At 36.8% G+C, this 144,179-nt stretch overlaps 1 pseudogene; it reads right to left on the reverse strand.

The window, feature by feature from the left end:
- Positions 1 to 18,668: 18,668 nt before the first annotated feature.
- Positions 18,669 to 47,722, reverse strand: LOC123783997 (large ribosomal subunit protein eL6 pseudogene; annotated as a pseudogene).
- Between the last annotated feature and the right edge of the window lie 96,457 nt (positions 47,723 to 144,179).

A 144,179-nucleotide genomic window follows, 5' to 3' on the forward strand; every position in this document is an offset into this window, starting at 1 on the left:
AGTGTGACCGGTATAATTTAAAAAGAAAGACATGTTTTAGTTCACTGTATGGAATGGCTCTGCAATAAAGCTGTCCCAAAATGAATCGGTAGCTTTAGAAAATTGTGTCATTGTCATCACCGTCATTATTTTTCATAGTAGAGTAGTACTCTAAGTAGCTACTTATTGAAAACCTAATATGTCCAGATAGTGTACTCTTAGGGCTTTAACAGCATTATTTTAAATCTTCAAACCATCCAATGAAGTCTCATTATTCCTATTTCACAGATAAGGAACCTGAGACTTAGAGACTTTGTGAGTTCTCCATTTTGGACCTAGGTTACATGACAGATGGTGTTGTAGAGAGATCGAAGCAGCACATGGGAGGAGGTGGACCATTATTCATCTTTATATTGTGCAATGTGAGTTTTAAATGGAAATATAAGAGCATTTAACTTGTATGCAGAACCACAGAAATTACATGGTTTGTATTTTGTAGCTCCCACATGCATATGTATTTTGACCTTACCACAACAGTGGAAATGCTATGCAGTCCATCTCAACAGTTTTTACTTCACTCTTTTATAATACACACATTCTACGAACATTCTGTACTTTCGGTTTGCTAATCAATAAGGAAGAATCAAAAGGAAAAAGACCTGTGGGTTGTTCTGTCTTTCCCTTAACTTTTCATGTCATCATTTACATTGTAGGTAGTTGGTTTATACGAGGAAGGAACATGAGTAAGAGAATATGATAGGCTTCCTTGGTGGTTCTAATTTCTTAGAATGCCACTGTCTTTTTTCTGCATTCAAAGCAAGTTCTAGTTTGAATGAAAAGTGTGACTTTTCCAGGCTGTTAGTGCCTCTGCTTACTCAAGCGTAGGTGTAAAACATACTTATCCTAGACTCAATTTGAGTCTCCCTGAACTTACCCATATTGTAGATCTGTCAAAAGTCTGTGCTGATAGAGCATGATGAAGGCTATATGTGAAAGGGGTGGTGGGGTGGGGTGGGAATATGCATTTTGCGCCTGTTGCCTCTATTCATGCATGTATGCTGCATTGTCCCATGGACTTGACTTACAAAATACAAGGTCAAAGATACAATCATTAAGAATTTAAGAGGGTGACATTTAAACTAAGCACAGAGCTCTTATGAGCACAGGACTTGGAGTATCAGGTAAGTATGCTATAGAGACTGTGTAGTGAGCATCACAAAAGCTATATGCTAATGGAACAGCAAGGAACTGTGGCAGACATGCATATTGTGTGCATCTCCTCTGCTCACACTCATGTTCCATTGGACTTATAAAACACAAGTTCAAAGATACAATTATTAAGAATTTTAAGGTATCAACAACAGAGATTAAACCAGGGCTAAGGCCCTTCTGAGTGTGGGCCCCTGTGTGACTGTATAGGTTGTATGCCTATGAGGTTGGTCCTGGCTTCTTCCCTCACGTTTTTGATGCCTGGGATAGGATGACTTAAAAGTTGAACTCAATTGGGCCTGTTGAGTAGAGCATCTACATTTGGCTTCTTTATATGCATTGGATTTCTGCCAGTGTGGTGGTTGGATACCAAGCTGTGGAGTCCTTAGAGGGGCCTTCCAGAGAACAAATATTCCAAAAGAACCAGGTGGAAATGGTTTGGCCTTTAATGACCTAATCTTGGAGATGCCATTCTCTATTGGTAGCAGTCAAAAGACTACTCTGATTTAAGGGGAGGGGACATAGAGCCCACTTATTGATGGAAAGAGTGTCAAAAAATTTGAGACCATGTTTTAAAACCACTTTATTTTATTTTTATTTATTTTTTATTTAAATTCAATTTGGTTGACGTATAGTATGTTAGTTTCAGTGGAAGATTTAGTGATTCATCAGTTGCATATAACACCCAGTACTCATTACATCAAATGCCCTCCTTAATGCCCATCACCCAGTTACCCCATCCCCTCACCAGCTCCCCTCCAGCAAAACAAACTTCTTTAGTGATAAAGGTGCTCAGGTGTTCTCATACTCTTCTTTTTCTCTCCTCTGTATTTTCCCATCTAGTACCTTCTCTCTCATCACCCTTTCTCCTCTTCCTCTCCTCCTCCTCTTCCTTCTCCTTTTAAAACTCTCATTGCACCACACTTTTTCTCATTGTTGAGTAGGAGAAAAATTTAGAGAGTTGGAGAAACATGAGAGTGGGTGAGAAACTAAGAGAAAGGAAGAGAGAAAATGAGATTAGCATCTGCCTTTCTATTTAACTATGTGAATTTATGGCAATATTTAAAAATTCCAGACACCTAGATTTTCTCTATTCACTCCATCTCAGTTGCACCTTCATTTCGAGAAAGATCTGTGATTATACACATTCACATTTCTTTCTATTTATTTCCCATCCATTTGCCTTTGAATATGAGTACTTCTACTGGCCCTGGTCTCATGTTCTCTGTACTTCATTTCCCTATCAATTCTGGTACATTTCTTGACTCTTCTAGAATTCAAGCAACATGGCTTCAAATATTCCATAATCAGCATTATATAAAAGAGATAGAAACTTATTCCAAATAAACTGAAGCAAGATGTGGCTGCAAGAAGAATTTTGGCCTATAAATGTGAAAAAAAATCTCATTGTATATTCTAAGAGAATGCATTTGGCAAGAGCATAGACTTCAGTGGAAACTGATAGAGCTGGTTTGTATAAAGCATCTTTAACCCATCTGCCACTTGAATGATGGGTTCTGACTCAGTCTCCTTATTTCAAAGGATACCAGTTTAGTATTGCCTTAAATCTCAAACAGCACTCATAAAACAGCACTTTGATTTGCTAAGTGGAACTAAATCAGAAACATGTAGACTTGGCATCACTCAGATTTACAAAATGATTGAGCAGTGTCAGGATAATGCCAAGTAAAACAATGTGATGAACTCTAAACAATATTTTCTCATATATCTAAGAGTACTTGGTTCCAGGCTCTCCATAGTCAATGTCAAAGATACCCTGACCCTGACAGAATCTGTGGCTTTAAGAAGGAAATGTGTCATGGTATTTGTCCTCAAAGCCATTATTTCCCAAATGCCATAGACCTGGTTCATATTGTTTACTAGAAAAGTAAGAAGCAACAAAAGCATTTTATAAGTATTTTTTAAGTTTTTTTTTTTTTTGGCCAAGATAGTACAAACTAGTGTATTTTAAAGCAGTATCCCACAGGAACAATAGGCTAACAAAACGCAAATGAAATCATTTTATGGTAAATTATCTTTCTTTTCCTTTATTTAGATCATTACAATGTTGTGTCCATGTCATTTTGTATTCCACTTTTCCCATGGATTATAACAATGTGAAGAACATGGGCTTTGGAGCAAGACAGATTTGGGTTTGAATCTAGTCTCTATCATGTACAGTCTCTATGGGCTTGGTCAGGTGGTTTATCCACTTTGGTGTTCAGTTTGTCTATTCATGAAATGAGAATGACAAATGACACTCAAATGTAACTTGGGTTCCACATGACTAGTCTCTGTGTAGTATCTTATTCAAAGCAATAGCATTTAGCAGAAAAATGTAACTGAATGTAATTAAGATATGCTTTTAAATAGGAGAAATTTATAAAACAAAACATCTAATGGTTTTGTTTAATTGACGTACAATAAACTGCACATATTTAAAGCATAAAATGCATTTTCAGTCAGCATAATTATTTTGAGATTCATCCATGTTGTTGCACGTATCAATAATTGATTCCTTTTTATTGCTGAAAAATTGTATCAATATACCACAGTTTGGTTATCCATTTACCTGTTGATGGACATATTTTGTTTTTTCTTTCAGTTTTTAACTATCATAAATGCAACCACTATTTATATTCTTATGCAAGTGTTTCTATGGGTATATGCATTCATTTCTCTGGAAAGTATGTGTTTAACTTTTTAAGAAACTACCAGACCATTTTTTCTAGTGGCTGTAACCATTTTACTTTCACTAGTATTGTATGGAAGTTTTAGTAGCTTCACATCCTTGGTATGATCAGTCTTGATAATTTTAGCCATTCTAATTGAAAGAGCATGGTATCTAATTATGGCTTTAGTTTTCATTTCCCTAATGAAAAATGATGTTAGCATCATGTCCTGTGCTTATTTGTCATCAGTATATCATCTTTGGAGAAGTGTATTTTCAAAAAATTTGCCCATTAAAAAAATTGTGTTGTTCATTTGTAATTGAGCTCTTGAGACGTCTTCATATATTCTAGATATAAGTCCTTTATTAAATATGTGATTTATAGATATTTTCTCCTGGTCTGTAGCTTGTCTTTTTATTCTCCATGTTTGTACTATATAGATATAACTGTGGTGTGCATATAACTAGGTACATAACAAGGAAGAAGAGAGGGAAGAAAAAGGTTTTGTTTTGTTTTGTTTTGTTTTTGCAACTTATACATAAGGTTGTTGTTGTTGTTTTAACTGGAAAATCACTTGTTTTCCATAGATGTCATAACTTCAGATATGAGATAGCACCTAAACCAATGAGGTTGTCTAAAAACTATCAAGTGATTTGAGAACTGGGAGGCCTGGCCCTCATAACTTGATCCTAGTATATCCTGCAAGCCAAAATATATCAGTTACTAATTTCTTTGGGCTGAAATGGGGGGAAGGTGGGGAACGTTCTTTTATAGCTTCTTAAGGTAGCTATTCTCAGTTTCTTCATGAGATAGTCTTACATTTTTAAAGGACTTTTGAGATCCAGGTTGGTTCTAGAACTTTCTTAATGTGTACTTGGATAACATTTCCAGTGTCCTAGCTCGCCTTAAGAATCCATCTGGAACCCAAAGATATCAGAATTAACTGAGTTCTGTGATCCTGGGTTTTGTTCAGACCAGGTTTAGAAAGCACTCTCAGGAGAGTACTGACTTCGTATCATGAGTTGGGAAGTATTCATTCCTCCTTCATTTTCTGGAGGACTCTATGAAGGATTGGTATTATTTCTTCCTAAGTGCTTAACAGAATTCACCAGTAAAGCCATCTGGATCTGGTCTTTTCTTTGAGCAAAGATTTTAAATTACTAATTTAGTGTCTTTACTCATTATAGGTTTATTCAAATTTTCTGTTTCTTCCTGAGTCAGTTTTGGTTATTTGCATCTTTCTAGGAGTTTGTTCATTTCATCTAAGTTGTCTGATTTATTGACATAAAACTGTTCATAATACTCCCTTAAAATTTTTTAATTCTTGCAGATTCAGTGGTTATGTGTCCTTATACATTCCTGGTTTTGGTTATCAGTCTTCTCTCTCTCTCTCTCTCTCTCTCTCTCTCTTTTTTTTTTTGTAGTGGGTCTTGCTAAAATTTGAAAAAATTTTTTGTTTTTGTTTTTCCTTTTCTGAGAAGCATTTTTTGGTTTCATTTATTTTTTACTTTTGCCTTTTTAACTTCTACTTAATTGATTTACAACCTACTATTTATTATTTCCTTTCTTTGCTGTGGGTTGAATTTACTCTTTGTTTTCTAGATTCTTAAGGTGGAAGCTTGGGTTATTGATTTGAGATTTTTTTTCTAGCAGAGGCATTTAAAGTTGTAAATTCTGCTCTAAATATTGCTTAGCTGAACATGGATAAATTTATTGCTGCTATTTTTTATTTCAGAAGTTTTTAATCTTGATTTGGCAGAGACTATCCAGATATTTGCTCTGTTTGGACATTGGGGTTGAATATTTACTGCCCTGCCAAAGTCACAATCTTTAGGAGCATATACACTGTTGCTGGGAATTTTGTTTTGTCCTAAACATTTGTCCTTCAGAGTAAGTCTTACAAAACCATTTCCCTAGCTGTCTGCCTATATCTATTCACTTTCTGCTCTGCATTTGTGATTTTCTGTGAGCTATTTTACTAGTTTGGCTGTTTTCCATGGCCACTTGAAGCTGGGGAGAGGTGAGGATGCCAGGGATCTAGTGTTCTAAATGATAAAAAGAACTGTAAGTTAGGTTTGAATTTTGTTCCCACTTCACTACTCATCAGAGTCAGACATATTATTTTGGATGAGTGGGGTGATGTGATTCCAGAGGTGTCAGGAAGGCATTCTTCATGTCTTCATTCTTCTTCCCACACACCTTTGTCTAGTTGATGCTCACTCTTTACTCCTTGGCTTAGATATTTCTTCTAGAATTCTCTGATACTTTGTACTTGGTTAGACCTCCCCTCTTATAACACTGTGTCTTAACTCTATCATAGCAAACCGCACTGTAGTATAACTACTTATTTATCTGTTCTCCATGTTTTCTGAGGATAGGGCCCATCAGTTTGGTTCACATTGTATATGGTACCTGGAAATATTCAGTACTCATGTGGAATTTTAAAAATCAATTTCTGAGATTTAACAGTTATAGCTTTATTCCTTTTTATGTATTTTACTCATCAATTTGCTTTTCAGATTCTTTCCTAAAAGCAGGCTTTTTTAGGAGGGTGCTTGGGATAACTTGGGAAGCAGTACTGAAGGAGAACTGAGCAGAGAAGAGGGCAAAGGGGACATTAAGGCCTCATTTGCCTCTGAGCTTAACATAGTTTACTGGAATTCTTGTTTTCTGATGAACTTGTAATATTTTTATGTTACCTTGCATGATGAAATGGAAAGCATGTATGTTTAATTTGCTTATATCTCACAAAATTAAGCTGGTCATCTTGTTGTACCTGAGAGAAATATGTTTAGACGTAAAATGATCTAATAAACTGAGAAAAGGGGAAGATATAAAAAGAAGGAAATTTTAGTTTGGGGTAATTACTTTAGAGGACAACTAGGTCAGATATGGTGTCATGTTCTAAGAATAGTATTAATGTCTATAATATGCTTTAAGCATGAGAATAGTAAAGAAGGGTAAGACTTGCTAAAGTTTACAAGGAACTTTTCTCTAATCATACTCTATTTTTTAAGGATTTTATTTATTGAAAGAGAGAGAGAGGGCGAGAGAGTGCACAAGCAGGGGGAGGGGCAGAGGGAGAGGGAGAAACAGACTCCCCACTGAGCAGGGATCCTGACATGGGCTCCATTCCAGGGCTAGATCCCAGGACTTGTTCCTAGGACTTGACCCTGGAATCATGACCTGAGTCGAAGGCAGATACTTAACCAACTGAGCCCCCCCAGGTGCCCTACTAATCATACTCTTTCTAAAGAGATCTATAATTCTATACTTTAACCCTAGAATTACTGCATTTTTATGTATATGGAAGGCTTATGTATTCATAGTATATATATATGGAAGCCTTGACACAACTGTTTTTTTCTTGGCTTGAAAATAATTTTAAGTAAGAAATTCTAGTAATAAATAACATTTCATATTTGTATGTCACCTTAAATTTCTTTTGGTTGTTAAGATATAATTTAAGAAAATAACACCTGTACTTTGCTTTATGATCCGCAGAACATTTTCTTTAAAAATTATGGAAAGTTCATTCGATTCAAGAAAATTATAGGATATACTGTGTATATATTTAATATATCATAAATATATATAAAATATAAGGTCCCTTCTCCCCATGTTCTCCAATCCCACTTCCCTGGAGTTGATACCATTAAGAGTTGTACAAACTTCCAGACTTTTTCTGTTCACATATAAACATATATATATGTGTATATATATATAACATTTATAGCAATGGTATGTTAAAAAACAAAATTCTGCCAAGTAAATGTGAAGATCTAATTGGTTTTATTAAATGATTCAAGAATTGGGCAGCATGGCATCTAGCAGGTAAGAGGGGAGCTCTGAGGATATGCACCAAATGAAAGATTTTTATAGGAAGGAGGGTGGGGCAAGGAAGTTATTAGCAAATGAAAAGGGTTTTTCCAGGCAAGGTCACTTTCCCTTAGCAGGGGAAGCAGGGGGTCAGATAATCTCATTGGCTCTGATCAGAAAATTTCTGACTGACTGGTTAAGACTTAAATTCTGGAGGATGTCGAAACTGCAGTTAGATTAGGTATTAAGCCCTGGTTTGGTGACTTGGCCTAAGTGATGTCATTTTGAGCCTGTAGTTTTCTTTTTAACAGATATAGATATAACATATCTATATATAGGCACACACTTATATACAATATAGTTATTTTTAATGCATAACCTGTGCATTTATTTTTATAAATTTATGATAGTATTTCTGATTGATAGTTTACTAGTGGTAGAATAACTGGAGTAAAGGTTAGTCATGTGTTAAATGTTACAGGCAAATTGTCTACCTTAAAGTTTTCTGTTTCCTCCAGCTGTATGTGTGAGTATCCTATTTCCCAAATCCTTGCCACCATGGGTATTATCAATCTCTTTAATTCTTGTCAAGCTGAAAAGTGGTACCTCCCTGTTTAGTGTGCAGTTTCCTGATCCCCAGTGTGGTTGAGCATCTTGTATTTTTTTCTGTGAATTGCCTATTTATGCCTTGACATTTTCTTCTCTCTGTGTTCTTTGTAGTTTTATACTGATTTGGAGAAGTTTTTGAATTGTTAGGGATATTGACATTTTAAATATTTGTTTTAAGTATTTTCCCTCAGTTTAACATTTATCTTTTAATTTTGTTTATGGTGTATCTTACAAAAAAAATTGTATTTTGTCGAATCTTCAAGATTTTCACATGTATTCTCATACAATATTTAAACCAAATCGATGAAGGTAAGAATTATTATTATCATTGTACAGATGAGCTAGCTGAGGTTCATAGAGCTTAAATTACTGGCCCAAGAAGGAAGGGATTCATATCTAAGCCTACATTGCTAGAAATAGCATACCAAGATAAGGAAAACTAGAAAATACTAGAATTAGCTAAGGAACCACAGAACAAAGAATGTTGCCTTACAAACTGGCTGCTCCTTATGGCTCAGCCATTGGTCAGTAGTCTTTAAGGAGACTGTACCTAAAGCAGCAGTAACAGTTTGCAATGGCCTCTAGGTGGTTCTGGTAATATGAGGTGTTTGTAATTCCTTTGGCTTAACTTTGACACCCATTTCCCTTCCCTGCCTCTCCTTGCCAACTTTGTTTTATGCCTCTTGGCTTAGGTCTTGGTTATTAATTTTACTTACTTCATGACTTCTGGCTCTGACCATTGGCTATGCCTATGGACAGATCATTGGCTGCAATCTCAGTGGATCCCACAGTTCCAGATTTAGGATTTTGGCCCTGGTTGAAGCCATGGTGATGATACTGGGCTCCTGGGCCTTTATATCTGTGGACGACAGAGAGATGGAGAGTTGGGGAAAATGCAACAGAAAAAACTTTATTTAAAAATGCCCTCAAAATGTTTGATGAGAAAATTCAGCTACTAGGTACCAAATATCTGTGAGGAAGTAGGGGAAGGTTGAAAGAGTGGTACATTTCATTCTTTTTTCTGACTGGAAAGAACTAGTTATAGGCAGTTTAGTTACGCACAGAAGACTTACTGGTAGGGATTTTGGTGGCAAATTGATAGAAGTCTTGGAGAAGTTTCTGCCTATTTCCCCCTCCCCCTCCCACTACCACCAGGAGCTTACTATAAGCATATACAATCACTATCTCATACCCAACCATGGGGAAAAGCCAAATTTCTCTCTCATATTTTTCAGCAGATGGAAATTTCTATAGTTAAATCTTTTTATTAACAAATGCTTCTATTTTTTAAAAAGATTTTATTTATTTGAGAGAGAGAGCATGAGTGGGGTGGGGAGGGCAGATGGAGAGGGAGAAACAAACTCCCTGCTGAGCAGGGAGCCTGATGCGGATCTCTATCCCAGGGCCCTGAGACCATGACCTGAGCCAAAGGCAGTCACTAAACCTACTGAGCCACCCAGGCGCCCCACAAATGCTTCTATTTTATAGTATTGCTATTTTTTAAAGATATTGTATACATATAATATCTCATTTTATCCTTACAATGACCCAATTTATGGATAGGAATGTGAGACACAGGGAGTTTAAGTAATTTGCCAATGCCCACACAGCTAGGAAGTGGTAACAGAGACATCCAGAGTTTATGCTCTTTACTGTCCTGACCACTATGCTGTGCTGCTGCTCAGGGGTAGAAATATGGGAGAGGGTGACCGTCTTCTTTAACAATAGCTAACACTTATTGTCTATTATATTCCAGGACATGTACTACATACTTTATGTAAAATGTTACTTAATCTTTACCATAGTCCTTTGTGGGAGGCGCTATTATTATCTTTATTTTATAGATATAAAACCTGAAGTTTAGAGGGGTAAAGTAACTTTCTCAAGGCCACATAATCGGTAATGGCAATGCTATAATGATAAAAAACAAGCAACAGTAAAACCCAGCTACATTTATTCTCTTAAGTTTTGAATTTAAAGACCTACAATCTTAAGTTCAGATACTGAAAGGCAACTTTCAGGAATTCCTGAGAAAGTAACAGGAATGGACACCTCGCTTGAAGACTTGGTGTGGAGGCAGAGTGGTGCAATGGACAGCGTACTGGACCATACTGGACCACTGGAGATAGGGTACTAGGATTGGAGTCCTAGACCGACCACCAACTCATGATGTGACCTTGTATAAGGTAGTTCACCTCTCTGGGTTGAAGACTTATCTATAAAATTAATGCATAGGATTAGATAATCTCAAAATAACTTTCTGATTCAAATTCTTATTGATTATTGTCACAGGTGGATTGTATAGAAGAGATGTTAGACCGTCTTGGAGTTTGGTTTTGCCTGGCTGTCTGGTCTGACATTATTTTGTCTGGGTGTTTTTTTTTTAATTAATTAATTAATTAATTTTAAATGATTTTTTATTATATTATGTTAATCACCATACAGTACATCCCCGGTTTCCGATATAAAGTTCGATGATTCATTAGTTGCGTATAACACTGTCTGGGTGTTTTTTGCATAATTTTCCAATGGATTGATTCCTTTTGCCATGGGCAGGCAACTTTCCTTCCTGCCCAAGTTTGCTCCCATCGTTACCCCTTCCTCTACATCTGCATTTCTTTCCTATAGTGTTCTCTGTGTAACTGTGTTCTGTAAATCACTCCCCAGTCCTCAGCCTTCTCTGAGTTCCTGGATTATTTGTCATCTGTACCTATCACCAGATGTTTAGTTACCTGTAGTTCTTTCTTGTTGCCTATGTTTGGATTTTTTTTTCCACTTTCAGATATGTCTTTATTGTTTGTTTCTTTAGACACTTCTCTACATGTATTTCAATATGATTTGCATATCCTTTTATTTTATTATTTTTTTCATGATAAGTGTACTCTTTAATCCCCATCACCTGTTTCACCTATTACCCCTCCCACCCACCTCCCCTCTGGTAACCATCAGTTTGTTCTCTATAGTTAAGAGTCTGTTTCTTGGTTTGTCTCTCTCTCTCTCCTTTATTCCCCTTTGCTCATTTGGTTTTTTTTCTTATATTCCACATATGAGCGAAATTGTGTGGTATTTGTCTTTCTCTGACTGACTTATTTCACTTAGCATAATAGTCTGTAGCTCCATCCACATCATTGCAAATGGCAAGATTTCATTCTTTTTGAGGGCTGAGTAATATCCCATTGTGTGCGTGTGTGTGTGTGTGTGTGTGTGTGTGTGAGTGTGTGTGTGTATATATATATATATATATATATATATATATATATATATATATACACATACCCCATCTTCTTTATCCATTCATTTATTGATGAACACTTGGGCTGCTTCCGTAATTTGGCTATTATAAATAATGTTGCTCTAAACACAGCTGTGCATGTTTCCCTTTGGATTAGTGTTTTTGTATTTTTTGGGTAAATACCCAGTAGTGCAATTACCGGATCATATGGTAGTTCTATTTTTAACTTTTTGAGGAACCTCCATACCGTTTTCCACAGTGGCTGCACCAGTTTGCATTCCCCACATGTTTGCATTTTCTGTAGAATTTTCAACACTCCTAGCTCAAACTTTTAAATTCACTGTTGACTTTAAACCTAAAAAATATAACTCCCAATATATGCCACAAGAATATTTTATATCCGTATTATCATTTTATTATATCTTTTGTGCTTTATTTCTAGTATTTTACTATATTTGTAATTGTCTTCTTTTTCTCTTGGCATGATCCCTTTTATCCATAGGTTTTCTGGGGGGGGGATAGGTAGGGGATTCATACTTTATTATTGCCTTTTTGGGTATTTTTCTAATTTTGTTTTTGTAAGGCAAGAATTATTTTTTCAATATATTTTTGAGTTGGAATTTTTCTCATGCAATTTCTCTAAGCTTTCATTTTTAGAATATCTGTGGGATTCTATCTTGCTGTACATTTTAATATATATTGAAATCTGTGAAGTGTTTGTGGTTTATTATATTACTCTTCTTTGTGCCTCCTATGTATGTCCCCACAACTAGACTGTAAGTTTTTTGAGGCCAGGACCATATCTGTAGCACCAGCTCCTGGCTTGGTACATTCAGCTAGGAATGGTCCCTTTAGTGAAAAGTGTTGTGGAGAGTGCTGTACCCAAACTTACAAGTTATAAACTGCTCTTCTTGCTTATCTTTTCGTACCCAGCTTTTTTCCCCCTTTCAAAATGACACAGGAGTTTGTTGTTCCCAGCAAATAGTCTGCCGACATAGAGCTGCTAATTTGTTTGAGTGGACATGTTGGTGTTTTCATTTTAAAAAAAGTGGGGGGGTGGAGAAAGAGAAAAGAAATGTACCACTCTATATTAATCTTTATCATCACCGCAATAAAGCATTGGTAGATGCTTGAAAATGTTTACGATCATCAAGACATTACTCTTTCTTGATGCCAACAAGAATGAAGATCCATTAAAAAAAATAGGGAAAGGAGAAAATTTTAAGTTTAAAAGTGGGGAAGGAATTTATTTTGGATACACATTTATTTACACCTTTAGGCGTCTGTGATCCTAAGAATGAAAAGTTTACCACAGTTCCTCATGGTATGATGGAATGCTTCAATTTTGAAAAACTACTCTGTGTAGGGAATCATGTGAGACTCTTGCTGCAGCCATTGTGTAGTCCTGGAATCGAACCTTGAATAATGGCATTTATTGGTATTAAACAGGGATTGGCAACCTGTGGCCCATGGGCCACATCCAGCCTGCTGATTTTTTTTTTTTTTGCATGATTTGAGAGCGAAGAAGGGTTTTTACATTTTTAAGTGATTTTAAAATCACAATATTATTATTTCATGACATGTGAGAAGTATTTGAAATCTAAATTTCATTATCCATAAGTTGGAACAAAGCCATGTTCATTCATTACATATTGTCTATGGTTGTTTTTATGCTACCATGGCAGAGTTGAGTACTTATGACATAACCCTCATGGCCCACAAAGCCTAAAATAGTTGCTAAGTTGCTATCTGGCCCTTTATAGAAAAAGTTTGCTTTATACTTCTGGTATAAAACAAGGTAGGAGACCAAAAAAAAAAAAAAATCAATTAGGGTAAGAAATGAGGATAGAGAATAGAGGCAGAATTCCTTTCCTACTACTTTTTATTCCTTCCCTCACCCTCCTATTCCACAGTAAGCTCTATCTCCCCTTTTCTTGCATACACCCCCTACTGCACCCCATCTCCATATTCATAGGCACATATATATTGTGAAAAGAAAACCAAAGTCTTTCATTTTTATGAGAGTTTGGTTTACAGTTGCTCTTAATTTTTAAAATTATATTTTCCCTTATTTTAAATCTGAAGTTTGGACCATCTGGGAATGAAAACTGGGGACCTCAGTATGTAGGCTATCCATTTGGCAACAGCTAAAAGTAGTGCTAAGACCAGTCAAGAGGCATGAGACTGAAAATGAAGCTTTGTTGGCCTGTCTTGGGAAATTTGGACCAGAGCCGACAGTTGGAGCACCATTTTTGACCATTGTGCTGGGAATCATGTTTTGTTCCACTGTATAGAAAACCTTTAGGGGTTAAGCTCCTACCATTCAATTTTTTTTTTTTTTTTGGTGGGAGAACAACAACACAAAACTAGGGGCTCAGTTTGGAGGAGAAGCTGAAACTGATTCAAACAAGATTTCATTAACTAATTTGGGGAGCATTTGGAGCCGTTCTGAGCTATACAGTTACTTCTTTTCTCATCTCCACTGGCACTCTGAGAATCGGATCACCTGGGGAAAGCAGATTTAAAAAATTCCAGATGGTGTTTGCGATGCTCCAGCTGTGGAGAATCTCTCCCAGTCAGGCAATCTGCCTTTCTGCCGGAACCCTCTAAAACTGTGCTGCCCATTTGTCATGCTTCTCCAATTGCAGCCTTCTGGATAGCTTCTCTTTGCCTTGTCTGACTCTTCCTTTCCAGTTTTTATCATCCCCCTCCATGAGCTAATGTAGTAACATCTCTTCATTGGCTATAAATCCATAGAAGAACCTGATATAAAATATGGTTTTGTGAAGGATAATTGGAAAACATCTGTTTTTTTACCCATAAGATTCAGTGTTCACTTGTCTCATATGACGACGTGACTGTTTGTGCATGTGTGAAAAAGAAAAGAAACAGGAAGAGAGGAGGGAAAGGCTAACATGAGGGTGAGCAAGAAAGAATTCATGCATGTGTTTTTGTAGCCAGCTGGACAAAATAAGTTCATCTCCATGTCGGCTTGATTAGAATCCTGGGTTAATGTTGGGAAAGGTCAGTCTCACTGACTTGAATGACCTTGATGGGGCTACCAAAGAAGTGATTGCTTTTGGGTTGGTCCTGGCTATTGTTTTGATGATAAGTTTTGTCTGGAGTTATTCCTAGCTTATGGTGACAAGGCTTGAAAGCTTATGGACAACTTTTGGTCTTCAGAGTGTTCAGGTGGTCTTTCCTTAGAGGTTGAACACTGTGGGGAGGTGAAGAGGAGAAGCAGATAACAGATGACCCTCCATGCTTGTTCTTGTGTCTTTTCATAGTGGATATGCCTTTCCTAATCTGTAGAATATTAAGTGAGTAAACTTTGGAACTTTCATTTTAGCTGTTATAGTCTATAATTGGATTCATATAAGATATATGGTTCATTGAGTTTTATTTTATTTGGCACTTGGTACCTTTTGAAATCTAGATGGAAAATTACATAAATCAGCAGGAACTAAAATTTTTTATATTATCACTTGAAAAATTGAATAAAATTTATATATCATAAAATACAAAGATCTGAAGTATACAATTTGATTGCTTTTGATAAAAGTATGCACCTATGTAACTGTCACCTTAAACAGGATCTAGAACATTTCTGTCATCCAGAAAGTCTCTTACTGTCCCTTTCCAGTCCATCCACATCTTATAAGGCAACTACTGTTCTGATTTCATAATTATTTTGCCTGTTCTTGAACTTTATATATACTGTTTTGTGTATAGATTTTTAAGCTTAGTGTAATATTTCCAATACTCATCTTGTTTTTTTTTTTTCCCCAAGATTTTATTTATTTATTTCGAGAGAGTGTGAGCATGGAGAGGGTAGAAGGGCAGAGAATCTCCAGCAAACTCTGCACTGAGTGTGGATCCCAACACGGGGCTCAATCCCATGATCCTGAGATCACGACCAGAGCCAAAACCTGACTGAGCCACCCAGGTGCCCCCCGCATAGTCATTTTTGTTGTGTGTATCACTAGTTCATTTAAAATATTTCTTGACTTTTCCCCATCTTGTGAGATGGCAGATGAAAGAGCTGAGAAGCCAGATAGTAAGGAGAAGAAACCTGAAACCAAGAAGGCTGATACTGTGGGCAAGGTTAAGAAGGGTAATCTCAAGGCTGAAATGCCAAAGAAGGAGAAGCCCCACTGCAGCTGAAACTCTGACCTGGTCAGAGGAATTGGCAGTTATTCCCAATCAGTTATGTGTCACAAAAAGGCCATGTACAAGAGGAAGTATTCAGCAGCTAAACCCAGGGTTGAAAGGAAAAAGAAGAAGGTTCTTGCTACTGTCACAAAACCAGTTGGTGGTGACAGGAATGGTGGTACTGAGTGGTTAAGCTTCACAAATTGCCTAGGTATTATCCTACTGAAAATGTGACTCGAAAGCTCTTGAGCCACATACAAGGGAAAAAAAGGGGACTGGAGGGGCACGTGGATGGCTCAGTCAATTAAGCATCTGACTCTTGATTTTGGCTCAGGTCATGATTTCAGGCTTGTAGGATGGAGCCTCATGTCAGGCTCCATGCTGGGTGTGGACTCTGCTTAAGGTTCTCTCTCTCCCTTTCCCTCTGCCCCCAACACTCCCTCCCTCTCTAAAAAAATGGGTGGGGGACTGGATATGGTAAATATGTGGATAATCTTAACAGGTGATATTTTGCATCTTCTATTCATTTCTTGAAAAAACAACTGACTGTATATACTTAACACTACTGAACTACACACTTAAAAATAATTAAGATGATATATTTTATATGTTTTTTACCACAATAAAAAACAACTTATTATTTAATTATTTTAAAAATAATTATATTTTTATAATTGTGTTGTGGGGATTATAATATACATAGATATAAAATATATAAAACAATATCACAAAGGATGGGGGATGTAAGTGGAATTACAGTGTTATACAAGTTTTATTGCAATTAGTACTACCTTAATTTTTTTTAAAGGTTTTATTTATTTATTTGTCAAACAGAGAGGGAGAGAATAAGCAGGAGCACAAATGGGGGAGCAGCAGGCAGAGGGAGAAGGAGGCTCCCTGCTGAGCAAGGAGCCCAATGTGGAACTTGACCCCAGGACCTTGGAATCATGACCTGAGCAAAAGGCAGACGCTCAAATGACTGAGCCACCCAGGCTTCCCAGTAATACATTATTCTAAGTAGAACATGTTAAGTTAAAGATCAATACTGTAATCTTTAGTACAACTACTTAAAAATAATACAGAAATTATAGCTAGAAAGTCATTAAAATAATTAAACCATTAAAAATTTGATTAACCCAAAAGAAAAAACAGAAAGCTTGAGACTGAGCTGGTCAAGGTGATCTCACTGATCTGACGAGGCAGAAATCAGAGTTTGGGTTGGTTGAAGTAGCTGTAATCTACGACGCAAGGTAACAGAGAAACAGTGGCTGTGCGGAGAAGGTGGCCCCAGGAGTCCCTGTGGGAGGTCTTGTATAAATCCCTGAGGACAAGGCTCTACAAGTTCAGAGTGAGACCATGAGAGTTTACCAGATAGCAGTTAAGATAAGAGTTGACAGGGAAATAAGAGAGAACAAGCACTGCTAGAGAAAAGGAGCATAGTCCCTGGCCCCTTCAGAGTGAAGAGATCCTGTTAATACTTTGATAACATTGTTGGCATTCAGTTGAGATAGCAGAGGGCCACACCATAGGAGTAATGGCCAAGCTTTAGTGTAAGACCTACTCTAGATCCACCCTAACAAAGTATAAGACCATGTTTTAGTAAGATCCAGAGAGAAATGGAGTTTGAAAGTTAAGTCCTGACAAGCTAGATGAGCTTGAGAAACATCCTGAGCTTTCCACAGTTCTGTGGAAATTAAATTAAATTACAAATCAAAAATAATGAGATATCTAGAAAATCTCCTAGTATCTGGAAATTAAATCTTTCCTAAATAGACCATGGTCAAGGAAAAATCACAAGAGAAATTAGAAAATACTTCAAACTAAAAAATAGTAACTTACCAAAATTCGTGCAACACAGACCAAACAATGCTTAAAGGAGGAATTTAGTTTTAAATTCACACATTAGAGAAAATAGCAAGATTTACTATCAATTATCTAAGTTTCCACCTTAACAAGCTAGAGAAAGGAGAGCAAATTAAATCCAAAGTAAGTCATAAGAAAGGAATAATAAAGATCAGAGTAGAAATCAGCAAATAGAGAAAATTAACAAAGTCAACATTTTTTCTTTTAAATGATTAATAAAATTAATAAACACCTAACAATAAAAATTAAGAAAAAAACAGGAAAATCACAAACTAACAGTATCAGGAATAAAACAGAAGCATCACTACAGATCCCACAGACATTAAAAGGATAATAATGTAATATTATGAACAATTCTATGGCAATAAATTCAACAACTTAAATAAAATAGGCAACCCTTTTTTAAAAAAGATAAAAATTTATGAAGAAATACAAAATCTGAATAACCCCTGTATGTATCAAAGAAAGCATAATAAAATTTTTGCATGAATCAAACTCCATGCCCATCTGAGTTCACTGGAAAGTTCTATCAACCTTTAAGGAGACTTAATATCAATGTTACATAAACACTTTCAGAAAAATAAACGAGAAAAGGATGTTTCCACTTTATTTTATAAGCCAGCTTAATCCTGATACCAAAATCTGACAAGGACATTACAAAAAAAGAAACTTACAGACAAATAGCCCAAATCCTCAACTATATTAATTAACAGGAAAAGACAGTGTTTTCAACAAATGCTGCTAGGATAAATGGATAAACATATGGAAAAAACGAATATTACTCTCCCCCTGACACATTAATTAATGTGAAATGGATCACAGACCTCAGTGTAAAAGCAAAACTATAAAATGTCTAGAAGAAAAGATGAAAGAAAATTTTTGTGGCCTTGAGAGTTGACAAGGATTTCTTAGATATAACACCAAGAACATAAAACATAAAAGAAAATTTTGATAAATTGGACTTACCATAACTAAAACTTTCTGCTTCACAGAGCAGAGTTTTATAAAACTGAGTAAAAGTTAGCAGTTCACTCACAGAAGAAAGCATAAACAGATTGTGGGTTAGTCATACAATGGAAAACAACTTGGAATTTTTTAAATTTATTTTTTATTTTTTGAAATGGATCAGTTATCTAATTAGGTCCTTTGTAAGAAATTTGAAACAACAATCTATGATGATAAACTCCATTTGTAAGAGAAAACACGGAGCTGAGGTAGCTCTGAAGCTGAGGAACAGCTTTGATTTTTGGCAGAATTTGTGAGTCCATAGCTTTCTGATCAACCTTGCACTGTTCTGTAATCTCATGTTTCTCCTTCTCTGTGTCAAAAATCTCACCTTCCTAATGTCTGGATTTATGCAGCTGCTTCTTCTTAAAGTAAGCTTCAGTGAGATGTTTTGGGATTTTTTCACTACTGATATCAATTTTGATGGATTGGCAATAACAACTTTCTGGTGTGTTCTATGCATAGGAACTCAACTGAGGGCCAGAGATTCTCACAAGTAGCAAGCCGCTGCTCAGAAAACCATCCTCTTGCTTCTGTGGTGCCCAGTGAGGAAAATCAAAATGGTCCCAGGAGTGATGCTAGCTCGCAATTTTCTCACATGCTGACTGAAAAGTTTTTGCTGTGGCTCAAGAGCTTTCGAGTCACATTTTCAGTAGGATTATACCTAGGCAATTTGTGAAGCTTAACCACTCAGTACCACCATTCCTGTCACCACCAACTGGTTTTGTGACAGTAGCAAGAACCTTCTTCTTTTTCCTTTCAAGCAGACAGTTCAGTTATTGGTTGGTCACCTTGGACTAATGTAGGCTTCATTTTACACTTCGATAGAGTCGATCTGTTTTAGTTTTTCTTTTAGTCTTAGGGTGAGACATAGTCTTTACTCCTTGGCATTACTCCTTTCTGCAGTTTTACTGGAGAGTCCAGATGTTTAAGCCTCTTTAACTTGGCATAATTCAAACTCAAAACACTCTCTCCCTGCATTGGGCAGCAGCTGAAATCTTTGCTCAGTCTTTTCAGCTTTCAGCTGTTGCCTTCCAACAGACTTTTTGGAGGGTCACAGTTCTGTAGTCAGTTTATACGTAGATTTTGTACCTAGATTATAATTTTCATCTTAGAATTTATTCAGGTTTTTGAGAGCTCCCCTTCTATGGCTTTTTCCTCTCTTGGATTTCCTATTTGAATTTCCAGACTCTTTGCCAGCCCTAACCTTGTGCCCGGAGAGTTTCTGCACTATTCTGCACAGACTAGGGAATGTTCTAAATAGATTATTAGGTAAATTATTGTATGTAGCTCTTTAATTTTCTGTCTATGGATTGAATCAGTGTTGCATGAATAATAAAAATGCTTCATCAAAAGAAAAAAGTTGTGCCAATAGATACTTTGTCATGTTGGCAAGCCTACATGGATCTTCTGTGACTTGCCTGGGAAATGTTTGGCAAGGCTAGAATGGCACACTGTATTTCACTAGTGCCAAGTTAGGATCTTTTACTACAGATCACTGAGCAACCTGTATCACCATGTTGTTGTTGTTGTTGTTGTTGTTTTAACAGGATTCCCACGAAGAGTATGTACATTTACCTTTCTGTTTGGTTGTAGTAAAGGGGGAACGGTAATTTCCCTGATGAGCTGTCCAGATATGTGGCTTTGTGAAACCTTACATACTTGTGAAATAGAATTTATATGACTTCTTTCTGACTTGTACTATCCATGGGAAAGGGTTTCTGGTATGTTAGCCCAGCATATTCTGTTTTCTTCTTTCTGATTATAGCATTTCTTTTACCATGCCACTTCTTTGGAGAACCCTAATGTCATTTATGTGGGACATGCAATCTTCATATTTGTGCTCTTTGCCTATCTTTCTGATCCACACCCCATCTCTCTCACCTCAAGGGTAGAAATGTTGTACCAAATTACCACAGCGATTAGTTTAAATGTAGGCCAGGGTATGAATAAGACCAAATAAAATTTTCCTCAGGATATTTCTCTTCAGTTTAAACCATGAGCTTCTAAGGCAAGATCCAGGTTTTGCTCACCGTTGCGCCCTCTGTACCTAGCACAGACCTGGAAAAATGTGAATGAATGTTGAATAGAATGAGTGGCCCTTGGTAAGATCATGCAATAATTGTGATTGGCTTTCCAAGACTGGATTCTTCTTTCTTAACTTGATATTATCTCCCTAGGAAATGTGAGTCAGAAGTTGGCAAAGCTTCATGAAGTAGACCTCACCAATATATCGTTGGGGCATGACTGGGAGAGAAGAGAATTCCAGAGAAAGTATGTTTGAGACTAGACCCTCATTTCCCCAGAGCAGTGTAATTTTTATCTTTCAAACAGGTGCATGCCCATGTTTCCTTCAAGCCTCCCCCCGCCCCCTGCTCCCAGGACATCAAAGGACTCAGGAAGTTCTTTCACTAGAAATACCTATTTCAAGTATATCAGTGCTCTATCTTGAACTTTGGAGAAGTACCATTAGCATCATTGAAAACAGCATTTGTGAATTAGGAGACCTGGAAGATGTCACAGTCTGGTTAGGGGGAGAATGATTTCAGAAGTGGGAACAGTGGCACCTGGTTAAGATATATTTGTTACTTTTACAACCATCTCCATTTTCTTGTTCTTCTTTCTGCTATTCTCAGGTACGCAGTGATCCATAGTTATAGCTCTCTTGGTAGGGATTTTTGGAGAAATACTGTTACTGTACTACAGGTTAGATAAGAATTGGTTTTTTAGAAAATTTGGAAATGTAATTACCATCCATATCATTGTTTCATCATGGAATTGTTATTAAGTTTTAAACATTTAGCCTACATATGGATATTTATAAAACAACTGCTTGTAAGTTGGAGTGGTTCATTGTCAACAAATTAGACTCAACAAATAGGTAAGTGCCTAAAGTAGCCACTCTTTTAGGGGCTTTTCAGATATGTTATCTGGCATAATCATAAAATCCTGTGTGCATGTGGGGGGTTATTATTCATCCTTATTTTATAGAGAGGAAGTTCATCAACAATTAGGATTAAAAATAAACATTGTGACTTCTGACTTATGGTTTGGCAGGTAAGGAGCTTGGACATCTCCACTCCTTTGTAACAAGAAATAAAAAGCTGAAGAAATAGAAAAATCAGCTCTTCTTAGATTCATCAGAAAAGTGATGTCACAAGGCAAACCATTACCCTTATGCTATGCTCCTTATGGACCAACTCATTTGGAATACCCTCAAGTCTAACTTAAAAAAATCTGACATCCAAAAAATGAGTAGCAATGTGAAAGCTGCTCTGTTGGAAGACACCTAAAGCAAACCTTTTAACAAGTACCAGAACACTAAATAACTTAATTAGCTTATTCACCATCAAAATTTCAATGATTCTAGGAAAATATAGCTCAAAATCCATTAATGTTCTTGTCCCTAAGTAAGACTTAGAGCCCTCTCTCTTAGAAATGGCTTGCCAGCCTCCCAGTGGAATAAAAAGCTCTCATCACCTTCTGTTTCCCATCCTACTTTAAATCCTACTTCACAGATTTTGTTAAGGGCCAATTTGACATCATTTCTCAAATCAGACTTTGCTAGTGCTCTTTATGAATTTTCAAAGCACAATTCTGGAAGAAAGGCTACTAATTTAAATTTGAAAAATATACTCCGTGGGTGATCTCAGAAGTGTTTGGCAACAATTGCATTATTAGACAAAACTGAAATAATCATGAAGCTGAGAAAGAGCCTATTTTATGTGTGGTTGGTTAGATAGTGAAATAGTTCTACATATTCTAACATTGGTTGGTGTCCTGACCTTTCTAAATATTCAACCTGTAAAGACATTCGAGAAGCCTATGACTTGCTCTCTCCCTCTCTTCAAAAATGATAGATTTTACTTGAATTTTTACAAATGGAGTCACAACTACCTATAGCTCGAATGGAACAGTTGTCTTACCAGGTATAGAACATGAGAAAATAGCTTCTAAAGAGCTCTGGAAACTTTGAAGGTCTTAAAATTTGTGGAGAAAATGAAATTTTATTTATTTGTTTTTAAATGAAGAATCTACATCATGATAGTGTAGATCTATTTGGAAGCAGCTCTTCCCAATTTTTACTTAGCATGCTGCTGCACGTTTTTGCTTAATTCCTCACAGAAAAGTGTCATCAAATAAGAAATTATAAAATTACCATTTAAAAATAAATAGGCAGTTGGCATTTTCAGGAGAATCATTTCCATGAAATTCCAAATTTTATGAACTAATGCTAAGCATTTTTCAAGCCAGTTGTTTCAAGGATTTGAAGAAAATTTATAACTATTGAATCTTGGGCAGATGACCAGTAATAGAAGGTTAAATAGTTTCGAAATTTTTGTTTTAGATCATCAGAGATTAAATATAATGGAATATGTTCTGGAAAATGAGAAGTAGAGCTAGGACAAAGAGTTCTCAAAGAGTTTGGTGTTCTGGAAGACTCTCATCAGAAATGGTAAGGAGAATATAGAATGCCACCAGCAAGGATGTGGGGCACATAACCTCCAAATGCCAACTGTAGGATTCTGCCTCATTTCTGACTACATTAATTACCAAGTTATCACTGGTCAACTAGCCTTCTGAGAATGAGTGAAGATGTTTAAAGGAAGAGCCAAATATGCGAGGAACTAGAGTTCTCAGCCTCTTCCTTATAGTTGCTTTATAATCTGATGGTTGAGTAGAGGTCCTGGCCTGTGGACTCCTGGAATTATATGGAGATAGAGTTACACCTTTTACATTCCAATGTATGGAATTAGAGCAGCATTTTAAAATAGAAGTTTCTATGAAGGCATCAATATACAATAGGTGTTACATACTAAAGCAGAGTACCAGTCTAAAGTATAGAAGGATATACCTAGAAACTGGCCACATAATCTTAAAGACTCCTCATCTATAAGGAGGGTATTAAATTCTGTATTGTTAGATATTTGAGGAGGATTTTTAAAAAGATTTTTATTTATTTGAGAGAGAGGGGGTGTGCGGAGGGAGAGAGAATCTCAAGCAGACTGCCTGCTGAGTGCAGAGCCTGACACAGGGCTCAGTCTCATGACCCACGAGATTATGACCTGAGCTGAAATCACGAATTGGATGCTTAACTGACTGAGCTACCCAGGTGCCCCTTGAGGAAGATTTTTAAAGGAATAGTGGGTCAGAAGTGGGATCATACCTACAAGGGCAGTATGGGGGATGTCTTAGATCCAGTTCAATAGAAGTTCGCAGACACGCAAACAGGCCTCAGCAAGGTGGACCCTACTGTTTCCTTGGAGCCCAAAGAAGAAATAAATGACTGCCAGAATAGAGTGCAGTCCTCCAAGTTGAGGGACATGAATGTGACAGACTGCCAGCATTAGGTGTGTGTGTGTGGTGCTTTGAAGTATCTGTGAAGGCACTCTTACCTTCAGAGAGCATGAAGCCAAATTAAAACAATACCAATTAAATAAAAGAGTTTTATTGCTTTCCTTACTTTTTCCTTACCCTTCTACGAACCTTTGAGTAGGAGGTAGATAGAAATTTGAATGAAGTATAAAGGTTTGATAACCTGAGATTAGATATTTTGTGAACTTTGAGACTTATGGTTGAGTCTTAAAGTGACTATAGAATATTTGGTACCTGAGAGCGAGAATTAAAAACCGTGGAACTGCCCAAGTTTCCATTCAGGGACATAGGAAATCCTTCCGCACAAAACATATTTTAAAAGGATGTTGGAGACAAAAGTAATTCTGCTATCTGATAATTTCCTATGAGTCTGCTTGTTCAGTGTGTTTTATAAAGTTTTTTTCAAAGTTTGCAAATTATGGCACACAATCAATTTAGAGGAGAAAAGCATATGATGGTTAAGAACATGAGTCTAGAATCAGACTAGTCTCAAATCTTGGCTCTGCCATTTTTTAGTTATGTGACTTTGGATAACTTACTTAACTTCTTTAGAACCAGTTTCCTTATCTGTAAAATAAGGATAATAGTAGTAACTACCACAAAAGGTTGTTAAGATTAAATGAGATAATGCAAGTAGAATGCACACTTTGGTGCCTACCTCAAAATGTTAGCTATATAACAAGTTTAGACTTTGAAGATGTTAAATGGTAGGAATTTCTACTAGATATGTCTCCTGAGGCAAGGGAAACAAAAGCAAAAATTTATTTATTGTGACTATAATTTATTGTGACTATTATTTATTTATTGTGACTACATCAAAATAAAAAGCTCTGCACAGTGAAAGAAACAAATCGACAAAACTAAAAGGCAGCCTACAGAATGGGAGAAGATATTTGCAGATGACATATCAATGAAACTCAACACCCCAAAACCAAATAATCCAATTAAAAATGGGCAGAAGACATGAATAGACAGTTCCCCAAAGAAGAAATACAGATGGCTAACAAACACATGAAAGGATACTCAACATCCTTCATCATCAGGGAAGTGCAAATCAAAGCTACAATGATATATCATCTCATACCAGTCAGAATGGCTAAAATTAATAACACAGGAAATAGCAGGTGTTAGTGAGCATGTGGAGAAAGGGGAACCCTTTTACACTGTTGGTGGGAATGCAAACTGGTTCAGGCACTCTAGAAAACAGTATGGAGGTTCCTCAAAAAGTTAAAAATAGAACTACCCTATGATCTAGGATCTACTAGGTGTTTACCCAAAGAATACAAAAATACTAATTCGAAGGGATACATGCACACTGATATTTATAGCAACATTATCAATGGTATCCAAATAATGGAAAGAACCCAAATGTCCATTAACTGATGAATGGCTAAAGATAAACACACACGCGCACACGCGCGCACACGCGCACACACACACACACACACACACACACACACACACACTGGAATATTACTCAGCCATCAAAAGAATGAAATCTTGCCATTTGCAATGATGTGGATGGAGCTAGAGAGTATTATGCTAAATGAAATAAAGTCAGTCAGAGAAAGAGAAATACCATTTAATTTCATTCATATATGGAATTTAAGAAACAAAACAAATGATCATAGGGGGAGAAAAAGAGAGAGGCAAACCAAGAAACAGACTCTTTTTTTTTTTTAAAGATTTTATTTATTTATTCGACAGGATAGAGACAGCCAGCGAGAGAGGGAACACAAGCAGGGGGAGTGGGAGAGGAAGAAGCAGGCTCATAGCAGAGGAGCCTGATGTGGGGCTCGATCCCATAACGCTGGGATCACACCCTGAGCTGAAGGCAGACGCTTAACCGCTGTGCCACCCAGGCGCCCCAAGAAACAGACTCTTAACTATAGAGTATAGAGAATAAACTGATGGTTACCAGAGGGGAGGTTGGTGGGGGGATGGGTTAAATAGGTGATGAGGATTAAGGAGTGAGTGCATTTGTTGTGATGAGCACTGAGTGTTGTATGTAATTGGTGAATCACTAAATTGTACACCTGAAAATATTACACTGTATGTTAACTAACTGGAATTCAAGTAAAACCTTAAAAAAAGATAGAATAGCAAAATAATTTATTTTGCGGTAAGGGAGTTTATTCATGTAGATTTTAAAGCCAGTTGTGAGCTAGATTGGTTTTTAATGTTTTTGGTGCTGAGAATATTATCAAAATACTTTTAATATAAGTTATCAATAATTATTATTTGCATTATTTAAAAATTTGCCACTACAAACCATGCTAGAATAAAGATGCATGTATAACCTCATTTACTGAGAATAGATTTATTTCTGTGGAGTAGATTTCTCAAAGTGGGATGTCTAGGTCAAAGGTATATGTATTTTAAAATTTCATAAAGTCAAGTGTATTAAGATATAATTTACATGTAGGTAAAAAATGATTTTAACAAATGATTATAAAATACTGTCATGGAGCCACCACCACCATCATGATAGAGATTTCTATCATCCTGAAAAGTTCTCTTATGCCCCTTTTCAGTCAGTCTCCCTACCCCAGTCTTTAGTTGCCTCTCATCTGATATCTGTTCCTAAAGTTTTCCCTTTCCAGAATGTCATATGAATGGAAATGGCTTCTTTCACTTAGCATAATGCTTTTTGAGATTCATCCATTTGTTGAATGTATCAGCATTTCATTCCTTTTTATTGCTGAATAGTATTCTGTTACATGAATGTTCCACAATTTGTTTATCCATTCATCTATTGATGCACATTTGGTTTGTGTCTAGTTTTTTGCAGTTAGGAGTAAAGTCACTATAAATATTTGTCCTCAGATCTTTGTGTGGACATATGCTTTCATTTCTGTTGTGTGCATACCTAGGAGTAGTAGAATTGCTTGAGCATTTAAGTGTATGTTTGACTTTTTAAGAAATTACCAAATTTTTCCAAAGTGACTACCATTTCACATTTTCACCAGCAATGTATGAGAGTTCCAGTTTCTCCACATCATTGTCAACTCTTGGTATTGTCAGTCTCTAATTATTGACATTCCAGTGAGTGTAAAGTGGTATCTCATTTGGTAATTTACATTTCCCTAATGACTAATGATGCTGCACATATTTTCATGTGCTTTTTAGGCATTCGTATATGGTGAAATGTCTATGCACGTCCTCTACCTGTTTTTAAATTGGATTTTTAGGGGCGCCTGGGTGGCGCAGTCATTGAGCGTCTGCCTTCGGCTCAGGGCGTGATCCCGGCATTCTGGGATCGAGCCCCACATCAGGCTTCTCCGCTGGGAGCCTGCTTCTTCCTCTCCCACTCCCCCTGCTTGTGTTCCCTCTCTCACTGGCTGTCTCTCTGTCAAATAAATAAATAAAATCTTTAAAAAAAATAAATTGGATTTTTAGCTTATTACTGTATTGTAAGAGTTGTTTTTTTAAATATATCCTGGGTATAAGTCCTTATCAAATAAGTGATTTGCAAAAAATAGCTTCTCCTACTCTGTAGCTAGTTCAAAAAAAATTTTTTTAAAGATGTCTTTTAAAAAGTGTAAGTTTTTTGTTTGCTGAAACCCTTTTAATCAATTTTTTCTTTTGTGCTGGTTTATCTGGTCTTATCTTTATTTCACCTCCACATTTATAGTATAGTTTTGCTGGATATAGAACCTTTGGTTGATAGTTTCTCCCTCCAGCATTTTGAATATATTCTTTTGCCTTCTGTCCTGTTTCTGTTTAGAAGTCCCCTTTTAATGGTATTGTTATTCTTCTGTATGTGATGGATGGTTTTTCCCTTGATATTTTCAAAAATTTCTCTTTGCTTTTGTCTTCCAGAGTTGGATTATGGTATATCTAAGTTTGGATTTCTTTGTGTTTATCCTACTTAAGGGTTTTTGACCTTTTTTGATATTTGTATTAATGTATTTCGTCATCCTGGGGATATTTTCAGCTCTTATTTCTTCAAATACTTTTTCTGTCTTACAGGTCTCTGAAGTTTTGCTCACTTTTCTTCAGTCCCCCCCCTCCCCCTGCCCTTTCTCCTTCATATTGGATCATTTCTAGTGATCAGTCTTCTAGTTCACTGATTCTTCTGCCATCTTCAGTTTGCTGTTGAGCCCACTTAATGAATTTTTTCATTCTAGTTACACTTTTCAACTTTTGTATTTCCACTTAGTTATTAAAATTTTGTTTCTTTTTTGAGATTTCCTGTTTGTTGAGTCATTATCCTCATATTTCCTTTGAAATTTCTGAATAAACTTTTTAAAAGTTTTTGAACATATTTTTAACAGTTGCTTTGAAGTCTTTGCTAAGTCTAATGTCTAGACTCACCCAGAGTTAGTTTCTTATATCTCCTTTCTTTTCCCTCAGTGTTTCTTTGCATGCTTTATAATTTATTGTTGTTGTTGTTGAAATCTGGGTATTTATTTTTTGGTTTGAAAGTGATAATTTTTTTTAACTGAAGTATAATTAACATACAGTGTTATATTAGTTTGAGGTGTACAACATAGTGATTCAACAATTCTATATATTACTCAGTGCTCATCCAGATAAGTATACTCTTAATCCCCTTTATGCATTTTACCCATCCCATCACCGACATCTCCTCTGACAACCACCAGTATGTTCTCTGTATTTAAGAATCTTTTTTTTGTTTTTCTCTTTTTCCTTTGTTCATTTATTTTGTTTCTTAAGGACTACATGTGAGTGAAATATGGTATTTGTCTTTCTCTGACTAATTTGTTTCACATAGCATTATACGATTTAGGTCCATCCATGTTGTTGCAAATGCAAGATTTCATTCTTTTTTATGGCTGAGTTATATATATCTACCACATCTTCTTTATTTATCTTGTAATGGACACTTGGGTTTCTCTATATCTAGGCTATTGTAAAGAATGCTACAATAAATATAGGGCTGCATATGTCTTTTTGAATTAGTGTTTTGTTTTATTGGGGTAAATACCCAGTAATAAAATTACTGGATCATATGGTATTTCTATTTTTAATTTTTTGAGGAACTTCCATACTGTTTTTCATAGTGGCCGCACCAATTTGCATTCCTACCAGCAGTTTATGATTTTTTCCACATCCTTGCCAACAGTTGTTGTTTCCTGTGTTTTTGATTTTAGCCATTCTGACAGGTATAAGGTCTCACTGTGGTTTCGATTAGCATTTCTCTGATGATTAGAGATGTTGAACATATTTTCATGAGTCAGTAGGTCATCTGTATGTCTTCTTTGGACACATGTCTATTCAGGTCCTCTGCCCATTTTTAATTGGATTGTTTGGGTTTTTTTTATGTTTTGAGTTGTATAAGTTCTTTATGTATTTTGGATATTAACCCCTTATTGGATGTATCATTTGCAAATATCTTCTCTCATTTGGTAGGTTGCCTTTTTGTTTTGTTGATGGCTTCCTTTGCTGTGCAAAAGCTTTTCATTTTGGTGAGTTCCAATGATTTAATTTTGCTTTTGTTTCTCTTACCTAAGGAGACATGTCTAGAAAAATGTTGGGAAGGCCGATGTCAAAGAAATTACCTCCTAGGAGTTTTATGGTTTAAGGTCTCACATATAGGTCTTTAATCCATTTTGAGTTTGTTTTTGTGTATGAATGCATAAGAAAGTGGTTTTGTTTCATTTTTTGCTTGTGGGTATCCAGTTTTCCCAACCATTTGTTGAAGAGACTGTTTTCTCCCCATTGTATATTCTTGCCTCTTGCCTCCTTTGTCACAGATTAATTGATCATATAACTGTGCATTTATTTTTGGGCTCTCTGTTCTGTTCTGTTGATCTATGTATCTGTTTTTGTGTTAATACCATACTGTTTTGATTACTGTAAAAGCTGGGCATTTTAGATAATATATTGTAGCAACTCTGGCCTGAATTTTCTTCCCATTAACAGCTTGTGTTTTTATTTTTTGCTTTTCTAATTGTTTGTTTTTAGTAATTTACTTGTACTTACACAGAGGAATGTGTCTTCTCTGTAGTGTTCAGCTATTAAAATCTCTGCTTAGTTTTTGTTCTTATTTTTATTTTTAAAATTTTAGTTTCTAAGACGTTGCCTTGCACCTGTATAAGCTGGTGGTCACTAGTAGGTTCAGAAGATATTATGCCCAAGTTCCCTCAAGCCCCTAAGGTTTTCACCTTCAATTGATGAATTTGTATGTGGAAGAGTATATTCAAAGTTCAGACAGTTCACAAGTCGGCCTCCACTTTCTGCCTGGCTCTTTCTGGTATCCTCTGTGCATTGCCTGTTGCCAGGGATTTGTGATGAGCTTATACAGTTCTATGCTTTGTTCATTATCAGGCTTACTCACTTCAGTTTCTGCATAGCCTGTTACTTGCATCTGCTGAAACTGCTTTTTGGGGAGAATATTTGCTGATATCTTTACCAACTATTGCTGGAAGCCTCACTTGTCTTCATATTTTAAGATTCTTGATCCATATCATGAATTTGTTTCATTCTTCTGTCAGTCTTTAGGTATATGTCTGCAAGGTATTTCTGAAGGTGCATAATTGAGTGAATTATTGTATGAGCCCATGAATATCTGAGAATATGTTTTGTTTTCTTTACATATAAATGATAACTTGGCTTATAAAAAGTTGTGGCCACAATCATTTCTCCTTAATTAATTCTGTAATACATGGTTGTTTTGCATTTGGTGTAGAATAGAAATATGACTTTTGTTCCTTCACATAAAACTTTTTTCTTGCTTGAATGATTTTAAACATTTTCTTTATTGTTTCAATTTCAAACTTGAATATATCTAGGTATAAGCATTTAAAAATTAATTTGGTCTAAAACTGAAATAAATTTAATTAAAAAAAAATAAAATCATAATTTGAAAACCGGTACAGTTTTACTGAAGTTCTTAAAACTTGATCTGAATAAATAGAGAAGCATGCCATATTCCTGGAGAGAACTAAGTGTTATTTCTTCCCAAATGCTGTGTTATCTTTCATAATATCAGGTGATACATGATATATGTTTATCACACCATTAGTAATACAATTATAATCTGAATCTAAAAGGGTTTTGTGGGAATGAAATTTGACAAGTTGAGATTTTAAAATTCATTTATAATAGTAAGTATGTGGGAGTACTCAAGAAATTTTGGGAAATGAATATATTATACTGCTAATGTTTTTAAAACATTGGGATAGGTGAAAAGATCAATGGCATAGAAGAATGAGTCTAGAAAAAGTAAATATATATGGAAATTTAATATATAAAAAAGGTTGTGACATTTCAGATCAATGAGGAAAAATAGATTTAATAAATTGTGCTGAGTCGTTGACTATACAACTTTAAGAAAATACATTTAGATTTTCTTCTACTTCATGCCACATACAAAAATTAATTCTAGATGAATTAAAAGTCTAAATATAACTCCTTTTCCAACTATAGAAGTGTTAAGGAAATGTGAAAGAATATTTTTATAATTTTGGGTATAAACACACTATTTAAAACTTAGTAATAAAAGAAATTAATGGTAGATTTGAGTGCATCAGAATACTCGTGTGTTTTACAGAATACTATATAAAGTTAAAAGATTAAAAACAGACTGAAAAAATGGATGTGAAATATAGAAGACAAAATGTTGGTGAAATGTGTGAAAGTGGACATTGCTGGTGGGAATATAAATTGGCATAAAAATTAAGAGGCCCATTCCTAACAATTGTAAATCTTAGACCATATCTTATAGAAATAATTCCATGAATATGTTAATATATATTTTCTTTGTAGCATAGTTAAAAAAGCAAAATGCTAGAAATAAGTACATATGCATTAATAGGGGAATGATTAAATAATTTTGGTACATGTATCCGGTTGAAATACATACAGTATTAAATGGAATGCAGTAGCACTATGTGTGCTGATATAGAAATATGCCTATAATATATTTTTAAATGAAAACATAAATTTGAAGAACATCTATATAGCATGATCCAATTTTTACAAAAAATATGCATGTGAAGGTGTATGTTTACATATATGCCTGTATATAATCTGTAATCTTCCTGTATAATCAGAAAACATTGTGGAAAGCTACATATTTTACAGTTAACAGCAGTTAGATCTAGTATATGGGTTTTAACAGATGGAGGTGTACATTTACACTTAAAAATCATTTTTGAAGAATAATTAAGGATATATAAATATACTCAAGATATAATTAAAGCATAACAAGTACAGTGCTAACTCTCATTATTTTAGTTTGGCTAGGTCAGAAATAAGGCTCTTGGACCAAAGAGTCAACTTCCTTCCTTTCCTTTTCTTCCTGCCACTCTTAGCATTAACTCTCTTCTGCTGTTTAATTCTGAGATTCCCAGAGCTCATTTCCATTGAACTTGCTCTTTTTCTCTGTGCTACTGTCCCTAGCTTGGGCCTTCTATAACCTATTGCAATGTGATGATCTTGTTAAAGCTATACGTGAAAAGACCAAACACAGTATCACAGTGCAGAGTACCTACTGCTTCAGAAGAGAAATGGCAAATATACATATTTAATGTCCTTCATTTGTATAGATTTTACATGCACTATCTTTCTTGATTATTCCAATAGTCCTATGAATGAGGAAAGGCAAGTATTCCCATTTTAACAGAGGCTTCACATGATTGGTGTCTTACTGGAGACAGGCAAGAAAGGAAGTAAAACAAAGACTAGATATTTACTCTGTTAGAACAAGAGCATAATCAAATCGAAGTAAAATAACTCCAGAGGGGGGTGGTGTAGAGCACCGGTGCGAATCAGAAGCCTATGGCTTTGAACATTTGATACTGCTACTTCAGACCTCTGCTTCACACTATTTTAAAAGTTTAGTCAGAGTGGTAAACTCACATGCCTTTTTAAGGCTTAGACAGGAATTTAAATGAATGGAGCACAGAGTATGAGATTATAAAGGAGTGGAAAATGATGAACTAGAGCTCATAATCTCCATCCTGACTTTGAAAAAAAAATTTTTTAAATGATGCTGTTAACACCAATTAAAGCAACTCTGTTGTCCATATCCAGTGCGTGGGCTTCTAGTTTGTAACGTCTGGATTAGCTGATTTCTTTTCAAGTCTAACATCCTCTTATGCTTTTTGTAACATAGAAAAATAATTGAATGAATGAGGGAGGCAGTTGGTAGAGGGTATTGAATTTATAATATGATTTGATTTTTAAAAGCTTTTTATTTGAGAACATTTTAGTGATTAATGGTATACAGGTAGTTACAAAGATAGTAGAGAGAGGTCCTCAGTATCCTTCATCTTGTTTCCCACATTAGCTATATCTTGCATAACCATAGTACAACATCAAAACCAGGAAATAAAGTGTGTATAGAGTTCAGTGTCATTTTATCACATGGGCAGATTTGTGTAACTGTCTCAGCAATCAAGTTACATAACTATTTCATCACCACAAAGATCTTGTTGTGTTACCCCTTTTATAGTCACACTCCCAACATATATGTACCACAGTTTGGTTAATTATTCATCTATTATAGCACATTTTGGTCATTTCCAGTTTGGGGCTATTTCAACTAATGTATGAAAAATTGTGTACAGATTTTTATGTGAATAGTTTTCATTCTGGGATAAATGCCCGCAAGTGTGATTGCTGGATGGTATGATGAGTGTATATTTAATTTTTTAAGAAACTGCCAAACAACTTTTCAGAGTGACTGTTCCATTTTATATTCTTACCAGTAATGTTTCTTTGCATTCTTGCCAGTATATAGTATTGTCACTATTTTCATTTTAGTTGTTTGAATAGGTGTGTAGTGATATCTCCATGGTCTTAATTTCCATTTATCTAATGGCAAGTGATGTTGAACATCTTTTCATGTGCTTATTTGCCATCATATATCTTTTATGTCTTTTGTTCATTTTCTAATTGGATTGCTTGTTAATTTTACTGCTGAGTTCCTTTGAATTGTGAATATGTTGCCTTATATGGCAAAGGGGAATTTAGGTTGTAGATGGAATTAAGGTTGTTAATCAGGTAATTATTCTGAATTACCTGGGTGGACTCGATGTAATTACAGGGATCTTTAAAAATAGAAGACCAAAGCAGAAGAGTAAGCCAGAGAGATTAGATGTGATATGAGAAGGACTCAAACTTTGAGAGATTCCCAGAAAGATTAGATGTGATATGAAGAGGACTCACCTCCCTTTAAAGGTGGAGGAAGGGGGTCATGAGCTAAGGAGTGAGTAGTTTCCAGAAACTGGAAAAGGTGAGGAAATGATTCTATTCTAGAACCTTCAGAAAGGATTGCGTCCCTGCCAACACCTTAATTTTAGCTCAGTGAGACCCACTGCATACCTCTTAGTTCCAGTAATATAATAAATTTGTATTGTTTAAGCCACTTAATTTGTGGTAATTTGTTACAATAGCACTAGAAAAATTAAATTACATAATATAATTCTTCTACATCAAAAAGTGTTTATCCATGATAGGACTTCTAATAGCTTTTTAAAAATAGAGGAATAAAATAAATGTTAAAATAGATAAACACGAACTTGAAAGAGATGAGGGAGGGAGTATGTGTGTATCCTGAGGTACTTAAATGGAGTCCTTAGGGTTCCATGATATTCATCTTGAATGTTATTTATTTTCTTATTGAAGTGTAGTTTACAAACAGTATTATATTAGTTTCAGGTGCACAACATAGTAATTCAACATTTATATATATGAAATGATCATGATAAATCTAGCTACCACCTATCGTCATACAAAGTTGTTACATATTATTAACTATATTCTCTGTGCTGTATATATTTATTTTATGTCTTATTTATTTATAACTGGCAAGTTTGTACCTTTTAATATCTTTTAACTAGGAGATTATTGGTTTTTAATGATTGAATAGTGGTGTATATTTCTGCTTTTGTAGACCCACATTTTCTTATGTGCTGATGTTTTTTTCTCTCTGCCTCTTTTCTCAAGCAGTGGGTGAACAGAAGGGGGACCTCATGATCTCAAAAGAGAACAGGTTGAAGACGTTTTCTAAACATTGTCCTATGTGCAAATATGTGTCTGTTGAATCTAGATACAACAGCTGTTTCTCACTTTCTTATGATGTGCTCCAAACATTCAGCAGTATCTATAAAAAACACCTTTAGAATGTCTTATTTATGAAGTGGCAAGTGGAGATTAAGATTATTGTGCTTATACTTGAGCCAGATATATGTGGTGTGATTGATGCAGACATTCAAACTAAGGCTAAAAGCCTAGGTTGATTCGTGCATGTTTTGTGAATGTTGTGATTGCTCTCATACTTAATAAGGTAGTGGAAATCCTGGGAACAAAAATCACAGACTAATAGTTTGCCATATTTGAACTTCTGGCATTCTCCATAAGCCTAAAAAGTGCTGAGCCCATTCCCTTTTCATTGCTTAAATGTCACATTTACCTTAGAGATGGACCTACTAACTTTACTATAAACTGTTCATCCTTGTATTTGTGGACTTTAAACAGCCTTCCCCGTTTTGCGCCCCAGGAGCACTCTATAAAAAAAGCAATGTATTATAAAAAGTTGTTGTCTCTTGATTCCTAAACTAATTGTATCTTTTCCTTTCTATACCTCACTCTATTTAGAATTCTCTCCCATCCTTCCTCCATTCTGGCCTACAGAAGTTTTAGGCATTTTTAAAATCCCAGCTCAAATGTATCTCCTTCCAAGAAGTCTCCTCTTATTTCCTCTGAATTGGAAGGAATTTGTCAGTCAGAGAGGTTAACTTACTTTGCTGTGTAGTATAGAAATTTGAATATTTATAAACTCCTTGAGATAGGGACTCTCTGAATTATTTTTTTTTCATTTCTTTAGGACCTAGTATAGAAATTTAGATTCTCAAGAGGTATTGAATAAAGTTACATGAAGTAACTGTTGGAGTAGAAAAACTAGGACAATTGACATGGGTCCACCCACAAAGAAAATTCTTCACATTTTAAAACCAGGTTTTGGTGACTTGGTATTAATGTTCTTATGTGTGCCTTTTATTTTGTATTAATCTATTTTTATGCCTAACACACTGGTTTCACGTATTTGATATGGAAATTTCAAAGAACTAGACTACTTAAGAGTAAATAGTATATTAGTCTTCTTGGTAATGTGACTTTAGAACAAAGAAGGGAAAAATTAGACTATACTATTTCTGAGCTCATCTCATAATTGAAGAACACCCCAGAAATTATTATTCCCTCTTAAGCCTTAGGAGGCTAAGAGGGGTAAAGGATGAAGATTCTTCCAAGGTTTCTTGTTCTATTACAGGCAAATTCCTTCTTGTTAAACACATTCTTATTTCTCCCTTCAGCTGTTCACATTAAGCAAAAACTAGCTTTCAAGTGAAACCAAATAGGTCTTCTGCACATAACTCTCATTCCCCCATTTTGATTTATTCAAGAAGAGAGAATGAAAGGTCAGACTCAACTGTATTAATTCAGCAAATGCTTATTCAACATAAATGTATGTCTTTATATATACCTAGAAGGGTGTCTAGCTCATCCATCATGACTAAGACAAAGTCCCTGCCCTCACAGAGCAATCATTGTAGTGGGGACATTTTCGAGGTCATGAATCCACATTTTCTTATTGAAAGTCCATGCTTTCTTATCTTCCTGTTTTTCCAAATCTTTGCTGATCTCAGCTACCATAATGAACTTACCTCTACATTCCTTTGTGACTTCACCTTATTTTTGCTGTTACATAGTACTTAGGAACCCATGTTACCTGGATGCCCAAAACTCTGGCTTTAATTCACTGTCATTCTTTTTATTATTATTATTATTATTATATTATGTTAGTCACCATACAGTACATCCCTGGTTTTTGATGTAAAGTTCGATGATTCATTAGTTGCGTATAACACCCAGTGCACCATGCAATACGTGCCCTTCTTACTACCCAAGAGTTTATTTATTTATTTGGCAGGGAGAGACAGCCAGCAAGAGAGGGAACACAAGCAGGGGGAGTGGGAAAGGAAGAAGCAGGCTCCCAGCGGAGAAGCCTGATGCGGGGCTCGATCCCAGAACGCCGGGATCACGCCCTGAGCTGAAGGCAGACGCTTAACGACTGAACCACCCGGGCACCCCAAATTCACTATCATTCTTAATCTTCTTCTACAAATCACTGTTCTGCATGGTCAGAACTTGGAGCTTGCTCTCAAAAGAGACTAGGGACCTTTGCTTCTGACCAAGGAGTAATAGGGACTAGATTTACCTTCCCACCTGAAATATCTTCAATACTGGGCAAAATTAGAGTTTTGAAGAGCACATCAGGCAACTCAGAACAGTGATCTCTGAGGAAGGGAAACAAATGAGATAAGTTCTACAGTTATGCCATTTTACTGTTTGCAGAGTCTTCAGACTTCAGTGGAAGCAGCAGGACACCAAAGCTAAGTCCACTGGTTTTCCTGAGATGAGATTGAACTGGGAGTCCAGGAAGGCCAAGGTGGTTAGAGTTCACATCTGTGCACAGAGAGAGCCTCAGAGAAATTCAGAGGGTCCCCAGTGACCAGCATATGTATGAATTGAAACTGTCAAAGGCCGGGGAATGTCTACCAAAAAGAAGCAGGAGGAACAATCTATGGGGTTACACAAGTCTCGTAATAAGTAGTTCATATTCTCACCAGCCACAGTGAAAAACCTCATAATTAATGGGATCTTGGATAAGTTACTCAGAAGCATATTTCCTCATCGATGGGGTAAAATCCATGTTAGCTTAAAGGTTATTATGGTCCTGCTTAACAAAACTAAAAGGGAGACATCAAAAGAATCAAAATTGTTCCAAGAGGGAGGAACTCAGGGGAGTGACTGAATTATTCAGTGTATCAAGGCTCATCCCTGAGCTGGGCATGCATGAGTCTGATCCTACATACCATATTAAAAACTTTGAGAACTAACAACTAGACCACTGATCCAGTATGATACTGGTCACTGTGGGGCACGAATGCAGAATATATTGAAATAGCACTGTAAAGATTTTGAAAATAGAACTCTCATTGAAATCTTAACCCATGGAGGACTGGTTTGAACTTGTGACCTTGAACTTATTGGCTTGATTGCCTACTAAAACAAAAATACCAACATTCTTCATAGGACTGAATAAGACCCAGAGTCTTATATCATACAATTCAGAATGCCCAGGATATATCCAAAATTACGTGGCATACAAATAACCAGGAAAATCTCAACTTGCGTTGGAAACAGTAGCAGATACAGATGACAAGCTGACACGGATGTTGGAATTACCTAACAAAGACTGTTAGGTAGTATTATAATAATGCTACGACAAGTAACGGTGGACACACAACAAATGGAAACAATTGGAAATAGAGACTGTCACAATAAAGAAATAGAAAATATAAGGCAGAAGCAAATGGAATTTTAGAACTGAAAAGTATAATCAGTGAAATAAAAAAATGCACTGCAGTGGCTTAATAGCCAGGTGAAGATGACAGATGAAAGTGTCAGGGAATGATAGATTAAGAGATGAATACAGATCAAGAGAAACTATCTAATCTGAACAAAAGAGAGAAACAAAAAAATTGAAAAAAATAATTAAACAGATCTTCAGGGATCTGAGGGCCAATACCAGAATATTTAGGGGTGCCTAGGTGGCTCAGTCAGTTAAGCATCTGCCTTCGGCTCAGGTCATGGGGATCAGCCCCCCACCCCCACCCCTTGGAGCTCCCTGTTCAGGGGGGAGCCTGCTTCTCCCTCTCCTCCCTCTGTCACTTTCTTTGTCTCTCTTTGTAAAATAAATAAATAAAATCTTAAAAAAACACACACAAAAAACAAATGTCTAACATTTGCTTCATCTGAGTCTTAGAAGGAAAGGAAGAGAAGTGCAGTGCAGAAAAATATTTAAAGAAATAATGTCTGAAATGTATCAAAATTTTTGAAAGATCTGGTCCTGTAGATTCCAGAAGCTTAGAGAATTCTAAATAGTATAAACTCAAGGAACCTACACTAGACACATAATCTGCTAAAACTAAAAACAAAGAAAAAATCTTCAAAGCTGTCAGAGAAAGATGATGTATTCTTTATGTATTTCTTTATTCTTCTATTTAAATAATTGCAGATTTCTTATCAGAAACCATGGTGGCCAGAAAAAAAGTGTAACAGCACTTTTTTTTTATCAAGATTTTATTTTTAAGTAATCTCTACAGCCAATGTGCTCCAACTCATGACCCTGAGATCAAGAATATCTTGCTCTGGGGCGCCTGGGTAGCGCAGTCGTTAAAGCGTCTGCCTTCGGCTCAGGGCGTGATCCCGGTGTGCCGGGATCGAGTCCCACATCGGGCTCCTCCGCTATGAGCCTGCTTCTTCCTTTCCCACTCCCCCTGCTGTGTTCCCTCTCTCACTGGCTGTCTCTCTGTCACATAAATAAATAAAATCTTTAAAAAAAAAAAAAAAAGAATATCTTGCTCTTCTGACTGAGCCAGCCAGGCACCTTGGAACAGCATTTTTAAAGTGCTGAAAGAAAAGAACTGCCAACTGCAAATTTATATCAGGTAAAAATATCCTTCAGAACTAAGGTGAAATAAAGATGTTCTCAGACAAACTAAAATAATTAATTTCTAGAACCTTTTCTAAAGGAATTTCTAAAATAAATTCTTCAGGCAAAAGGAAATTTGAAAGATCAGATATGAAGAACAATAGAAATGGTAAATTTTATGTTATGTGTATTTTACCACAAAAAAAGTAAAAGGGTAGAGGTAGTTATATTGTGAAAATACTAATTAAAAGAAAGTGGGAGAAGTTACTTTAGTATTAGACAAAATAGACTTCTGGGAAAAGAAATTACCAAGGATAAAGAAAGATACTGCATAATGATAAAAAGGATCAGTTCATCAAAAAAAAAAAAAAAATGGCAATCCTAGATTTGTATGCACCTAACAACAGAGCTTCAAAATACATGGAACAAAAAGTCATTAGATAAATTAATTATTTAGATAAGTTACATTTAAAATTATTGTATTTATGTAAAATTGTACAAAATATAGATTAATTTACAGCAACAGAAATCAGGTGAATGGTTGCCTGGGTACGAGAAGGTAAGATTATCAAGGGGCACAAGGAAACTTTCAGGAGTGGTAGATATGCTCATTATCTTGATTGTAGTGATAGTTTCCTGTGTATATACATATTTTAAAATTTACCAGATTGTGTACTTTAAATATATGTTGTTTATTATATATTAGGCTTTAATAAAGCTATATAGAAACTTTAAAGAGATAGACTTTAACAGATTTAATCTTCCACACTCATCTTAGTTTATAGACTCCAGATTTCTTCCTCTTCCTATTCTTCTTCCCTACCAAATATGCTGTTGATCTTTTTTGGAACTCTGGCATCTTGATGACTACCTTTGCTTTTGGATAGCCCCTTTCTGGCCATACATGAAGGAAAGTCAAGGTACTGAGGGAAGTTCTCAAATGTCTGACTTTACCCTTCCAGCTTGGAAATTATAATCTGATCTAAAGGGAGAGAGTATGAGACAGATATTTAAAAAAGTTGTTTAAGATCTTGAATCTTGAAGTCATGAAACTACCAGTAATTTATAAGCTTGGTCTACTGGAAGTTTAGTCCCCCCCCAACACAAAGCAAACACATGAAAAGATGCTCAATATCATTAGTCATTAGGAAATACAAATAAAACCCCCAAAGAAATGCTACTTCAACTCAATAGGAAGCCATAATAATAATTTTCAAAATGGAAAATAACAAGTGTTGGCAAGGATGCGAAGATGCTGGAATCCTTATACAATACTGGAAAATTGTATGCTTATGGTCTGAATGTGATATCTTTCGGATGTGATCTGTGGTTTCTTTTGTTTGATGTCATGTGTGCTTGTATTTCTGTTCATTAAATGATTGTAGAAGGGTTTTATAAGTATGTGCTGCCTCTGGGACATTATAAATTTGTGAGTAATGTAAAACAGAGAGGCCAGGCAAGTGTTAGGATTTTAGAAGAATCCTAGAAAGGAAAAAGTCTTCAGATTATACAGTTGATCCTTGTACAACATGATTTGAATTGTGCCGGTCCACTTACACATGGATTTTTCTCAGTAAATACAGTACTGAACTGTTAATGTATTTTCTCTTCCTTATGATTTTAATAGCATTTTCTTTTTTTAAGCTTACTTTATTGTAAGAATACAGTATATAATATATATATAAAATACAAAATATGTGTTAATTATGTGTATTATTGGTAAGGCTTCTGAATCAACAGCAGGTGATTGGTAGTTAAGTTTTGGAGGAGTCAAAAGTTACACACATATTTTTGACTGTGCAAGGGTGGGAGGAAGGGTTGGTGCTCTTAACCTCCCACATGGTTCACAGGTCAACTGTAATTAACTGGAAGAGTAATTTGTGTATTCTTGGAATACTAATAGGTAACTCCTGTATGAATGTTCTGAATTTTGAAAAAGATTTTACTATATGCAGTGTCATTGATTCTTATAACATCTCAGTGATGTGTCATCACCTTTTTTTCATGAGGGAGAAAACTACTTACATTTCGGTGCACTTAATGCTAGCCTTCTGAATTTTTTGCTTGGTTAGAGATCACTTAATTTTATCAACATCAGCAAGAGATGATCCTTTTCCAACTGAATTTTCTCCATTCTTCCTGGAAGGAAAAGTTCCCTCATAAGTCTCCTAGAGCTTTTGCAGTTCAAGGCAAACACTTGGCCCTACCCCTAAAATGCTTCTGGGATTACAAAGCAATTGGAAAGTAAATGTCAGTTTGAAAACTACTACTATTGCAGGAGAAAACAATACGGAAGCAGACACCTTGGGGCTGAGGGAGGGAGCCTCTCAGGATAGGATGTGTAGAGGTAATGGGCAGTCCATTGTGTATCCATTATGATGTGTACTATGTCAGGTATAGAGATTTAGAGAGAAAAAAGCTGCTGGGAAATGTGATCTTGCAGATATGGATGATTTGATAGTGATCTTCACTCTGTGTAAGCCTTAGATCTGTATTCTTACTTGATGTTTTCTCATCTATAAAATAGGGATAATAATATTGTCTTTCTCAAAAGATTCTCTTAAGGATGAAGAAAGATCATGCATTACAAATCACTTAATGCCAGACCTGATGTGGAGTAAACAGTTGATACATATTAGCTATTAATATTAAATCATCATGATGAAGACAAAGTTATATACTCTAGTAGTAGCGAATATGTTAAGAGAACATTTGGAAGTGGGGGGAAGACGATCACAGAGAAAACTTTCAGTTAGACAGAAAAGACTTGGAGGAAAAAAGGCTCACATAGGAAAATTTCCATGAATGGACGTTAGGACCACCAGCTGTTCAGCCTGATCTGAGCTAAAGGATAGGTCTTGAAGAATAAGAGAGGAAAGATTTCTTCTTCTAAGTAATCGTGAAAGCAGTGAGGTGTAGAGTATTCTCTGGACTTAAGGGTGGAAGTGGAAGGAAAAGCAAGGGTGGAGTTAGGAAAGGAAGTGCCAGCCTATAAAAGTCTTATCAGTGCACTCATCTTTATCAGGCTGCTTTAGATAACGAGATTTTGGATTTGCAAATCATTTATTCTAGATCATCAGACATTATAATTAAATAGAATCAGAATTTAGTTAAATAGATATTTATCGAGCACTTCTCACATGTAAAGCAATGTCTTATGTAACTTTGTTAAACTTGGTATGTTCCTATAAGACAAAGCCCATATTCTTCAGGAGCTTGTTTAGTTGAGCAAATGGATATACAATGCAGATGGCCGGTTTTGGTTAAAAGGTACTAAAGGAATTGATAAGGAAAGAATACATTCTCAGAGAGTCATGGTCTAACGAGGAAAAATACCGGAAATCATTCCTGAGTGTTGTTGGTACTAGAAAGTGATTTGGGGGGCACCTGGGTGGCTCAGTTGGTTGGGTGTCCGCCTTCAGCTCAGGTCATGATCCCAGGGTCCTGCTCAGTATGGAGTCTGCTTCTCCCTTTGCCCCTCCCCCCACTTGTGCACACGCTTGCATGCACACTCGCTTGCTCTCTCACTCTCACAAAAATAAATAAATAATTAAAAGTGATTAGGATAAAATGTTAGTGGACCTTATTTTGGGAGACTTCCCAATTTGTTTATTCACATGTTTTCTCTGCTGGAGATGGTTACACTTTGAGCACTGTATTGGCTTGCTATTGTTATGTAACAAATGACTCCAAAGTTCAGTGGCATTAAACAGCAAGTATTTATTATTGTTTATAAGTCTAAGGGTCAGCTTCTTGGAGGTTAGCCAATCTAGACTGCAGTTGGCCTAGACATCTCTGCCCTTTGGTCTAGTGAGTAAGCTGAGCACGTTCTAATGTGATGGTAGAATACAAGAGAGCAGGTGGAAACATGAAAGGCCTTGTAAAAGCCTATGTTCAGAGATAGGTCACTGTCATTTCAGCCTCATTCAGTTGGGCACAGAAAGTCACATGGCCAACCAAACCTAGGGCTAAGAGATAGGGAAGTATACTTGACTCATGGAGGTGAAAGAGAGTGAGTGAAAATTTCTGAACACTTATTAACCACAGGCTCTGAGAACACTGACAAAGGTTTGTCAAAAACGCCAAATAGTTTGGGGCCCATGACATTGATTTCCACCATGTAAGTCATGCCCCTGGCTAAAACTGGAACTTTGAGCAGAACTTTCTATTTACATAGCAAATTCAAATTAACAAAAAACTTTCATATATGTTATTTTAGAACTGTTTATTTATATAAGAAAAGATTTGCATTCCTAAATTAGAGTCAGACACATGATATGGCAATCCCAGGTTAACATTCTCTAGGAATGAATAGACAGGAATAGTTATCACCTGATTTAATACAGAAGAAATTCTGAAACATTTTTAATACTCAGGAGCCATTTTGGGCGCTCAATGCATCAAGTATTTCTTTGTCTTTTGGTCAAGAACAGGAAGATTGGAAGAATGGCTTCTACATCCTTCTCTTTTTCTAAAGTCTGACTCTACACTAGGAAAAAGAAACCATAGTTTTCTTTCTTTGATATCAGATGGATGGAAAACTGATTATTTTGGTTGCTTCTATACTTTTCTCTCATTCCAAAAGCCTAGAAGATTGGAATTGATTACTACTTTTCCTTTGAACATAACTAGATTTGAAAGCATTTGTCAACTAGTATTTGGCAGTGGTTAGAAGATGCCTCAGTTGGTATAGCTTCTAGTTTCACTTATGATTTGATTTGGGTATGTGGCCCAAACTATTAGTCTCCCACCTAATAGCCATTCCTTACCTTCTTCCTTTCTAAAAGGGCCTCGCTTTTGTTCAGGGACAGGCAGCTATATACCTCAGGGGAAGCTGATTCCTTCCCAACCTTACTTGTAGGTGGTTTTTAATTACTTAAAATAAATCATGTTAATTCTAATCTCTTTACCAGTGATTGGCTTGGGAATGGCCAATGAAGTAAAAATAGAATTCTCCTGGGGGGGCTCTGAGAAAGATTTCTTAACTTTTAAAAGAAATGCACTGAGAAAAATGGTCCGTTTTTACGCTTTAGACACAACTGTGTGAAGAAGTGATGCTGGCAGCTGCTACAGCCATTTTGCTACTATTAAAGGACAGACGTGAGCACAAAAGCCAATACTCTAAGGTTAGCAGAGCAGAAATTGGAAAGGATTTGCATCAGTAAAGATACCACGGAGCCACTGAATTAATCAACCCTAAAAACACCTTATTTCAAGACTTCTTTTCTTGTGTGAACTATTACATTTGTGTAGTGTTCCACTACTTTTTTCCCTTTTGTTTGCCGCTGAAAATGCCCTAATTAATTGAAAGTAGGACCCTGTGGTAAGATGCCCTACATCTTGCCCTGCCTTGACCCTCAAGGAGGTAATAAATATGGTGATCAGGAGCTTGGGCTTTGAAGTGTGCCAGACCTATGTTTCAATCTTGGCTCTTGCCTTTTATTAGCTGAGTAACCTTGGATAAGTTATTTAACCTCTTTTAGCTTCCTTTTTTTTTCTTCATCAATGAAATGGGAATAATAATATTAGCTCTCTTATAGGGTTATTAGGATTAAGTAAGATAAATGCATTCCCAGCCTTAACACAGTGTCTATCACAAACTTAAGTATGCACTAAATTCTTATTATTTATTAATGTTCGAAAATCCATTGTATACCATGTGCATTCAGCAAATATTGATTAGACACGTAGTTTGTAAATTGAGTATTGGGGACAGCTTGCTTTTCTCTTGTGGAGACAGAAATCTAAGCTGTGAGAGGAGTTATATTTATGGGAGAAAGTTTTACAGTTTACAAGAAATTGTAAAGCTCTTAATGGAGGGATCGGATAGCTGAGAGTTCTTTATTCTGTGTCCTTTTTTCCTCCTCTAGGGGAGGAGGAGTTGGACTACCCAATCCGGCTACCCTGACTTTTGAGGTAATGCTTCAGAGGGCCCTGACTGCACTCTTCTAGCCAAGTAGCACACTCCTTTGCCATAGTTGGTTGTTCTGATTTGCCGAGTCATGTCCATGCTTTGTTCCCTGGCCCTTTAAGCTGAACTGAGTCACTATTTTCAGCCAGTATTTAAGGCAGAAGTTGGTGGTTATTCTAGAAAATCACTTAGAATGCCACCCTTCACATACCTCTTTTTCTTTGGGGGCAGGTTATCCCCAAAGTAAAGGCATGTGGGTACAGCTGTCTTCTGCTTTTTCTAGAGTACTCATGTGTTCTTCACAAAAGCTTAGGACACTTTCGTGGTGGAGGTGTCCTTCAACCATGCCCTCTAAAGCACAAACATACACACTCACCCTGCCCTTCCCTCCAGGCATGACTCCGCAAACACAAAACATTCTATAGTTGTGGTATGAATAAAAAGCTTGGAAAATCCTGCTCTAGAGAAGCTGCTGTGAGATTGCCTTGGATATGGAATGTCGGAAGCACCCTGAAATGCATTGGAGTACAGAATGAAACAACTGGGCTGGGAAAGAGGAGACTGGTATTTTATGAAAGACTCACTTCAGAACCTTAGGAAGTCACTTTACCTTTTCGTGTCTGTTTATTCTTCCCCAGTTAATAACTATATATTAACTGAATAATAACTTATTTAATAATCATGAATATTTAATTTGTGAATTATACATTTATTTGGATAATTATTTAATGTTTTATTATATAATTAAATGCTTCCAAGAGATCAGGGTCTATGGTTCTACTAGTTATTGTAACATTAGCACAATTCCTAAATTACAGTATGTGCTCAAAAAATAATTGTGACTAAAGAAATGAATCTATAACATGAGTAGGCTCTGAGAGAGGATTCCTAAGGTGCCTTCCTGTCCTATAAATAAGGGGAAAATTCTATTTCCTCATGCTCTCCTTAGTGTAAAACTGCAGAGTGTTTTCTTGAGGAATACAAATGCCATTATATTTTCAGTTCCTGAAGCATCAAGATACTGGAGGGACTGGAAAGAACTTTTGAGGAAAATGTGGCTATTTTAACTTGAGAAGAGTGAATTTGTCAAAACTTGAAAGTATATGCATCTATGCATTTAAAGACCAAGGTAGGGTCGTATAAAGATAAGATCATTACTTTGGACTATTTGGTCTCAATCAGAGAAAGTCCAATTCTTCATGTTTTGAAATAAATTTGGGAGCTTCCATTAAAGTAATTGGGAAACTGAAGAATTCTGTAGGAGAAATTGACTCCTACCTATATGTGAGATGCCTCTGATGAAGGGACATCTTGAAGTAATATGCAACTCTTGATGACACCTCTTCAACACTTAGTAAATCTGACCTTTCCTTTCATCTGTCATTGTGCTGAATCACATGGCCCAGCAAGCAGCCAACACATTGCAACCAAACTTCACAATTGCTGGCTGGGAACATGTGCTCTCTCAACTTGATTAGTGATATTACCAGTGTTTAAACCCATTTCCTGTCACCTTGGTGGATGGAGGTTACTTGACAGGAAGTCATTCTGCTGTCATCCAGCAGGGCTGCCAATGCAGCTCTTTAAACTTATCGGTGAGTAGAGGCAGCCAGCTTTACTCTGGTCTAAAGCTTTTGCACATGTGGAGTAATGCAGGCATTTAGCATGTCATGGAAGTACCTAGTTTTGATACTAATGGAATGTGTATTTCCTTGAGATTTCTAAGTTCTCAAAGGTTTTGGCAAACGCTGACATGAAAACTGTTTTAGTTAAAAATGAGCTTATTTTGTGCTTAAAGGGTCATTTTGTATTAGCTGTGTCTTCAAGTCGATTTTGAAAAATCACCTCTTTGGGAGTGGGCAAAAAAGAAGTCCCAAGAGGCGGCACATTTCCTCTAATAAATTCAAGCAACTTTTTCTTTGTATTGAAGATATTATTTGTCATACATTTTCCTTGTCATACTGAGCATTCCCAGACCATCATTTAAAACAGATTGGTAATTTGGCCCTTAATTTTGGCACCTGTACATCTTTTAAAGCTCTGGTCTGTGTTTGGAGACTTAACTACTCTGTAAGTTAATACCCTTTTAGGGCCTAAACACCACCATTAACAGCAAATTGGCCTCTCAGGATACTGGATAGAACCATTTTTTATATTTATTTGTTTGATCTTTATTAGCCAAAGGTTGTCCAACAGCTCTAAAGGAGTGACTTGCCCATGAGGCTTGGAGGCATGTTAAATCTTTCTCTATAACTTCAGGGTTAGGACCACTGTAAGTACTTTGGGCTGCTTGTGATTGCAACCTCTGTTTCTAGGCAGCCTTGAAAACCCAGCCATAAGCTTCTCTTATTCTCTGGCCCATTGGCCTTGTAAGGTCTTGTAAGTCCTAAATCTTCATAGCTGGAGGAGACCACAGAGATCATCTGGTCAAAACCACTTATTTCACAAGTAGGGAAACTGAAGTCCAAAGGAGGGAAGTGATTATGTAGATGCCTATTCCATTTACTTTTCCTCCTCACTAGCACTAACTCATCCTCTGCTAGGGAGAAAGACTCTTTAAAATTAAAGAGGCTTCATTCCACATAATATCTGGGTATGTTTATTTTAGGACAACCCCTAAGCACAGTGCCTGGCATGAATGAAGTACTTAAAAATGTATATTGAAAACACATATCAAAATGGCTTCAAAGTAACATTCTATTGAAGGAAGAGCATTTTACCTAAAGAGTCTAGATTCCCAATCCTATTAGTAGCTCATCCAGGCATGACTGATGATTGTTGAGTTGTCAGTATTCTGAAATTGTGCAATTAGCATTCATCCTCATGAGGTTTTTGTGTTTATTTTTGAAGTATTTGACTAAGTTTTTGCTGATTCTTGGGTGGTAGGGGTCGGCATGATTAAAGAATCCTAGATTTTTAGAGTTGGATAGCCTCTTAGAGGTCATCTATGCCAATATACTTTCTAAGCCTTGCTTGATTTTCCCTTTGCAGTGAATTTGCCAAATTGTTAACAAGGTTTTGCTTATTGTACTTATAGTATAGGAAAGCTCCTCATTCCATGAGGTGGTCCAGTCATCTTTGAACAGACTTAGAAAGCTATGCCTTAAAAAAAAAGTTCTGATCTTTAGCAATATCTTGCATCTCTTAAAATTTCTGTGCATTGGTGGTAGTTCTGATCTCTGGAATCAGTGGAGTCAAATCGAATTCCTCTTCCATAAGACTGTAATTCATGAGTTGGCTTTTTCCCATTTTTGGTGGGTAAAATTTTAACATTATTCCTGCTTCTAAGGGAAGATGAAGATTCCTAAACAGGCTGATTCCATAGTTGTTTTTCTTCAAGAATATGTTTTATTTACTTTTGTAATATTTCGTCCTTACAGAGTTTTGAGGTAGTAGCTCATAAATACATTTAATTTCCTTCCTAGTCTTTTGACTTTCCAAAACGATGGTTGCTTTATGTCTTTGTTTGTAATTTCAGTATCGACAAGTATCATTTGATGTCCTCTTTAAACAGAGTAAAGAATCTCATTCCCCCAAAAATCTCACTGAGTTTTGGGTTATTTCTTCATGTGACAGCAGCTGTGGTCACGACCAGAGAGGATTCTAAAGGTCTTCCATTAATAATTGGTCTTTGGGTACTTTTATGTTCTGTCCAAAATAAGTGAATAAATGGATAGTAATAGAGTGTATCACTCCACTGCTCAAAAAGTTTGACTATGACGGTCATGCTATGACTGTCATAGACATTTATGTCTAAATGTTACAGTGCAATGCTTAGTGTGATCCACAGGTGGGCAGCATCAACATTACCTAGGAGGTTATTGGAAATGAATTCCTAGGCCCCACCCAGACCCATGTGATCAAAATCTCTGGTCCCAAAACTCTGTTCTAATAACTTTTCAGGGGATCCCTATGCACACTGAAGTTGGAGATGCAGTGGCATAAACTTCTTATAGACTGACATTCAACATCTACTGAAATGCCCAAACAACTTTCCTTCTTCTTTCCTTGTCTACTCTTTAGCTTTGTCCAAATTCAAATACTCGATATTCCATAGTAGAACCTAAAGTCACTTTCCTACTAATTTTTGCTCACACCTTTCACTTGACTACAAATGTCCTGACAGCCTTTTTTACTTAAGGTCCAGTTCAAATGTGGCCTTTTCGTTCTTTTTTTTTTTTTTTAAAGATTTTTATTGATCTATTTACTGGAGAGAGAGAGATGGTGCACACTTGCACAAGGCGGGGGAGAGAGTAGTGGGGGAGAGAAAGGGACAAGCAGACTCACTGAGCACAGAGCCCAGGGTGGGGCTTTATCTCAAGACTCTGACATCACAACCAGAGCTGAAACCAAGAGTCAGATGCTCAACCGACTGAGCCACCCAGGTGCCCCTAAATGTGGCCTTTTCTATAAAGACATCAGGAAGTCCTCAACTATAAGTGGCTTCTTCTATTTTTTTGAACTGTCATAGCAATTTGCATCTCCCTGCACATTGCATTCTTTTCTAAATTGGAGTTATTACTTATTTCTCCAAGCTTCTGTTCATCTCTGTATTCCACGCTGATTTAAGAAGAGGTCTCTTTTTTAACTTTCCATAAGCACGTATTCAGGGATCATGAAATGTTTGTTGAGCAAATGAAATAATCTTCTATCAATGGAAAAGCAACATACTCAGAATTTAGACATCTGGATTCTAGTCTAAGGTCTGCCATCAGTCTGTTTGATTTCTTTGAGCAAGTTTCTTCATCTCTCAGAAGATCATTGTTCTAATCAACAAAGTAGGAGGGTTGGACTAGCTGGTTGTTTTCCAAACAATGGTCTGTAGAAGAATGCCAGTCTTTGATGACGTTTTTAGCAACTTAGGATGAAATGACAGTATGAGAAAAATGTGGGAAGTTTTAATGAGGCTATATTTATTTAATTTTTAGGTTCTAAGTTATGCCCTCCCCACATCTTTGTCATTTAAATGTCTATAACATTATGAAATGGTGCTGATAATTGATGGTAGTTGATATTTTATTTTATTTCATTTTAAAGATTTTATTTATTCATTTGAGAGAGCACAAGTGGGGAAAGGGGCTGAAGGAGAAGAAGAAGCAAGACTCCCCACTGAGCAAAGAGCCCAAGGTGGAGTTTGATCTCAGGACCCCAAGCTTATGACCTGAGCTGAAGGCAGATGCTTAACCAACTGAGCCACCCAGGTGCATGGGTAGTTGCTATTTTAAATGTCTTTATTTTGCTAAAGCAAATGACCATGAGATAATGAGCAACCCTGTTTTGATGCCCTCAGTAATTATTTTTTTTGCAGTGTTACTGGTCTATGAAATCCATACATAAGTGAATCACTGGCTTGGATGTTCTCCAGATCTCCTCCCAAGGTTAACATTCTATAGTCTGTGAATTGTAGTTGGATCAGGCTTGGGCACAAAACCCCTGTGGAGAACCCAGGTGCTACAGGAACTGAAGTTTGGAATTCTGCAAGAGACTGACTGTGTTGTCCCTGTGGTCCACTGTATAATTAGTACTTCAGGATGGTAGCAAGGATACGTGGCTGCCAGTAACCATGCTCTGGGAGGAGGTTGGAAGCTGGCCCTGGTGCTTGGAACTCTTTTAAGATCCTTCAAATTATCTCGAAAAGCATTTGCACTGTAAAACTACATCATTGAACCATAATAGAGATTTTTACAATTCCCCCCAACCCTTGAAAAGTTTTTGGTTCACGTTTGACAGGGCAACAGAATTTTCAGGTATAAGCTAAGGAAGTGGTGTCAGTAGCAGTTCTTCTAAAAAGATGCATGTTTTCAGATACAGGACCGAATTCTATTGTGGTAATAAAGGGACCATTTAAGAGAAGCTTATCAAACTGTCCTCAGGATTGCTTAATTCTGTTTCCATTCTAGTCCCCAAGCACTGAGTCCGGCTGCTTTAGTGTCAAGCAAACTGACTCTAATACTCTTTCTGTATCTAATTTTACAGTAGCATATCTCTCGATTATTAGCACATTAAAGGCAATATACTTCTAGCATAGAAATCTGATACTAATTGGCTTTGGGATATTTTATTTAAAAAACATTTTCCAAATGGAGCTGTGAATTGTTAAGTTTCTTTATTCAGGACTAAAGAAAACATTAATTCTGCCAGGAAAAGTTGGTCTAGCAGGGCAGAAATATTAGAGTCTTGGAGTTTACCTGTCAATCTTGTATTTTCATGTCCTTTGCCTAGAAACAAGCCTACAAGCTAATTGACTTTTCTGTTCCTTTCCTCTTGGCCTTTCATTTTTCTGAACATGGAGACTCAAATTAAAACAAAGATAAAATTCCAGGGGAAGCTGGCATTGATCAAGGTTTGGATTAAATTAAATTAAGTGCTTTTTATTGAACTCAGCAGCATTAGTTATTAAAACCAGAAGGCTTTACCCTGGCTAGTGTAAAAAAAAACAATACAATGACTCATACTGCGGCACAGATTTTATGGGGAAATTAAAGCACTCGTTTTCTCTTATTCCATTAAAACTTTTGCAGACAAACACATGTAAACAAGATCAGGAGATGGAAAGCAGTGAAGAGTCAGCCTTCCTGGGCTCTAGCTTTCAGTTGTGGGAGTTTAGGGAAAAAATCTTACCTGGGAAGAAAACTGGAAGCATAGTGGGATTTTTTTCTTTGGAGGGCGTAAGTCAGACAAATTGGCAAGGTGCTCCTTTGTTTCTGTAGTGACTTGAAGTTATGTATATGGGGACAGGGGAGAGGGCAGCAGCAGAGTGTACCATAAAGAACATTAACCAGGAAATTTGACCCCCAGATCCCAGCTTTAGTTCCATTGCATATAGCCTGGTCAGCCTTGGGTAAGACACTTCACCTCTCTGCTCCTGGTTTCTCAGCTGTAAAATAAGGGGCTAGATTGGCCTAAAGGCCCTGTTGTCATTCTGTCATCTATTTCTATGTTTTGTTTTATGGTATGGGAGATCATCATGATTTATAGTGAATGCAGCAGTTAACCCAGGCTGGTCCAGGCCAAGTCTGGCCTGCCAGCTATTATTATTATTATTATTTTAAATAAACTAAAAAAGTGCATACTTTATTCAGATTTCTCTAGTTTTTGCATGGGTTCTTTTTCTGTTAAGATATCATCCAGGATACCATACTGCATTTAGTCGTTACGCCTTTTTTAGGTTCCTCTTGATTGTGATAGTTTCTCAGAGTTCCGTTTGTTTTTTATAACCTCGACAGTTTTGAGGCATGCTAGTCAGGTATTTTATAGAATGTCCGTCTTTTGGGGCTTGCCCGATCTTTTTCTCATGATTAGACTGGTGATACAGGTTTTGGGAAGAAAATCACAGCAGTAAGGTGCCATTCTCATTGTATCATATCAACAGTATGTATTATCAACATGACTTATCACTGTTAATGTCAGCTTGATCACCTGGCTGAGGTAGTGTTTGTCAGATTTCTCCACCATGATGTTACTCTTTTCTCCCCTTTCCATCCTGTACTTTGTGGAAGAAAGTCCTTATGTACAGCCCATAGTTAAGGTGTTGGGGATTTATGAGAACGTAGTATTCTTCTGCATGAGGGATTTGCCTCTTCTCTTCCATTTATTTATTTACTCAATCATTTATTAATATCAGTATAGAATTATGAATATTTATTTTATTCTTTTGGTATAATCCAGTATTACTTTATCTGTTTCATTGCTCAGGTCATTCTGGCTTTGGCCATTAGGAACTCTTCCAGTTGGTTCCTGTATCCCTCTGACATACTCCATCACTGAATTTTTGTTGTCATCATCAAGCAGTTCCTTTTGCTACCTGTTCTTTAAATAAAGTTTTACTGAGACATAGCTACACCCATTCTTCTACGTGTTCCCTATGGCTAATTTGCACTACAAAGGCAGAATTAAGTCATTGCTACAAAAACCATGTGGCCTGCTAAGCCTAAAATATTACTGAATCTTTACAGAAAAATGTTTGCTAACTCTTGGTTTAGACCATTCTCTGTGTTTTCCACTAATGAATTATAGCTGTAACTTGATGGAATATAATCTCCAGGATTTTCAGATTTAACTTTATGTCACTTTTTTTTTCATGATCTAGACCCTAGATCATAATCTAGAACATGATCTTGATTCTGAAGTATAAATCACCAGTGGTACTATCAACGAGTCTTTGGTATATACTCACGGATTTGGGTGGTTATGTTCCTTCGGCTATGATTCTTTCCTTGCCCAAGCACTTGACGAGTTGCAAAGTGCCTTTTCTGTTGGTAGTTTTTTCATTGAGAGGGAAAATGTAAAGATCCTGTCTATTGTGTCATTATTCCTTTTACTAACTTGGACTAAAGGAATTCATATAATAAGGTCTGAGTTGTTTAAGTGGCTGTGTATTGTTAAATCCCATGTTGATAGCACTGGTCTTCTCCATGGAAGCAGATAGGTGGAGAACTTGATGTGAATGAAGAATATTGACTAGTTTTGTATAAGGCCATCAAGCTTATTTCATTGGTAAATTAACTCAAATTAGAAAGGTTCCAGTAGTGAAATATGAGTGCCTTAACCCACTTCTCTTAAGTGTTCTTTAAGCCATATGCTCTGACGTATAGTGAGAGAAAATAAATCATCAGTCTCCATAGTGGTTTAATATGTCTAAACATCTGGATTTAAACATAAATCTTAGTTCAATATGGTTTTCACAGTCCAACATCATCATCTCATCAAATTAGTAAAGTTGTCAATAGAGGGTGATTAGAGAAACGGGGTCATTTATTTCAAATAATAAGTATATTAAAGTCCCAATGAAGCAACATTAGTGTTATAAATTTAAATTACAGTTCAACCTTGTAATAACACAGATAGGAGTGGAGTGGACAAGGATAATACTCCTGTGCTTTCTCTGGTGTATTGAGACTGATATCCTACATAACGCCACACACACAGGGGACAGGATTTGACCCATAGTATGGCCTGATTCAGATTATAGCATAGTGGTGCTTTATAATAGAATTTTACAATAAAAATAAAAATTAAAATAATGGACTGAGAAAGTTAAAGTTCTCTTAGGTACATTAAGCTTAGCACATAATATAAAGGTCTATTTCTTTCTTCTTTCACTGCCAATCTTTTCAAATATGTTGTCTGTCCCACAGCCTTCACTTTTCAATCCACACTCTCATTAGTTCTCTGCAATCTGCCCTTTTCTCTGATTACTTGCCTGAACCGTAACTGTTGAAGATCACCATGACCTCCTAATTGCCAGATCCAATTATCTTTTCCCAGCCTTGGTTTCCTTGATTTGCATCCAACATTTGATTATGTTTTACACCTCTGAGTTTGTGTGTGTGTGTGTGTGTGTGTGCGCGCGCGTGTGTTTAAATCTAGTTCTTAGTCCTTAGCTTTTGTCACTATGAAATTTTTTTGGTGATTTTGTTTCCTGTTTTAGCTCCACCTCTATGCAAATAATGGTCAAATCTAAATCTGAAGCTTGATCTCTCTCCCGGGTGAACATTGTCCCGTGGTGTTTGAAGTCTCAGATTCGCTTTTTTTAACCTGTCATTTTTCTTTCTTAAATTTGGTATCTTTCTCCTAAATTTCCTATTTCTATTAATAATATTTCTATTAGAAATAAGAATAATTCCTTATTTCTGCTAAAATTTCTAATTTCTACTACTACTAATAATACTGCCATTCTCAGGGTTGTCTGGGCCTTACCTTAGAGTGACATTTGATATACCTTTCCTCTTGTTTTCCATAGCAGTAAGTTAACTAGTTCCCATGACTTTGTCCTTGCACTGCCCCCCCCTTCTCTAAATATTTACTGAGTACTGCCCACTATGTGCCAGGAATTGTTTTCATATTTCTCTTCCTTTCCCTTCTATCTTAGTTTACTGGTCCACATCTGCAACATTACAGTGACTACCTCAGAATGACTTCTCTGCTTTATTCTTTCTCTGCTAATCTATCTATTATACCCTATGCCAGATAACATTTCTTAAAAAGTGAATTCCGTAGTGTCATTCAAAGAACTATAGTGGCTCCCCACTATAAAGAGAATAAGGTAAAACTCTTAAGATAAATGGTAGAGTTCTTTCATGATTTGGCTCAGGCTTGTCTTTGGAGAGTCAGCCCCCTTCTTGTCTATATAATCCTCTTTTTCCAAAGCAAGTTTCTTCTTAACCCACAAAACTCACCTTTTGTTTGGTCTTTTCATGGCAGTCAGAGTCTGCTTACCTAAAATGTCCTCCCCCTTCCATTTCTCAGTGAAATCTGCACATCTTTCAAATCTCAGCTCATATTTCATTTCCAATGAGATTACATCAGTGGAGAGTGGCAGCATGAAAGGGCAGTATAGTAGATAGATGGAGAACCAAGAGATTTGAACGTAGAGGATTTACCTCTGCTAGTCACCATCTGGGTGACTTTGGACAAATCACTTTACCTGCCCAACCTTCCTTTCCTTTTCTGTAAAAGTCAGAATATACTGTTATGTTTACAAGGATGTTGAGAGGATTGAAGAAAGACATGCTGACTCTCCAGGCATAATATCTGGCACCTAATGATTACCCACAAATGTTTGTTGTATCTGAGTCTCCAAAGCCAAATTGAGATAACATTGTTTGCACAGTCATTTTTCCTTCTTTGTATTTACTGCCCACTATGGTGAGTTATCTCTTTGTAATCTCTCTCTTCTCTCCCTTTCTCCTTTCCTCCTTCCCCCCTCTCTGTCTACCACCTAGCAGAGTACTTTTGGCATAGCATGGGAGCAGTGAATATTGACTTATATATATTATTTCAACTGATGGCACAGAATTTAACTGTAACCATCTCTCTTCTTTTCCCCCACCCTCAGTGATCCCCAAACACTATCCCCACCCCACCCCCCACATACACCCATAATACTCAGATCCAAGCAATAATAGATAAATCTAATTCCAGCCTCAGTTAAAATTCTATCTTTGATCTGCCTTGCCCTTCAGGTAGAGTAGAAGGAGGAAAGAACTTGTCCTTTGATAATGATGAATGAGTTTACAAGATTGGAGTCTCTTTTGTATCCTCTGGTATCCAGGAGGTGTCACTACAGCCTTATACGCATTGTGAAAGGGTAGCATGTACCTTTTGCATGAGTGGACCTCTTATCATAGGATGGGACTCTGGGCACTGGGTTATCTTCAACTGGCCTTTCAAATAGTGACTGCATGATTATCAGGGAGGAGGCATTGAAATTCAAGGCACAAATCCTTATGTAATCCTGAGAAGTGATGGGGAGTTGCTGGAAGGGTGAGTGATTAGGTTCAGTTGTTTATGGAAAAAATGATTTGAGGTCTAGCATCCAGACAATTTGGAGTTAAATGAAGGAGGATCTATGTTTCCAGGATGCTGAGGCCAAGGTGTGATGATTATTTACAGGCGTGTTCATACCCTTCTTACAAGAAGATTTCATAGGCATAGTACTGGCCGATAGCACATGAAGAGATCTGTGATCTTCTTTCATCTCTTCTGCATGTAGAATTCTCCTCCAGGCTCAACAAAAACTGAGCTTCCTGTCAGGTAGATACTTGAAGACTATCACAGGGGGAAGAAAAACACTCAAAATTTTCTCCTTTAATTTGGCAAAACAAAAGTTTCAAAAAGTTCCTAAAAGGAGAGTCTTTGGATGGCAACGTGTTTGTCTGTACTCCCGTAACCCACATCACAGCTTTCTCTGTTCTCTTTGCTTATGATGAAATATGTCGAACTACGTGTTGGCTTGACCTTATGACATCAGGATAAGGACTTTGTAAAATTTCTGCACAGCTAAGCTTGTGTGCAGTATTGTACCTGGAAAGGAGAACTCAGGATAGAATGGTTTGGGCATGGCTAGTGGGAACAATTTTTTTCCTGTTGTGTTAGAAATAAACCAGTGTTCTTGATGGAAGGAAAAGGTACCGTGCTGTGGGACATGCCTTCTGTGAGATGAGGCTCTGACCACTAATGACACTTGTGCTTTTCATTACGATGGAGGTGTTAACCACATCGTGCTGGCCGTCCTCCAGCCCAAGCCATTGCAGCCTCCTGCTTCTGCAGCCTTCCTCGTCTTCGCCTCAGTTGGCTGTAGAATTCTTTGCTTCCTGTCCTAAACTTTTGTGAGGTGTCATGGCTGTTAAACAGCTGCCATGTTGCAGGCCAGATGTCGCTGCACTTTAGTGTGCATGAAATGTTCCTTCTATAAAATATTAGATAGTTTAAAAGTCTGTTTTGAAGGTTTGTAAAACACTTAGGATTCCTTCAGATAAGAGGGCTATTTGTATATTCTTAAATTGTATGTGAAAAATGTGCCAAAGTATAAAATACAAAGGGTGGAAATACTGTAGTTCCCTAGTCTTCTGATTGTGGGGATTAGTTGCCACCTATTCCGAGGGGAACAAGTGGATATGATCCAATTAGATTTTTCATAAATCTGTAACAGGATTTCTAATCAAAGGCCTTTAAACTATAGTTGTTGCATCGATTTTGGAGTTGGAAGAGTCTGTTTGACTGAAGTGGGGACTTTATTTAGAAACAGGGAACAAAAAAAAAGGAATAATGCATACTTATGTTATTTTAAAAATTGTTTTATTGAGGTATAATTTACATAGAGTGAAGTAGAGAGATCTTATGTATACAGTTTTACCAGTTTTCACAAATGCATACCTTTGTGTAGCCCATCCCTATCAGCACCCAGTATATTTCTATCACCCCCAAAAAGCTTCCTTATGCCCTTCCAGTCTGTTTTTATCCTGCCCCACCCTCAAATAACCATGGGTCTGATTTCTATCATCATAGATTGAATGTGACTATTGTAGGATTTCATACCAATAGAATTATGCAGCATGTACTTTTTTGTGTCTGGCTTCTTTCACCCAGCACAATGTTTTTGAGATTTACCCATGTTGTTTTTGTATTAGTAATTTGCTCCTTTTTTTGTTGCTGACTACTATTCCATTATGTGAATATACCACACCTTGTTTATCCATTATCCTGGTGATGGACATCTGGATTATTTCCAGTCTTTGTCTATTATGAATAAAGTGAATATGAACATTCTTGTGCAAGGCTTTTTTTAGACATATATTTTTGGTTTTCTCATATAAATATCTGGGAGTGGTGTTGCTGATTCATAGGATGGGTAGATGTATGTTTAATGTTTTCACAAACTGCCACACTATTTTTCACAATGGTTCTACCACTTTACACTCCCATCAACAATATACAAGAGGCTGTCCTACATCCTCTCCAATATTAATTGCTTTTCATTTTACCATTTCTAGTGGGTATGGAGCAGTATCTCATTTTTTTTCAACTTTTTATTTTCAGATAATTTTAGATTTACAGAAGTTTTGAAATGTTTGTAAGTTTGGATTTGAAGGTTCCTATAAACTCTTCATCTAGTTTCCCTTAATGTTAACATCTTACACACTCTGGTACATTGATCAAAATAAGAGGGTAGCATTGTAACATTACTATTATCTAATTTATAATTTTTATTTGGATTTCCTTAGTTTTCCACTTATGTCCTTTTTTTGTTCCAGAATCCAATCTAGGATACAGCATTGCAATTAGTCTTATTAGGGTTTTAATATGTACTTTTCTGGTGACCAGTGATGATCACTTTTTCATTTATCATTTATAGGTTTCATTTTGTAAAGTATCTGTCAAAGTGTCTTGCCTGTTTTTGGGGGGAGGGGGATTATTTGCCTTTTTATCTCTGATTTTTTAGGAACTCTTTATTTGCTCTGGATATAAGTCCATTGTTAGATACATGTGTTGTGAATATTTTTTTCACAGTCTGTGGCTTATCTATTTTCTTTATGATGTCTTCTGATGAGTAGAAGTGAATCAGAAAGAGGACCCAGATTTAATAATTTTAAAATTAATCTGAAAAGAAGAACATACAACGATTTCTTCAAAGAGGTAGGTTGAACTAAGTTTGTCCAGGCATTGAAATATAAACCTGAAGGGGAATATATCAGAAATGGACCTAATAATAATAATAGCAATAGTACTTGCTAATACTTGCCTGGGTGCATACTATGTAGCCGACCCTTTGTTTATTACTTTGTAGGCACTATTTTATTATAGTCTCACAACGTAATCCTATGAGGTAGGATTATTAATCTCCACATTTAACAGTGAGGAACCCAAGGTTTAAGGAAGGTAAATAATTTGTTCAAATTACAAGTAGAAAATGATGAATTCAGGGTTTTAATCTAAACGGTCTGACTCCTGAGCCTGCAGGCTTAATTTCCGCGGCATTCTGACAGAAAGAAAGAAAATCAGTTAACATCAGTGTATGTGGCTATAAACATGGAAATCAAGAACTATGGAATCTTGTTTCCTGATGTCATTGCTGTGGCAGAAAGTGCATATTGATAACTTTCTGGAAAACATTATTTTATCCTTGGGTAAAACAGGTGCTCTTCTATCCAGAGCACCATGTGTTCACCATACTTCAAAATGATGGAATCAGAGGTGGTGGTGATCAATATATTCAGGAACAAATATACAGGGTGTATCTTAGAAAAGTGAAGAAATCTTTCCCAGAATCCCCACAGTAGAATCCGTTTTTATTTCAATGGCTATTCCCAAACCAATCACTGGTGAAGAAATTGGAATTACTATGATTAGCTTATAGTAATCAAGATCCACTTACCTAATGTTGGGAAGAAATCAGTTTCCCCTCAAGCATAGCTGCCTATTCCTGAACAAAACTGAAGCCCTTTTATAATGGAAGAACTGATATATGAAGCTGAGAGAGAACATAATGAAAATGTCAAAGTACCCAGAATATGGACGAAAGGAACATGGTTCTTAGTCACTGGATCCCAGGACCATAGCATTAGAAAACCATCATTAAAACTTCTTCCACTGATGGAAACATGAGAATGATAAAAGGAAGAACACTTTTATATATCTTACAGAACTTATTAACTGAAGAGGTAATGAAGAGTAAAAATAGAAATATGTTCAGAGGAAAGGTTGAAAGATTTAGTGAATGGTAGTTCTATGAGTTATTTAGGGGAGCTAGCCTGTGACAGGGAGGAAATAGGGACATTCCTAAACTTTGAAGTTGATGTCCAAGAGGACAACTATGTTAAATTTTTAAAAATCTCACTGTAAAACTTTAGGATATTCCGTATGTCTGAACAACTTGTCTTTTCCAGAATATGACATTATATCTTTATGTTATTATATATGCACCTATCTTTGGCTCTCTTCATCCTTTAAGACTCAACTCAAAAGGCACGTCTTCTGTGAAACCTTACCCAACATTCCAGGCAGTCAGTCTCTGTTCTGTGTTCCTTGGAATTTCTTCTATTTTTCTATTTTAGCACCAATTTCAGTGTTTAGTTTTATAGCCTAAATTTTCACTGGTGAATAGCTGGATGGCAAATCTTGAGTCAGAGAGATCAGAGAGGGGACAAGAATGTACAATCCTCTCGTGTACCCAGAACTAGAAAACTGGGTATTGGTTAAGTACAGTGATTCCTACTACAAGTATTATTCCTGTTGTGAACTAAAGCTTAGAGAAGTTAAGTAATTTGTTGAAGGTCAAACAACTGTAACATAGCCAGGATTTTAACCAGTACAATATCAAGACTTTTTGACCACTGTATCACATTTTAATTTACTCCACACTTGGCTATCATTGAGAATACCTGTAAGGAAGAGGGATGCTACTCTCCTTTAGCACTTTGGCCCTCGTTTACAGGCATCATTCTACTCTTCCTTGTATGTCCTTTCTTGCATAATCAGTTTCTCAGCTACAAGGCTTTTCTTATTCTTCATTATTTCCTCCACGGATCTAACACACTGTTTTGCCATATTAGGTGCTCATTGAAAATTGAATTAACTGAATTGTATCTTATTGTGCTTCAGTGATTCAACAGTGCTGGGCTGTGGCTTGGAAGTAAAACCCTCATTGCCTCAGCTTCCCCTTAGATCTCCCCAGTAAATGGCTACGACATAATCTCATGCCTGTGTTCTGGAATACATTAACATTTTCTATTTTAAAATGTCTTATTTTGGCCCTTCTAGAGAGTTATTACTAAAGAAGTTGTGTTTTAAAAAAAGAAACCAGTTACTATGAAAAAACAACTATTTAAATTATAGAATTGTTCTAAAGAAGACAGCAAAAGGGAAAAGGGGCTATTCTAGTTCTCTAAAGCCCAAGGGAACAATAAAATATTTTACATAGTAAAATATATTGTTGTAATTTTTCACATTTATTTTTAAAAAGTAACCTTGTTTTACATATGAGTTTATCCTGTATTTAGGAATATGCATTAACATATTGTCTCTGTCTTTAAGGAAGTTAAAATCTGGTGGGGAGATATAAAGTTAAAAGAAGCAATTGATAAAAGATGCAATTGGTTTATTTATACATGAGTAGAAAGGAGTCGGTGCTATATGTCTTTAGAGGAATATTTGTGGAACCGATGAAATGAAAGAGGTGGTTGAGACCTGGAGTGGTCTGGTAGAGTTTTGGAGAGAACGGAGTTGTCTGGGTGCCGCCTACTTCAGGACTGCTCTGAAGCAGTTTTCTGTGGCTAGAGGAAAACATACCATCTCTCTACTCTCACTTTAAGTTCATGACTTTAAAACACTTGAAATAGGCCTTGATGATTTTCAGCAATCTTTCTGTGTTTCTTGTGTATTCACTCTCCTATTCTTCTCACTTTCTCTTCTCTCCTCAAAACCTACAACCCTCCTGCCCCCCAACCCATTTTTTTACTTTCATTGGCATACAAACATGGGGCCTTTAAGCCTAAGTCAGACCATTCAATTCTTCTGCTCAAAACCTCCCATTGGCTTCCTATGTCACTTAGATTAAAGCTACAGTTCTTACAGTGGCCTACAAGGCTCTGTGGTCTGCCATCCACCTTCTTTTTTAAAAAAATTTTTTTTTATTATATTATGTTAGTCACCATACAGTACATCCCTGGTTTCTGATGTAAAGTTCAATGATTCAATAGTTGCATATAACACCCAGTGCACCATGCAATACGTGCCCTCCTTACTACCCATCACCAGCCTATCCCATCCCCCCATCTCCCTCCCCTCTGAAGCTCTCAGTTTGTTTCTCAGAGTCTATAGCCTCTCATGCTTCATTCCCCCTTCTGATTACCCCCCCCTTTCTTTATCCCTTTCTTCCCCTACTGATCATTCTAGTTCTTATGTTCCATAGATGAGAGAAATCATATGATAATTGTCTTTCGCTGCTTGACTTATTTCACTTAGCATTATCTCCTCCAGTGCCGTCCATGTTGCAGCAAATGTTGAGAACTCATTCTTTCTGACAGCTGGGTAATATTCCATTGTATATATGGACCACAACTTCTTAATCCAGTCATCTGTTGAAAGGCATCTCGGTTCCTTCCACGATTTAGCTATTGTGGACAATGCTGCTATGAACATTGGGGTGCATATGGCCCTTCTCTTCACTACGTCTGTATCTTTGGGGTAAATACCCAGTAGTGCAATGGCTGGGTCATAGGGTAGCTCAATTTTTAACTTTTTAAGGGACCTCCACACTGTTTTCCAGAGTGGCTGTACCAACATGCATTCCCACCAACAATGTAGGAGGGATCCCCTTTCTCCACATCCTCTCCAGCAATTGTTTCTTGCCTTGTCAATTTTTGCCATTCTACCTGGCGTAAGGTGGTATCTTAGTGTGGTTTTGATTTGAATTTCATTGATGGCTAATGATTTTGAACATTTTTCATGTGTCTGTTAGCCATTTGTATGTCATCATTGGAAAAGTGTCTGTTCATATCTTCTGCCCATTTTTTGATTTATTTGTTTCTCGCGTATTGAGTTTGAGAAGTTCTTTGTAGATCTTCGATACCAGTCTTTCATCTGTAGTATCATTTGCAAATATATTCTCCCATTCTGTGGGCTGCCTCTTAGTTTTTTTGACTGTTTCCTTGGCTGTGCAGAAGCTTTTTATCTTGATGAAGTCCCACAAGTTCATTTTATCTTTTGTTTCTCTTGCCTTTGGAGATGTGTCATGAAAAAGTTGCTTTGGTCGATGTCGTAGAGGTTGCTGCCTATGTTCTCTTCTAGAATTTTGATGGATTCCTGTCTCACATCGAGGTCTTTCATCCATTTGGAGTTTATTTTTGTGTATGGTGTGAGAGAGTGGTCAAGTTTCATTCTTTTGCATGTAGCTGTCCAATTTTCCCAGCACCATTTATTGAAGAGACTGTCTTTTTTCCACCGAATGTTTTTTCCTGCTTTATCAAACATTAGTTGCCCAAAGAGCCGAGGGTCCATTTCTGGGTTCTCTATTCTGTTCCATTGGTCTATATGTCTGTTTTTGTGCCAGTACCATGCTGTCTTTGTGATCACAGCTTTGTAGTACAGCTCGAAATCCGGCATTGTGATGCCCCCAGCTTTGTTTTTCCTTTTCAACAATTCCTTGGCTATTCGGGGCCTTTTCTGGTTCCATACAAATTTAAGGGCTGTTTGTTCCAGTTCTTTGAAAAATGTCCTCGGTATTTTGATCGGGATAGCATTGAAAGTGTAGATTGCTCTGGGTAGCATGGACATTTTAACTATGTTAATTCTTCCTATCCATGAGCATGGAATATTTTTCCATCTTTTGGTGTCTTCTTCAATGTCTTTCAAGAGTGATTTGTAGTTTCTAGAATATAGACCCTTTACGTCTCTGGTTAATTCCAAGATAACGTATGATTTTTGGTGGTATTGTAAATGGGATGGATTCCCTAATTTCTCTTTCTTCAGTCTCATTGTATATAGAAATGCAACTGATTTCTGAGCATTGATTTTGTATCCCGCCACATTACTGAATTGCTCTATAACTTCTAGTAGTTTGGGATTGGATTCTTTTGGGTTTTCCACATAGAGTATCATGTCATCTGCGAAGAAAGACATTTTGACTTCTTCTTTGCCGATTTGGATACCTTTTATCCCTTTTTGTTGTCTGATTGCTGTTGGAAGGACTTCTAGTACTATGTTGAATATAATGGCGAGAGTGGGCATCCTTGTCATGTTCCTGATCTTAAGGGAAAGGCTTCCAGCTTTTCCCCATTGAGAATGTTATTTGCTGTAGGCTTTTCATAGATGGGTTTTATGAGATTGAGGAATGTACCCTCTATCCCTACACTCTGAAGGTTTTTAATCAGGAAAGGATGCTGTATTTTGTCAAATGCTTTTTCTGCATCTATTGAGAGAATCATATGATTTTTGAATTTTTCTTTCTGGATAAAATCTAAGACACTGATAGATTTGCGAATGTTGAACCACCCTTGCATCCCAAGGATGAATCCCACTTGGACATGATGGATAATCCTTTTAATGTACTGTTGGATTCTATTAGCCAGGATCTTGTTGAGGATTTTGGCGTCCATGTTCATTAGGGAAATCGGTCTGTAATTCTCCTGTTTGATGGGGTCTTTGTCTGGTTTGGGGATCAAGGTAGTATTGGCCTCATAGAATGAGTTTGGTAGCTTTCCTTCTGTTTCTATTTTTTGAAATAGCTTTGGGAGAATAGGTATTATTTCTTCTTTGAATGTTTGGTAGAATTCCCCAGGAAAACCGTCCAGGCCTGGAGTTTTGTTTTTTGGAAGGTTGTTTATCACTGACTCAATCTGTTCATAATTAATTGGCCTGTTTAAAAAATCAATTTCTTCCTGTTTCAGTCTTGGTAGTTTACAGGTTTCCAGGAAGGCCTCCATCTCTTCCAGATTGCTTAATTTATTGTCATAAAGCTGTTGATAAAAGTTTCTAATAATCCTTCCAATTTCATGGGTGTTGGTTGTGACCTCTCCCTTTTCATTCATAATTTTATTAATTTGGGTCCTTTCTCTATTCTTTTGGATAAGTCTTGCCAGAGGTCTGTCAATTTCATTGATTCTCTCAAAGAACAGGCTTCTAGTTCTGTTGATCTGCTCTACTGTACTCCTGGTTTCTAATTCATTGATTTCTGCTCTAATCTTGGTCAACTGCTTCCTCGTGCATGGATTAGGCCTGTCCCTCTGTTGCTGCTCCAGCTTCTTGAGGTGAGAATATAAAAACTGCATTTTAGATTTTTCTATTCTTTTGAGTGAGGCTTGGATGGCTATGTATTTCCCCCTTAGGACTGCCTTTGCAGTATCCCATAGGTTTTGGACCATTGTGTTTTCATTCTCGTTGGTCTCCATAAATTGTTTAAATTGATTTTTGATTTCCTCGTTTATCGAATCAGTCCTGAGCAGGATGGTTCTTAGTCTCCAAGTGTTTGAGTTTCTTCCAAATTTTTCCTTGTGGTCGAGTTCCAATTTCAAAGCGTTGTGGTCTGAGAATATGCAGGGAATAATTTCAGTCTTTTGGTATCGGTTGAGACCTGTTTTGTGACCCAGAACATGGTCTATTCTTGAGAATGTTCCATGAGCATTAGAATAGAATGAGTATTCTTTGGTTCTGGGGTGTAGTGTTCTATGTATATCTATGAGGTCCAACTCGTTGAGTATGGCATTCAAAGCCTTTGATTCTTTGCTTAGTTTTGCCAGGGTGTTCTGTCTATTTCTGATAGTGGAGTGTTGAGGTCCCCTACTATTAATGTATTTTTATCTATATGTCTCTTTATTCTGGTTAAGAGTTGGCTTGTGTATCTTGCTGCTCCCCTGTTGGGGGCATATATATTTATAATTGTCATATCCACTTTTTGGATACATCCTTTAAGAATAATATAGTGACCTTCTGTGTCTCTAACTATAGTCTTTAGTTTAAAATCCAATGTGTCTGATATGAGAATTGCTACCCCAGCTTTCTTTTGAGGTCCATTGGCGTGAAAGATGGTATTCCATCCCTTTACTTTCAGTCTGGATATATCTTTACATTCAAAATGAGTCTCTTGTAGACAGCAAATGGATGGGTCATGTCTTTTTATCCAATCTGCAACCCTGTGGCGCTTTATGGGAGCATTTAGGCCATTTACATTGAGACTGAATATTGAGTGATATGATTTTAATGATGCCATGTTGCCAGTAAAGTCTTTGTTTCTATCAATTGTGACTTTCTGTTCTGTATCACTCTTGGGGCCTTTTTACTTTTATAGAACCTCCCTTAATATCTCCTGTAGGGCTGGTTTGGTGGTTACGAATTCCTTCAGTTTCTGCCGATCCTGGAAGGTCCTTATCTCTCCATCAATTCTGAATGACAGCCTTGCTGGATAAAGGATCCTTGGCTGCATGTTTTTCTCTGAAAGAGCATTAAAAATGCTCCCCCAACCCTTTCTCTCATTCCAGGTCTGTGTAGACAGGTCTGACATAATTCTAATACCTTTGCCTTGGTACGTGAGAAATTTCTTTGCCCTGGCCGCTTTCAATACTGTATCCTTGGATCTAATATTTGCGAAATGCACTATGACGTGATGTGGCGTAGGTTTGTCATGGTTGAGCTTGGGAGGGGTCCTCTCTGCCTCTTGGACACGAATGTTTGTTTCCCTTGCTAGATTAGGGAAGTTTTCAGCTACAATTTGTTCAAATATCTCTTCTAGACCTCTGTTTTTCTCCACCCCCTCGGGGATGCCAATGATTCTGACATTGGAACGTTTCATTGAGTCAGTAATCTCCCGTAACCTACATTCATGAGCATGGATTTTTTAAAGTCCAGATTCTATTTTAGTTTTCTCTTCTACTAACCCATCCTCCAGTTCGCTGATACGTTCTTCTGCCTCATTCACCCTGGCCGTCAGAGCCTCTAGTTTTGACTGCATTTGGCTCATAGAATTTTTAATTTCTGCCAGATTCGCTCTCATTTCCGCCCTTAGAGATTCTATATTCTCATTAACATTTTTGTTAATACTTTTTTCAAGTCTACACATCATCTTGACATTGTTATTCTGAATTCCATTTCTGATAATTTGGTTATATCCATATCCATTAGTTCTGTGGCAGAGGCCACAGACTCATTGTCTTTTCTTTGCTGTCATTCTGATGAGAGTTTGCGGGGTTGTCCAGAGCCCAAATTACTGACCGGGACCCAGGCCATGCGCCCTTGATTTATAGGGATCTTAGGGATGGGGGCTTCTTGATTTTTCAGCCTGCCTTCTGGGGGAGGGGCCTGCCGTGCCGATACTCAGGCAACCCTGTTTGGGTAGAGTCTCCGTGTCCCCTGCGAGGGGGAATGGGGATGGGCACACCGTGAGCTGGTCTTTCCAGGTTTTTGTTCCCTGGCGGCTTTCCCTGGCGGTTTGCTGTGCCTCTTCTGAGAGTCAGAGCAGCAGTGGCCAAATCTCAGCCTCTGTCTCAGAACAGAGGGATCATGGACCGTTCTCCACTGATGTTCTGGCCACTTTAACTCTGTTTCTGTTGGTGCTGCTCAACCCTGCAGTGACCCGGTATGTGCGCCCCACACCCGGCGTCTCATACCTCACTTCCAGGGCCGGCGCGTCTCTGTCCTTTATGTTTCTAACACCACCAACCGCCAGCCGCCCCCACGCGCTCCCGGAGCTTCCGGTCTCAGTCTGGTTCCAGTGAGCGCACCAGAGCTCCGTTTCAGTCTGGTGGCGCGCGTTCCCTGGGTCACAGTCTCAGTCTGCTCTCTCGCGGGTGCCGTCCGCGAGTCCGCCTGCTCCCCCATGCGATGGCTACCACTTCCGGCGCCCTAACTTGGCCGCTCCCACCCCCTTCCGTTTATGTTCCGATATCTCTGCGCCATTTCACGGCTCCCCGCTTCCTACCTCAATACTCAGTGCTGGAGATGTTCATTTATAGAGATCCAGATGTATCTTCCTGCGTCTCAGGCTGATTCCGTGGATGTTCAGGCTGCTCTGGTACCTATCCAACTCAACTCAGGGGACCGGCTGAAAAAGGGGTCCCCTACTCCTCCTCCATCTTAACTCCTCTCTGCCATCCACCTTCTATCCCAGCTCCTGCACTGGTTGCCCCCTCTCTGACCTTTCTCCTACTCTCCCATTTTTTACCTTCACTGGCCTCCTTGCTTTTCCTTGAAAATGTAGAGTATGCTGTTATGTAAAGGCTTTTGCATTAGCTCTTTTTCTGCTTGGAAACTTCTTTCCTCAGATGATTGTGGGTTTGTCTCTCACTTCCTTCCAGTCTTTGTTCAAACATCAGAGAGACTTTTCCTAGCCACCTACGTAGAATACCAATCCCCACTCTGATCTCAGCACTCTATCTCCCTTCCTCTGCCTTATTTCTCTGTACATTTTTTATTTCTTTGTTTAACCCCTTAGTGCCTGCCATTTTCCATTTGAATGGAAGGGACTGTGTTTTGCTCTGTGTTGTATTCTCAAAGCCTACATGTTGTAAACACTTAATTTTGAAGGAATGAATGAGTGACCTAGACATTTGAGAAATGGGTACACATTTGATAAATAAAGGCTAGGAGAGTCATTCCATGTTAGGGAAATGGTATGAGGAAAAAAGCTGAAATGGAAATATGAATGATCAATAGAGATTGTAGAGATAGTTGCAGACCAGTATGACTGGGGCATTGGGTTTAAGTTGGGAAATGGTAAGACAAAATTTAGAAAGTTATGTGGGGGTATATTGTGAAAAGTTCTAAAGAACAAAGCCAAGGTGTCTTATTTGTATGTATAGATTATGTGAAGTGATTGCAGGTTTTAGAAGAATGGAATATCTTTCCTGCCACCAGGACAGAATCCATTAGGCACATCCCATGGAAGCTTATGGTCCCTCCCGTGTCCCTATTGCTAGATCCCCAGAAGCTTGCTTTATTTTGGAATGTAGGTGAGCAGATTTTAATAGAGTTTTGAGCTGAAAGACACATTTGAGCTGTTGTCTAAACTACTAACTACCATGATGCTGTAAGTGCTTTCATGGCAAGAACCATTGTTGAGCACATTATCTCGAATCTAGTAGGAACCAGTAAATATTGGTTGTAGGAATACTATTTGTTGAGTGGAAACAAGTCTCAAAGAATTTGAGTGACTTATACCTCCAGGGCACCCATCAGAGTGGTTCCCAACTCAAGTTTTTTGGCAACTGTTCTTCATGGTTTCTTTACAAGCAAGTAATTCAAGTAATTAGCCACATAATCCAGACTCTAGACTTAGAATTTTTTCCCCTTAAATGATTTCCTATTAATATATAACAGTATTTGTTGTATTAGAGGTAAATAATGAAGTGAAATATATTTTTGGATTAAAATGAAATGGAATAGAACTGTAACTATAAGTTACCTATTCCTAATTGATATTTTATTAGGAGTATAATATTATCGAGGAATGCATAGTGAACTTTCTTTACCATAACTTTATCTTGGCCTTTGCTTGGTTGGTTTTTTGCAACTCTGACTTTAGAAAGCCACATCTATTTTTAGGTATTTAAAAGCTTTTTCCACCTGATTTTTTACTTCCTTTTATACCTTCTCTTAAAGAACATTCACTTTCTTTACTTTTAGATATCAGGTGTTCAGTGACTTTACCCTAAAAATTCCTTTACCCAGGAATTTTTGTGTCTGTATGTGTGTGTTGTAAGTGCTGAAATCTATTTGAGTTCATTGAGAAAACTTTCTGCATAGGGCATCCCCCCAGGTTCCAGCTTTTTCATCTGTTTTTGTTGTCATTTTCTGAGTAACTTAAACATCTTGTAACTTGGCAACTTTATATCCATCTCTCCTCATTGCCCCAGATTCCTTATATGACAACATTTTTGTGTGTGTATTCCACATCAGTTGAAAGAGAGCTTTAGTGACACTATTCAGATCAATGGGCATTTTTAAAAATCATAGATGACATTTTATCTCTTAACTCTTATAATAGATGACCTTTTATCTCTGAATTTCTGATGGGGGCTGAACATTTTTCCTCTAAAAATATTTTGAAACATATTCATCAAGATGAAACAAAACCTAATTTTTGAGGGGAAAAAAAAAGGACAGAAGAGGCATTTTCTAAAGTTTTAATTTGGAAGCAGTGATTTAAGATTAGTACAGAGGTAATGAGGCCAGTAAGAATGGTGGTGTTTAATCTGGGACTCAGGTATTAAGTTAAAGAGATATTAGGGAAAATAGGAAAAAAATGTATGAATGCAAGGATAGGATTGACTTTTTTTTTTTTTAAGGAAAGTAAGGGAGAAATAATAATAGCTGCAGACATAAGGCATTCAGAAGGGCAAACTGGTTTTAGATGTATTGACAAGGAGGGGAGAAGGGTGTAGAGGTAGAAAGAGTCATCAAGCAGGTGAAATATTGGACAGGAAGTAGAAGAAGTGTCATTATTGGAAATGGAGTTTTGAACTTTCAGTAGTCTAGAGTTCTTTTGCCCAGACTGTTTGGATCTCCTCATGGAACCAGAGTGAGAGGGAACGGGAAGAATGAACGTTTCTTGAACCCATCAGTAAATAGAATACTATAATAACCTTTCATAAATATTATTTCAAAGACTCTAACACTAACCCTATGAGGGTATAAGCCTCATTTTTCAGATGAGGATATTAAGGGACTGCTAGCATGTGGTAAAGCCAGAGTTAAACTGAGTATTTTGTTTTCCAAGTTCATGTTCTTCCCATTTATATCACACTGATTTAGACATCTAGGAGACAAACTGGAAAGGAACTTTGGGGATAGGGATTAAGAACTACACAAGGAAAGTAATTTGGGGATGAAAGGGCAGATGGAGAGCATGAAAAAGTTAAGTTGTTGAAGAAAACAGGGAGTTGCTTAGGCAGTGTGAGAATCTGATTATTTGACTAGTAATATTTTATCTAAAACCAGGTTATATAAATGTGGATTTGATTCTCCATGAGATGTCTGGTGCCTGGCATGTTTGACTTTTTCTTTCAATATTTCATATATTCAATACATTGGAATGTTGCCATCTAAAATAAACATACTGTCTTCTTTGGCTAATGATTTCATGAGGGATCGCTACTGAAGTTGCCAGAATTGGAAAAGGTTCTGATTATAAATATCCCATCATTACTCCAAATTAGCTGTCAAACCACAGCAGAGATTGAGCTGTAGAGGGAAAACATTTTGACTTGTCAGCCAGAATATGTAGTTACTAGACAAAATATTGTCTTCCCGGGTTATTTAATACTAAACGTTGGCCTGTACAATATTAGGTTCAGCTACGTGAAATTTCCATATTCCATCATTTTAACAACAGGAATAAAAAATAATAAAAGTGATAATTTATTGACATTACTAACTCTCTGTGATGTGCTAAATACTTACCACTGATTATCTCACTTAATTCTTCAAGCAAACTGTGTGATACTATTTCCTCTTTTTAGAGATGAGGCTAAGAAATGTTGAGTTGTTCATAGGCATATAGGTTGGAAGATAGTAGGTATTTGCATGGAGATCTCTCTTACTGTGAATGCCCTGCCTTTCAGTATGGTGGGTTGATATCTTATGGAGAAGCAGTAACGTGAAGGCACTTGTAGTAATAATTACACAGACAGGTAACACATTCCATTTTAATTAAGCCATGAAAAATGGATATCTTGCCTCTTCAAGTTTAGAGTGACTTTCTTTATTCTTAGGTCAATCCAGTGTGACTTTCCCTTTTTTTCATTGCCTTATAAATTCCTTCTTTAGACATTTGTCCTTTTGTTGCTTAAACATTTTTTTCAGAAAATAGAGAGGATGTTTGAAAGAGTATATCAATAAGAAAGAATTTCTTTTTATTTGCTGTTTCTTTTTAAATGAACTACTGTAGTAATTATGTTGTACTACCTGGTAAGGGTGTAACATCCTCCTGACCCTAGGTAATGTGACTTGGAATTTCTTTGGCTTTCAGCCTCACAACAATGCTGTCTTCTATGCTTTTTTTAAAAAATTTGATCATGATATCATGAATCCACCAAGGTAGTTGCTTTTCCATCTTTTCCATGGCTTTGCTACCATAGATGTTATTTTACCTCTATTTGAAGTGTCCCCCTTTTTCTGGAGGTACTCCATTATCGATTCATTGTCACTGAACTCAAAGCCAACAGCACTAGAACTCACACCTGAAGGAAGCTCATCTTATTCCTCTGAAAGGCACATCATAGTGTTTCTGCACTTGGGAACGCCAGAGAGCACTTCAGCACTATGCTTGGGGGTTATTTTAAATAGTAAAATCACCAACAAAAGGCACAAAAATGTGAAAAATGTAGCATTATATAGGCTAGGAAAAGCACACTTGTTTTATGGTTTAAAAACTGAAGCAGGAAGACATCACCTTGTTTGGCCTCAGTTGGGAACATGTAAGTTGGACATCAAATTTTTTTGTCATTTTATAGAAGTCTATGAATGACCAAGAGAGCAACTCCATGAGTATCAGCTTTAGGGTTACAAATATATTTTTTAGCAAGTGAACAAATTTGCACGTACAGAATCAGCAAAAATAAGGATCAGTTGTAATTGGATTTATTAAAAAACACAGTTTTTTATGCATTGCAATTTTCAGGACTTTTAAAATGCCTTGAATGTATTAGGAAGAACCAGGTAACATCTTAGAAGTTACCACGTACTTGATTCAAAGTAGCCTTATAAGGGAAAGCTTTGAATTTATTATTAGGTTTCTGTTAGACAAACAGAAGCTGAAGTAAATAAAGTGATGACTTTCAAATCACAGAACAAGCCATTGGTTAGTCAAAATGCAACTGTGCTAAAACAGCCCCAGGTTGCCAGGCTATTTTTGCCACTTTTGTTGGTACTACCCAACACCTCCTTTTTGTTTGTTTTTTGAAGGCCTGCTGATCAAAGGTGACTTCTTTGAGACTGTATAGCTTCTCCTATATATTTTTTATGCTGCTCGAAGGCATGTTTGTTTAGCAAATATTTATTGAAGGCTTTATCTAACAATATTTTCAGTGTTAACATTCATGTAATATATATGATGTAGTGGTTAAAACCTCAGGCTTTGGAATTAAGCCTGGTTCAAATGCTGGCTCTATCTTTTACTAGCTGTGTAGATTGGAACATGATATTTATTGTTCCTAAAGCTATTTCTCTATTTGTTAAACTGGTGAAATAATAGTATATTATTTCATATATGCTATAAATACATGTTTACAAATATGAAAATTTAAGAAATATGTATTTCACATATATTATAATTAATATATAATTCATACAGGTAAGTAATTTGTATGTTGTGAGAGTTAAATGAGATAATTTGTATAAAATCATAGCACAACTGCATGAGGAATATGGTCAATGATACTGTGATAGTGATGTATGGGGACAGATGGTAGCTATATTTGTGGTGAACATAGCATAATGTATTAACTTATTGAATCACTGTGTTGTACACTTGCAACAAATGTAACATCGTGTGTCAACTACACTCAAAAAAAATTTTTTAAATGCCTAGCACAATGCTAGGTATGTATAAGCATTTTATAGAACATATATAATATCATTGCAAAGAACCTATTTTAAATGAGAACACAACAGTTCTCTAAGGCAGACAGTATTTATCTCACCTCTGCTATTTATTATATGTTTTATAATGAAGTCTCAGAGAGTTTAAGTGACTTACTTCCCAGACTATACCACCTTCAAGTTGGGTTAGCTGTCCCTCCTGCGAATTTACAAAGAATCCTGTTCTTACATTGTTAAAGTATTAATTACAAGATAATACAATAAGTCATTCAAAATGACATGTGGGCAGAGATCATGTTTGTTGTCTTCATAGTTGACTTCTGATTGCCCAGCTCACTGCCTATCACAATATTAAGTCTCCAGTATGTGATTATTGAATGAATAGATTAAATGCCAACATCACAATTTTTTTTTTAAAGATTTTATTTATTTATTCGACAGGATAGAGACAGCCAGCGAGAGAGGGAAAACAAGCAGGGAGAGTGGGAGAGGAAGAAGCAGGCTCACAGCAGAGGAACCTGATGTGGGGCTTGACTCCATAACGCTGGGATCATGCCCTGAGCCGAAGGCAGACACTTAACCGCTGTGCCACCCAGGCGCCCCCCAACATCACAATTTTTATGTAGTAAATCATCCCTCCTCTTTTCCATTTCCATTCTTATTTCCAAATCTTATTGCCATTATACTCATGCTTCTTAGGTACTACACTAGATTGAAAGAATGAAGGCTATAGAGATACACAAAACGCTCTTCCTATTCTAGGCATGTGAGGCTTATTACAGATAGCAGATGGATAGTGTAGTAGTTTCCTGTAGCTCCAATAACAAACTACTACAAGCATGGTAGCATAAAACAATAGAAATGTATTCTGTCATAGTTCTGGAGGCCAGAAGTTCAAAATCAAGGTGTTGTCAAGGGCCTGCATCATTTGAGGGCTCTTCAGGAGGCTCTGTTCCTTGCCTCTTCAAACTTCTGGTGGTTCTAGGCATCCGTTGGCTTATGGGTCCATCACTCCAGTCTCTGCCTCTGCGGTTACATTGCCTCCTCCTTTTTTATCTGTTCCCTGTGTGTCTCTTATACAGAGTTAGGACCCACACAGATACTCCAAGATGATCTCATCTCTATTCTTTAAGTTAATTCATTCTGTAAAAACCCCTTTTAAAAAATAAGGTGACATTCATAAGTTCCATGGATTAGACGTGAATATTTTGAGGGGGTCATTTTTTTTTAGCCTACCACAGATAGCAACCACTGTCAAGTCCATTTTTATGAGGGTACAAACAGTTCCTTACTTCAGGTGTGAGGAATGATTATGTTGCCAACCATAAATAGAGAGATGGCAATAAGTATAAAACACAGCTCAACCATGCTTAAGGACTGTCTTTTTGAAGTATATTAAGTTCTGAATATCTTTCCAGCCACCCATGCTAAGTTCTTATTGAGAAACTTATGCATTCAACCCTCCTCCCCCCAACCCCAATCAGGAAAGATAGTGGAATACAGGCTCTATATTGTAAATCGCTTGGCTACAAATCCCTCACTCTACCCCCATCATTTCTAGTTGATGAGGTTGTGGAATATAGGTGAGAAAGAATTCTTGAGATGTCTTTGGTGCAAAATGGTGGTTTATGAAAGCACAGGGACAGGACCCATGGGTAGAAAGAGCTGCTGCCCCAGGTTGTGAGGGGTGGCTGATTATATACTATGGGGTTGGGGGAGGTAAGGAAAAATGAGGTTTCAAAAGGATTTTCATATGTTAAAGAGGGCCTTGCTATTGTCAAGTTAAGGTTGTTTCTCCCTCTAGTAAGGCATTAACATGAAGACAGTTGGCAACTTCCTGGAGGCTGCAGATTATAAGGACATTTAATTGTATTTACATTCCCTTCTGGAAGCTAGGTTATTGATAGAAATGCTTTGTTCTTGTAGACGGCTAAAATATTTGTAAACTGAGGGAGACTCAAGTCTTTCAGGATTGTGGTCTCCATAGGTTAATTATTTCTTTGTCCTTTAGGGCAGCCAGAGTGCCTGAGGAATGTCACATACATCCCATGGTGGTGGTGGGGGGGGGAGTTGCGGGGTGTCAGTTTCTGCTTTGTCCTCAGCTTTCCTTCTGTTCCCTCATCATAGTCATCTCACCTTGGGTAAGTCTTGTCTGTAAAATAGGAATTATAATAGTACTTACCTCATTGGGTTATTGTAAGGATTAAAGGAATTAATACATGTAAAGCATTTAGAGCAATGCCTGATGAAGAGTAAGTAATTGGTTAATGTATATTAACTATTAGCTATTGTTGTACTTGCCTTTTTTGGGGATACAGAAGAAATATAAGACATGGTCCCTTTCCTTGAGGGAAATACAGAAATTACATTTAGGGAAAATCTGGAAAATACAGGACAATATAGTTGAATTCTAGTTGAGGGATGAGAGACCAAAGTCAAGAGGTCTGTCTTGAGGTTGTTATGGTAAATCACATGTGCGATAAGGGGGCCTGAACTGGAGCTGTAGAACAGAGTAGAAGGGTTGGGTAAGTGAAGAGTTTTAAAGAACAGTGGACCAATATTTGGAAACTTGATTCTACCATGTTATAGGGGAAAAGCGATTTTTTTCTTAGTTTCATTCTACTTCTAAAACCAGCATTGGTTAGACTTTTTCTCTAAGGTGAATTAATGATAAGTTTCCTTCCAGAGCTCAGTTGTTCTGAATCTGAACTCTTCTGAGTTTTGAAGAAATCCCAGAGGTCCAACAATTTGTTCAGGTGAACTGAGTGTTGGAAGCCTAACCTAGTTCCAGCCTCTACTGTTGCCTGAATTATTCTCTGCTGAATAATCTATCCTTATTCTCACTCACTCCTGCTCTTACAGTTCTTGAAACACATGGGCTGGGTGCCTCTATATGACAGGAGACTTCCTGAATAAACTACATATGCTTACATTTTTCTTTAAATATTCTCTTTCCAGTCCCTTCCTCTGTTAGAAATACAGAGAAATAGCCAGGAAGAAAGAAGAGCAAAAGTCTTGAGAAAAGAGGTGGCTGTTGTTTCTTTTCTTTGAACAGTTAGTGTAATCTCACAGTAGATTTTTACTTTTTAATTATGCAGCTGAGTACAACTGAATCAGCCAGATATAGCAACGTTATAATCTCAGCAACTGTTGCAGTTTCTCTATCAAATCTAATAAAATTTCATGAAAAGCAGTCACCAAACACGTGAAAAAGGAATCCACTTAGGAAATAAAGTTGAAGATAAAATTAAAACCAAATTAGAAGAACATTCTTACCTTATTGTCATAATTCAGCATTCATGCAGTTGTTATTCATTCAAAGAAGATGAATCTAATATTTCATCTGCTCTGTTGAACACCAGAATAACAGAACTAATAGCATTAAGCTTTCCCACTACTAAAGGTTTGACGTTATCTTTCTTTAGCATCAGTTCCCTGCTTCCAAAATAGTACATCTGCAGTCATCTTCAGTTAGTGGTGGTAGCTGGAGAGAGTAAAAATTAACAAGGCAGTAAGGTTTTCAGTTACTTTATAATGAATGTTATTGGGCCTAAAGCTGAATTATCGTGCCTAACATATAATTTCGAATTTTCCACGATCTCTTTCTGTGACCACCAAGTAATTGTTTTCTCTATCAAGTTGCTACAGTCTTTTAAAGATACAGGCTTCCCCTGCTGTCTGGAAGTTCCCTTTAAGCCACTTTGCTTTTATGAAAGACCTACATTAGTACCTGTTTTTGTAAACCTAAAGAAATCCAAAGGGGATTTTCCCCTTTACAGAATGTTAATCACTTGCCATTGTAAAAGGTTTCATGGGAACACTGTACTTTCAGCTAGCAGGGGAAACCTGTATTTTATTTTGTATTACAAATTATTCTCTTTGCTCACTCAAGTTCCCCTGTATTTTGAACTTCTCTTATGTCACTGTGTATGTGTGTGGTGGTGTTGGTAGTTTCGGATATGGTGCATGATGAGGATGAGTATAATTTTTTAATTAAAGGAATTATTTCACTTCTGTCCATTTTGCTCATCATAGGCAACTTGCAAAATACAGAGAAGTAGAAAAAAGCAATTTGCAAAATACAGACAAGTTAAAAACATTACCCAAACATACTTTTAGAAAATTCCAATGACAAACATGAGCATATTAGCCAAATGAAAAAAAAAGTTATATTCTTGTTCTTTTAAGTTGTTCACATTTAGTAAAGCAAATTTGGGATTTATCCTTTGTTATAGCTAAGATGTGATCATCAAGACCATCTATTTCAGAAGTACTATGTACATAGCAGATGCCGTTTTAAGTTTTGTGGTCCTGGATATTTTACTTTGGAGACAGCATCTTCATTATATGTGAGAAGTTACCTTCAGAAACAAAGGTGTTTGTGGGCAGGAAATTCTTTGAGCATTCTTAAATAGAGATATATTGGAGGAATATTCTGAAATTAGTGAATCAGCTTGGCACTTTTACTTGGGTAGTAGCTTTTTCTGAAAGATGTTTCTTTGTGGCAGAGTTGTGACTTGCAGTTAATCTAGACAGAAGATTGCTTGTTTTTTCAGGTAATTTTGACATACTGGTAATCATATTTATATAGCTCAAACAGAAAATGCAAACACCGTCATTTTTTGTTACTGCTTTGTTGAGGGCTTTCTTGGTAAGGGTTACCACAACCTCTGATTGATGGAAGATACAATTAACCTTAAATTTATAGTTCATTAGTATAGTTTATTATTGTTCCCACTTGATTTATACAAATCATTGCAAAATTACATTGTATAGTGGAAGCCACTGCAGCCCTTATAAGAAAAACACATTCACAGATTTCTTTTTGGTTCCTTAGTAAAATCTAGAAGAATATACACACAGTTCAGCATGATGATGTTACCATTATATGACTTAGGAATCAATATATACAATTTATCATCTTAAAAAAAATGATGGTGCCTGGGTGGCTCAGTCTGTTAAGCGTCTGCCTTCGGCTCAGGTCATGATCTCTGGGTCTTGGGATCAAGCCTCGCATCAGGCTCTCTGCTCAGCGGAGAGTCTGCTTCTCCCTCTCCCTCTGCCCCTTCCACTGTTCGCTCTCTCTCTCTCAAATAAATAAAATCTTTAAAAAAAATAAAAATTTAAAAAAGATCATCTGTATCAAAAGTGTTTTGATGTCTAAACAAGGAACATGTCCACAGAGTTGTCCCCCAAAATACGTATCTTATAAACATATTGAGAGATAACTGCATCAAATGATTCTAAGAACTAAAATGCTTTCTGCTTTGCTGATTCCCTAATCAGCAAGGTAGGACTAAAAAAAAAAAAATAATAATCACTAGGATGATTGTCTTCCTTCTGTTGGCAGTCTTCACCTTTTTGGGATGGAAGTTGATAGGGTGGTTTGAACTAATTAAGAGAGGAGAGGAGGAAGGAAAGGCAGTAGCAAAGTTGTTCTATTTATTACATAAATGATGAGGCAATATCGAATAAACAGCCTGGTAGAGCAGAATAGAGATCTCAAAGAACAGTCAGTGTGTGTGTTATTTATGTATGATAAAAAATCAGTGGACCTCTATGTGGAAGATAAGTCCATAAAGTTAACAGAAGAAATAATGAATATATGTGTGATCCAAAGGCTCAATAAATGACCTCTTGATAAAATTTTAAGGCACAACCCGTAAGGCAAACACTGATAAATAAAAATTAAGAATTTTTGTGCATTGAAGCCTCCAGGGCCAAAGTTAAAGACAGATGACAGAAAAGGAGAATATATAGGCAATGGGTATAACCAACAAGAGATTAATATCTTGGGTATATATGGAACTCCTGGAATCAACAAGAAAAGAAAAATAGGTGAAGGATAGGAATAGACAATTTACTTAGGAGAAAACCTTAAATGCTAGCAAGCATGTGCTCAAAATCATTAATAATTTTGTAGACACACATTGTAGAAGCAATGGGATACTACCTGTTAGACTAGCAAAGTTAGAAAGTTTGATAAAGCCAAGTGTTGGCAAACACGAGGGATATGGGAACCGTCCTGCACTGCTGGTAGGATTGTAGACTAGTGCAGCCATTCTGCAGAGCAAATAAAGAGTATCCTTGCTCTCTGACTTTGAAATTCCACTCCTGTTTTTTTACTTCCATGGAAATTCTCATGTGGACTTATAAAGGGACATGTACAGGGTATTCATGAGCGTTACTTGTGGTGAGGGAGTTGGAGCAATTTGGGTGTTTATCAGTGGAGGAATGCATAGATAAAATGTGGTGATTGCACAACATGTATTATGCAGTAATTAAAAGCAACCAATTTGTTGTTATGTAGCAACTTGGATGGGTCATAAAAGCATTGCAAAAGAAACAGACAGCAATATACAGTACAATACCATTTATATGAATTAAAAATACAAATGCTCACAAAATAGTGCACATTTATAAAAGCACATGCAAAGAAAAATACATTACACACATTTAAGTGGTTGTCTGTCTTAAGGATGGGGGCTTGAATGTGGTGTGGGTATAAAGAGAAACAAAAGTAAATGCAACAAGAGTGGGGCTTTGCAAAGAGTGATGATGATGATGTGTCATGAACTGAGTATAATTAATTCTACACTCTGCACTTGATATCACAAGCAAAACAAATGTTATAACAATTAACAGAATTAATAATAACAGAAATTAAAAATAAAAAATTACAGTTCCTCTACAGATTCATATTGTTTGAAAGAATGAATTTTGTTATTTTGGTTGTTGTAAGTCTTTGTAACTGGTGCATGACATGTAGTGGTAAGTGCCAGGTAAATTTATATTAATTAAATGAGTAAAATAAATGGAGGAAAGAATACAACTAATTATTTCTCAGTAACCCTGCATTTCTTACAGTTGTTATCTCTAAGTTTTAAACTGCTCTGTATCAGGGAAATAAATATAGCCTCCATTTTGGTTGCTCTGCCCACCGTATCACAGACTGCTTTAATTAAATTAGAGACATATATATGAAATACAAATTTGATTGCTTCCATGGTCAAATTCTTTTTTGGCTCCATTTAAGCTTTTTTGGGGGAAAATGACTTTAGAAAATGTAACAGGCCCATGATTTGGCTTCTGACTACATCTTTTTGCTTCATCTTTTTCTTCAAGCACCCTGAATTCCTTGTCATAGGGAACCTCTTTTATTTCACAAATATGATATGTTGTTTGATTCCCATTTGCCTCTACCCATTTTGATCCTAGAATAATGCTCTTTCAGTCAAGAAATTTACAAGGTGGTTTCAGATACTTGGGACAATCAAAAAAATCTGTTTTAGGCCAGTTGTTTTTGTTAAGCATTATCCTGGTTCAAGGGATGCAAAGATAAGAGAAAAGGATACATCACTTAAGTTAATGTGCTTTTTAGTATCAACTCACTTGATTGAACAGGGCTGCCAAATCATTAATTTTCCACTAATTTAACTTTATCCTTGCCTTCATTGAGCTAGAGAAGTTTTGTAATTATAAAATGTCGGAGTTGCAAGGGGCCTCTAAGGTCAGACTAGTGCAAATTCTGGTTCAGAACTGAGGGCACTGATTAGGAACTGGTTAGGAACTGAAGGCAATAGGGGGAAGTGAATGGCTTAATGCCACAACACATTCTGTCTTCAATCAAGGATACTTTCTAGAAACCTCATCATGCTGCTTTTTAGTTAACCTCAAATATAAGGACCCAACATGAACACTTACCTAGAAAGATAAAACCAGAAGCATAACGAAGAGAAGGTTAAAGTACAGACTGGTCCATTTGCCACCTGAGGCTTGTGGCATTTTTCATTTCCTGTAGAATAGGGGAAGTCTGGGCAAAAACAGTTGGCATTAGGCTTCAGATCAGTGCAACTGTTAACTGTCTGAAGTACAAATGAACAGTGGACATTTCCTTTCTAATGCCGAAGAGCAGATGGAAAAAGGAAAGGTTCATATAAAAAGCTTTGGTGTGCTAAGACTTGACTTATGTAAACTTGGCTTTACTTAGTTTTCCATCAGCCAAGATAAATTTTTCCTGGTGCATAAACATATATGTTATGCTCAGCCTTGAGTAGTTTCTTGTGTGAGGAATAAGAAGCCCTGAGAGGAGTCTCATTGGGAAATCATATTACCACCTCCCCCCTTTTTATTATAGATAGCCATTTAATTATCTAGTAAAGTAAAATGACTTTGATTTACATAAACAAGGAGTTTTATAAGAGTCTCTACAATAGATGGTCCCTGACTTAAGATGGTTTTACTTACAATTTTTTTTTTTTTACTTTACTGTGTTGTTAGAGTGATATACATTCAATTGAAACCGTACTGTGAGTTTTAAATTTTGATGTCTTCCTGGGCTAGCAATATGTGGCATGATACTCTCTCCTGATGTTGGGCAGTGGTAGCAATGAGCCACAGCTCCTGGTCAGAGGCATGGGATCATGGGGCAGTGTGGGGGCAGGGAGGCGGTAAACAACCCATATACTTACAACCAATCTGCACCCATACAACCATGCTGTTTTTCACTTTGAGTACATATTCAATAAATTACATGAGATATTAAGTACTTTATTATAAAATAGCTTTCGTGTTAGATGATTTTGCCCAACTATAGGCTAACATAAGTGTTCTGAGCCCATTTAAGGTTGGCTAGGCTAAGCTAGGATATTTGGCAGGTTAGGTATATTATTTAATTAAGTCAAAGTTTAAGTCAAAGTTTCTGACTTTGGATATTTTCAACTTACAATGGGTTTTACCCCATTGGACGTCAAGGAAGATCTGTAATAACTTTATAGAAGTCAGGGAATTTAATGATAAGAAACCTGAACAACATAGCTATGGGGATCCAGACAGTGCTGATTACCCAGAACAAACTAAGCATATGCTAAGGGTGCTAGCAAAAAAAGGTCAATGAGAAAAATAATATATATTTTTGTAAAAAGCATAAAGTGGGCACCATGGAGAAAATCAGAAATTTGCTGGGCTTCCTTACACTTTCTTTCCTTTACAGGTTACTAATTGTTTTTATTTTATTATTTTTTAAAGATTTTTTTAATTCTTTTGAGAGAGAGACAGAGAGAGAGAGCATGAGCAGGGGGGGAAGCAGAGGGAGAAGCAGACTCCTCACTGAGGAAGGAGCCTGACGTGGGGCTCGATCTCAGGACCCTGGAATCATGACCTGAGCTGAAGGCAGACGCTTAACCAACTGAGCCACCCAGGCACCCCAATTGTTTTTATTTTGAATTACATGGTGAGAGATGTGTAGGACTAAGTTTTCAGTCCTATAAAGGTTTTAGCCAGTCCTTGATGTAAAAAATTCATTATTTAAGCCAGGAGTAAATGAGTCATGTGTGCAATAGACTTGTTTCCGGTATTCCCTAAGGCCTGAACATTTCAGTCTTGAGTGGATCAGACACTCCCTCTCTTCTTTCTTCTAGCCCCTGGTCAATTTGGAAGGACACCCACCATAATTGGGTCATTTCTGAACTCTCCCAAGTTAAAATCTTATGAGGCATCTATCCATAACAAGTGGCAGTTTAGGGTCACTAGTGGTTACTCAACTGAATCATCATCCAAATATTTTACTTTATTTGCTTTACCAGTTCATTATTTAAATTATTTTTTTTCCAAACTTAGCTTAGAGTCTGTCTGAGGCTTGACCACATGTGAAGTTTGACATTTTAAAGGTCAGATGGTTTGAGTTATTTGTATGTAAGTCAACAGATTTGTTTTTTCTTTTAAACAGGGAAATGTCTATTGTTTTTTCCACTTGAAAAACTAAATAAAATACACAAATATCTCATGAGCTTTCCTCAGACTTTCCCAGAAAGAGTCTGTATTTGTGCCGAGACAAAGCAGAGGGAAGTTTCAAATTCAGATGGTTTGGAGACAGTTCACATTGCAATAGCTCAAGGGTTAGCTAAGGGAAAACCTGTGGAAGGAAGACTTCTACTGGCATAAATGACGAGAAGAAAATATGACTTCTACATGTCTGTTATAGCAGTCTACAGTATCATAAGCTTCACTGCAGAGCCACATTTGAGGCATGACTGGGATGGGACTAATAGAGTAGATGTGCTAATCTGTTTCTGGGATATTCTATTGCTTCTTAACTTAAACCAGCTCCAGTGTTCCTATCATCTTTTGAGCTTAAGCTTTCATGGAAACTGAAGGTAAAACTCAGAAGAAAACATTTTGGAGTCTACCACGTTCTCCTTTCTGCTCTCTCCTCTAAAGCATGGTTCATATGGCCGGGGGTTATCTTCTTAGAATGCAAACCAGATCATACAGTCCCTTCATAAAATCCTAACTTTTTTTCATAGCCTGAAAGATGCATGATCTGCATGATCTGAACTCCAGCCTAGAAGGATGTCTACACAGTACTCCAATAGAAAGTTTAAGGTAGAAGATGATTTCAATTTGTAAAATGTTTATGGGTAACAAAACAATGTCAAGGGGTGCCTGGGTGGCTCAGTCAGTTAAGCATCTGGCTTCTGCTCAGGTCATGATCCCAGGGTCCTGGGATTGAGCCTCGCATTGGGCTCCCAGCTTATCAGAGAGCCTGCTTCTCTCTCTCCCCCTCTGCTGCTTTTCCTGTTTATGTACTCTCTCTCTCTCTCAAATAAATAAATAAAATCTTTAAAAGAAAAATGTCAGGGTTAGATTTAATAACCATTCATAAAATAGGCACTATCGGAAAGTAAAAATATACCAACAAGACCAATGAGGTGGAGAGAGGCAGGGGTACCTGGGTGGCTTGGTTGAACGTCCAACTCTTGATTTCAGCTCAGGTCTTGATCTCAGGATCATGAGTTCAAGCCCTGTGTTGGGCTCCACACTGGGCATGGAGCCTGCTCTTAAAAAAAAAAAAAAAATCTGTCGGTTGTCTACAGGCAAACAAACCCTGCCTCCCTGCTCTTCTAAAGATTAGTCCCTCATCATTAGCACAGAGATCAAAACATTGCTCTACTTTAAGTGATTAAAATCAAACCTGTATCATCAAGTTAAAAAAAAAGGGTCAACTGAGTTGAGGGGGAGGGCTAAGGAGGGAGTAGATGAGGGACCCTGGCCACTGGTTGGTAGAAAAGCTATAATTTAAAAAAGCACCACCATTTAACAGCCTCCTTTTCTTGTCACCCTGGCAGCTTTCATATTGCTGCCTCATTTCATTGTAGTATTAACAACTATGATTCAGTGTATTACTGGTACCTTTAAAAAAATGTGGCACTTTGGTAGAATATGCTCAGGGGAAGGAACTACTTCCTCTTCTCTGCCACTGTATTTAGTCTGGTTCCTTTCTGTTTCTCTATCTAACCTTTTTTTTCAGGTACTTTAATTTGCCAAGCTGTTTCTGGCCTGAGGACCTTCACACTAGCTGTTCCTTCCACCTGGAAGCTCTTCCTCACTGTTTGCCTGGCCAGCTTTTACTAATCCCTTAGAACTCAGGGCATTCAGTGCTTATCAACAAGGACTTCCCATGAGTGATTGCATGAATGAGAGACAAAAAGAGGAACAGTGCAACATAGTAGCCCTCAAAGCACATGTAATACTGCGAGGGTGATATGTTCTGAATACATGAAATGTTCATGATACAAGACAGCCAGTAAGTTAAGAGAGTTGAGTGCTCAGAAGAGGCAGTGACTGTTTTTAACTAAGGTTTTGTTACAGACTGTAATTTACAGAGTAGGGCAGGTTTTGAAGAGAACTTGAAGGATGATAATATTTGTGTAGGTGTAGAGGAGGGGCACGAAAAAAAAAAAGGAAGAATTTTCTTGTTTGGGAGAAGTGACTATGGGAGTTGGATTGGAGTGGAGAGACTGATTGGGGAAGGGTTACCTTGAATTTTAGAGGTAGAAGAGACCCTAGATTCAGATTCAGCTGACTTCCAACTGAATGCCTACCATGTGCCAAGCTTGTTAATTTTGCTTTTACTGAATTTATATTTATTCCCGACTATATGAAAGCCTTATTACTTATCTTCATATTATAGGTCAGGAAACAGATTCATAGAGGTTAAATAACTTGCCCAAGATCACACAGTTAGCAAGCAGCGGAAACTGGTATTTTAGCCCCTTAACTCCTTACTCAGAGTCCAATTTCTTTCTACTTTCCTGTGCCATTTCTTACAGTACCAAAATAAGAATCTTTGGTAGGAATAGATCGTAGAGGACCTGAATGTGAAATCTGAACTTTTATTTTAGCTAATAGTACCTATTAAAGATAGTTTGATCAAGGGAATTACATGATGAAAATAGTATTTTCAGAAGATTATTCTGGTAGTCATGTGCAGAATAGGTGAGAAGTGAGAGAGTCTGTTGACAGGCTAGTAAGAAAGATATTGCAGTAGTCAAGGCATAAGATGGCCCTATCTGGAAATTGAAAACATTGAAAGCAAGTTATGAATATCAGGAAGAGGATCAAGAAGAATCAACAGTATTTGGTGATGATTAAATATAATGGGCAGGAAAGATAAACCAAGAGTGATTCTAAGGTTTTGAGTCATCTAGGAGAATGGTTTACCTTAAGAGAGAAAGGGAAACCAGGGATTGACACTGATTTTGAGGAAAATGTAAGGAGATTGGGTTATTCATATGATGCTAGCAGGACCATAATTGGGGATGTTCTGCAGGCATCTTAAGACGATGTGACTGGAACTTGAGAGAGAAGTCAGGGCTTGACTAATAAATGGGGTAGCAAATGTCATGTATGCAGATACCATCTCTAAGAGTAGAGGGTTTTGACAGAGACAAGAGCAGAGGCCTAGAAACAGATCCTTGGGGGATACCAACATCTAGAAGGTAAGGAGGGGGATATCGTACCTGAAATCTAGACAGTAGAGTGATTAGAGGGTGAGAGAACTAGACTAAAGGAATACTATGGAGGGGAAGGAAGGTGCTTTAAGAAATCAAGTGTAATTAGCAATGTGGCAGTTTCAGATGCTTGATACTTGGAGATAATATGGTGTTCTTGTTACAGCTATTTTCCCCCTAAAGAGCTTAAATCTCTGTACAGAAAACTTTAAATAGGAATTGCTTATATTATACATTCATGGGAAGGAAAATAGAAAATAACTGAAAAATAAAACACAAAATTGGGACAGGGTAGACAGTTGAGAGAAGAGCAAAATAAAAATTCAGGAAGATGATGGTGACAAGTCCCTGGACAGGCAATGGGGTGGGGAGAAACTTTTGTTTTTTGTGGATTTATTGAGCAGGTGTTTCTCATTTAGTAATAGCTATGCTCTCCTTAGGTTATGTGAACATTCACCTGTGTTTCCCATTGACTTACATTATAATGTGAAATATTTTATCTCCATCTGGCATTGAGTCTAGATAATAAAGCCTGCTGTTCCTAATGAGTGTTCTTTACTAGGTCATTAACTTTATCTTGACCTTTGGTTCCTAGTCTATAAAGGCATTTCTGAAACCTTTTTCCAGCCTGTGGTTCTGTGACCAATCCTTAATTGGAAACTGCCATCATTGCTGTTCTCCACCTAAAGAAACATTGTAACACATCTTTTTTGAAATTCCTTATGTTTCCTTTTAAGTCATGGAATGCCTGTACTGGGCAAAAGGCTGTCAGGGTCATTTATATCCATACTTCTGTATTTTTTGATGTTTCTACATTTCTAGTCATTCATGTGGCTGGTACATAGAAACCAAGTCCAAAACAAGGTGGCCCCAGAGTGAATGTGAAGATGAGTAAGATGAAAGGCAGGGACACAGTTTAATACACACATGCATTCTCTTCTGAAAACAAACAAACCAGCAAAGAAAAGGGACTGGAAGAAAACACTCTACAGTGTTAATAGTAGTTCTCTGCAGATGTGGGAATTGTGGTTTATTTTTCTATTTTTTTAGACCTCTTTGCCTTTGCATTTTGCATCATCTAGATTGTCTACAATTAGCATATTTTTTATAATCATCAAAATATTATAAAAGTGTCTTGTTAGTTTTTTAATGCATATCCCAAAGGGCTTTAACATGATGGAAGTTTAGTAAGTCTGTCTTGATTGTTTATTGACTGATCTTTAATGAAAGTCGTGTGCTGTAGAGAAATCTTATGCTTTGTTGGTCCTGAGGATCCTTGAAGTGACTACCAATATTCTATAGCTGGGACTGAAGTGAATTAGGTTCCCAATTCAGCAAACATTCTCAGAGAAAGGTACTCTGCGTAGCATAGAGGGGATCTAAACAAATGGGCAAGATTTCCAGGAGCTAAATCCATTTGGGGAAAACGAGAAATGTATATAGCTAACTATAATCCAAAGAAGATGAATTCATGCTTTATTACAGGTACAAACAGAGCAGTGGGACTACAGATGAGGGGGAGATTAGTTTTGCCTTGGGGTAGTAGAGGGATACATTTTTAAACATCCTGTTTTCCAATTATATAGTAACTAGTATCTCCCAAATTTAATCATTTTCAATCCACCTTCATAATTTTCCCCTTATCTGTGTATCAGTTTTATAGTTGATTCATCTTTTTAACTTTAATAATTCAAATAAATGAATTAAGAAAGTAAACTTTATCTTACTACTATAAATGGAAAACTAGTTCCCTTGCCATAAAAAGACAGTAACTAAAAATAAAGATGGTATAAACAAAATAGTGTTATTAAATTCTGTGTAGGTACTGTTGCGTGTTCCTTGGCGCTGAGACTCAGTCCTTATAAAAAGAAAGCTTAGCAAGTGTTGGAGACATGCTAATGACATTATAGCATGGCTCTGGGACTTGCTTCTTAATATATCAGAAAATAGAAAAAGAAATGAAAATGGAATGACTTTCTCACCATGTGATTCAATCCTATTTAATGACTTCTCTTACCACTCATGGTACTAGTCTCACTTCTTTGGAAGTACTTTGGTGAATCAGCAGTCCAGATTTTAGGTCTCATGGATATGATCTTGGTAGAAAAGAAGCAGATTTCATGGAAGAAGTGGTGTGTGAGGTTTCTGATTGGTAGAATCTGAGGCGAGGGTATTCCCATGGAAAAATGGTACACAAAAGCATACTGGTTTCTATGGTGGCAGTAGAAAGAGGACAAAGACTGGCTTCTATTTTACAGCCCTATTTTTCTGCCCCCAGAATTCATTCAGGATCTAGAAGTAAGGACGAGCTGAACGGCAGTTTTCCTGTGTTTCTAAGGACTTAGAGACTAAGTTGTCTCCATCTATGTGAAGACCTCCACCCCCAACCCTCTCTGAGTCAGTTTTAGAGTGTAAATGCCTCTACAGATGTGAATAATGGATGCTTTTTTTGAATGCAGATGGCATTTATATACTGAAAATGGACTTCCCTATAAGGTTTGCTTGAGTTTATCAGCTTCAGAAATACAACCTTTCAAATGTAGATCATTGAACACATTAGTATCATTTCACAAAACATCTTGGGCACCAGCAGCGCTATGATGCTTTGAAATCCAAGATAAATGCTGTCAGTCAAGACAGAAAGTGATTATTCTTTATGGGCTAGACCTTTGAAGAGATACGGGTGTTGGACTTGGCAGCACATCAGCAGCCACTGGGACTTCTTTCCCACTGGCTGTTTTTTTCAGAGATAATTTTGACAAGAGACTGGAGAGAATCCCTCTCAGTTCTCTGGAGAATGTGAAATTACTAGATTTATAAGATTTATCTTGTTTGCCTTAGAAGAGCCCAACTTTAAGCTTTGTTTGAATTGTAATTTGTAGCAGAATGCAAAGCAATAATGAAAGGACTCCCTTGGAAAGTGTGAATTCACATCTCATGCTAAATATTCAGAAAGCATGATCGATATCCTAGTCATCCTCCTCCCAGAATAATAGTAATAAATGTATTGGCTGCCATATTTTTAGTGCCTTTTCTTCTTGCTATATACCAGACACTGTGATTTTCACTTCACACACGTTATCTGCAATCTTCATATCAAAAGTAGATATTTTTCTTACTTTCCAATGGAGAAATTGAGGTTCTTATGGAGCTAGCCAAGGTCACATAGCTAGAAGTGGTGGAAGCCAGTACCTCCTAACTCTGCAAGTCTGTGTCTTTATATTGTGTTCCTAAATTTGACATGATATCCAGGTGAGCTGTAATAGGAATATAATCCAGTAGAAATATTATAAACTTTTAATACTAATGTAGCTTAATTTTATATTTTCCTCTCTCCTCCTTCCTAAGTCCTATGGAATATGAGCATCACAAAAGCATAAGAAGCTGTTAGAATACAGGGTTTAGAGTCAGATCTGGTTTGAGTCCGGCCCCATCACCTACTAGTTCTCAGGCTTGGCAAAATATTTAATCTCTCTGTGCTCAGTTTCTTTAACTATAAATAGGTGTAATAACAGCATCTGTCTCTTGACATTATTATTTTAAAGAAATAAGGTAATTTAAGTGGTTAGCACATTGCCTAGAATGTAGTAAATGCTCAATAGTAGAGAGCATGAATAATAATCATTGTGATTTTTCATTCATTTGATTGAAGTTTGACTTTTCCTATTGCATCAGCTTCTCTTTTGTTCCATAGTTTTTTGTGTGACCTCATTTTCCTTGTATGTTTTTTTTTTTTTTAAACTCTGTTATTTGTTTGACTAATTCTTGACTTTAACTTGTTCTCTGCAATGCCCAGCTAGGTTCTACAAATGCATTAAAAATATGTCACATGCAAATTAATTAGCCTGGTTTAGTGTGTGTGTGTGTGTGTGTGTGTGTGTGTGTGTGTGACATTTATGGAGACTTTGAGAGACCTTTAAGATACTAGCCTCATAGAGTATTATTTTATTAAAAACCCTACTGATCTCCTCTTGGGAGTCTAGATCCATCTTTAAACAGCTAAACTTTCTGGAAGATCTGTGACTCAGATTGTCAAAGCTTACAGAGAGCAAAAGCTGGAAGATGAGACAGCCTCTCCAGCTGCTCCCTTTCTTCTCTCTGCAGATGTGAACACTTCCCACAAACCCCTATATGAAATGTGGGGGAAACAGAAGGGAAACTGTTGAGCTGTTTATTTTATTGCAAACAAAGGTTAAGAGAGTCTTTTTTGAGTATTTTTCTTGGATGCAGAGAATGAAATCTTATATTACTTGGCCAGTTGTTTATTTTGAGGGAATTTAAGATTTAACTACCTTGAATTGTGTTTTTGCTCAGAACATGCCTCCGCAATCTTCTTAGAGCCCAAGCACTCCAATGCAACCACTGAGAAAAGTTGCTAAGGAAGTCGGGGGAAGGAGGAGTGAGACTCAAGAATCAGAAGCCACTTTACTGATGGAGCATGTAGAATGAGAAGACTGCTGAGTGGGCATGTAGTCACCACAGGAGCTTAGATAAATCAGATGTTCAGTGGTCTCCAGCTAAGGACCTTATGCCTCCTTATCACAGTGAAGACAGCCCTTTTAAGAGGGCTGAAAATACTCCAATCTAAATTCATCACTGTGACCGATTATAAGGTCTACCATGCCAGTCTCCTGACTTCATGCTGTAGCACACTTTCCCTCATTTAACTTTTTCAGTGCCCTAGTTTTCTTTTGATTCCAGAGATACGTAGAGTTCATTCCCACTTTGGGGATTTTGCTCTTGTCCTTTTCTCTGATTGAAATGTTCTATGTCCACATCTTTTCATGGCTGTGTCCTTCTCATCGAGGCTCAGGCTATATGAGGCCTTTCCAGACCACCTTCGGCAAGAATTATATGCTTCCCAATATCTTTTCTCCCTTTATCCCCTTGTTAGGTGCATTGCCACACAGCCAAATGGCCATATTATCCAGCCTCTCTTTGCAGCTGGATATTGTCCTGTAACTGGCCAGTGAAATGTAAGACAAAGTGTAATGTAGTGCTTTTAAAATAGTACCTAAAAGGAAAAAGATATGTCCTTTTCTCTTACCCTTTCCATCTTGTTCCCTGGAATATCAAATGTGGTGACTTGGGCTCTAGTAGCCATCTTGGATCATGGCGGGGAAAGGGCATTTACTAGGGACGGTGGAGCAGAGATCTGGAAAACCTGATTTTCTGATGATTTTGGGAGTCTGTCAAGTAGCCCAGAGTTGTTTATTTCTAGGTTATTTTAAATGAGAGAAAAATAAACTTTATCTTATTTAAGCCACTGTTTTTTTTATTCCTTTGTATATTTTTCCAAACCTGTACCAAACCAATTTTATTTATTTATTTATTTATTTATTTATTTATTTATTTAATTTTATTTGTAAAGATTTTATTTAATTATTTGACAGAGAGAGCACACAAGCAGGCAGAGGGGCAGAGAGAGAGGGAGAAACATACTCACCGCTGAGCAGGGAGCCCAACGTGGGTCTCAATCCCAGGACCCTGGGATCATGACCTGAGCCAAAGGCAGATGCTTAACCGACAGCCACCCAGATGCCCCCCAAACCAATTTAAATATCGCTCCCCTGCCTACACACACTATGCTTTATCATGCCATTATTTTCTGGTTTGTCTTCTTCATGGAAGTTTTTAACAATTAGAATGTCTCCTTTCCTTCCTCCCTTCCTTCCTTCCTTCCTTCCTTCCTTCCTTCCTTCCTTCCTTCCTTTCTTTCTTTCTTTCTTTCTTTCTTTCTTTCTTTCTTTCTTTCTTTCTTTCTTTCTTTCTTTCCTTCCTTCCTTCCTTCCTTCCTTCCTTCTCCTTCCATCTAGAATGTAAGGTCTGTGGGAACAGAACCTTATCTTCTTTGTTCACTACAGTGTCCTCAGATCCAAAACAATGTTTAGTAGGTACTCAAAAAAAATACTGGTATTGTTGAAATTCTGTAGGCTAAAATTCCTCCTATTCATATCAGTATTTTTCTCTGTGATTCTGCTCCTATAGTTAACCAGTCTTCTCCTGATCACACCCTCTTCCTTTGGATATGGTAATGTATTTAAATAGGTCTTGCTATCCTTAGAGTTTTATACATCATTGATACTTTGATGCATTGATACTTAATACTCAATTTAACCTTCATTTTAATTTTGTTTTGAGGGGGACATCCATTATCATCTCCAAGTACTTAAAACAATCAAATTGGAGTTATTTTCAGTTTCACTACAATATAACCTAAAGTATACATACAGTAGAAAGACAGAAGGTAGAAAATGCTTGGATTTATGTAGTACTCGCCTTAGACTTAAACTGTTACCTCAAATAGAATGAAAGGTTTTAATTTCATTTATTTTTCACTAATGTGCTAAATGAGACAAGGTTAGTGCTTCGTAGAGCAGTGCTTCCAGGATTCCAGTAGCTACATGTTGCTAACTGGTGTTCAGCTTGTCATTTCTTTGAACTCCATGCAGGAGATTTCCCTAAGATTGAGTCAAAGGCAACCACTTGTGATATGAGAAAATATTTAGATTACTTTGCAAGTAGTGGAAAACCAAGGAAAGTTTGTTAACTCCGAAATATTTCTAATGTTTTAAGGGAGGAAAATGAGGAGCAATCTAGAACCAAGTGTTATTAATGCCTATAGGGGATCTGTGAGAAGAGGCACTAAAATGTGCTGCCTGTATTCATTGACATGAGAATGAGACCTCTGGATCCATAAGAGTCAGGGTGGATTGTGAGGGACAAGAGGTTTCAGGGTTTTTTTGGAAAGAAGATTGGAGGAGGATTACGAGAGTAGAAAGAAATGTAGAGAGAATGCAAGAGGATATTGTGCCAAGTGCAGACTTGGAGAGTACAGTTATCCCCAAAAGGACTCTTTGTATTCAGTGTCCTCAGCTTTCACACAGGGCTGGCACTTAGGGATGCTCAGCAAATGGTAAATTGAGTAGAAGTATAGCCTGTCACCTCTCTGTGGGCACCGTCAATGCTATAACTTATCTCACATTTCAAAATGAAGGAAGCAGTCTCTTTCATTATATTCCTTCATAGAAATCAGTAGGCTTTCTACACCAAAGTTACAAAAGCCATAGAAAAATATCTATACTTAAATCAATCTGGAGATTTCCTTCTATTACAGAAAAATAAAAGCATAGGAAATAAAGAACCTTTGGAAATGTCAGAAAGTAATTTCAACCACTTGGTGACTTTTAAAACTTGAAGCTCACTGTGTTCCACTTAATGCTGTGGTGTTGTTATTTTTTTTAAAGACATGATTTATTTATTTGACAGAGGGAGAGCACATAAGCAGGCTGAGTGGCAGGCAGAGGGAGAGGGAGTGCTGGGCAGAGAGCCCGATGTGGGGCTTGATCCCAGGATCCTGGGATGATGACCTGAGCCAAAGGCAGATGCTTAATGACTGAGCCACACAGGTGCCCCAGTGTTGTCATTTTTGAAGAAGCTTCGGTATTTTGCTATCATGAGCATTTATTTATTTCCTTAAAAGATTTTTATTTATGTATTTATTTGAGAGAGAGAGAGCATTAGAGAGTGAGAAGGAGAGAGAGAGCACAAGCAGGGGGAATGGCAGAGGGAGTGGCAGGATCTCTGCTGATCAGGGAGCCCCATGGAGGGCTTGATCCGAGGACCCTGGGATCATGACCTGAGCTGAAGGCAGATGCTTAACCAACTGAGCCGCCCAGGAACCCCTGCTATCATGAGCGTTTAATCAAGAATAGTTTTAGTGATACATTTGGTGCCATTAGGGCTCCCAGTGAAGATTCTTAAGCCTTCTCACTTTCCTGCACATAGCCCTCTGCAAACTCTTAGTGCTGTTTTCCTGCATCTTCATGATTCTTCTTAATAATACTGACTGCCACTTGTAGAGTGCTTATTATAGATTTGGCACTATAGTCAGCACTTTGCTAGTATTGCATTTTTAATCCTGGCAAAAACTGTGTGAATAAGTATCATCCAGATAAGTTTTATCTATCTCCCCCAATTCCTCAAGCTTCAAAATAGTCTATCCTTTCCACTCCATCAGTGTGGAGTTGCATTCTTTTGCTCTTAACCAAGTGGGCCCACAAGTCTTAAGCAGAGCTGGATGGATAATCTAGAATATCACTGTGCACAAACCTGGGTTGGGGTGGGGGCAGAAGGGACTGGACTCAGGCAGTGTGAACACAGTTTGGTGCAGTATAATGGCTGAGTTTGCCCAGGTCCCTGCTGTGGATAGAAGCATGGTGAGGTAAACCGGCATTAATAAGGCCAAAGGGTTGCAGTCACAGTGGCAGAACTAGATTGAACATATCCAAGTGGCCATAAGGCCAAGTCAGCAAGGTTCCAGTCACATGGAAAGACAACTATCCCAAGGCCCCTACAGCAAGGAGAGAATCAAATGAATTCTAATTCCCACTGGTATTTTACAAGTTCAGCCTTTTATTGTCTCAGAAACTGCCAGCTCAATCCTGTTACATGCTATCAGCTCTCTTGTGTAAGAAGCAACCCCCCTGTCCACCAGGCATCTTTTTGGCAAATTAGTAACAGTACCTTTTTGGGTGTCTTTTTTCAACTATGTAGCAGTCCCTTGACTTATTTGGAGCTCTGGCAGAACTGGGGGGAAGAGAAAGTGTGGATTGGGTGTTAATAAGTCCATCTCCTTTCTCAGAACTTACTACCACTACTGCTATGGACAGAATTATGTCTCCCCCAAATTTGTACGTGAAGCTCTAACTCCCAGTATGATTGTATTTGGAGATAGGGCTTTTAGGAGGTAATTGAGGTTAAATGAGATCAATAAGGATGGGGTCCTGATCCTATAGAATTGGTGGCCTTATATTAGGATGAAGAGTCAAGAGATCTCACTCTCCACATACAAGCACCGAGGAAATGCCATGTGAGGATACAGCAAAAAAGAGGCTGTCTACAGACCAGGAAGAGAGCTCTCACCAGAACCTGACCATGCTGGCACTCTGGTCTTGGACTTCCAGCCTCCAGCACTGTGAGAAAATAAATTTCTCTTGTGTAAGGCACCCAGTCTATGGTATTTTGTTATAGCTGTCTGAGTTGATGTATGAATACAACTACTTTATCATCAGAGCTTTTGTCCTCAGGTGCAAGTCATTTTCTTTGGCCAGAGCAGCAGGAATTCTTTCAGTCCTAAAACAAACTCATCAAAGTAATTCAGAGTTGTGAGTGACTGATAAATTTAACCTGAGGGAGGAAGGCTTTACCATTTAAAGTGAGGTTTGTTGCAGCCCATCTCTCTCTCCTTCCCCACTCCCCCACCCCCAATCTTGTCCCATTTGCCAAACTACACACACACACACACACACACACACACACACACACACACACACACCTCTCAGTGGCGCTCTGCTTTCTTGATCACCCTCTTTTCACCCATATGGTGGGTGGTGGGAATGGGAATAAGAGGTGATCTCCTTAGTACCTCTTTTGTGAAAGGAAGCCCACCTCTGTCAGTAATTTGTTCTTTTTTGTCTGTGACATGGGAGAAACAAAATCCTATAAAATAGAATCCAGAAGAAGTCACTCATCATCCCCCTCTATAACTAAGAATAGCAATTCAGGTAAGTAGTCATTGAGTGTAGGATTAAGAGTGGTTAAAGTTTTGGAATCAGCTACCTGGGCTTGAATCTGGGCTCCACAGATTATAGCTTTATGAACTTGAGCAAGTCACTTTACCTCTCTCCAAGCCTTCATTGCTTCATCTTTAAGATGGGGTTATGATAATAGCTATTTAAAGTGGTGAGGAGATTTAGTTGGATAATCTATGTTAAACTTGTAGCAGAGAATTTGGTTATCTAAATAGTCAATAAATGTTAGCTTTATTATTTATTTACTAATCACCTCCTGTATAGGATACTCTACTTGGATATACACAGAAGAATAACGCTCTGTTCCTGCCCTTGGGGAGCTTAAAAGTCTGAAAAACAGCGTTCAGCATTCTATGAAATTAAGAGACCCTCACAGACACCAAGTCTCTTAAAATATCTTCAAAATTCCTGTTTTCTAGTAAAGCTGTTGTCATGTTTTTCTGCACACTCAGTTTATCTGTCTTCTTAAGCCTTTTGAAGTCAGCTACACTAGGCTTTTCTTGCATTGTTCCTTCTAGCCTTATGCACAATATGGCCAAATATTATACCTCATGTATTATTTTTTTTTTGTCACTTCCCTGGTGCTTCTCCAAAGCAGACCCTTTTCTTGCATGCAAAGGAAGGAGACTTTCTTGGAAGAACATCTAGTCCAGAGGATCCACGTATCACATAGGCTGACTTTGTCATTTCTTTACAAAGATAGTATATTTTCTTGGGGGGGAAGAAAAAAGAAAGTTCTGTAAGAATGATCAGCATATTTTAGTGGTACCGGTTAAGATAAAAACACTCTGCTTCTTTGCTTTGTTTGAGCCGGGGCTGCAGTGTTTCTGTAGTCACACTGTTGTTCAGATAGAGTTCTTACAGAGGTCAGTGCATGTGTAAACAGTGATGCCAATAGTTAGGACAAGTAAAGGGGAAAAAAGTCTTACCACTTCTTAATGGAGTAAAAATTGCCATGGTACTATGTGGTTTTAGCATATTATTAGCTCACAATGTATCTTTTGAATTGATCATCTTCTTGAATGAGTTCTTGAGATGGAAATGTTGATTTGATTATTGAGTGAGCACATGTCAGTATTGCACTGAAGAAAAATAGTGCTGGTCATTCTACCATCATATGACATCATAATGAAACACCAGGTTGATTATATTGTTTCTGTCATTTGTGCTTTTAGAATATCAATTTTAGGGAGGTTTGTACAACCACAGAGGTGGTCAGAAACATTTGGAAATATTGATAACATAGAAGGAAAATTATAATTGATTCTGTGAAAAAGGACAGTAACATTTTATCTTTTTCATTCATTTTAATCATTCAACAAATATTTACTGAGTACCACCTACTACTTTCAGTGAACCTGACTTTATCCACTATAAGAGCCATCATCATTTGAGGTAACAATAGAATGGCAGGCAGGTTCTGATATGGCTCACCACCTAGTATTCATGCCCTTGGGTAATCATTGAGTGTGGGCAGGACCTAGTGACTTCTAAAGAATAAAATATGCGAAAATATGGTATGTCACTTCATGGCTGGGTTACAAAACACCATGACTTTAATCTTGCTAAGACTCTCTCTTTCTAGCACTCTCCTTTGCCTTCTTGCTTGCCTGTTCTGAAGCAAGCTGCCTTGTTTTATATCCTCTATGGAGAGACCCATGTGAAAGACCTTGAGGCAGCAAGACCCAGTTAAGCTTCTACCGGATAAAAGAAGTACTAAGATGGAATCAGCTGTTTTTAAAAGTTTTGTTTCCTAACTTCATACAGCAACACTCTATCTTGTCTCAGTTTCAACCAGACATAAAATGATGTTACTATATATACACATTTTTATATATTTAAATATATATTTATTATTATTATTTTTACCGTTATTTTTACAGCATTTGTTCCATTTTTCCCACTTACCATTTGCTACTTTTGCCTATGTTTTATTTTCTCCCCTTTTTATGCCTTTTTTTCATTTAGCTGCTTTTTTTTTTTCTTTCCTGGGATGCAACTTGTTTTTATAGAAAAGATTTGTGCTTCAAGGCCAAAGCTTACTGACTTTGTAATCTTACTTAATTTTTCTCAAACTCAGGTTTCCTATGTATAAATTAAGAATAATAACATCTGTTATATTAGACATGACCTTTTTATTTCAAGTGACAGAAACCTAACTCAAACTAAGTTAGGCAACCAATAAAAGTAGAAATTCATCAATTCAATTAACTTCAGAAATGGGTACAGTTGAGGCTTAAGGATTACTGACACCAGAGACTGCAATGTCAAGAGAACTGCCCCTTTCCATTTATAAACTCTATTACGTTCTAGTCAGTTTCCTTTTCTTAGACTGTCTGCTTTGACATGGCTGAAAACTTGCTTATCATCAGCCCCTGTTTCTTACATCTCTGAAATACCTTTGCCGCTAGAAAGGGACTGGATTTCTTTCCCAAGCTCCAATTTAATAAATGCCGAGGAAAGACTGATTGGCCCATCTTGGTTTACATTGGTTGTGGGAAAAGGCCTGTATTTGGCAATCCTCAAGAAAATTACCTGGTTAGAATGTGTATGGGAGTATTACACCAGTATTTGAAGGGTGATCATGAAAGTTAGAAACAAAAATTCTTCTAAACTACTTGGTTTATGTTATTGTTCTTGTTATTTTTCCTGTGAGTGTGAAAAGCATAGTCTCATCTGTGTATTTGTAAAATAGAGACTGCAGTCTGTGCTCTAGCTTCAGTACCAACCAATCTGGAGGCCTGGGCAAAATGAAATATTACAGTGTAGACTGTAAACGCAAAACAAGATTATTATCATCTAATTGTCTCTCTTTAGATACTGTTAAATTTCCTCTAAAAAAGATCTGACATTAAAAAAATCAATATAAGATTAAAGAGAAACTTTGAAAGGGAAAATAATTACCCACAATCCTATTTACTTAACACATTTTTATATATTATCTTCCAGGCCTCTTTCACATCCCTCAAATATCTATAGGATTGTAATTGTATTTACCTATGCTTTCTATTTTGCTTTAATATTATGTAATAAATATTCTCCATTTTTCTAGGTAGCTATCAGAATGATAACATAATGGCTATATATTATTCCATTATGTTGATGGATCATAATTTATGCTGTACTTCCTATTTATCAGTTGGATTTCACAGTTTAATATAACTTATTTTTGGCTGTTATGGATTTTAACATTGTAGATTCTTAGTAGTGTACTGGATTAAAGATAGGTTTTACTAACATAAAGTTGTTCACAGGCAATTGCAATACTGTTTGGTAAGTGTTCAGTAAATACTTGTTGCATGAGTGAATGCGTCAAAGAATGCATTCCATGGAAGTAAATATACTTTAACATGGAAGGAGCATTTGGCTGAGGATAAAATGAGGGGGAAAGAAGTGCACTTGAAAATTGTGAGAGAGAGATCTTGTCTTGCAATATAAGATACCCCTTGGTGTCAAGAGCTTTGACTTTTGTATCTGCTCAGCTCTGTGACCTTGAATAAACCCTTTACTTTCCTAAGCCTCAGTTTCTGGAGGAAACATAAAAATTATTTGATTGTCTGATTACTGACTGTGTACAGATTGTTGGACTGAAGAGAGGATATGGATAATGCTTTCCTAATACAGATTACAAAGTTGAATAGAGCAAATTATAGTAATTGTGAGAACTTACCTATCTTGATGGCTGCTGGAAGCTAGTGTCTGCCAAGGGCAGTAAAGAACTTGTTTGATTGACAGTTTTAGAGGGTAAAGAAAGAAAGAGGCTAAAGAGTATAAAGAAAGAAAGCAGTGAGAGAATCTTTCCATGTCATCTACAAATGTGATAAGTAGGAAAAGCTATTAGAAGATCAAATGTGAGCAAAAGGTCATATTTAAAAGAGAAAAGTAGTGAATTCTGGAAACAATAGAGTGATTTATATGTTCCCATATTTGTGAAAACAATGTAGAGAATTATTAAGCTTGTGCTTTGTAAATATTTAGAGGAAAGAGTGATTAGTAAGAACCACTAAGAAGAAACGCTGCCAAAATAAATTTGCTTCCTTTTGGGGTAGTGTTAGTGCACTTCATGTATGGGAGAATTCCATACACAAAGAATATATTGATTTCAGCAAATCAATTTACAAAGGCTTCCATGTCATACATCTTGTAGCTAAAAGGATGAATTTGCACCTAAGTGAATTTGCAGTTGATTGAGCAACCATTGTGGTGTGACAGCAAAACAATCTAAGCAATCTTAGGCTCCATTAATAGATGTGTAATGTCCATAAAAAGGGAAATAATGGTCTCCCTGGTTATTAAAATTAATAGTGCACAGGAAGGTCCTTGGCTCACCAGGTGTCCTTTCCTTTCCAAAGTCAGCACTGTGGAGAAGACAAAAGAATAGATGTGCGGGCTTAAAAAGGTCAGGGATGAAGAAATTGAAGCTAACTAGAGATTTCAGGGGTGGATGAAGGAAAGAGGAAACTTTCTGCTTAAGCCCAAAGGCAAGTATTGTGATAGTGTCAGACCAGGTAGAATGAGTGTATTATGGGTTTCCTGAGGAATGGTATTATGTCTCATTGAACTTTTAAATCCATTCTCACCCTTAAAGCCTAGTGCATTATGCCTGGAACAAAGGAAATACTCAATAAACAATTACTGAATAAGTGATAAATGCAAACGCATTAATGGGTAGCCTTCCAAGTGGAGAAGATGCCCTGCCAGTACTTCTGTCCCTCAAGACCACTGAAACAGAATAGACTGTACTTCACCAAAGGCAGTGCTACTGCCTCTAGCATTGTGCAAAGAGAATATTCCAATGATAGAGTTTATAAACATCCTATCCAAATCTTTTTTTCAGATAAGGGAACTGAATCCCCAGAGAGACCAAGAGGCTTGTCTAGGATTCTGTCGTTAATTAGGAACATAATTGGCTTAGAAATACCTGTCTCTTGGATCCTAATCCAGCAAAACTTTTTTCCTGCCTTCTTTCTCCTCTCCTGCTCTCTGCTTCAACTCCTTCATAGACAAGTGCCTTAATACATTTTCCACCTGAGCACTTGATATAAATGGACTTGTGTCAATCACTCCTGAACTCATTCCCTGCCTCCACTCTTTATCTTCCAAACTGATCTACATACGTTTTTTTGTACCTGTTTGGCCTCAGCATTTTCCCTGTATCCCTTACTTCTTCCAATCTGGGGTTTTGGTCCTCCGCACTATCCCAGTTGTTTCTTTTTTCTTAAAAAGTCAAAGATAATGGTTTTATAAGTTAGCTATTGCTGTGTAACAGATTACCCCCAAAACTAAGTGCCTTAAACTACAAACATTTATCATCTCAGTTTCTATGGATAAAGAATATGGGAGCTTCTGAGCTGGGTGGTTCTGATTTCAGGTCTCTCATGAGGTTTCAGTCAAGATGGAACTTCAGTCTCATCTGAAGACTCAACATGGGGAGGATCCATTTACAAACTCATCCACATGGTTGTTGGTAGGCTTCAGTTCTTCACTGGCTGTTGGTCAGAGGCATCGGTTCCTTCTCACATGGACCTTTCCACAGGTTGCCTGAGTGTCCTCATGACATAGCTACTCATTGCACCTAGAGCTAGTGAGCTAAGAGACAGGGAGAGAGAGAGAGAGGAAAAGAGGGAGAGGGTGAGAAAAGTCATTGCCTTTTATAATCCAATCTTGGAAATGATGTACCATCTGCCACATTTTGTCACACAGATCTTCTTGGCACAGTAGGGAGGGGACTACACAAGGGTGTGAATACCAAGAGGTGGGGATCACTGGGTTCATCCTGGAGACTGGCTGTACAAGAGTGCAGAGAGTTTTTGGCAAGGACAGAAACAATTAAAATTTATTTTAAAACTATTTTAATGGAGGGAATGTATTTATGCAGTCCAAAAATAAAGTATAAAAAGATATTGCCCTCATCTTTTCCCCTTCATAGGTAACCATTTTAAAAAGTTTCTTGTATATTAATTTAGAGCAAAGGTTGGAAAAAAAATTTTTTTATAAAAGGTCATATATAAATATATTTTTTAAAGATTTTATTTATTTACTTGACAGAGATAGCCAGCGAGAGAGGGAACACAAGCAGGGGGAGTGGGAGAGGAAGAAGCAGGCTCATAGCGGAGGAGCCTGATGTGGGGCTCGATCCCATAACGCCGGGATCACGCCCTGAGCCGAAGGCAGGCGCTTAACCGCTGTGCCACCCAGGCGCCCCCATATATAAATACTTTAGGCTTTATAGGTCATAGTCTTAGTTGAAACTACTTAACTCTGTTGTAGCATGAAAGTGCTCATAGACAATAGTAAACAAGAGAGGGTGGCTTTGTGTCAATAAAACTTCATGGATGTTGAAATTTGAATTAAAAAATTTGTGTCATAAAATATTATTCTTTTGATTTTTTTCAGCCATTAAAAAATGTAAAAATAATTCTTACTTAGCTTGTGGCTTCTAATAAAACAAGCTGATTTTGCTTACTGGCAGTCACTTGCCAATCTTTTCTCAGCTTTCTTTATGCAAATACAAGCAAATATGAATATATAGTCTTATTCTTTTCCCATTAGGAACATTAAACATTTTTGTGTTACTTCAGAGCAAGCCTCTTATCTGTAGTCCATCAACTTTTGGTTATTGGAAATTCTTCTGGCAACCACTCTACATCTTCAGGAGCCATTTAACATCATACTTCTTCACAAAGCTGAGCTTTTCCTCCCTTTTCCAGAAGGAGGAAAGTTTTAATATGTAGTATCTTGGATCAATACGGCCAAAGGAGTTTTGGATATCATTTTGTTCACTTCCTTACTCCTTTTTCCATTTTTATAGACAAGGAATCTGGAAGTCTAGAATTTTTTAAATTTTATTTTAGCAAGGAAAAAGCTAGTACTATAACCCTGGTCAAAGGAAAGCCTTACTTTGCTACAGATCATAAACAGCAGGAAAATGGAAGATTATATCTGCAATGTCCACTGTCATTGAAGCTTCCAATTTCTCTGTTCCTTGGTCTGGCATGATGATGGTGGTATATGTTTCTGGAACTTTGTGTCTGTTGTGTTTGTTTACAAGGGCACATTCAGTGTACCAAGGGTATTAATAGGAATGTGTCAGGATGTTGACGGGTGCTGGGGAGCATTAGGGGCCAGGGAGAACTAAAAAAAGGGGTGGATTTGTGGCAGAAATGTGGGATTTGGTGGTAACTGAATAAATAAAAGCTTGTTTGTCTGATCGGCTCTTGGTTTGGTTTGGTTTGTGGTTTGTTTTGTTTTGTTTTTTGTTTGTTTGTTTTGTTTTTAGAGTTTGGGGCCTGGGTTTCACTGTCCTGGAAAGAATAAGGATGTGTAAGGGAAAAATTGTATTATAACTTTCATTTAATGTGTACTAATAACTGCCTTTTAAAAATTTTTCCTTCACTTTGTGGGCTTGGTGGAAAAAGCATGTCTCAGATTTAATGCCTTAAAGACATGTGAATGTTTTGTTGTCATGACCATTGTTGTCAATGCTGGAAAGAGGATGAGTAGGATGGCAGGCATTAAGATTAGAAGGTATTTAGGGAATTAGGTTGACAATAATTTAAACATATCAAGCTTTTCCCACTACTTAAAAAGCTGGTTTGAAGCATGCCTCCTTTTTCTCATGCTTCATGCAGTGTTTGCTGATAATAGGGTACACTAAATTAGAAGCTGTCTCCATAAGTGGGTAATCTTAGCTGTATTACAACATATTCTTCTCTCAGTTCAGCCGTATGTACTCTATGTTTCATTACTCTTTGGTCATATTTTAATTTTGTTCTCTACCTTTAATTCTTTGTCCCCCCTGCCTTTAATTCTTATTTAGACTTCACTGCATTCCTCCTATTCACCTTCAAACTTCCTCCCACTGGCACAGAACTAATTTTAAAAATCAGAGTTCTTTTATTATTTCTTTTCTGAGAGCACTCATTTTGCTTCATAAATTCATTCAGCAAGTAACTACTGTCAGACAAAAACCCTGATGTTTTGAGGCTTGCTTTCTAGCAGAGGAAGACATATAACAAATCATAAACATTATCCTTGAATAAATACAGTATTTTAAAAGTTAATGTAGCCTAATTCCACTTTCAGGAAGGTAGAGTAGATGTACTTTCCCCTATTCTTCTTGCTCAATACAGTTAAAACCCTTTGTATAGTCATAATCCATTTATATATCCATATATCCATATAGATATCAAATATAATAAGAAAGGTGGGAGAAAAAGGCAGACCAGGACTCAAGGAATGACATAGTGATGAGTTTCTGAGGTTTTTATTTGCTTCATACATCCCAGACTTGACACTGAAGAAGCCAGCAATCTAAAAATGCTAAAAGATGCAGACAAAAAAACAAAACAAAAAACAAACAAACAAACAAACAAAACCAGTTCTCTCTAGCCAAAGGACAAGTAAAGGAGAAACCTAGTAAGACAGAAAACTTTTAAACAATAACTACTCTACTAAGCCAAACAGCACAAAAAATTGTGCCCTTCCCTACTATGTTAACGAAGGCTGAGTGGGGATTCTCTACTTCTACTTTTGTGAAGCTCTATTGCTGTTCCCCAGCACCCTTGCCAAAGTGATGTCAGATAAATTTAAGTAGGGAACCTGGACTTTCATTCCTAGTGACTGATAATGAGGTGCCCCTTTCCTCTTCCACTGTGATGTCAGTGGAGACTGGAGAGCTGAAATTCACACCCCTGCCCAGCAGTGACAAAGAGCTCCCCTTAGGTGTCAGTGAAGGCTGAGTTGGTAACCTGGACTTTTACTTTCACCTGGTAGTAATAAAGTAGTGCCCTTACTTCCACCAGAATGGTGCCCCAAAAAGCCAGTTAAATAGAAAGTTTAAGGAAGACTCAGAGTCTCATAGCATACTATGAAAATGTCCAAGTTTCATTTGAAAATTACTTGTCATAGCAAGAACCATATCTTAAATTGAACGAAAAAAGATAATAGGTGCTGTCTTAGTCAATTTTTTATAAGGACACTAATCCCATTCATGAGAGCTCTGCCCTCATAACCCAATTACCTTCTAAAAACCTGACCTCCTAATATCATCACACTGGGGGTTAGGATTTCATCATATGAATTTTGGGGGGACAGAGACATTCAATCTATTGCAGATGACAGCACTGAGATAAAGGAGATGTTGGAATTATCTGACAAAGGTTTTTAAGTAACCGTAAGAGAAATGCTTCAGTGAACAATTAGGAATATAGTTGAAACAAATGGAAAATAGAAAATCTCTGCAAAGAAATAGAAAGTATAAAGAAGAATCAGCTGGGAATTTTAGAACTGAAAAATACAGTAACCAAAATAAAAGAGCTCATTGGCTAGGGCAGAATGGAGAGAACAGAGGAAAGAATCAGTGAGCTGGAAAGTAGGCAATAGAAAATATTCAATCTGAGCAAAAGGGAAAAAAATAAACTTAAAAAAAAAAAGCACTGCCTTAGGGACCTGTGGGATTGTAACAGATGACTAATAGTTCTGTCATTAGAGTCCTGGAAGGAGAGGAAAAGGGGGCTGATAAAAACTCGACGATATGATCGCTGAAAACTTGACAAGAGATGTAAACCTACAAATTCAAGAAGCGAAGTGAACCCTACATAGGACTAGCCCAAAGAAATGCACACCAAGACACATCATAATTAAACTTCTGAAAACTAAAAACAAATTTTGAAAGCAACCAGAGAAAAGAGACACCTTACCCATAAGGAAAAGCATTTCAAGTGATAGCAAATTTATCATCAGAAAACATGGAGACCAGAAGAAAGTGGCACAATATTTTTCAAGTACTGAAAGAAAAGAACTGTCAACCCAGAATCCTGTATCCAGTGAAAATATACTTCAGGAGTAAGGGAGAAAACAAGGCATTCACAGATTAAGGAAAATAAAGAGAATTTGTTACCAGCAGATCTATCCTAAAAGAATGGCAAAAGAAACTTCTCTAAATAGAAAGGAAACAACAAAAGAAGGAACTTGATTAGGAAATAAGAATACCATAAACAAAAATACATGGAAATACAATAGGCTTTTCTTCTCTTGAGTTTGTTTGACAGTTGAAACAAAATTTGTAACAGCGTCTAATATGGTTCTAATGTAGGTAGATGAAATTTTTTAAAAATTATAAATGGGGGATGGTAAAGGGATATAAAGAAAGGTAAAGTTTTTATTTTTCACTTGACCTGATAAAATGACAACACCAGTACTTATGTATATATAATGTAATACCTTAGAGAAGCCACTAAAAGAGCTATACAAAGAGATACAGTCAAAAACACTATAAGATAAAATAGAATTCTAAAAAAAGTCTTCAAGTAACTCCCAAGAAGGTAAGAAGAAAATAGAGAAACAAGCAAAAACAGAGAACAAATGGAAAACAAAAAATAAAATAATAAGACTTAAGCCCTAACATATCAATAAATATACTTATTAAAAGACAGAGATTAGATAAGTAAATTCAAAATTGTGACTTTTCTATGCTGTCCTTAGGAAACTCATTTCAAATATAGTGACATAGGCAGGTTGAGAGTAAAAGAATGGGGAAAGGTATGCCATGCAATCATTAATCAAAAGAAAGCAGGAGTAGCTCTAACAATATCAGATAATATATGAGGTGATGGATGTGTTAACTCAATGGGGGATCCTTTTACAATATATATGTATATCAAATAATCATGTTGTGCACTTTAAATGCTTAAAATTTTACTTGTCAATTATACCTCAATAAAGGTGAAAAAAATCAGATAAAATAGTTTTCAAAGAAAGAAAATTACCAGAAGCAGAGAGAGATATTACATAATGATTAAAGGGTCAGTAAACCAAGAAAACAATAATCCTTAATGTGTATGGACCAGATAATATAGTTGCAAATATATGAAGCAAAAAACTGATAGAACTGAAAAGAGAAATAGGTAAATCCACAGTTATAGTTGGAGACTTCAACACCTTTCTTTCAACAATTGATATAATGACAATATAAGAAATTAGCAGGATATTGAAGAATTCAAAAGTGCTATCGACCAAGAGGACCTAATCAGCATTGATAGAACATTCCACCCAACAACAGCAGAATATACATACTTTTCACGTGCCCACAGAACATATGCCAAGATAGACCATATGCTGGGCCATAAAACAAACTTAACAAATGTAAAAGAATTGAAACCTTACAGAGTGTGTTATCCAACCACAAAAGAAACAAAACAGAAATCAGTAACAGAAACATAGTAGGAAAATCTCTAAACACTTGAAAATTAAACTATAAACCAAACACTAAACAATTGATGGGCCAAAGAGGAAGTCTCGAGAGAAATTTAAAAAAATCCACTGAACTGAATGAAAATGAAAATGAAAATACAACATATCAAAATGTGTGGGACACAGTTAAAGCAGTACTGAGAGGGAAACCTATAGCAATAAATGCATAAATTAGAAAAGAAGGAAAGTCTTCAATCAATAATCTAAGCTCCCATCTTAAGAAGATAAAAGAAAAGTAAAATAAACCAAAGACAGGGAGAAAAAAGTAATAATAAAGGGAAGAAATCAATGAAATTGAAAACAGAAAACCAAAAGAAAAAAATAAATGAGACAAAAAGCTTGATTCTTTGAAAAGAGCAATAAAATTGATATAAGCTAGCAAAACTGAAAAGGAGAGAGAAACACAAATCGCCAATGTCAGGAATGAAATAGGCCATTTCTAGAGTCCATGCAGACATCAAAAATATAATGAGGGAATACTACAAACAACTCAATACACATTAATTTGACAACTTAAACTAAATGGACCATTTTCTCAAAAAACACAAGATACCACAACTTACCCAATATGAAATAGCTAAGTTGAATAGCTGTATACTATGATAATTGAATTAGTAATTCTAAAAATCCTAAGAAAGAAATTTCCAGGCTCAGATGGTTTCACTGTAGAATTCTGTTGAATTAACAACAATTCTTTGCAATTCTTTCAGAAAATAAAAGGGACCATTTCTCATTCACTTTATGAAGCTGGTATTGCCCTGATACTGAAACTAGAAAAACAGTACCTATAAAGAAAACTATGGAACAGCATTCTGCCTTAATGTGGATGCAAAATTCCTTAACAAAATGGCAAATTTGCAAATAGAATTCAGCAATATATAAGAAGAATCACACACCATGACTAAGTGGGGTTTATTCCAGGGATGTAAGGCTGGTTCAATATTCAAAAAGCAATCAGTGTAATCAATATTAACAGGCTAAAGAAGGAATATGATATATATCAACTAATAGAGAAAAAGCATTTGAAAAAATTCAACATCCATTCATGATAAAAACTCAGATGAATAGGAATGGGGGTAACTTCCTGAAATTGAGAAACCACATGTATATAACAGCTATAACTAACATTCTACTTAATGTTAAAAATTAAATGCTCCCCTCTGAAGATTTGGAAGAAGGCAAAGATGTCTGCTCTCACCATTCTTATTGAAGATAATGCTGAAAGTTATAGCCACTGCAATAAAGCAAGAGAAGGAAATAAAAGTCATACAGAACAGAAAGAAAACAAAACTGTCTCTGTTTACAGATGATATACTTGCCTATGTAGAGAATATTAAGGAATTTACCAAAAACAAAAACCTATATTTCACATCTTATACAAATATTAGCTCGGAATGGATTATAAACTTAAAAGTAAAGTAAAACTTTATAAACTTTTAAAAAAATAGGAGAAAATCTTCAGGATATAGACTAGACCAAGAATTCTTAGACTTGGCACCAAAAGCATGATCTATAAAAAGAAAAAGTAATAGATTGGAGTTTGTAGAAATTAAAATTTTGCTTTGTGAAAGGCCCTGTTAAGAAGATAAAAAGACAAGCTATGGACTGGGGAAAATATTTGCAAATCACCTATCTGACAAAGGACTAGTATCTAGAATATATAAAGAACTCTCAAAACTCAACAGTATAAAACCAAATGGTACAGCTAGAAAACTAACAAAAGACATGAATGGAAACTTCATTGAAGAAGGTAGAGAGATGGCAAATAAACACATGAAAAGCTGTTCAATACCATTAGTTAGTAGGGAAATTGTAAATTAAAACCATGAGATGTCACTATATACCTATCAGATTGGCTTAAAATAAAAAGTAATAACACTGGTGGCAATGCTGGTGAGGATGCAAAGAAACGTACATTACTGATGAGAATATAAAATGGCACAGCCACTCTGGAAAACACTCTGGCAGTTTCTTTAAAAAACTAAACATGCTACCACCACTTGACCCAGCAATTGTACTACTGGATATTATCCTAGAAAAATGAAAATATGTTCACACAAAGACCTGTACATGATGGTTCATAGTAGCTTATTTGTAATAGACCAAAACTTGAAGCAACCTAGATGTCCTTAAGTGGGTTGAACAAACAGTGGTACATCCAAACCATAGAATACTACTCAGCAATGGAAATGAACAAACTATTAATATACACATATTGGATGAATATCCAGGGAATTATTCTGAATGAAAAAAATCTAATCTGCAAAGGTTATATATTATTATATATTATATATTTTATTTATGTAACCTTCTTCAAGTTACAAAATTGTAGAAATGGAGAACAGATTAATGCTTGTCAGGTGTTAAGTTGAGAAATGGGGGATTGGCAGAGAAGGGAAGTGGGCGTGGCTATAAAAGGAGTAAATGAAGGATCCTTGTGATGATGGAAAAGGTCTGTGTCTTGATTATATCAATGGCAATATTCTAGTGGTGATAATGTACTATAGTTTTGAAAGATGGTACTATCGGAGGAAATGGGGTATAGGGTACATGGGATCTCTCTATTATTTCTTACAACTGTGTGTTTATCAACAATTATCTCAATAAAAAGTTTAAAATTAATTAATGCAATAGAAAAACAAAGAACAGGGTAAGAGGAATTGGGAATTCTAGATTTGCATGGAGGGGGTATGATTTTAGAGTGATTAGAGTATGCCTAATTGAGACAGTGAAAATGACATTTGAACAGGCTGAGGAGTTAACTACCTGCCTGTCTAGGAGAAAAACCATTTAGCTACAAGGAGCAGCCACTGTAATCAGTAGCTTGATTGAAGGATTTATAATTAACTGCTTGTATGTTGTCTGCCCTTACGGTCTGAGACTCTTGAAGACTAAGTTTATGTCTTATTTGCATCTGCATATCTAGTATTTAGCTGGGCACATAAATATAGTAAATTCCTTAATTCTGTTCTTTAACACCACCTTGTTTTTTATTATATAGATCAAAGTCTTCCAATTTTCTTCCTAGAATTTTATTTATGACAAGTAGGATTACCCATATAACTTTGTTGTTGTGCAGGCATATTCCATCACAGAAACAAATATTCTTGCTCTTGGTCAATCATAGATATATGTACTAAGAGCAAAGGGGGCAAACCACTTCTGTTCCCTTTATTTTTCCTTTCATTTCACAGAATATGATTTAGATAGGTGCTGAGAACTATTTTATTTGTCCTTTCTCCTTCCCCCTTTTTTTTCCTTGTCCCTTTCTCATAGTGTGTCAGTTTCATATTGCCGCCATGTTTGTACCCAATGATTGTGAGAATCTTCTCCCTTTGTTGCCATTTATCCCATATTTCAGAGTGGAACACCTCCAAGGGAAAGGCAAACACATCTCTTTTATTTAGACTGATGGCCTTTGTAGCCTAACTTCAATATGTTAGGCTCTTAGACACCCTACCCTTCACTAAGGAGTGATGGGTTACAAAGAAGTAGAATACCTTATCTTGTCATTCTTGATAATCATAATAGTTGAACACTTTATGTCAGCATGTACTATGTACCAACTGCTGTGATAAGAACATGACATACATCATCTCTGTTAATCCTCCAGTATGCTTACAAGGAAGATACTATTATTGTTCCTACATATACAAATGAGGAAATGGAGATCCAGAGAAACTGGGTGGCTTATTCAGAATAATGGGGCCAGTAAATGAAGAACTTGGACTTGAATCCTTGTCTGTATAATATAAAAATCTGGTAGGACATTATCTAGATTTCTTTGTCAGTTTGGATTCCTACTTGAAACTATAAAACCCACTCTAGCTAGTTTAAGCATAAAAGGAATTTATTAAAGGATATTAGGTATCTCACAGAATCTCTGCACATGCCATAGAGGTTCTAGATTTAGCTCTTTCCTTACAGCTGATCAGTTGCATCCAGCACACAAGTCTTTCCCCCCAAGTTTTCACCTACTAATTAATAGTTACCAACCCTTTCAAAGAGGAGCATGAGGATAGGTGACAGAACATAATGGAAAATATTCCCTTCATAAGGTTCTCCTGCACAGATGGGAGGTCTGTGGCTACACTCATTTCAGAAAATTCCCTCACAGGACACTGGCTCCAACTGCTGGGGAATAGACTTTGAAAAGTGAAGGTCTGTGCTGATAAGTGATGTCACAGTTGGGCAAAGGAGTATGTGCTAATGAACCATGCAAAGCTCCAGTCACTAAAGTTGGGGTTTTACAGATGTGTTTTTATGGATCCTTATTTACCATGAATGTTTAGATGGTAATTGGAGCACAAATTGTCTGTTAAAATAGTTATTTCAGCTTTCCCTTGACCATCGTAATCTTCTGGTAATCCCTCTTTTGGCCCTCTCCAGCTGTCTGCCCCTTATTCAGAGAGAGGCCAGCTTCCCTTTTGCTGCTCTGAGTGAAGGCTGAGCCTTAATGTGTGGCCACTTACATAGCTTCTCAGCTTTCTAGTCAAAAAAGAGGCCAAATCACTTTATATGGTCACGGCCTTCTTCAATGTGGAGAGCAACTCTGTCCTCTCCCAGAGCAGATGTTCTGACTAACAACAATGACATAAATAATAGTAATTTCCAGATACTGAGTACTTGGTATGTGCCAGGAACTGTGCCATATGCTCTATCTGCCTTGGTCCATTTACTCCTCACAAGAAGTGCATAAGATATAGGAGCTATTATTATAATCAGTTTACAAATGAGGGAACTGAGGATTAGAGAGGGGGGGAAAAACTTGCCTAAGGTCACCTAGTTTGAGCACATAGTGGAGCCAGGATTTAGACTCAAGTGTGTAGGAGTACGGAGCCTGTGCACTTAACTATCATGCCAGACTGCCTCCCTTGACCAGAATTCTTGTGTGTTGACTTTGAGGCAATGTCATCCAAATATTCTCCTGGCAGCTGGATGTAGCTGCTTGCAGCAGGAAAGGCAAATTCTCCTGAGAAGTGGATGAACATTGTACTCCAGAGAAGACTCTTGTCTGCCTGGATTGCTTGTGCCCCTGGGGCTCAAAGAGGAGACTGTGATTATTTAGGTTGAGAATTCACTTGGTTCAAAACAAAATTCTTATGGATAGAGTTTTCGCTATTTTTAGTTCAATCCAGTTTTTATGGGAAGTTTAATCTAATTTAATTCAATTATATGAAATGTTAGTAAAAGATGTTCTGGAAGTTAGAATGGAACATATGACCCAAGGGAGGTGGGTATGTCATTAGGAATAAAATGTCTGACTATGAGGGCTGTTAAACACTGGGCCATTATGTAATTTCTGGAAAATCCTGAGGACCAGCTACATTTCTGTCTCCCAGAGGTGGTTGAGGTGTGAGATTCTCTGAGGAGGGCTTCACATTTCCTTGTAACTCTTATTCTTAATAAACTTACTTACAGTACTGTGTCAGTTCACGCCCCCTGAGAAGCAGACACCGAGGGAGGAATTAGCCTTGCACGGCTTTTATCTGACCCCATGAAGAGTAAAGGAGAAAGGAACAGGAGTGGGCAGGGAGAGCTTTCAGATGGAGGTGCAGGGCTGACACTTGTGAAGGTTGCAGGAGAGGAGAAGAAAATTGGGCAGGAAGAGCTTCAGCCCACAGTGCAGTTCTGAGAAAGTCTTGGCCAGGCTGATGGGGAGCCTTTAGGCAAAAGTTCCCCATTAGAGAAATCCTGTGTTGGGGGAATGGCCCAGCTCGGCTGCACCTTCTGCACTCAGTCTTTGCAGGGGAGCAGCACAGGAGTCAGAGGATGGGGACAGCCTGGGTAGCATGACCTCAGAGTGAACGCTGCAGTGGATCTAAGGGTATGGCAGCTGGAGGCTGTCAGACATCTGTGCTTCTCACAGTGGGTTCTCTCGAAGAGAGAGCTGAATGGGGTATCTCCATGTCTGCCACAGTTACATACTGCCTTGCCAAACTGGAGTACTTTCCTAAAATTTACTGCTGGTATCAAGTGAACCAAGAAGACTTTCCATTTCAGTGGTATTTTCTCCTAAAAGTAAATCCCCTGGCATCACAGTACATTGTCTATAAAAATCTCTTCGTCCCTTCCTTCCTAGACACCATATCCAGCTATCTGGCCTTTTATTTTTATTTTTTCTGGGATCTCTTAAGGCTTTGCCATTTTGGTATCTAATAATTTCTCTAAATGCTTTAAATGAACATAAAAAAAGTCTATTCTGCTGTGAATAGAAAGAACACGCTTGTATATATATTCTTCACTTTCATTTTCCATAAATATTGGTTAATCTAAAATGATTAATAATTTTTTCTCTTGAATATATTTAAAATTTGTTCTTTTTCTCTGTTCCTTATGCTGTTATTAGTTCAGTTCCCTCATTCTCACTTCCTTGGATTATTTTAATAGCTTTCCATCTGTTCTCTCTGCCTCTGTCTTGTCGCTGTTCAGACCACCTTCTGTACAATTACAAAAACAAATCGGACCTTTTTAGAAACCTTTAATGGCTTACTAGCATTTGGAGCAGGAAAAAAAATCCAAGCTCCCTACCATGGCAAGTGAGGCAATTCATAACTTATCCCTGCCTATCTTGCTAGCCCATCTCCTTCTGTTCTCCCCCATGTGCTTTCTATTCCAGTGCTATGGAACCAATTATAGTTCTGAATACTGCCTGCCTCCTTTGTCTAGACTCTGCTCTTTTGCATCCATTTAACACACTGCTACCTAAAATCTAGTCAGGTATCACATTCTCCTTGAAGATTTTCCTGATTTCTGTTCAGAATTGATCGCTTCATCTTTTAGTATTTCTATTGAGTCTCCTGCCAGTCTGTAATTGCAAGCTCCATGTTTTGTGTTATAATTATTTGTACCTTTTCCTCAAGGGCCCAGATTGTATCTTGTTTTTCTTTATATCCCTTGCACCTAGCACAGGGTTTGGCCCATGAGAGGTGCTCAATAAATGTTGGTGAACTGATCCAAAATTGAGGTACATTCTTTGTATTGTCCACAGTGTCTTCCACAGAGTCTCCCTGAACAAATATTTATGTAATGGGATGTAAATGAATAAGATGAAAATGCAGTTAGGGAACAGGAAACATCAATTTCAATAGTCATTAACTGGACTTGATGATGTTTGCATCTTATCATTTTCATTACTTGAGAGCAGTTGTGTTACATGCCTCACTGTGGGGTCAACACCATTTATATATGTATCACATTTGTATACATAACTGTGATAATGCAATAAGGCAAGAATTGAGGGCCTGAATTATCTGGCAGGTATGGCCATGGCATGATATCATGTTTATTTTCATATAATCTGTACCTGGACAGTGGGCATTGCCATCAGAAAAACTAACAAAGAAGGAAATGAAACTTCCTTGCTAAATGCCTACCAGAGTCCCTCCTTTACAAGTATTGCTAGATATTTATATTCCTTCATTTTTTCCTTTCTTCATTCTTTCATTCAGCTTTCAGTGATAAGTAAAAACAATCCATGTGAAAAAAAGTGGTGTATGCCAGTTACTGATGCTCATTCAGACACCAAACTAGGTGACAAATCCTCAAAACGGCTCCGTGAGGTAGAAAATATTATTTTCATTTTAGTGATGAAGAATTGGATGCTCAGAGAAGTTAAGTGGTGAAGGTAGGATCTGGAAGCAGGATATAGTGCTTTGCAATAGCCGCATTCCAGGATTGATTTCAGAGTCATCTCTGTTTCATTATCATTGCCAACTACTCACTTGAAGATTGCTCACATAATCTATAGTCCTAAGTTTTTTTCCCACTCAATCCAGGAATATGATGATATCAGCTTCTGAGTTAGATGGTGATGCATAAAATAAAATTCTGAATCACCATCGTATTTATTGAACAGCTCATGTATATGGTTTAGAGCATTTGCAGGTTAGTCCTTATTTTGCCTACAGGAATTGTTTCTATTAAAAATGGTGGTGATTCTTCTTCAAATTTCTTCAGTTTTCCAAACAGCTAATGGTGAATTGGTGGTGGGGAGGGTGTCTGCTTTTAAACTGACAATGATAAAATAGTCTTGGGTGGATCTGTATTTATGTAACATTTATAAATGGCTTCCTCCTTCCCTTACTTCCTGCCACCAAAAAAGCAAGAGTTGAAAAACCTGGCACAATCTGGAATAGTTGCCAAGTCTCTATGTGAGGCTTTTATTTTGCTTTTAATAAAGACAGACCACAATATAGCCCAAGGGGAACTCCAGTCAGACCTATAGCAGCCTCATTTCCTCCCAGTAGGAGGCATGGCAAGGAACCTTTCTGAGGACAGATGCCCTAGAGCTCCTCCCAGCAGTGTTGAAGTGGAAAGAGCTGACTAAGGGGAGGACCAGAGCTGCGCCTTGTGTAGAGGCAGGGGCCAGGCCTATGTGTTAAGGCTAATCAGAATAGATGATCTGATTATCTCCCAGAATATAAACACCCCAAAACTTAATGGTTCTATTTATGTTGAAAGAAATCAAGAAACAAACTTCGTTAAGTTATTTGGAGTAAATCTGTGCAGATGGTAAGCAGAACCAGAAACTTTTTGAAGTTTCGTGACAAGCGAGGGGCATACATGAATATGATAACTTTTCCTTTTTTGAAAACATTTGATTTTATCAGCTTGTTTACCTATCTGTCACAATAGAGCATAAAACCAAGAAATGCTTGCATAGACTGATATCTGAGAAATGTGTTCCTGGTAGCTGAGACGCAACAAGAGAGTCATATATCAGTTTTCTGCTCTTTGTTAAATGCAGTAATAAACTAGTTGTTCAAAAATCACCTAACTGGTTGTCAAATAGAGTGTGACAGTGGGCAGATTTATAGCAAGGGGTAGACATTGTCTATGTAACAAATTGCTCTCTTGCACCAGCATTTCATGCCCTGTGCAGATAAATCAAGAGCAATTTGTCACATTCTTAAAAATTCCCTCCCATTAAGTTGTTAAACAAAGCAAATAATTGTGGTACAGAGTTTTCTATTCTTTAGTGATCAACCAAAGGACACCATTTAGGCCTCTGACAAACCTGGGTGCTTATCGCAGCCAGAGCAGAACTGGTTAAATCTTATTCTGCCTTCCAACAGGGAGCTAAAAGTAATTGCAAAATATTTCGTCCCCCTTGGCTCTGCATGTAGATTTAAAATTAAATTGGTTCTGGTTAGCAAGCTAGAACAGGGCAACTAAATTGAATTTTCTGAGGAATGTTGTGAATCCTATGTGGGAAAAAAAAAAAAAAAACAACAAAACACCACACATACAAAGTTTGTATGTTTCCTGCTATCCTTTCTTTTTTGCTCTGCTCTCTCTTGTCTGTTGTCATCTTTCCATACTCTCCTCCCCATTGGTAAGGCCAGCCTCGATGGTATCTCATTCGGGGGGTTTTAAAAGTATTTGGACCCATGCATATTTATCTGAAAGTTTCAGTTACTCCTCATCGTCCTTTCCAAATACTCTTCTCCCCAAGTGCAGATTGCTCCCTTTCTTTCTCTTCTCACACACTTTTCATGGAATGAGATTATTGTCAGCATTTTGTCAAGTTTGCAGAGAGGAAAAGCAAACAGAAACACCAGAGCCGGGCATGTGAAGTCTTAGGCTGTTGATTATGTTTTCAAAGCACAATCACAGACTTTTGATTATGCTAACTTCCAGAGTAGACGATGACATTCTAAAGAAGAATCTAGAATTATCTTAAAACTAAGTTTCTCTCTCCCTCTCATTTTTCTTTTTTTATCTTAACATCTATTTTCTTACTGTAAAACTAGTGTTTCCTCATTGTAGAAAATATGGAAAATTCAGGAAAGTATATAGAAAATGTAAAAATTATATGAAAGTTTATAAAGGTAAATAGCAATAGATGAAAAAATAAGTCTTAACCATTAAAGACAAAAACAAGGAATAATTTAACATATTTTATGTGCATATTACTTTCTATATTTTTGAGATTATACTGTATATATGTATACACACACACACTTTTGGGTATTGTATATATACATATACACTGTGTATATGTATATATATATTTATATATATATATACACTTTTGCATATTGCTTTCACCTTGGAAAATTTTGGTTTTTTTCTTCAGTTGATCTTGGATGTAGAGGCCTGGCCTTGGGGTAAAGTCTACCTCATGCCTCCTTTCCAATGTTCAGCTAGCAGGGTATCTGGAATGTGATAAAACTGGCTTCAGTTTGGCAGCAGATGGGTGTCCATCTATCTTCTCAGCACTTCTCCCTTCATTCTTAAGTGTAGAGGGCAGGTACCTTAGTGCTGCCACATTTCAGATTTCTTAGCTTCCATCAGGTTGCTTTTTCTTTCATAGGACCTGAGCAACTTTTCTTATTAAGCATTCTGTATGTAAGGGGATACTATGTCAGAAACACATCTGATGTTGCAGCACATTACTAAGTGCGGCTGCCCCGGATTAAAAGTGTTTGCTATTTGGCCTTTAGACAACATATTGGAGCAATCTTGACTTTTATTTTATAGTTCCTTACAGGAAAATAAATGCCCCAACTGATACTAAGTTGTGTAGATTTGAGAAATTCATAGTGGTTTTTGTTTTGCATCTTTTTTTTTTTTTTAAGATTTATTTATTTATTTGAGAGAGAAAGAGAGCTTGCATGTGATTTGGGCGAAAGGTAGGAGGAGAGACTGAAGCGAGCCTGGAGCCCAACCCTCAAACCTGAGATCATGACCTGAGCCAAAATCAAGAGTCAGACACTCAACCGAATGGGCCACCCAGGTGCCCTGTTTTGCCTCTTATTTTTGTTGAAGAAATAGCACTAGGTCTCACAATGCTTAAATCCTCCATTTTCAACTACTAAAATTTCATTACCCTCATTGATCTTATGAGAAGGAGAAAAATTATGTTTGCTTTATTTCCCCCAATTATTTGTGTATTGGATGCTCTGCATGTCATTCAGTAAGGTACATGCTTGCCTTTATTAAGGAACCGTCCTATTTTTTTTAAGTTTTTTTTTTTTTTTAAAGATTTTATTTATTTATTTGGCAGAGATAGAGCCAGCCAGCGAGAGAGGGAACACAAGCAGGGGGAGTGGGAGAGGAAGAAGCAGGCTCATAGCAGAGGAGCCCGATGTGGGGCTCGATCCCATAACGCCGGGATCACGCCCTGAGCCGAAGGCAGACGCTTAACCTCTGTGCCACCCAGGCGCCCCTATTTTTTTAAGTTCTTAAATACTTCCCTTTCAAGAAATCTGTTAAAATTTTTTGAAGATCCATCTCAGATGCTTCTAGTGAGATCTTTAATTGCATTTTATTTGCTGTGATTCAGGTATTTCCAAACCATGGTGAGCAGTCAGTGGGCCACATCCCTGGGCACTGTCAGTGGTGTTTGGGCTTCTCATTTGGGAAACTTTTAGACCAATTTTTCTCAATAATGAAGTGTCTTAGGGTGGTGTTCTCTAATTTTTCAGAAGAAAACAAAAAACCAGGCATATTTCAGTCTTATCTGAGGCCAGTTCTTTTTCCAAGGATTGCTGGTTCCTGCTTCACCTCCAGTGTACACAACTGAAGATGCCAGAAGAGGTTATAGAGATTTATGCATAGTTTACTTCATTACATGAAGATAGATTACAAATGATTTTGTCCTGCAGTCCATTTCAACAGTTCTCCCATTAAAGCAGATAAATAATTTAAGATGGTGATTGATTTCCCATGTGTACAGTACTCCAGTTGCAGGGATAGTGACTTTGGTCATTTCAGTTTGGTTGTAGGACTTCTCAATGTTTCACTATACAGAAATGGGGTTCTTTTAACATTTTACCGCTGGTGTTGTTGCTAATTAGATTATAACTCTGCCCTGGATATAAATTACTTAATACAATTCTCTAATATACAATTTTGAATATCTGAAATCTTTGAATAGATAATCTTAAAATAAGCCAATGAAGTAGAGGGCGATATAAGAAAGAAGAGATGCCTTAACTCACACCAGTGGCATTGCTAGAGAATTCTGTTGTACTAGACATGGTGTCTAGCTGAGGCAGATGGTAGCAGTTCAGGGGGTTGCTATTAGACATGTTTATTACAGAGAACAAAATAGCTGCTGAATACAGGACTTCTCTCTCTCTTTGCAGCTTCCTTACTCCACATCCAATCAGTGCCCTAATCCTGTTAGTGGTGATCTGTCTCCATATCCCCAGTACCACTGCACTATCAATGTATTTGTCACTATCATTTACTACCTAATATGTAACTAGATACTGCAGTAGACACATGTTCATACTTAATTCTCACAATAACAATTCTGCTTTATTATTATCTGTATTTTACAGAAGAGGAAACAGAGGTTTGGAGAGATTATGTAATTTCTCAAGGTTGGACAACTTGTACATGGCAAAGCCAGGTTTTAATCCCACGTCTGGCTATCTCCAAAACTACTTCATCTATTGCCTTCTCTATTTGCAAGAGCCTCTTAATTTTCCTGCCTCCACCACCATTTCATTTCCAGCTCCCCTCAGTCCTTTTTTGCAGTACTGCTATATTAATATTAAAGTATAGAAACATCGATGTGCCCCCAACTGCCTGAACAATGAGTGTCAACCTCTTGGCTAAACCTCTCTAAACCTCTGGTCCCTGGATCCCTACTTCATCCCTGACTGTTCTTCCACTTACTCCATGTCTGCCTACCTCCCAGTTCCTTATGCTTCAGTTGCTTATGCTTCTTACTAGTTGGCATTGGCTGAATGTTCCCTACTCTTTAACATCTCTGTGCTATTTCAGTTGCCTAGAACACACTCTGCCTGCCCCTTCTTAGTCTGTGAATTCCTATTCATCTTCCTAGACTGGACCCCAGTGTTACTTCCTTTATGAGTCCTCTCCCAAGTTTTCCAGGCAGAATTAGTCACTCTGACCTCTGTACTTCTATAATACATGCAAAGAGCCTTAACTGTTTATGGACTTATTTCCCCCTCCCAAGCCTGTGAACTCAGAGCAGGAGCCAAGTCTTATTCTTTGTACTGTCTCTTGTAGCTCCTAGCAAACAGTCTGGCGAGGGGCACTAATTAACGTGCTGCTCCTAGAAAACTAGGAACCACGTCATGTCTTAGTCAAAGAGATACAATCCGAAGACAAAAACAACAGTTGTTAAAGTCCTCTTTCCCCTCCAAACCACTTCTATTATCAATAGAATTTGGTTTAGTGGAAAAATCACCAGGTATCCATGGATCTGGGTTCACGGTCTCTGTTGTGGGTCATCCTGATTCTTAAACGTGGTATGCTATGTAGAAGCACTTTGCAAGTTCCAAAGCAGTACACTGACATTGAGTGATGAATTGTTCCTTTGGGCCTGTTCTTAGACCTACATTGAACATTGTCCCTTCCTACCTCTAAAGTCTTCTGTCTCTAGGAAGACATTGCTGCTGCATTTTTTAACAATATATATTTTGTTATTAAATATATCATATGAACTAAAAAGTGACTAAAACATATATGTACAGTCTAAAAAATAGTTATACAGAAGACATCATATAGCTAGCAAGAAACAGAACATTGTTGGCACTCCCTGGAGTCCTTCCCCATGCCATCCTCCACGTGTTATTTTGTTGATTTTTCACATTTTTAATACTGGTCTCTTTATTCCTTTTAGTTGAAACTTTTTTTTTTCTCATAATTAAAAAATTTTTTTTCTCATGACTAAGAATCCTTCTTGGATCTCATGCTGTAATAAAGACAGTGTATCTGGCAATGGAAAGCTTTATCTAACAGAGCAGCCCCATCTCATTGCCCCAGCTCCTCTTTGGTCACCATGACTACTAGTCCCCTCCCACAACTGTCAGCTTCTTTTCTTGATTCCTGGGAAGGTAAGCAGATGGTCCCTAAGTGCCCTTCCTTGTAGTTGCATTACATCAATATAGATGCTTGCTCATGTTATTAAAATTCTTCATCAAAATCATCTTAATGGATACCTAATATTCTGTCACATGGATATAATTTACTGAATGATTCCTTTTGGAATGGCATTTGTTTTCTGTTGCTGGTTTTTTTTTTTTTTTTTTTAATTTTAAATGCGGTAGACCTTTCAGTAAACATCTTTGTATGTACATTTTTGTCTATTTCAGTTCATTGACTTAGACTAAGTTCCCCAAAATGAAATTATTGAGTTAAAAGACATGCATTTCAAAATATAACTTTTTTTTTTTTTTCTGATTGTGGAAGTATTGTATGCTCCTTACTGGTATTTTGGAAATTATAGAAAAGAATAAAGAATATTAAAAGTTACCTGTATCAGTTACTGATGTAACAAATTAACCCTTAAATGTCAATTGTTTAACACATTACTTGTTAATTTCTGTCTCAGAGAAGAATGAATTAGGCCTCTCCTGTATGACTCTCCTCAAAGCATCAGGGACCCTGAAAAGTCCTTTGTGGCTCCATCATTTTGTGCCTTCCAAGTCACCTTGGTATCACAGCTGATTGACAGGATGGAAAGGAAAGTGTGTAAGATCACACAGAGATTTAGGGCTGGAATTGACATATCTATCCAACCCACATTCCATTGCCTGAACTTAGTTACATGGCTAAGAGAGCCACACGACTACCATGAAGAGGGTCTTTAGGGCAGAAAATTTGTCTTTTTGTGCCATGAGGAAAATGAAATGGCTTGGAGGATATATGTTTATAGGATATCACCCACAGTCCTATCTTTCAGGAGTAACCTGTGTTTAGTGTGTGCTATGGTCTGGATATATCCTCCCCCAAATTCGTATGTTGAAAACCTAATGCTCAAGTGGTAGAATTAGGAGGTAGGTCCTTTGGGAGGTGACTGGGTCATGAAGGCTTTGCCCTGATGAAGGGGACTATTGTTCTTACAAAAGAGACCCCAGAGGAATCCCTTGTCCCTTCCACCACGTGAGGATACAAAGAGAAGTTGGTAGTCTGCGATAAGGAAGAGGGGGCTTCACAGAACTTGACCATGCTGACACCGTGATCTTGGACTTCCAGCTTCCAGAACTGTGAGAAGTAAATTGCTATTGTTTATAAGCCATCCAGTTTATGCTATTTTGTCATAGTAGCCTAAATGGACTAAGATAGTAGGCTTAGAGATATTTTCTTTTAATCTCTTTATATAAGTATACTGAATATTAAATAAAGTAGCAATCATTGTGTGTGTGTGTGTGTGTGTGTGTGTGTGTGTGTATACATGTCTTGTATCTATTTCCTAACACCTTAGGAGCATTTTAATGACATTTTGTAGCTTTGAATATTTTTGAAACTCTTAATGTATGATGACACATCGTATGATGGCACCAGCATGGTATGAGAGTGACTTACATGGTTCTTTATTGATTCATATCTTGCTCAGTCTTTTTGGGCCTTTGTTTCATCATTTACCTACCTTATGTGGTTGTTGTGAATGTTTCACAACTTGGTGCAGATAAAGATCTTAAAAATAGTGCCTAGCACAGAATAACTGCTCAGTAGATATTATCTATTATTACTATTGTATGAAGAGATGTGAACTCCCCAAGTCAACTATCAATCTTATGCTTTAGCTTTGGTATCTTTAGCTTTAGATACGTTTTGCTTTCCTTGTATTGAGTTTTCTAAGCACTTAAAAAAAATTATTTACTTGAGAGAGAAAGAAAGAGAGAGGGAGAGTGTGCAAGTGGGACGAGCGGCAGTAGGGGAAGGAGAGGGAGAAAAATCTCAAGCAGGCTCCCCTGGAATGTGGAGCCCGATGTGGGGCTTGATCTCACCACCCTGAGATCATGACCTCAGCTGACACCAAGAGTCAGACACTTAACCAACCTAGGCATCCCACATTTTTTAAGCACTTTTTAAGTAATTTTTTTATTCACAAAATAGAGTAATCCCTGTCAAATAAGCTTAACTACAGTGGTGAGACTTTCAGTAAACACTGAATGGTTGTTAGGCATACAGGAAGGAAAAGGAAATTATTGTTGAACACCGACCATGTGTCAGACACTGTTTTTTACTTTCATACTGGATCTCATGTAATTCTCCCAGCAACCCTTTAAAGCAAGTATTATTATGTAGGTTGATTAGGTAAGGAAAGTGACGTTCACATAATTAATCCAAGATCACAAATGCCAGTAAGTAGTAGGATCAGAATTTAAACCTATGTCTGTCTCCCATCAAAGTCTCTCTACTATTCTATGGTGCCTTCTATTTATACTGTTATCCCTGTTGCACTTGTGGTATGATAATGTGGAATAATGTGCAGTTGTTAGGCCAAGCAGTGTCAGAGCAATTACAGTGACTGTTGTAAAGCACCCAAAAAAGAAATCTGAAGCACATTTGAGAGTCCTTTAAGGTTGAGAGCTTGCTTCTTTACTCTTCTATCCTTTTTCTCTTTTACATTTTTCAATTAAGAATCAGAAAGAACTCTTCACCTTAGTTTACAAACGCTCAAACAATGTACCAGCATTAAAGACAAGGGAGAACATTGTACCTTCTTATTCTGGTGTATTGGCTCCATTGCCCTGAGACATCAGCTGTGAATGTATATCAAAACACAAATCCAACTCCCCATCAAAATTTCACATATTAATTACTTGCCTTGCTGGCCATTTAAAACTCAGTCTGGGCTGATGGAGAAAATTGGGAAACTTTGAACACAATTGAACACATTTAACTCCTTTCTCACAGTCAATCTCATCAGCTCTGCTCTCAGTTTTACTCCTGCCACCCTGGTTGGGGTCTCCCTAAGCTGACTCTTGACTGCAAGGATAGCAGTCTAATCAGTGTCCTTGCTTCTGGTCTTTGTTCCTTCTGTTTCATCTCGATCAGTCAGTGGACCAAATCTGGCCTCTGGCCTGTTTCATTGTCTTGAGAGCTAAGAATAGTTTTTACTTTTTAAAGCGTTGGGAAAAAGAAGGAGAAGGAGAAGGAGAAGATGATGATGTAACAGATCCTGATGGTCAAAAATATTTGCTACCTGGTCTTTCACAGAAAAAAAGGTTTGCTGACCCTTGATCTAGATTATTTCTGGCAGATGAATCCGGGAAAAAACCCTTCACAGAGACAAGATATACGACATAAGAGGATGAATACTAGCTCTTGATTGTGGAGTCTTTGGTTCTAGTCCCAGACCAACCTTCCTCTATTTGTATCCTTACTTAGAGAAGTGAAATGACATGATCTTTAAATTCTTCTTGTTTTGACATTCTAACATTTGGTTTAAAATTTTTTTTTAATTATATAAGTAGTTCATGTGTATGAGAAATGTATAAAGCACTATAGAATATATGTATGCATGTGTATGTATCTTAAAAAGTGTCTAGGTGAAACTTTTCAAGCCTTTTATACACACACATATACATATACATATAAATATGTATCTACAATTTTTTCCAACTCAACGTTGTGGATATCCTAACTTGTCAGTGCTTAAAATATTTCATTTTTAAAACTAGCAATGCTGTGGTCTGTTAACCTTCCAGGTGTGTGCCATGGCAAGGGGAAAATTTGCACTTGTGCCTTGAAATGAAAAACTTTACAAAGCACTGATCTGGGCTATTCCCCAGCCTCCATAAAAAGATGGTGTTAAGTTATTCCATATGGATAAAAGTTATTCATTCTTTTTCAAAGACTTATCTTCCTCAAATATGCCATGCTTATTTTTTATCTTGATCATGTTTTTCTGTCTTGCTTGAATGACCTGCCTGCCATATTACCTCACATCTATCCTGATTCTACCAGTCCTCCAATGTTCATCTTTATCTCAGGGTGCCTTTCTTCCTGGGAACTTTCACATCCCATTGCCCAAGTCTAATTTACTCTGTTCTCAGAACTCCTCTCTTGATCTTCTCTTTTTTCCAGAAGTATGACTTGCCTTTTAACAGGACTGCATATAAGAACATTATTTCTGTCCTCAATTTTTTCCAAATCACTTACTCAGACCAACTCCTAGAAGTGAATAATACTGTTCAGATTTTCAAAAGCTTGTAACATTCTGAAAAATTTTATTCTATTCAACAAAAGTATAGAATCCTAGATTTTATTGATAAGAGGAGCCTTAGGTAATCATTTGTTTTTCTGAATGCCCTTAGGCAAAAAAGGAGTCTTTATGTCTGTTTGACACAGATAGCTACAGAGGCCCCAAAAGATTCTATGATTTATCAAAGTCTACATCAAATAGTCATTCTTCCCTCTGGATTAGGGAAAATTAAGCATCTTCTCAGATTCCAACACAGGACACAATTATATACACAAAGAGGCAGTAATTCAGAGCATGAGTTTTATTTTATTTTATTTTATTTTAATGATTTTTTATTATATTATGTTAGTCACCATACAGTACATCCCCGGTTTCCGATGTAAGGCTCAATGATTCATTAGTTGTGTATAACACCCAGTGCACCATGCAATACGTGCCCTCCTTACTACCCATCACCAGTCTATCCCATTCCCCCAACCCCCTCCCCTCTGAGGCCCTCAGTTTGTTTCTCATAGTCCATAGTCTCTCATGTTTCATTCCCCTTTCTGATTACCCCCCCTTTCTTTATCCCTTTCTTCCCCTACCGATCATCCTAGTTCTTATGTTCCATAGATGAGAGAAATCATATGATAGTTGTCTTTCTCTGCTTGACTTATTTCACTTAGCATTATCTCCTCCAGTGCTGTCCATGTTGTAGCAAATGCTGAGAACTCGTTCTTTCTGATAGCTGAGTAATATTCCATTGTATATATGGACCACAACTTCTTAATCCAGTCATCTGTTGAAGGGCATCTCGGCTCCTTCCACGATTTAGCTATTGTGGACATTGCTGCTATGAACATTGGGGTGCATGTGGCCCTTCTCTTCACTACATCTGTATCTTTGGGGTAAACACCCAGTAGTGCAATGGCTGAATCATAGGGTAGCTCAATTTTTAACTTTTTAAGGGACCTCCACACGGTTTTCCAGAGTGGCTGTACCAACTTGCATTCCCACCAACAATGTAGGAGGGATCCCCTTTCTCCACATCCTCTCCAACAATTGTTGTTTCTTGCCTTGTCTATTTTTGCCATTCTAACTGGCGTAAGGTGGTATCTCAGTGTGTTTTGATTTGAATTTCCTTGATGGCTAATGATTTTGAACATTTTTTCATGTGTCTGTTAGCCATTTGTATGTCTTCATTGGAAAAGTGTCTGTTCATATCTTCTGCCCATTTTTTGATTTGTTTATTTGTTTCTCGTGTATTGAGTTTGAGAAGTTCTTTGTAGATCTTGGATACCAGTCCTTTATCTGTAGTGTCATTTGCAAATATATTCTCCAATTCCGTGGGCTGCCTCTTAGTTTTTCTGACTGTTTCCTTGGCTGTGCAGAAACTTTTAATCTTGATGAAGTCCCATAAATTCATTTTATCTTTTGTTTCTCTTGCCTTTGGGGATGTATCATGAAAAAGGTTGCTTTGGCCGATGTCGTAGAGGTTGCTGCCTATGTTCTCTTCTAGGATTTTGATGGATTCCTGTCTCACATCGAGGTCTTTCATGCATTTGGAGTTTATTTTTGTGTATGGTGTGAGATAGTGGTCAAGTTTCATTCTTTTGCATGTAGCTGTCCAATTTTCCCAGCACCATTTATTGAAGAGACTGTCTTTTTCCCACCGGATGTTTTTTCCTGCTTTATCAAATATTAGTTGCCCAAAGAGCTGAGGGTCCATTTCTGGGCTCTCTATTCTGTTCCATTGGTCTATGTGTCTGTTTTTGTGCCAGTACCATGCTGTCTTTGTGATCACAGCTTTGTAGTACAGCAGAGATTGAGTTTTAGAGTCAGAACGACTTAGGTTTGAGTCCTTCCTTCATCCTTCTTAGCTGTATAACTCTAGACAAGTTACTTTATTTTTATAAGCCTTAATTTCTTTATCTGTAAAATGGGCATAATAATAGTACTTCCTATAGCATTGTTGTGAGAATTAAATACTTAAATATGCTATATGACCTACTTGGCATAGCTCATAACTCAAATTATTATAAATGATATTAAATCAATAAATTACCTCCATTAGCAAGTTGTTCTAATATTATAGCACTTTTAATTATTGGCAAAATGTCTTTATATCTAACCTATATCCTTTATACTAAAAACTTACTCTCTATTCTTGTACTATTGGTTTTTCTCTCTTTCATTTGTCTCTGAAATAAATAATTCCAAAGGAAGGCCATCAAAATGCCATGGGTAGTAGTTGCTACCTTCATATATATAGGCTGCTGGATAGGAGTCACTGGGGCTTGAACATTTAAATGTTTCTCTGGGTTATTTGAATAAAATGTTTCCATTTTCCTAAGTTTAGTGTGTTCTTTTTCCTTCTTACCTATCAGTTGCTGGGCTCCAATCAGAAGTACTTGTGGTAACCATGATAGTAGTATATTTTATGTTATTTGTGGTCTCTGTTTTCCTCCTGCCTCTTACATGTCCAGATAAGTGAGAACTGGCAATAATGTATTAAATGTTAAAAATTTTTTTGAAAATATCTTATATTTATATGTCATTAAAATTAAAATATAAGTACGTAAGAGTTGGGATATTGAAATATTAAATGTCAAAAGTACTGTTAACTCTATTAAATTACAGAGTATTATTTGTGGTTATAATTTAAATCATTTGCCTAATACAGATAATCTGGAAAGCCAGCTTACTTTTACCGTTTTAAAGATTTCTTTGTATAGATTTGTTGATTAACTTGTTCTTTAGCTTAGGGAGGGATAGGAAATATGCAGAGGATCCACAATTTTTACCAGAAGCCACCACTGTACAGATAAGCAGTTATTAAATCAAGGAGAAAACACATTGTTCTTATGTCTGTGCATGTAGCTGCTTTGGTCTTCATTTGTGGGAGATTTGAACTACAATAGAACTTTATGTTTAAATTATCCTAAGAGAGGATATTGTACTCACTGAGGTAACTTCATTTTCACTTTTTAAAAGAAAATGCATGTTATTAATAATATTATGCACATGGGGCGCCTGGGTGGCACAGCGGTTAAGCGTCTGCCTTCCGCTCAGGGCGTGATCCCGGCGTTGTGGGATCGAGCCCCACATCCAGCTCGTCTGCTAGGAGCCTGCTTCTTCCTCTCCCACTCCCCCGGCTTGTGTTCCCTCTCTCGCTGGCTGTCTCTATCTCTGTCAAATAAATAAATAAAATCTTTAAAAAAAATATTATGCACACTCATAGCTCTCACTAAAATTCCTCTTTACTTTCAAAGCCCTGCCTTCAAGGCTTTCTATCACACCTATGTTCCGTTCAAGCTTACTGTCCAGTTGGCTTTTGTTTTTTCCAGCCATGCTCTAACACTTCTTCCATGTTATTCTCCATCTCCTCAGTCAGTCTTGAAATCATTATGTTTCAATCTATTTTCTTTCTTCTAGAAACTATTAAAATTCCATCTGTTACTCTCAGTTATAGGGAAAATATTGTATTTATTATTTTTCTCAGACCCTAGAGCACATTACTAACTTTATCCTCACTAATTTACAAAGAAAGTTAGATAAAGCAACAATTCTTTCTTTTTTTTTTTTTTTAAGATTTTATTTCTTTATCAGAGAGAGAGAGACAGCCAGTGAGAGAGGGAACACAAGCAGGGGGAGTGGGAGAGGAAGAAGCAGGCTCCCAGCAGAGGAGGGAGCCCAATGTGGGGCTCTATCCCAGGACCCTGGGATCACGCCCTGAGCTGAAGGCAGACACTTAACGACTGAGCCACCCAGGCGCCCCACAACAATTATTTCTAAAATACTGACATGTCACAGTGTACCATAATATATAGCTTACAAAATACTTTCATAACATGTTTGGATTTAATTATCATGATAACCCTGTGAGGTGGTGGTATTTTCTTCATTTTACAATTAAAAAACTGGAACATGGTAATTAAATGTCTTGTTTAAGATCATAAAGCTGCTAAACCTACTTCACTTAACTGAAGGTTTCTGACTCAAAGTTAACGGCAGTCTGTTCTCCCTGAGCACATTTACATGCTTCATTTGTGGTACATGGTGATTTATATCTTAATTATGTGTTTACATATCTGTCTCCTTTACTGGACTGTAAACTTTCCTAGGGCAGGCACCAGGTCCTTTTTGACTTTTTATCTTAGGTACTTAGCAGAATCTGACAAAGTACAACTACTCTGTAAATTTGTCAAGTGAATGAATGAAATCAGGAAAACCTCACAAAATAATTGTAGTTCAAGAACAAAGGTGAAATAAAACCCCAAAAGACAATCTGAGGAGTTTCCTAGAAACATATAAGGAAATTTTAAGTGCCTCTAAAGCAAGAAACAAGAGAGCCAGTGAAACCACTTCTTGATCATAGCGCTAAAAATGCACAGGGTAGAGAGAGACTAGATAAATTCTTTGACTTGATTTTTTATTTTTTAAATAGCTTTATGAGGTATAATTCCCATACCATGTAATTCACACATTTAAACTATACTATTCAATGACTTCTGGTATATTTACAAAGGTGTGCATCTATCACCACAATCAAATTTAGAGCATTGTCGCTACCCCAAAAAGAAAACCTGCATTCACTAGCCACCATCCCCCAAACCCTCATCTTCCCCAGCCCTAGGGAACCACTAACCTTCTTTCTGTCTCTATAGATTTACTTATTCTGGACATTTCATATAAATAGAATCATATAATATACGGTCTTTTGTGACTGTCTTTCTTCATTTAGCATAATGTATTCATTTTAATCCATATTGTAGCATGTATCAGGACTTCATTCCTTATAATGGCTGAACAATATTCTGTTATATGGAGTTACCACATCTGTTTATCCATTCATCAGTTGATTAACATTTAGGTTGTTTCCACCTTTTACTATTATGAATAATGCTATTATGCACATTGCATTCAAGTTTTTTAAGGCATAGGTTTTTATTTCTCTTTGGTATATATCTAGGAGTAGAACTGTCAGACCATGTGGTTACTCTGTGTTTAAACATTTGAGGAACTATGAGACTGCTTTCCAAAGAGGCTTCACTGTTTTACATTTCCACCAGCAGTGTGTGAGAGTTTCAGTTTCTTCATATCCTTGCCAACATGCGTTATTATTATCTTTTATTAGCCTTGTTTTCTGTAAAGGGACTAAGAAACTATGTGGAAAAGATTAGGGAAGAGAATCTTGCCATGTGTGAGGGGTTTATAGGGTATAAATACGTAAGAAGAACCAAGAGTATAGAGTATTTTTTTCTGATATTTAAACAATTACTTAACTGCTGTTTATTTTCAACATTTTATTAGGAAAATTTTATACATAGAGCCAGGTTGACAGAATTTTACAGTGAGCACACATATACTCACCATGTAGATTCTGTCATTAACATTTTTGTATACTTGCCTTTATTCTCTCTCTCTCTTTCTCCCTCCCTCCCTCCCTTCATCTTTTTTTGGTGCATTTTAACACAAGTTGCAGAAATCTGTATACCTCATCCCTAAATGTTTTAGCATGCATATCATTGATGAAAGTTTTTATTTGTATAGAGGATTTTTTTCATTTCATAAAAATTTGCATACAATGAAATGTACAAATAATAACTATATATTCATTGAGTTTTAACAAAGGCATACACATGTGTAACCCGAGTTACAGGTTTTAAATTAGAAAGGACCTTTGGAGGTCATTAGACTACCCGCTTCTAGCTTACAGATTAGAAAACTGATGTCCAGAGAGGGAAAGTAAGTTGTTCAAAATCTAAGGAGGAATAGAACATCAGCTTAGCATGCTTTGACTCACAATGTCATCCAGACCTTAGGTATTGAGGTTGCTGTGATCCCCAGGCAGCCCCCTAACATGGCAGTGATCTTAGGCTGCAATGTCATGCTTGTTGTACAAAGGTTTAAATGAGGCAGGACTTTCCTTGTGAAGTAATAAAGTTCTTTTTCAGAGCACTTCATGAAACAAAATAAATTAAGACACTGGAAGTCTAGCCAAGATCACGAGTTAATTTCTCACTTCAAGCAAACACACCTTTATTCATATACTTTCTAGTTTGCAAAATCATATTCAAGTCCTGCTTCCACTAAAACTTCACTCTAAATCTCTCTCTTTTCTAATCCTCTCACCCTGTTGTTTGTCTCACATAATTAATACCTCTTCAGTCAGCATTTTGTGATGGTGGATTCAGATCCTCAGGCATCTTTAATGCTGAAAGAAATAATTGATGACTTCTTGGGTTGTGATTACATTAACAAATTAGAGCATTTTCAGGCAACCTAAATGTGGAATGCTCTGGAATTAAAGTCCTAGAGATTGAGGTACCTGGTGTTGATTAGCCTGGGTAAGAAAGATAAGGAAAGCTAGCAATAAGTGAGGATGTACCATACTGCCAGGTATTTTATGAAGTCCTTTCCATGCGTTATCTCCTTAACCCTCATAATCCACATGTTGCTGTTACTATGAATGTTTAACAGCTGAGGAAACTGAGGCCTAGAGAGGTTAAGTAACTTGCTCAAGATCACTCAAAAATGATATACATAGCCAGATTTAAATTCCAGGTCTCTCAGATCTCAGAGCCCATGTTTACAACAATTCTACTATACTGTTTCCAAGATAGGTATTTTTGAATATTCAAGGACTATCAAGAAAGATTATATTAAGGCAACTGCAAAGGGCAGAATTTGGACCAAATATGGTCATTAGAGGGAAGTATATTTAGACTCAGCATGGGAAGTTTTTCTGACAAAGCTGTCAAGAAGTGGACAAGGCAGCCTTATGTAACTAAACTTCAGACATGAGAAATATTCAGGCAGGAGTAGGTGACTGTTGTAGAGAAGATATTTGCATACAGTGGACATGAGCTTTGTTCAGAGATTTCCCCAATGCTGGAATCACTTGGGAGGAAATTTCTTTCCACCAAATGAACTATATGGAGGTAAAATTAACATACAGTCAAATGGTCACATTGTAATTGTACATTTTTGACAAATTTATACAACCATGTAACCACCACCAAAATGAAGATAGAAAACATTTCAATAAGCCTCCAAAGTGCCCTTGTGCTCCTCCCCAATTAATACCCTCTATATCCTCATCTTCAAGCAAACACTAATCTAATTATCTCACCATGGATTAGATTGGTCTTCTTTAGAGTTTCATATAAATAGAATCATACTGTAGGTTGGGTTTGATTTTTCCTACTCAGTGTAGTGCTTCTGAGATTCATTCATGTTGTTGCATGTATCAGTAGCGCATTCCTTTTATTGCTAAGTCGTATTCTACTGTATGAATAAAGCACAATTTATTTATTCACTTCGTTGATGGACATTAGGGTTGTTTCACATTTTTCGCTATTATGAATAAAACTGCTATGAATATTTATGTGTATATTTTGTATGGATTTTTTATTTATTTTTTATGGAGGTATAATTGACACATAACATATTTTGACATATGTTTTTATTTCTCTTCAGTAAATACCTAGGAGTGGAATGGATGGGCTGTATGGTAAATATAAGAAACTGCCAAACTTCAGCATTTTACATTCCCATAAGCAATGTATGAGAGTTCCAGTCGTTCTGCATCTTCACCAGCATTTAGTATTATATATTTTAAAATTTTATCCATTTTGATGAATATTTAATAGTGTCTCATTTTATGTATTTTTTATAATAGCCTTTTTTTGGGGTAAATTGAGATACAATAACTGTACCTATTTAAAATATTCAACTTGATAAGTTTTTATATACTTTGATGCCCATGAAACCATCACCACAACCAAAATAATGAACATATATATTTATTATCCGAAAAATTTTCTTGTGCCTTTTTGCAACTCTTCCTTCTTTCCCTCTTGCCCTTCACTCTGTGGCCAGATAACATTGATATGCTTTTAATTACTGTAGATTAGTTTGCATTTTCTAGAATTGCATATAAATGGAATATTATAGTTTATACTCTGTTTTTGTTTGGCATCTTTCACTTAACATAATTATTTTGATGTGCATCCATGTGGTGTAGTATACCTTTTTACTGCTAGTGGTATTCCATTGTATGACTATACCGCACTTTGTTTATCCATTCATCTGTTGATGAACATTTGGCTTGCTTCTAGTATTTTACTATTATAAATAAAGCTACTATGGACATTTTTATACAAGTCTTTGTTCATATGCTTTTATTTCTTTTGGATAAATACACAGGCTGAATCACATGGTTAGTATATGCTTAATTTTTTAAGAAATTGCAAACATGTTTTCTAAATGATTGTACTATTTTACATTCCCACCAGCTGTGTATGAAAGTTCCCCATTCCTTTACATCTTCACCAAAACTTCACTAAATAAGCAGTCTTTTATTTTTAGCCATTATAGTGGTGTGTAGTGGTACTTTATTATGGTTTTAATTTTATTTTCCTAATGACTGATGATGTTGAACATTTTTTAATGTGCTTATTTTCCATCCATATATCTTCTTTGGTGAAGTGTTTATTCAAATGTTCCAAAGTTTGAAGTTTAAAGTTTGGTTGTTTGTTTTCTTATTACTGAATTTTGAGAATTCTTTATCTATTCTGGGTACAAGTCCTCTATCAGTTAAATGGTTTGCAAATATTTTTCTCCCCGTATGTCACTTGTCTTTCATTATCTTGGTGATGTCTTTCAATAAGTAAAAGTTTTAAATTTTGATAAAGTCTAACTTCTCAATTTGCTTTTTTATATACGGTGCTTTTGGTGTTCTCTTAAGGCCCATGGGCCAAATGCGGTCTGTTGCCTGCTCCTGGTTTTAAAGTTTTTTTGGAGCACAGCTATGACTACTTGTTTATATATTAGCTATGACTGATACGAGCTACAACAGCAGAGTTGAATAATTGGAACAAAACCCACATGGTTCACAAAGTTTGTTTAACTCAAGACACAGAGTTTTTCTCCTGTGCTTTCTTGTACAGATTTTGTAATTTTAAGATTTTACATTTAGGTGTATAATCCATGTGGAGTTGATGTTTTTTATTCGTAGAGAATATGGATCAAAGCTTGTTGTTTTGCACGTGGATCTGTGTTTCAGCAAAATTTGTTGAGTTTATCTTTTCTCCACTGAATTGTCTTTACACTTTTGTTGAAATTAGCTTTCCTCCATATATGTTTTATTTTATTTCTGAGCTCTCTATTGTGTTCCATTTATCCATTTTTTTTTTTAGTCTTAACATCAGTGCCATACAGTCTTGATTACATTTAGCTTTATAGTAAGTCTTGAAATCAGGAGGTATTTGTCCTCTACTTTGTTCTTTTCTTTTTTCTCTTTTTAAAATTTAATTTAATTTTAATTCCGGTATAGTTAACATACAGTGTTATATCAGTTTCAGTGTATAATATAATGATTCAACAATTCTGTACATCACCCAGTGCTCATCATTACAAGTGCACTCCTTAATCCCCATCACCTATTTCACCCATCCCCCCCATCTGCCTGCCCTCTGGTAACCATCTGTATGTTCTTTTAAAAATTGTTTAAGTATTCTAGGTTGTTTGTATTTCCTCATTTCTATTAAAAAAAGAGAAGCCTACTGGTATTGCACTGAATTTATTGATAAATTTTTGGAAAATTTGTATCATAACAATATTAAGTCTTCCAACCCATAAACATGGTATATTCTCCAGTTATTTAGGTCTTTAGCAATTCTCAATAATGTTTTATAATTTTCAAAGGAAGACCACAGTATCAAAGCACGATATTAGCAGAAGATTGCTTATTGATGACTTTTATCAAACTGAGAATTTTCCTTCTATTCCTATTTTGCTGAGAGTGTTTATCCTAAATGGGTAATGAATTTTGTCGTTTTTTTTTTGCATATATTGAGATGATTTTATAGTTTTTCTTCTTGGTCTGTTCATATGGTTAATTACATTGATTGTTTTCTCAAATGTTGAAATAACCTTGTACTCCTGGAATAAACCTCATGGGATCATGATGTATTATTGTTGTTTTATATATTGCTGGAATTTTCCTTATGGGAAAGTTTTAAGTTATAAATCAGTCTTTAATAGATACAGAGTTATGCAGATTTTCAGTTTCTTCATGAGTCAGTTTTGACAATTTGTGTTTTTCAAGGAATCTTTCATTTAATCTAAATTGTCAAATTGATTGGCATGTAATTGTTCATAATATTCCCTTATTATCTTTTTAATGTATCTAAGGTCTTTAAGATGACTCTTTTTTTTTGTTCCTAATGTTGGTAACATATGTTTTCTTTCTTTTTCATCATCAGTATAATTTAAATTTTATTTATTTATATTTCAATGAACCAGATTTTGGTTTATTTAATGTTTTGTATTTTTAAAATCTTTTTAAAAATTTCATTTATTTCTGCTCTTATTTTGATTTCTATCTTCCTATCTACTTATAGTTTAATTTACTTTTTTCTTTTTATCACCTTAAGATAGAACCTTGTATCATTGAAATCTTTCTTCTTTTTCTGCTAGAAGCATTTAAAGCTGTAAATATCCCTTATGAACTGCTTTATATGCATTCCTCAGATTTTGATATGTTCTGTTTTCTTTTCATTCAGGAAAAAAAATGCTTTATAATTTCCCTTGTCTCTTTTTCCTTTATCCGTGGATTATTTAGAAGTGTGTTGTTTAATTTTCATATATTCTTGGGAACTTCCCAGCTATTATGTTATTGCTTAGATAAAAGTTTAATATAAATTGCTATTAAAATCTCAGCAAGATTTTTTGTAGATATAGAAAGATTATTTTCTAAAATTTCCATGGAAAGGCAAAGGATCTAGAATTGCTTAACCAGTTCTGAAAAGAAGAGTAAAATGAGGGGAATAGTCTACATAACTTCAAGGTTTATTATATCACCATTAGTACTCAAGAATGTGTATTATTGACAGAAGGATAGACACATAGATCAATGTGACATAATAGATAACCCAGAAATAGACTCACATAAATATGCCCAACTGATTTTCCTTTTCTTTTTATTTTAAACAAAGTTTAGACTTACAAATAAAGCTGCAAAAATAATACAGAGGATTTTGAATAGCCCTCACCTCACCAGCAACTTACCCTAATGTTAACATCTTACATAACCATGGTACAATTATCAAAACCAGGAAATGAACATTTGTACAATTTAAATTTCACCAATATTTGCACTAACTTTATGTTTCTGCTCCAGGATCTTATTCCAGACTCAATATTATATGTAATTATTAATTTATCATCATGTCCTCTATTATGTAAAATCTCAATCTAACTTTCATGGCCTGAACACTTAAAATATTTTTTAAAATTTTATAACAATTTTAGAATTACAGAAAAATTGCAAAGTAGTATTGATAGTTCCCATATACACCTTCTTTCCCTTATTAGTAGTATGATGATGAGGATCATCATTCGCATGGATCATTCTAGCGTTCTGTCCTTGTTTATTCCTTAACATTAGTATGGTACATTTGTTACAGTTAATGAACCAATACTGGTAAACTATTTTTATATAAAGTCCATACTTTATTCAGATTTCCTTAGTTTTTACCTAATGTCCTGTTTCTGTTCTAGAATCTTATCCAGGATACCATTACATTTGGTTGTCATGTCTGCTTTGGCTCTTGAGTTTCTCAGATTCACCTTGTCTTGATGGCCTTAACAGTGGTCAGGTATTTTGTAGAATGTCCCTCATTTGGATCTGTTTGTTATTTTTCTCATGATTTGACTGAGGTTACGTGTTTTTGGCAGGAAGACCACAGAAGTAAAGTGCCATATTCTTTTTTTTTTTTTTTAAAGATTTTATTTATTTATTTGACAGAGACAGCCAGTGAGAGAGGGAACACAGTCAGGGGGAGTGGGAGAGGAAGAAGCAGGCCTCCAGCGGAGGAGCCTGATGTGGGGCTCGATCCCATAACACCGGGATCACGCCCTGAGCCGAAGGCTGACGCTCAACGACTGAGCCACCCAGGCGCCCCTAAAGTGCCATATTCTTAACAGAATATCAAAGGTATATGTTTTTAACATGACCTCTTACTTAAGTTGTTGACCTTGATCACCCAGCCGAGATGGTATTTGCCCAGTTTCTCCACTGTAGATTTACTACACCCTGCAGCACCCCCCCTTCTTCCTACGGAAGGAAGTCATTATTCACAACCCACATTTAGGGAATAAGGAGTTATGCTCCACCTCCTGGAGGGTGGAATATCTATATAAATCTATATAAATTGTTTGGAATTCTGATGAGAGATCTGTCTCTTCTCCCCATTTATTTATTTATTTATTTATCCAATCATTTATTTATTTTATACTTTGAGTTATAATCCAGTACTACTCTATTTCATTGCTGAAATGTTTCAGCTTTGGCCAGTGGGAGCTCTTTCAGTTGGCTTTTGTATCCTTTGACATATCACTGTTAGTGTGTGTGTGTGTGTGTGTGTGTGTGTGTGTGTGTGTTTAGCACTGCCTTGCATTCTGGCACTATGAGTTACTCCAGGCTCATCTTGTGTATTTCCTGCTCCAGCCTAGAATCAGTCATTTCTCCAAGAAGCTGTCATTCCTTTTATTGGAGAATTGTATTAGAAACCAAGATCTGGGTGCCTGGTGTACTCATTGCTACTGGGGTGTGTTGCTTCTAGGACTTCTCAACAACAGAATGAGGAAATATACATGTGTATATGCATATACACATATCTATAAATATGTTCACATAATACACCTTTATATTAAGATAAACATAAGTAATACTGATGTCTCCAATCTAATCCATTACCACATGATTTGTTCTAGCCTTCTCTCCCTGTTTATCTGTAACCTTTCATTCTGATAGTGAGAAATCTGCCTCACACCATCATCCATCCATTTACTTAATGTTCAATTCCAGTATTTATCTATCGTGGTATCAGAATTATTAACCCATATCCCCATGGGAACAACTTTATCAACTGTGGTACAGTGTGTGTGCATAGTTTCTTTTACCTTCAGTCTTACAGATTTCACTCATTATTAAAGTTACATAAACGAGCACCTTTTCTCCTACTCCTCTCAGTGAGGTTGTTTCAGACATTTGTAATACAGTTAAATTATAGTCTTACATTCTGCATTCCATTCCTGGATTTTCTGACCTTCTAAATAATTTTCGAAAATTTGCATGAAATTTTCTAATATTTGTGCTAAGTTCTATGGGTTTTGTTAAATGGATAGACTTGTACCCACCATTACAGTATCATACAGAGTTTCATCACCTTAAAAAAGTCACCTGTGCTGCACCTTTCAACCCTCCCTCCCTTTCCCTGAGCACTTAGCAACCACTGATCTTTTTACAATCTTGATAGTTTTTCCTTTTCCAGAATGTCATATATTTGGAATCATATAGTACACAGCCTTTTCAGACTGACTTCTTTCACTTAGCAGTATGCATCTAAGATGTACCCATGTTTTTCGTGGGTTGATAACTTAATTCTTTTTATCACTGAATAATATTCCCCACTGTATGAATGTACCACATTTGTTTATACATTCACTTCTTAAAGGACATCTTGTTTGCTTCCAGTTTTGGGCAATTAATTAATTAATTAATTAGGCTGCTGTAAACATTCATATATTTTAGCCTGTTGACCTGGTGGATTACATTGATTTTCAAGTGTTGAACTAGCCCACTATGTGGGATAAATCTTACTTGGTCATGGTGTATATTTCTTTTTATGCAATGCTGCATCCACTTGCTAATAATTTTTGAGAAGTGTTGCATCTCTCTCTAATAATTTTTGAGAAGTGTTGTATTTATGAGAGATATTGGTGTGTAATTTTTCTTTTTGGTAATGTCTTTATCTGGTTTTGATATTAAAGTACTGTGGCCACACAGAATGAGTTAGAAAGTCTTTTCTGCTGTTTTCTGGGAGAGATCAGAGAATTGGTATCATTTCTTTCTACATGTTTGGTAAATTTAGCAGTGAAACCTTGTGAGTCTGATGCTTTCTTTTTTTTAAAAGGTCATTAATACTCAATTCAATTTATTTAACATATATTGGCCTAGTCAGATTATCTATCTTTCTTTGTGTGGGTTTTGGCTGTTTGTGTCCTCCAAGTAATTGGTCTATTTCATTTACATTATCAAATTTGTGGGCATTGAGTTTTACCTGGTATTATTTTTCTATTACCTTTTTGATGTTCATTGGATTACTAGTGGTTTCCCCTCTTTCATTTTGCTATTAGTATTTTATATCTTGTCTTTTTTTTCTTAGTTAACATGGGTAAAGGTTTATTAATTTGTTCATCTTTTCGAAGAACCAGCTTTTAGTTTCATTGGTTTTCCCTTTTGTTTTCCTAATTTCAATTCCACTGATTTTTGCTCTGATTTTTATTAATTATTATTTTTTTAAAGATTTTATTTATTCATTTGAGAGAGAGAGAGACAGCCAGCGAGAGAGGGAACACAAGCAGGGGGAGTGGGACAGGAAGAAGCAGACTCCTAGCGGAGGAGCCTGATGTGGGGCTTGATCCCAGAACTCCGGGATCACGCCCTGAGCCGAAGGCAGACACTTAATTACTGAGCCACTGATTTTTATTAATTATTTTCTTATGCCTGCTTTAGGCTTAAATTCTTCTTCCTCTAATTTTTTTTAAAGATTTTATTTATTTGAGAGAGAGAGTGAGCGAGAGAGAGAGAGAGCACGATATGGGAGAGGGGCAGAGGAAAGAGAGGAGCTGGCTGTCTGCTGAGCAGGGAGCACAAGGCAAGCTCAATCCCAGGGCCCCGGGATCATGAAACTGAGCTGAAGGCAGACACTTTACCAACTGAGCCACCCAGGTGCCCCTCCTCTAATTTCTTAAGGTAGAAGCTTAGGTTATTGATTTTAGACCTTTTTCTCTTTCCTCTTTTCTTTTCTCTTTCTTTCTTTTTTTTCTTTTTTTTTTTTTTTTTTTTGGTTTACACATTTGAGAGAGATTGGGGGGAGTAGAGTGAGAAGAACAGAGGGAGAGGGACAAGCAGACTCTCAACCAACTGAGCCACCCAGGCTCCCCTTTTTTCTCTTTTCTAATACATGCAATTTAATGCTATAAATTTCTGTCCAAACAGTGCTTTTCTTCTATTATAATTTTTCCAGATTTTAGACAGACTTATGATTAGAACTAGTCTCAGCTGCACAGTCTATTGCCGTGAAACAGAATCTCTGATAAATTCACCTATAGTCACAAATTAGCTATTTCTTTTTTTTTTTATGATATGTTAGTCACCACACAGTACATCATTAGCTTTTGATGTAGTGTTCCGTAGTTCATTGTTTGCATATAACACCCAGTGCTCCATGCAATACATGCCCTCCTTAATACATTGCACTGGGCTAGTCCATCCCCCCACACTCCTCCCCTCTAAAACCCTCAGTTTGTTTCCTGGAGTCCATAGTCTCTCATGGCTCATCTCTCCCTCTGTTTCCCCCCTTCATTCTTCCCGTCCTTCTCCTACCGATCTTCCTATTTCTTATGTTCCATAAATGAGTGAAACCATATGATAATTGTCTTTCTCGGCTTGACTTATTTCACCTGGCATAATCTCTTCTAGTTCTATCCATGTTGATATAAATGGTGGGTAATCATTCTTTCTGATGGCTGAGTAATATTCCATTGTATATATGGACGACATCTTCTTTATGCATTCATCTGTTGAAGGTCATCTTGGCTCCTTCCGCAGTTTGGCTATTGTGAACATTGCTGCTATGAACATTGGGGTGCATATGGCCCTTCTCTTCGCTACATCTGTATCTTTGGGGTAAATACCCAGTAGTGCAATTGTTGGGTCATAGGGTAGCTCTATTTTTAACTTTTTAAGGGACCTCCACACTGTTTTCCAAAGTGGCTGCACCAGCTTGCATTTGTACTAACAGTATAAGAGGGTTCCCCTTTCTCCACATCCTCTCCAACATTTGTTGTTTCTTGCCTTGTCAATTTTTGCCATTCTAACAGGTGTAAGATGGTATCTCAATGTGGTTTTGATTTGAATTTCCCTGATGGCTAATGATTTTGAACATTCTTTCATGTCTGTTAGCCATTTGTATGTCTTCATTGGAAAAGTGTCTGTTCATATCTTCTGCCCATTTTTTAATTTGATTATTTGTTTCTTGGGTGTTGAGTTTGAAAAGTTCTTTATAGATCTTGGATACCAGCCCTTTATCTGTAGTGTCATTTGCAAATATCTTCTCCCATTCTGTGGGTTGCCTCTTTGTTTTGTTGACTGTTTCCTTTGCTGTGCAGAAGCTTTTTATCTTGATGAAGTCCCAAAAGTTCATTTTTGCTTTTGTTTTCCTTGCCTTTGGAGACATGTCATGAAAGAATTTGCTGTGGCCGATGTTGAAGAGGTTACTGCCTATGTTCTCCTCTATGATTTTGATGGATTCCTGTCTCACATCAAGGTCTTTCATCCATTTAGAGTTTATCTTTGTGTATGGTGTGAGAGAATGGTCGAGTTTCATTCTTCTGTATATAACTGTCCAATTTCCCAGCACCATTTATTGAAGAGATGGTCTTTTTTCTATTGGATGTTTTTTCCTGCTTTGTCAAAGATTAGTTGCCCAAAGAGCCGAGGGTCCATTTCTGGGTTCTCTATTCTGTTCCATTGGTCTATGTGTCTGTTTTTGTGCCAGTACCATGCTGTCTTGGTGATCACAGCTTTGTAATATAGCTTGAAATCAGGCAATGTGATGCCCCCAGCTTTGCTGGAACAAACAGTCCTAAAATTTGTGTGGAACCAGGAAAGACCCCAAATTGCCGAGGAAATGTTGAAAAAGAAAAACAAATGAGCTATTTCTAAAAGTATCTTTCTTTCTCCCTGATGTAGTACCTTCAAAATATTTTCCCCTATATAATTCTCACAAATATATAATTAGCAGTAATTTTTGGTGTGCAAGCCTTCTTTTCCTGGGTTTGATGTTGCATTTTGCCACCTGGAAATATGCCGGGATCTACCATGGGCAATGAGAGATATTTAGAAGGAGCATGAAAAAATTGTTATCCCCTTGCAAGCAAACTTCTTTAGAAGAGACACAATATGTGAGTCTAAGCATGTTAGGACTAGCCTTCTCAAACATGGAGGTGGAGCTTGTGTTGACAGTGTAGGCAGAGTGGGGGTTTAGGATATCTGGTTGCCAGAGTTATCTGAATTTTCCTACACTTTTTCAATCAATGTCCTAAACTTTACACAGAGACTGGTGAGGTAAGTTAATTAAAAAGCACACAGGATTAGATTCTGCATCCAATTTTCAACTATGTGGACTCTGTGGCTATAAAAGAATTTCTTACAGTGTGATCATAGAAACTAGTTAACAATTATCTCAGGAAATAAATTTAAAACATTGTGCCTGTTTTGGTAAGCAGTATTTTTAAAATTATTGTTCAATTCCCTTTATTTTCTTTTTCATCTTTATTGAAGTATAACTGACAAAATTATAGTATTTTTAAAGTGTGTGTCTTGGTGATTTGATATATATATATATTGTGAAAGGATCCCCCCATCTAGTTAATTACCACCACATCCATCACTTCACATATTTATCTAATTTTCTGTACCTTCTGTATGTTATTATAATTTATTACTTGACTCTGAGCTATTAGAAGTGTGTTTTTAATTTTTATATGTATGGTGCTTTTCTAATTTTTTTTTTGTTCTTAATATCAGTGTTTTACTGTCAGAAACTATGCCTGTCTATGGATGGTACACTCCTAATTCTTTTCATCTTTAGATGTCTTTATTACATCCTCATTTTTGGGAAAAAAAGGCTTTGTTTTATCTATACTTCTGGATTGATAGTTACTTGTTTTTTTTATTACTTTAAGGTATTATTTCACTATCTTTTGGCTTCAGTTGTTGTTTTTGAGAAGTCAGACATCAATCTAATTATTGTTCCTATACATACCAACTTTCTTTTTTCTTTCTGGCTGCTTTTAAGATCATCTCTTTGTCTTTGATGTTTTGTAGTTTTACTATGATATGTCTTAGTGTAGTTTTTTTTTTTTTTTAAATCTTATTTGGTACTGTTGCTATTCCTCAATCTGAAAATTCAAGTTTTCATCAATTCTGAAAGTTTTCCAGTCTTTTAACTATTGCTTCTCACTCTTTTTGTCCATTATTTCCTGTGGAATTGTTTTATACTCATGTTAGCCTTCTCATTCAAAGCTCATTGTCTCTTAACTTCTCTTTTATATTTTTTATCCCTTTGACTTCCTGTGCATCTTTCTGGGTAATTTCTTTAGCTTTGTCTTTTATTTCATTTTTTTTGGCCTTATTATTCTATTTAACTTTTCTCTTAAGGTTAATTTAAATGGTAACATTTTTAATTTCGAGAAGTTCTACTTGTTTTTTTTTTTTTAGATTTGTCTCATTCTTTCGGTTTTAAAAATATCCTGTATTATATCTTTAAAGATAGAAAACATAATTTTGTCATATTTTGTACCTGACAATTTTAATGTCTGAAGTCTTTTTGGGTCTGATTCCAGTGTCTGTTGTTCTTGCTTCTTCTCGCTCATGGTGCCTTGTTTTCTATTGTTACTTATTAGGAGAGATTCTTTCAGTCCTGAATTGAAGACTTTTCCTTCAATACAGGAATGTGGTTTTACCAGGTATCTTTGGGCACCAGCAACCCATGAACGCTTTAAAATAAATTATAAGCAAACAATGAATCATGGAACACTACATCAGAAACTAGTGAGGTACTGTATAGTGACTAACATAGCATAATAAAAAAATAAAATAAATTGTGAGACTGAGGGGTTTCTTTTTTCAGCCATACTACTAATGTGAATTTAGGTTACATACTTACATGAAAGTCAATGTGTGGCATGTGTTTTCAGAAAATATTGTTTGCCTTCCATCTATATGTCTTTTGCCAAGATTAAGAAATGCAGTTTTCTCTGCTGTCACCTTTTATGAGATTTTTTTTGTTTGATATTTTAAATTTTTTTTCTAGTTTATCATCTTATGGTAGTGGAGGCCTTGGAGATCTCCAGCTTTATATGCAGGGATCTTCTGTCTGACTCCCTGCATTGAGAA

Source organism: Ursus americanus, chromosome 6, assembly GCF_024610735.1.
Source record: "Ursus americanus isolate L20-20 chromosome 6, mUrsAme1.1.p, whole genome shotgun sequence".
Taxonomy (NCBI): Eukaryota; Metazoa; Chordata; class Mammalia; order Carnivora; family Ursidae; genus Ursus; species Ursus americanus.